The following is a 144,179-nucleotide window of genomic DNA, read 5'->3' on the forward strand; positions in this document are numbered from 1 at the left end:
TTACTTGCATGATATGTGTGTGTATTTATATTTCCATAGCCACACCTTAGTATATAAAAAAGTGTTGTTACAATTGTACTGTTCTTCCATGAAAACACTGTCCCTGAGTGCTCCATGATGACTGCTTTCTGTATGAAGTTTGAGCAACAACTAATAAGTCCTCCAAACCATACGACAACATATGATGTTTTTTCCTACCCTCTAATACCCAAATCCGGCCTCTCGCAAATTTTGATCTGGCCTGCATATCAATTTAAATGTTGGCCCGACTAGTTGTGCACCACACCAAAAAAGTCAGAAAAAAAGTGTTTTTCACAATGTAATTATGTGACACTCAAAGCAGTGTTGCTGACTTTAAAGCTACATTGTGTAAGAATTTCTCCCATCTAGCGGTGTAATTGTATATGACAACCAACTGAATATTACTTTCTAGCCCCTCCCATTCCAATCGCGTTTTAACTGCTACGGTGGCCAAACCTGAAATTAGCTCTTAGTATCTCCATCGTTTACAGGCAGCTGTTCTAGCCACTCCAATATTAACTTTGGTCTTGTTGCTTTGCCTGTCGCGTTGTCGTTTTAATTCTCTTTTTCGCTTCCCTGGCAAGTAATCTCCCCCTGGCATTCGTCACGGTGCCACTAAGTGTAAAAGCGTGAAAGGCGGAGGTATGTCCCTCTTTGGCTAAGGTATTTTAAAGATGGAGGCGCAACATGCCAGCCGTCATTCGAGCGACTCGCTCGTATGTATTCTGAATGATTCTAAATGGCAGATTCTACGCTTACAAGAATTTTGTAAAAACGCTTACTTTGATTAGTTGGAAGTAATTACACATAAATGAGCTCATATTTCTGAAAGAACAAAGGGGTTTTTGCTAAGAATCAACTCAAAAAATGACACAATGTAGGTTTAAGCCTTAGAAATGTGAATCAGCTGTGTGGCAGCCTGCTTTTAAAAATGTAATCTTTGTTTTTAATGATTTGCTAAATTCTATGATGGCTAAGAAACGTTTTTGCCGACGTTTTTTAGGGTTTTATGTTGACTAAACTGTACGGGATAAAGCTCTATGAGACATGCAATAATACAGCCAAAGATATTTGACTCTTGCGGTTAAATAAAAGCATTTCAATAAACTATACATGTCTGGACCTTATTGTGATTCTCATTTCCAGTGTGGCCCTTAGTCAAATTGAGTTTGACACCCCTGCTCCAATAAAGCACAGTGTTTCATAAATTAGCACCCTTAGTGGTGGCAAGAAAATACAAACTCATTCCTAAACCAGAGAACGTAGCGGTCGCAGTTTAAGCGCATCGTTAATGTTGTGAAACGGTCGTAGTTTGGTTAGGTTTAAGCAAAAAAAAGTACTTGGTTATGTTAAGGGATAGGGTTAAAATCAGACGTTACTTCCCTTCCAGTTACACACTTGACGCAGTACGCTTAAAGTTAAAGAAAAAGAAGTTTACTTTTATTTCCAAATGACACACAAACCCCGGTCTCCTATGTTTATTTGAGCCATCTACCACCTTACGTGGAAATTTGTCGCTCTTATACTTGGTCACCTTACTTTCTGCTTTGCTCCTCCTGTCATAACTACTACGGCCACTAGAGGGTGCTGCATTATTAACGTAAATATAAGTCGTAATTGCTGCTTGAACAAACGACTTATGTGGGCGTTTTTCAAGAGAGGACAGTCTTGCACATTCGTAGGCTACCCCAGAGGACTACTGGTACCTGCAAATGTGGATTGTGATATGGAGTCACTGTTCAATCATTTCTACAATTAGCTTTTTTTGTCACTATTGAACTTTACTACCATCTACTGGATTTTACGATGTATGGCATATATTCCGCCAAGGCCAAACGCCCTTTCTTGCTATGTTAAAGTAAGTGAAAAATGATTTGTGTTACCGCCCTGTGACTCGGATCCACTCCAAATTTGATTGAATTCTGGGTCATGCTACATCTAGTCTATATCCACGACCTTCCACTTCCGGGATTGCTCCGTTGCCACTGTGTTGTAATTTTAAACTCCGGTGGATTTGTGAGGACTATGGTCAACTGCTCCTCCAATCTGAGTTTTCTGTTGCACGACTAAAACAACTTTTGAACGTACACATGTTCCACCAAGGCTATTTTGCAGAGGCACTGTGGCTCCGTCTGGCGGTTAGCACCGCCCATGACAATTGTGATTGGTTTAAAAAAATGCCAATAAACCAGAGCACGTTTTTCTCCAATCCCGGAATGCTGCTAGCCAGACTTTCCTCAGCAGCGCTGTGGAGGAAGGTCTGGCAATGCCAGACCATGCTACACCCATCCACCAAGTTTCATGAAAATTGGGCCAGTAGTTTTTCCGTAATCCTGCTGACAAACAGACAAAACATGTCTTTGGCGGGGCTTCTAACGTTTGTTCGTAAACAGCAAGCCCAGGAACTGGGCCCCAGTTAGTTCTCATGTGCACATGTTTAATCACAATCTATGGACTGAAAAACACACTCATATCTGCACTATTGACTCCACTAAGTGTACACACTCATACATAATCACACACACACACACACACACACACACACTGTCGTCTATAACCAGAAGCATCACCCGCCACCGCAGACAAACTGACGGATCGATGGCTGGACGTTAGTCACCGTTTCACCAGGAAGAAGGCCCCACTTCTGCCTTGATAAGAATCGGTTACATCCTTCGAAAATAAATAAATAAACAAATAAATAACATCCAGTGTGCCTCTGATTGGATTAAAGGAAGAGGGGAAGGGCAAGACAAGCCACTATGAGGTATGGCCTAACAAATTGGAGCCAGCAGTCGGGCCAGAGAGTCCATTTTGGGGCATAATTTACACAGTGAGGAGCATGAGCTGAATCTAATGTCATTTCCATCAATTTTGCATTTTGGCCCTTTTTCTCCCCTTCCCCCGGGCTTTTAGCGGTCATTTGAATCGTCTGGCGAAGGACAGCCGGCGAGCATTACAATGTCAGAGACGTCATTTAGCACAGCAGCAGAGTGAGAGGTGGTTCTTTATGGCGTGGTGACTGGCTGCACAACGGCCCTGTGTATCCATTGCTGCACCATCTCGCAAATGGCTAACAATATGCTAATAGGGTAAGAGTACCGAATCGCCCCAGACAAGCCACTTAATGGATGTTTTATCTGCAGGTCAAGAGTCTCATCAGCCACAGTCTGTCCTGACAAGACGTGCCAAGTCGAATTTAGCGATAAAGCGCTTTTAACTAACAGGCCACAAAGTGCTTCAGGGAAGACAAAGGATGCAAACACACACAAGAGTTTGTGCTGAAATGTGAAACCTGCTGGCAAACAATGGAAAATCATTTACGAGGAAATACACCTTGAAAGCAAAGTTGCTTTGAGGACAAACAGATGACAGACTGTATGCTAAACTAAAGTAAATGTACTTCTTTGGATTACTGCTCAAGTACAAATGGTTTTACTAAAGCTTTCTAAGACCCAATGTAGTCTGACATGACGGCTGCTGTCAGATTATTGCTGACCCTAAATGGTTTTAGTAATGCCATTAAGAGATAACCCAATATCCTTGGTGAAAAGTAACTAAGTACTGAACTGTATTGTACAATTATGAGGTACTTTACTTGAGTATTCACATGTTATACTACTTGATAGGCTACCTACTTCTTTTTTTTTTTATTCTTTTTTTAATTTTTGGCCGTTTCTGCTTTTATTGGATAGGAAAGCAGAGATGTGAAAGGGCAGAGAGAGGGTGGAAGACATGCAGGAAAATCATCACAGGTCGGATTCAAACCCTGGACCCTCTGCATCAAGGAATAAACCCTTGCACATGTGCGCCCGCTCTGTAGCTATATATGTAGCTACTTTGCAGATTTTTTACATGAATATTTGTATTGTTTGTGTCTGCACATCCTTGTTTTGAGATAACTGGTGCACTGGTCTGTGCAATCAGCTCCAGGTGTTGCTGCTTTCAGTGTCTGAGAAGCAGACAGATTTTAACCTTTTTTTAGCCTTTTTCTATTGAGAATTTAGTTTTTGTTCTTAATGTGGAACATTTTTGGTTTATTTTACAAGAATAGGAACAATGGACAGTACTGGAATAGCAAGTGTTATAAATCCAGGTGTAGATTTTGGGTGTGTGGGGGGGGGGGGGTGCAGTGGATATGTCCCCCCACCCAACCACCCCCCAATATTTAAAAGATGTAGATTTGTCCACCTTAAAAAAATATAAGACAACCCACTCCCCAAAAAGAGGTCAAAATAACCGTTCAGGGGGCTCAAAACATGTATATATCTTTCTTAGGGTTGCGTTTCTCCAAAAGTTGAATATGTCTCAACTTTATTACAGTATTTCAGGAAAAACAAACCAAAAAACAAATATCCGAATTCCAAAATTGAATATCAAACACCTACCCAACAAATGAATATCCGTATAGTCGGATATTCTGATCCAGCCCTACTTCTTAACAGTAAATATATGTTTTCCAACAATTTCAGACACAGGAGATGAAGTGAGGACACCCAGACCCCCCCCCCCGGTTAGAATGTTGAAACAAAACCTACAATAAATCTGAACCTTTGGTCAAACTGGGCATTTATTGGAAGCACATGTCATTACTAGATCTCACAGCAGTGGATTTTTGCAAATCGCACTACAGGCTGCAGGTGGTGCCACAGGAGCCAGATTTTTTTTAATTACCTGTTTCCATTAGTTCTACTGGAACATAGGGTCAGTTTCAGCAAATATGACAGAAAGATAGTTTTAAAAGTCTTACCTACTGCACCTTTAAGAAAGAGGCCATTCTTCATAAAAAGTACATTTTCTGTTAATACTTTTTACCTATAAGTAAAAGAAAACATTTTCCACACTTTACCTAAATTGGGAACTTTGATTAAAGAATATAAAAATCATACTCAGTAGGGAACCCAAAGTCTACTGTATGCACTACAACTCTTAGGGAAATGTTTAAGCTATAATGTAAAAACACTGGGTTGTTTTGATGGAAATGCAGTTTACGTTTGGGGAATCAAATGAATCACAAGTTAATCACATTAATCCCAAGCATATCTAGTACGTGTTTTTGACAGTAGTGAGTCGGAGGATTAGGTCGGCCAAAAGATGAAAGTTTTCCTTTTAGTGTCAGACACTGCCGAGAAAATCCACTTTACAGTTTGTATATTATTACCTCTGATACACGAGCCTGTACTTGAGACATACAGTAGTCCTACTAGGTTTTTGAGGTTGAAACACATATTAAAGTGCTCATATTATGCTCATTTTCAGGTTCATAATTGTATTTAGAGGTTATATCAGAATAGGTTTACATGGTTTAATTTTCAATAAACACCATATTTTTGTCGTACTGCACATTCCTGCAGCTCCTCTTTTCACCCTGTGTGTTGAGCTCTCTGTTTTAGCTACAGAGTGAGACATCTCACTTCTGTTCCATCTTTGTTGGGAGTCGCACATGCACAGTAGCTAGGTAATGACAACTACCCAGTCAGAAGCAGCCAATCAGCAATCAGAATCCCGAAAATAGCAACAACAGCAACGAATCACTTCCTCTCTCTTCTCTTCCTCACTTCCTCGGCTGACTAAACCTCTGTTTGTCTCAGTTTACATGCAAACGTGCAAACGAAGTTTTCCAAATTCTCCACTCTGGCCGGAGGTTTTAGAAAGAATTGTTTTCAGAGGCGAATTCTCCGTTTGCGTGTAAACGAAAGGCACAAACGAAGGGAAATGTCTCAGTTTTTCAAAATAACTATGTACTTGTAAACAGGGCCTAAGCCAAAAAATTGTGAATCTGAACAGGGAGCGGTGGATTTTTGCAAATCGCACTACAGGCTGTAGGTGTTGCCAGAGGAGCCGGATTTCTTTTTTTAATGACCTGCTTCATGTAGTTCTACTGGAACATAGGGTCATTTTCAGCAAATATGACAGAAAGTTAGTTTTATAAGTCTTACCTACTGCACCTTTAAGTATCAAAAGTAATTTTCTGATATTAAATGTACTTAACTATTAGAAGTAAAAGTAAAGAAAAACGTAGATTATTAACTTTATTGTGGCTTCCTTATAGTAAAGCATAATATTCAGGGTTTCCACACCTTCTTAAACATCAAATTCAAAGTCTGACATCTACAAAGAGAAAAATAGAAAGAGAATTTAAAGTTTTTGTTCACTCCAACGTACGAAAACATTTCTTGTAAGTAACGAGTAGTAACGAATAACTAAGGTGCTTAGGGGAAATGTAGTGGAGTAAAAGTATACATTTTATTTAGGAAAAGTAGTGGCGTAAAAGTGAAAGTTTCCAGAAATATAAATAACGAAGTAAAGTACAGATACGTGAAAATTCTACTTAAGTACAGTAACGAAGTATTTGTACTTTGTTACATTACAACACTGTGTGAAGACTAGGACATGAAGGACATGTCCACTTTATTAAAGTCCTATTTTTCCCTCAAAGTGTCCTCTACTGTCTAATCCAGATCAGGAGTTAAAAAGAAAAGTCGATCTGATCTGATAGCGTTAAATTGTTAACATGCGTTCACAGCAATTAAGCTTTATGAGCAACAATGTATGGATTTCTTCCCCCTGGGCTTTGGGTAGAAGAACCTCTGACAGTTCAGTACACCTCCTTTTAAAACCAAACTTACGACAAACATGTTTGTCTCTTCAATTTTGCTATTTAAAAAAAATAAAATGCAATCAAAAGCGGCAAATACTACAGTTAAAAAATAAACTTGTCAAACACATAACGCTAACAGCTTACGCAGTTTAACAGTAGATAGGCCGGAAAGTAAATTTAACAAGAACACAAAAACAACAAAGTACAGTACATTTATCAAGGTGATTAGACAAATAAGAGTAAATTATATATAAAATTTTAAAAAAAATCAGCTCATAAAACTTTCAAAATATCACAGAAAAGTTGATGTATCGATAAAAACAAACGGAAACAGACCGAGTGAATGAATCATGATGTACATGAAGCATGTGACTTCCACGTGAGAGACAAAAAAAACAACAGATCTGCGTGAAGCGATGAGGAGACCCAACTCCTAATATTCACATAATAGTAGTCGCTAGAAACGTGCAACGTTGCATTTTCTTTTACTGATTTTCTGGAAATTCAATTGAAATTTGTGCGACATTTTTATGGAAAAGTAACGACTGTTTGTCAATTACCTCAATCGTGTCTTCAGCTACTCTGTTCTGCATTTTCTTGTTACTTATTGGTTGACACACAGTAAACACCAATGACAATATATCTGTGTTCAGCCAATAACATCGGCCCACTGATGTATCGGTCGGGTTCTCGTCTAAACATGAAGGTTTTACTGCACATGCTCAGTCAGGGTACTTTTACTGAAAGCAGGTGCTACAGTGCATCACCATGCTGTCCTTACAGGTGTCACACACTCTATCTCTCATCCCCAATCCTCTCTCGGTTTACTTAATAAAGTCGGTCTATCTCCGTGGCATGTGTCCAGCCCAACTGCTGCCTCTCCAAAGACAACGAGGCCTGATAGCAGGGAAACAGGAGCGAGCCGTCTGCATAACAAGGACTTATTATGATGATGAAATGTCCTACAAGGCCCCAAACACCCTCTTAAAGAAATCTCTCCCTCCGATAAGGGGAATCTAACCCCAGAGAGAGAGAGGGGGGAGGGGGTGGGGGGGTTGGAGTGAGGATCCTAACCTGATTGGATCGGCGGCCGAGGAGGGGGCGCGCCTAACGAAATCAAATGGCCGTCAAGCCGCTGTCATGCATAATTAATTGGGCCTTCTACGACCAACTACACAAAAATCCATGGTCATTTGATTAGGGGGTTTTGGAGGACTCTCTGAAGTGCATCGCTGTCTGAGCTGCTTCCCTGCTCACCTCTCTATCAGGGAGGAAAGTGTCAGAGCCTGCACATATGTTTAACTTTCACATCCAGCAGAGACAAAATTCAAACTCTCATTAAGGTTCCTTTAAAACTCAAGGACATAATATGACTACTTTGTAATGTGTTTGCAATAATGTGTAGCCTGTGTTTTACTGAAGATCACTATCTAGCCTATAGATACAGAGACACCTAACAGTTCTCAGCAGGTGAAGTCAATGAAACGCCCTTCCTCCCTCCCGATCTAACAAAGCACTTAAAGGGTAATTTTGTTTGTTTTTTTCAACCTGGACCCCATTTCCCCATGCATTTATGTCGAATAGACCAGTTTCGCATTGCCAGACCTTCCTTCACAGCGCTGCGGAGGAGGGTCTGACAAGTCCACACAGCATTCCAGGATGGGAGAAAAACGTGCTCTGGTTTATTGGCATTTCTTTAAACCAATCACAATCGTCATGGGTGGGCGGCAAGCGCTGTACAGAGCCACGGTGCCTCTGCATAATAGCCTCTGGAAGGAACTTGTTTTGGTGGAACGTGTAGGTTCAAAAGTTGTTTTAGTCGTGCGACAGAAAACTCAGATTGGACAGATAGTCTAGCTAGCTGTCTGGATTTACCCTGCAGAGATCTAAGAAAAGGTTAACCAGTCTCATAAATCGACCAGAGTTTAAAATGCCAACGCAAAGGAAGCCCAAGGCAAGGGATATCCGGCCTAAATGAGTGAAATCCGGCGGAATTTCCGTCGGCAACGGAGCAAACCCGGAAGTGGAATGTCGTGGATATACTACTACTCAGTGGTGTAGTCTAATGTATTGTAGTGGGTATACTGTACTGTATATATGGGCCAGAATCTACCTTTTGGGGAGTGGGGGGGGCATTTCATAGTGGGGGGGGTCTGGGTGTCCTCCCCCAGGGTTATTTTGAGCGTCAAAGACTTCATTTCCTGCATTCTGGATACACTTTTATGCACCAATTTACGGTGGAAATACCTTTATTTAGCCTATGTGTAGAAGAAAAACACAGATGACAATTCAAATTATATCAAAAATATAATGCAAAGTATGTTGTTACGTGTCATTGGGCATTTTTAATTGGGTATATGGAAATCCTGGAGCTTTCTTAGTGGGTATACTGCGTATACCTGCGTATCACGTAGACTACACCACTGCTACTACTAATAGACTGATGTGACCAGAAATCTTTGAAATTGGTCCAGTATTGAGCGAGATCGCAGTGACGCTCCGGCGCGGACCGAGCTGCAAGGTAACCTAACGGGGCAATTCTGCACCCTCGATTTTTGTCCGCTCAAAGTTTTTTTTGTGCCATTGACAGGCACATATTGTAATTGAAAGTGTCTGACAACAACTTCCATCTCACAAGTGACTGCTTGTCTGAAGACAGCGGTGTGAGAGTGGGACGCGAGTCGGGAAATTGAACTGTACACAGGCAATCATGAGGCCTTTTTTTTTTATTTCTAAGAAAACTAAGTCTGCAGCCACGCTATTAGTCACCGTGGCGCTTTGAGCTAAATGCTAACGTTGCATGCTAACATTCTGACAATGACAATGCTGACAATGCCTATGTTAAGCAATTTTGTTTATATAGCACCTTTTATTTGACGTAAATTCAAAGTGCGCTACATTAAAAATAAACAAGCTATAAAAATATAACCCTAAACATTAGGACAAAGCAGACGATTAACCTCTTAGTGTGTTAACATGCTAAGATCTGCTAATTAGCACTGAACATGGGGTACTGAATATGACATACTCAGCTCTGGCTGATGAGGGAATAGTTTGGCAGGTCAATAACAATTTGGTCATAAACCAAAGTGTTGAAAAAGTAAAACATTTTAAGCTGATGGGGGGGGGGGGGGGGGGGGTGCTTAAGGAAAAGTCAGGGGATCACCAAAGCCGGTAAGATTCATACTGAGTGGACCATGAATGTCTGCTCAAGATTTCAAGGCAATCCATCCAATGGTTGTTGAGATATTTCCATCTGGACCAAAGTGTTGGACCGACATCTATAGAGACATGCTGCTATAGGGGCTACAAATATGAAAGGAAGCCATGTTTTTTAGTTGTTCATATACTGTATTGTGCAGTTTTATTTCCCTGTAATTCCATAATGTTTGCTATCTCTGGAAGCTGGAAACAAGTGGAATGCATAATTATGCATAATGATAGAAGTTAAAGCAACAGTCATGTCTTCATTTATATCTCTTCTTAAAACATACTTTTATCAGCCAGTGTATCCCAGTTCATTTAATTAATTTATTTGATAATTTATTTGATTTTACTTGAGTTGTCTTTTTGCTTAATGTAGTTGAGAATTTGCTCTTACTTACCATTTGCATTTGTTTTACCATTTGCTCTTTTGTTGCCATATGCAAAGCCATCTGTGACTTGCTTTTTCTAAATGACTAAGAAAAAAGATTTTTTTTATTATTAAAATTTATAATTTTATGCCATGAAACATTTCAAGCAATCACAACGTTGCAACATCTTTGGCTGAGCAAAGTATGAAAACAATTGTTGCATGAAAACAATTTAGGAAAGTCCCATACAAGGAAGTCCAATCAGCAAACTACTTCTGAACTCTGAGCCACTTTAACATTTGTGTGTGAATACCGCCACCTGCCGGACATCAGAAGAACTACAGACTAAATTACAGGAAGTAAAACACAGCAGACGAATCGAACCGCAGCAAGATTTTTATTCAAAAAGCATATATTCAGAAATTAAAGATGCATATCCTTACATGAGTAAATAATGTTCAAATACACAAAGTGGGAAAACAATGTGCTTCAGTAGCTGCAATGTCTTTATGCACATCGCGTGCATACATGAAAATGTCTTTAGGGATGTGGTTCCCATGGTCTGTTAACGACACATCTCCCTCTCAATCTAGGGAGATTCCAGATTTTCTTTTTTTTTTTTTTTTTTTTTAAATGGGTCACATCCGTCATTTAAAAGTTTCAAAAGCATGAACTTATCACTGCTTAAAAATGGAAGACAGCTCCCTCCGGGGTCTCTCGCCACCGACACGTCTCAATGAATTCACAACTGATGAAAAAAAAATATATATATAACAAAAAAAAAAACTTTCACTGCTGAAGAAGCATTTACTCCATTAACACAACACGAGATTTATTTTCTACATGTTCGTTTATTCTCATACCCTCCTTCAGAACTCACAATGTATCTGCTCTTAAACTTCAGAGGAGCCTGGAGCCTGTTTTAAATATCGGTCGAGGATTGTGGCCGACTGGCAGGGGTTGTACTGGGATAAAGGGGTATCTGAACGGGGTCTGAAGAAGTTAAGACAGTATAGACGAAAGTGGGAATTGTGATACTTCTGTAGAGTGGTACCTGCTGGCAGAAGGAAGAGGGGTGTATGAGAGTAAGGGCAGATGGGGTAGTGTCTGCCTAGTTGGCCGGTTGGGGCCGTCCCTCTGGAATGAGCGAGGTAAAGAAGGTGCTGATGAAGGACCACGCGGTGGTGAGGAAGCTTGGTTCTGGGAGAGCAGCGGCGGCAGCAGCCTGGGCCGGGTCCTCAGGGCCTCCCCCTCCTTCCTCACCGCTGTCGTCCTCCTCCATCCCCTCATCCATCAGACGTTCCTGGGACGCAGACGGGAGGAGACAGTCGTGGTCAGAGAGACCGAAAATAGTGAAGATGTAATGCCATCGGCTTTCAGCGGTAAATCTTCCAAAATTTGATTTGAATCAAATTTGGTGGAAACCTAGGCCATGTGCTAAAGAACAAATAATTTGCTTTTTAAGCAGATCTGCATTAAATTATTTTTTTCAACAATTTGATGCAACGTACTGTCTCTATACAGACACATTCTGTCTGGTCATTTGTCAATCTTAGAAATCATACTTAGGTGATCAGAATCAGAATCAGCTTTATTTGCCAGGTATGAGGACACATACGAGGAATTTTGCTTTGGATTATACATTGCTCACAATGTGCTTACTCATACAAAACAAACAACAAAAACAAACAATATATACACACTATAAACAGAAACAATATAGACAGGTTGAGGCAGTAGTGCAATGAAGAGTGCGAAGTGTGCAGGAGTAAATTATTTTTGTGATAAATTATTATTTTAATTATGGAGCATAGTGCAAAGGATGCTGGAATAAATAAGTAATATGTTATTAGTGGTTGCATGATTCTTGCAGAATAGAGTGCGGATCGGGCCGCATTTTTCTGTCCGAGCCCGGCCCTCGTCCGACAGAGCAGTAACCGAACTCGACCCGAGGCCGACAGGCATTAAGATATTTATGTCCGAGCCCCACAGTTAAAATCTCACTTTTTTCTCATATTAATGACACATGTACGTTTGTTTGTGTAGAAAGCTTTTATTAAGCAACTATAGGAAGGCATACAGAAAGGTCAACAGATGAGCGCATCATCGCACACGGTGCAACAAGCGCACGTTAACACAGGCGCGCACCTACATAATAAGCTGTTTTAAATTTAAAATGTTCAATGCCTTATCGCGCTGATGTGACCGAGCCCGACCCGAACCCGAACATCATTTCTAAATATCTGTCCGAACCCGGCCCGGCCCGTCGGGCTCGGGTCGGGTATCCATCCTCTATTAAGACAAAATAGCAATAAAGTTGAGAGACACTCTCCAACTCACCATTTCCTGTATGTCTTGGTGTCTCTCTGCTTCCTCCTGAGGAGGCCTGGCCCTTTCTCCTCCTTGGAGGTTCTGCTGCTCCGGCCTGAAGGGAAACCAACCGGCCTGGTGCCTGGGGACAAAACACAAACCTATCTTTAAAATCCATACATGCATAGAAGAAAATCACATTGAAAGATTGGTGAAAACTGACTTTGGTCATCGACACACATTAAGAAAACTGAATGCAAATTCAAGCAAATGTGAGAAATGTAAACGTATGCATATGTAAAATAGAATTGACTCACAGGTAGACAAGCAGCATGGCGCCGACCACCATGACGAAGCGGCTAAAAGAGGAGTAGAAGTAAACGATGCTGAGCAGGACGCCGGCGCGAGACACCGTGTACAACCAGTCCAGCCAATCGCGGTTCAGCTCGTCGTCGTTCATCACTGCCCCGCCCTGCGCGTTCATCTGGATGTTGGGGTTGGCCGGCTGGTTCTCAGGTAAAGGGTTGGCAGCTGGGTTGGGCCCCAGCGGGGGCTGCACGGCTTCGTTGGGCTGGGCGGGTTGATGGGGCGAGGAGGAGGGAGAGGAGGGAGGGGGGGTGTTGGGAGGCTGCGAGGCAGCTACGGCTGCTTGACTGATGAGGTGGTGAAAAGATTCAGATATTTAGAAGAAAATGCAAAAACAGAAAATTCCCTCAGAGTAATTCCTCAAGTAAGGTAAGGTCCTGACTACTACTAATATTTGTGATACGGTAGAAAGTAGGGCTGCACGATATGAGGAAAATATGCGATATGCTATAATGTTGAATATTGCAATAACAATATTACGTGCGATTAATAAGCAGATATTAAGGTGTACTCAGTTCTGCCTTACTGTTGCTTTCAGTATTCTTTTAAAATACAACAAAATTGCAAATTTGAACAAATAAAAGTTAAACATTTCCAACATTCCTTTATTGAACATACTGAACATTGAATTGACTATAAAAGGCACTGCCGAAAAAAGAGTGGTTTTCTATTGACATTTTCTTTCAACTAACACAAAAAAATCTCAGCGTCGCAGCCTTTCGCGATGTGTTTATTACGCCAGTTGATATCGCGATGACGATAAAAAAAAAAAAAAAAAAAACGATATATTGTGCAGCCCTAGTATAAAGTAGAAAAAGATTTTTAAAAGATCTGTGTATAAACAGCCGTGTCCATTTACAGACACATTTCTTGAACTTACTATTGCATGTAGTAGTGGCGTGCATACATCTGCTGCCACCACAGCATCTGCATGGGCATGTACATGGGGTGGGGGGGCATGTTGGCAGGGAGGTCGCCTTGTAAAGGGACCTGGGCTCCATCTGGCCTGTGGAGGAATTCCATGATTGTCATTAAATGTGTCAACACTGCGCACAATAGTTTGCACTCTCGATTATCCACACTGGAAATATTCTGATGGTCCAAAATGACAATAGTGTTGAATCAGCAACTCCCCCACAGTCTGATTATAATAAGCTTCGATAAAAGGTTTGATTTAGGGCTGTTGTATTGGATCACATTCAGTTATACAGTCCCTTTAGTATTTAAAAGGTCCTATGACATGCTGCTTTTTGGATGCTTTTATATAGGCCTTAGTGGTCCCTAATACTGTATCTGAAGTCTCTTTTATATAGACCTTAGTGGTCCCCTAATACTGTATCTGAAGTCTCTTTTATATAGACCTTAGTGGTCCCCTAATACTGTATCTGAAGTCTCTTTTATATAGGCCTTAGTGGTCCCCTAATACTGTATCTGAAGTCTCTTTTATATAGGCCTTAGTGGTCCCCTAATACTGTATCTGAAGTCTCTTTTATATAGACCTTAGTGGTCCCCTAATACTGTATCTGAAGTCTCTTTTATATAGACCTTAGTGGTCCCCTAATACTGTATCTGAAGTCTCTTTTATATAGGCCTTAGTGGTCCCCTAATACTGTATCTGAAGTCTCTTTTATATAGGCCTTAGTGGTCCCCTAATACTGTATCTGAAGTCTCTTTTATATAGACCTTAGTGGTCCCCTAATACTGTATCTGAAGTCTCTTTTATATAGACCTTAGTGGTCCCCTAATACTGTATCTGAAGTCTCTTTTATATAGGCCTTAGTGGTCCCCTAATACTGTATCTGAAGTCTCTTTTATATAGGCCTTAGTGGTCCCCTAATACTGTATCTGAAGTCTCTTTTATATAGACCTTAGTGGTCCCCTAATACTGTATCTGAAGTCTCTTTTATATAGACCTTAGTGGTCCCCTAATACTGTATCTGAAGTCTCTTTTATATAGACCTTAGTGGTCCCCTAATACTGTATCTGAAGTCTCTTTTATATAGGCCTTAGTGGTCCCCTAATACTGTATCTGAAGTCTCTTTCCCGAAATTCAGCCTTGGTGCAGAATTACAGCCACTAGAGCCAGTCCCACAATGAGCTTTACTTAGGATGTGCCATTTCTGTGTCTGTAGCTTTAAATGCTATTGAGGAGGAGAGGGGGTGGGTGGGGGGGTGGGGGGCAAGGTGGAGGGTGGGGGTGTGGCCTTGACCAACTGCCATGCTTCGCTCGTTTGCAAGCCATGATGTCTCTCTCTTTCTCATGGGAGGGCCAAATTCTCTGGGCGGGCAAAGCAGAGAAAGGGGAGGTGACCTTTCCCCTTATGACCTCATAAGGAGAAGATTCCAGATCGGCCCATCTGAGCTTTCATTTTCTCAAAGGCAGAGCAGGATACCCAGGGCTCGGTTTACACCTATCACCATTTCTAGCCACTGGAGGACCATGGGGGAACTCATTAATGTTAAAAAACCTCATAAAGTGACATTTTCATGCCATGGGACCTTTAAGAACCATGCTGTAAAAAAAGATTTGCCTCAGGTGGCATACTGTATGTGGAACAAAGGAGATGTCTGTATAAACTATTATTTATGTGTTTCTACAAACAAAAGCCTAGGTTTAGTAGGTTACAGCTGACACACCAGCTTTGCCTTTATTTTGAGGAAAACACTGAAACGTCAGTGAAAAGGAGTTCTGTATCAGTTATATTGTGGCATCAGAAACTTGCTTACCACTGAGGGACACCAGCGGGGCCCTGGGGGTTGTACTGGGGGAAGCCGCCGCGATACCTCAGGCCATCATAACTTCCTGGGACAGAAGAAGAGGAAGAGGAAGAGGAGGCTGGCTGGCTGTCCTGATTTGGTGTGGTGGCCGGGGAGGCCGAGGCCGCGGCTTGTGAACTCTGGAGTGACGAGATGTGAACACCAATCAAAAGTTGAGCTGAGAACATTGTTGCATTTTTAATAATCAATGCAAGGAAAACAGAACGTTTTATGAAAGTTGTTCAAATTGAACACAGAGTCAGTTTTTAAAGGCAGTGTGACTGCATACACAGACAACAGTCGGACATAAGTGGAAGCAAACAAATGTGGATTTGCTCTAGACGGTGATATTTGAGGGGAAGACGTGTTTGCACTGGTTCACAGTTCACAGTTTACACAGTCACACACACACACACACACAGTCAGTGTTATGTTGCAACCAAGCTGTTACTTTTTATATAATTGTACATACTGTACTGTTACACTGTTACATACTGCTTTCACCTCTGAATATATGTATGTATAAATATATATTTTATATATTTATTACATCTCCTTAGGCATATACTGCACATATTCTACATTCATCTTTATAATTAGCTTATCCATTTGCTATTACTGTCTTCCACAAATGTATGACCTTACTTCACATTATGTTACCTTGCACTCATTTATGTTTTATGTCTTAAGTCTTAAGATTGTCATTTAGTTTTTTTACTTGTGATTTCCTTACTATACAAACATAAGTAGAAGGTTGGAGGGAGCCTGAGACTCAAGATTTTCATTAGCAACGACTGCCTCTTTAACGGTTGTACATTTGATAATGAATAACTTCTTACAGTTAACTAGGGATGAACCGATCCAACTTTGTCTCTCTCAAGTGAAAATTCCCTTTTAATTGTGCGTTTAATCTTAACGCATCTCTTCAACAGCATCCTGAGTCAACAGCATGTCATCTCACTCAGGAGTAAATCAAACAAGTGGAAGTCAACGTGGTTCACCAGCTCTCATAAATGTTTGACTAAGGATACATTTACCTGTAACAAGCCAAATAACAAAGCTGTCGCACACACATTGTTTGAGCCCTAAAGGAGGAAGTGAAGAGAGAGAGATAGTGTGTGTGTGTGTGTGTGTGTGTGTGTGTGTGTGTGTGTGTGTGTGTGTGTGTGTGTGTGTCTCTCTACTCACGCTGGGGTCAGAAGCAGAAGAGTTAGCCGTGGAAGGGCTCCGAGGCATGGGCGAGGCTGGGGGGCTGTGAGAGGTACACACTAAATGCATCATGTGGTATTCATCCTGCTGTGGGTCGCCAAGGTCAGGGCACGAGCCGAGGATGTGGGAGGCAGAGGGCACAGAAGAGGAGGAGGAGGAGGAGGTCAAGGCAGCAAAAGAACAGACAGAAGAAAAAAACAAGGAAGAGAGAGAAGAAGTATTATGTGTGGAAATGGCCCGGATACAGACACAATACTCCCTATTTGTTGGTAAAACACATTAGATCAGCTACTGTTTCCCAGGCAGCCCGTTTCAGTTCCCTCACAGCGCACACACACACACACACGCACGCACACATGCACAGGCACACGCACAACAGTAGCTCTTACCTTTCTAAGCACATCTCTGAGCTGTAGGTGGTCTTGAAGGAGCCTTCCTGAGTACACCAGCCGCTGGTCTTTGGACAGCTGCGACCAAAAAAAAACATTGTATGGTGAGACAGAGACAGTGTGAAGCAGTGTAAATGTGTTTTCTTTTATTTGCTGAAACAGCAACAGGCAACTGCATTTAGGTCACTGGCTGGCCCATCTATCTCAGCCACCTACCAATCTTTTCTTAACAGTGTAACCAGATAAGGGTGTCTTTGCCTCATACATAAACGGGCCCAAGAGCAAACCTGGGCCTCAGAGCTGAAACCTCAAATATCAACAAGTGTATCAAGTGGTTCCAAGGCCAAGAATAACCCTCGGCTTTTAGGCAAACCCGGATGACAAGTCCTTAAAAAGGGCTCTGGAAATGGAAATTTGGACAATTCCATTAAAAACTGGGACAAACCCCCACGCGCTGATGAAGATCATGTGATATGATCACAAGCATCCGAACAGCTACAAAATGGACCTTGTTGTGAGACTTTTCTCAACTGCTGTTTCGAAGGCCAAGAACGAACACTCTCGGTTACTTCTGTCATGACCAGCCCACTGGAATCTTGCACACTGATGCAGAGCGGAAACGTCAGCCTTTCATATAAACATTTTTTTTGTCCGCTCTGATTTAGTTTCGGTTCCAGCTGTCAGAGGGCAAAGACCTAGTTGTTGTGTGGAAATTTTTACATGAGATGTCAAATCCTTAATGTGTATAAAGTGGTTAGGCACATCTGGATTAGATTCGATTGCTGGGCTGGATTAGATTTCAAATCTTACTAAAAGCATACCCAGTGACTGTTCCCTGTGCTTCCTGGAGCTTTGTGCTGCATTTCATTTTATAAAAAGGACACTTGCCCATGACAGAAAACTGACAACTGAAGCATGAAAAAAAAGAACAGAAACTCAAAAAGGTCACCACCTCATTCTCACATATCCCACAAATCAACTGTTGCATTTATGTGTGCTGCGCTTTCTCTTTTATAATCGTGTCTTCTTTCTCCTTTTGCAGCGTGATCTGAGCATTTATACACAAACACAGACTTAAAAGCACAAACCTTCACTGATATTTTAACACATGTCGCTTGTTGCTATGGTTACACAGCTTTGCTTTGCTCTTAATGTCGCTGGTCTGCTTTTGAAAATTAAATGGAAAGACATGTTGCTGCAATGCTGAATTCTTTGTATATCTCCTCTTTTTTTTGCAGTGCAAAGCGGTCCTTCAGTTTGAAATTCGAGGTGTAGAAACTACAGTGTTCTCCCCACGTCACTGCTCAACTTCACTTTGTTAAATACTAACCCGAAAGAGAGATTATTTTCACCCCTTGTGTGAGCAGGAGGCGGGTGTTTTATTGTGCACCCAACGCACCTGTTACCAGACTCAACAAAGCCGTTACATGGGATAAAGACGGGAGCATTGTATTTCGGATGGGGGGGTTTGGAACATCCAGAGAAGTGGATTGTGCTGCAGGACTGGTTTGAAAAGGCTTTTTTTTCCTCTCTCCAATTATATAAAATCCCAAAACAGTTGGAATATTTTATAACTGACAGGAATTCAGACATCGGCTGAGTCTAGAGGTGAAACAATTAATTGATTTGTCGATCGGTGGAAAAGGAATCACCCACTTACATTTTCAAGGAAACAGGACAAATGTTTGTTTGTTTGTTTCGGCTTCTCAAATGTGAGAATCGGATGCTTCAATATCATGACATTCAAGGAATCCCTCCTGGCTCATGAGTCAGTTTAAACTCTTTCAAGTGTGTTTTTTTTTTTAATCCAGCCGGACACCAATTAGAGCCAGAACGAAGGCAACGAATAAAACCACGGAACATGAGAGCTACTCACCGGCTTGCTGGGGTACACATTGGAGATGTGACTCTTCAGCCTCTCTACAGTCCAGTTGAGGAAGCAGTTAATGGTCTGGTCTTCATACTTCTGGTTGGGGGCCTTAATGACCAGGGTTACAGGACTCTCAACTGCCCAGGAGTCCATGGCTCATATTACTAGCACGGTGGGCTCTGAAGAACCTGAGCTCAGGAGAGCTTAGCGTCACAACTCAGGAATGACCTGAGGAGAAAGTTCCCTCAAATCCTCTCCATTCTGGACTCAGTAAAAACACACCACAAACTCTCCCTGCTGTTCCCCTTCTACAACATCTGCCTCGCCTGTGGGGAAAGTTGGTGCTTTCCGACGATATTGATGGGAATTCTTCTGTGGTGATAGTTCTTGGATTTCTGGTGGGGAAAAAAAAAAAAAAAGATGAAGAGTCTGAGTCTCTTTGCTGTGAAGGAAGTTTTTCATACACTGTAGAGGCTGGCAGGTTTTTTTTTTTATAATTATAACAGCATAAAAACCTCATTAAATCATATTATATCTTGCTGTATAGCTTACTATTTCAGATACACCCATTCATGTAAAATGTTTTTTTTTTTGTTTTGTTTAATGTTCTGTCAGTTTTTATACCCTGGTCCTGATAGTAACTATATCTCATTTCAGCCGTATTATATGTTATAGTTATACTTCACTCAGCTGCCAGTCACTTTAGAGGCTATAGTTTGTGGTGCTGTTTAATTGTACTGCATTATATGGATATGTTTCTAATATTTTGTCCACATTTATATTAATAATACTAAATATTAGAGATTTTATTTTCAGTAAAACATATTACACTTCAACAGCACCACGAACCATAGCTTCCAAAATGACCACAGAGGTGAATCAATAAACTGATTCTAACTTTAATGTAGGTGGTTTTAGACTAGATTAGTTTTATCTACATGTAGCCTACCTAATACACTGGAAACTGAGTATTAACTTGTAAAAAGAAGATACTCCCTTTATTAGTCCCACAGTGGGGAAATTTGCAAACTAAAGTGAAACCATACTGCCAGTAAAACACCGTTCCAGTTATACAGGTTTTAGGATGACAATTTCTGCACAGACAATAACCTTACTTGTTAGTAGTAGTTAATGTGCCTATAATATTGTTGTATTGCATTTGGCAAATTAAAAGTGTCACCAGGAGTCTTGTGTTCTATTATACAAATCGTAGGATTTCCAAAGATTCACACCCTGGCAGATAATCTAAATAGTTTAGCTGACAAGCAGTACATTGAGGTTATGTAGCTAATGATGTACTTCTGTATTGTGTATACAAAAACACCCAAGCATGACAACAGAAACTATGCTGCTAAGGTGGGGGTCATGAGTTTCAGTTCAGACTTCCTGACACCTGCCATGTTGCGTCATCTTTACAGTAACGTTAAACTGTCAAAACAACTAACGTTAGCCTAACTAATTGTAAATCACCGAGTCAAGCTAAACCAGGACATGCATAGCTAAGTACGCCATTAACCAGTACAGCCCTCGTGTTCACAAACCAACAGTTACACTTGTGAAACCAGCTTTAGGTAATTTCGAGCGGCTCTGTTTATATTATTTTTTTTTTTTACCCTTCATGAAACCAGGGTAACAGGGTTTAGCTTGTTGGCTAACGTTAGCTTCGCTGTTGCTTGCTAGAAAACTCGGTTGGACTTGCGAACCGTTCACCGCGGTGACAACAAATTTAAGGGACGGTTAACGTAGCTAACGAATTGAAGCAAGCCGTCGCTATCAGAAGAGCTTTGTTCTCATACCTGTTTACTCTTGCGGTACCGTCGTCTACTCTCTCCTTCCCAGCTCGAGCTCGGCTCGCCTGCCTGCCTTGTTGTTGTAATCGGGTGTGTGTGTGAGACCGGAAGTCACGTCAGCATTCTCCTCACAACAGCTGATGAAAAGAACAAAAAAAAATGTATCAGCAGTATGCTCAGCAGCCAGAAAGATAATTCTAGTCTCAGTACGTTAGTCTTTATTTAAACGGCAAGCCTCGGAGACACAGTGCTATAATATGTAATCGATAATGTGCAGTTATTGTAGTAACACTAGTTACTACAATAACTATTACCCGAAGTTTAACGTCGCGAAATGGAACGAACACAGGTGTTGCACCAATTTCTGTGACCCATCAGATTCTGTGACCCGAGTAGGAGTTTAAGCTGTTGCCAGTTCAAGCCTTTTTGTCATACATTTTTCCACACATACTGTATTTTATTGACAAACTGTATTACTGTTAGTGTTAGCCAAAATGGTGCCTCCATAGTATTTAGATGGAGACACAAAAATCTCGGCTATAAAAAAAAGTGTGACCCTCTCTGTAGGCTATCCATAGATATGAGGCTATATTTACAACGACGCTGAAGTTGTCTTTTTTTCATATGTAGACCACAATAGACCAGGTGGTTTTGGATCTGGACCTGGTCCAATGTGGTCTACATATGAAAAAAATAGTAAAATCTCCCTTTATTGCATTTTCACAAATAGAATAAAGCTTTCACAAATCTGAAACTGGGTTTTTAAGAATCTTTAGCCTCTCTGGGTTAATCTAGTCCAGATTGACAAGTCTAGGTATACACATATCTTACGTGGTCTACATATAAAGAAAAAACCCAGTAAAATCTCCCTTTATTGCGTTCTCATAAAGACAATAAAGCTTTCACAAATCTAAAAGTGTGTTTTAGGCATAATTAATAATTTACCTTAATGACTAACACTCTTTCAATACAGTAAGAGGTTAAAAAAACGGAGGATCAGTCACTCAGCAATGTAAATTATGTTTCCCTGCTGAATCGGACAGTTTTAAGTTCCCCTTAAATTTCCCCTTAATTGCCGAAATGGAAGCTGCGAATCGGAAGCCAACTTCAGCGTTGTTGTTTTACATAGGCCTATGATGTTACATTTCTCTGTATACAGTTTTCAACATTCATTATCCATTATGTATCTGTAGGGTCATAGTTTTTTTCTTTACAGTTATCAAAATCTTTGACTATTTCTGTAAGGTCACACTTTGTATTACAGTTATCAAAATGTGTGATCCTGTCTCTATCTTAGGGTCACAAATGTTTGTAGGCTATACACTTTTGTCAGCCTTTTTGTATTTATAGCGTCACAAACTTTTCTTTAGTTATCAAAAACTCTATCGGGTCACAATGCTGTCTTATAGTTATCAAAATGTGTGACCCTTTTAGTATCTGTATAATCACGTTCTTGTTACAGTTATCAAAATTTGCTACACTTTCTAAATACTGTGGGAGCCACCTTTTTTGTAACAGCTATAAACATCCAGTATGTGACTGAGAATGATAGAAATGTATGCAGAAGCAAAGTAGCCGACAGTCAAATCATGGTGGGTGGGTCACAGAATTGCATGCAACACATGGACTCATTTCTGCTAAAGGGAAAGACGATAAGAAAAGGTATTTTACAGCAAAATAGGACTGCAATGAATCCTTGCCAAGCCATCTGTTGATTTCTTTTTTTATTATTATTAATGTTTAGTTTTTAAAATGTCAGGTATAATGTTTTCTCAGTCCAAAAAGCTGCAGTATAGGAAAGAAAAGCCTGAGCATTTTTCACAAACTTTTATTTATGTAGAATTGTTTCGATAAGCATGCTTCACTGTACAAAGATGTTTGTGAGTGATTCGTTTTTCCAGGTTGAAACCGGTCACCTTCCTGCCACATGTTCAGTTCTCTGGTTGTCTGAAGTTAAAAAGTTTTTGATCCGGATTACAGTTTCAGTTTGCGGAGAACCTCCTTGGTCAACTGTTTACTGTACCGGTTGATCTTCCAGTGCCCAGGCATCCATCCCAGCAGAAAGCGATGAAAATCTGTCCAGGCAAATGCAAACATCTCCCTCCACTCTTTCTCCAGGGCAGCAAAGTCCACATCTTTTTTCACAGATTGATTTAATTCTGTGAAATAGTAGTCCAGCAGGCCTGGTACCCTCTTTTCACACTCCCTCTCCTCCATGCAGCTTCCTAAAAAATACACAACATCTTTCATCCCACAGCCCCCTCCAACATACTGGAAGTCTACGGCTGCCACATCCCGTCCACTCTGGGAAAAACAGAAGTTGGCTAACTTGGCGTCTCCGTGAACGACGGTCTTAAAGCGACATTCGTTGAGTATCTTGTCAATGTCACCGGCCGCTGCTTTGAGCTCGGCGTGGTCCATGGCCTCCAGCTCGTCTGGCCGGGTCTCCAGGTGCCAGTAGGTGCCGACAGGCCACAGGCCCTCTGGTGCCACACCCAGGAAGAGAGCGTGGAAGTGGGCAAGCCAGCTGAGACAAGCCTTTATTTCTCGGTCCTTCACGCTGGCCCTACAAAGAAAAACAATCAACCTTATTCATCCAGCATGACATTTATTTATACTGTAATGTACGTCTCACTCTTCTCCATGCCTTGAAAGACCTGGAAAACGTGTCTTGAAATTGACAAATGTTTTCATTATGTAGGATTATGTTGAAAAGAAAAGGTCAGCAGAGTGCTAATGCAGAGCCCCACCTACACATGCAGTTTCCAACTGTTTTTATTTTGGTTCTGTACTCCAGCACATTGAATTTGAAATGTAAAAAATGCTATATGGTTGAACTGCTGATTTTCAGATCTTTTTTTTTTTTTTTTAGGGTACTTGCAACCACATTTAATGAGCCATGAAGAAATGTTTCCTCCTTTAAAACATGAGACCAAAACTTAAAACCACTTTGATTCCTACACAGGGCTGTAGCTACCCTCGAGGACACTGAGAACATGTCCCTTGGTCTTGTAGAAGAGATTACATTCAGTAATTAGCTATTTTACACAGTCTATGGAAATTATGCACACTGTTTTTCAGCAAAAATTTAAATATTTTAAATAATATAAAGAGATTTTATATTTCGCCACTAGAATTGTATCCTGGCAGTATGAAGAAACTTGAAATAGTTTTTAGAACATTATGTTAGAGAATGACATTTAGAGAAAATATAACTAAACACATAAGTACATGAATACAATTACAGTATGACAAGATGAAAATATTTATGAAAATATCTGAATATATGAAATTTCACAAGCTAAAATCAAAAAGGTGGGTGGGGATGAATTGGGAGAATCTGGACCCATGACCTTAGTATTTTTCAAATCTTGGCCTTCCTGTTCGCCCAATTTTCAGCACCTACAAAATGTTAAACTACATCAGTTTAATGGGCATTTTGAATTTGCCCATTCATTTGATGCGCTACTTGCATAACTACAGACTGTCCATTTCATACAACATTTTCTGTGGTCATACCTTCTCTGATCATAACCAGCCACATCCAGATCCTCCAGCACGATCAGCATCTCGTCTCCATAGGAACAGGCGGCCAGACAGGCGGGGGCCCGGCAGCTCTGATTGGTGGAATAGTTCTGGTACCAGTGTGTCTCCACCTGGTAGGATCTCACTTTACGTGTGTGGGAGCGATCTGTGTTCCAGCCTCCGGGATGCTCGGCCTCCTCTGGAAACTTGACATGTTTGACGACCACTGATGGCCGCTCGCAGCCCTCCAGGTGCAGCCTAACTATCTCCCCATAACCACTCCACAGTGTCTGGATCTTTGCACCAACGCGCAGGGACGAAGCACCGCACGCCTGAAGGATGAGATCCTGGTGCTCCTGTTTCATTTCCAGTCAGAGCTGAATAGTAAAGAGGGAACACGGTGTGTGTTGAGCATCTTTTTAGCATTGGAGCAGTCAGTGGTGGAATGCAACTAACTACATTTACTCAAGTACAAATTTAATGTACTTGCACTTCACTTGTGTTAGTTCCATTTCATGCAACTTTATACTTCTACTCCACTAAATCTCAGAGGTAAATATTGAACTTTTTTACTCCACTACATTTGTCTGTCAGCTTTAGATTCAAATTACAACTTTTCATCCCCTTCCTGTCCAGTGAAAACCATGTATCCCCAGAAAATTCTCCTACTTCTTAAGCTAAATAAAGTCTCTAATAATCTCGTGGATCAGCTGGAAAATGCATGGTCACAAAGCTGAAAACAGGGCTGTTTTTCTGACACCATGAAAAGTTGAGTTTTTAGAGTAATGTGGTTCTCACAGGTGTTTCGACGCTACAAACATATGATGATCTTATAGAATATGATGCATCGCTATAGATTAAACTACCCAACAGTAAAGGCAGCAGCAGTGGCAGCAAAAACTGTCCTGTCCTGTTAGTGTCCCGGGACAGTCAGACACTGTCCTGTACACTGTCCTGTGACTCCCATGACTGTCCCAGGACAGTCTTGGAGTCACAGGACAGTGTCTGGGTGTCACAGGACAGTGTCTGGGTGTCACAGGACAATGCACAGGACAGTATCTGACTGTCCCGGGACAGTCATGGAGTCACAGGACATTGTCTGGGTGTCACAGGACAGTGTCTGGGTGTCACAGGACAGTGTCTGACTGTCCCGGGACACTCCTCAGGACACTACTAACAGGACAGAACAGTTTTTGCGGCCACTGCTTCTCAGTAAAGGAGTTAGCACAACCTTAAACATCTACAGCAGTAAAATGCAACATACATATAAATCCAGAAACATCATCGTAAAACTCTTGACAGGGCACATTTTATTGCACAATCACTACTTTTAAAATGGATACTTAAAATACAATTTGCTTATACTCACACACTTTTACTTACATTTTTGAATGCAGGACTTTTACTAGTAGTTAAGTATTTTTTACAGTGTGGTATTGATACTTTTACTTAAGGATCTGAATACTTCTTCCACCACTGGGAGCATCAATATCAATTATGCTCTACACACATCATCTTGCTAGTGTTATTGTTGGCGTTGGTCAATATTTTATACAGTATAGTGTGTATCACTTACCTTACTCACAAATGATGAAGCTTGAGGATCCAGACAACAACAAAATAGGCTTTATTTCTGCTGTTTCCTTCTCACACATTCAGTGGATGCTACTTGACATGTAATTTAAGCCCAAATGATATAAATACAAATTGAAAGTATATAAGAATAACTGTCTTAAATATGCCAAAACACTGCAGAAACAGAAATATGCCCTAACCCTAACCCCAGAGTGATAGAGAGAGAGAGAAAGAAAGACAGCCTAACCCTAACCCAAACTATACCCATAGACAGTATATAAGAGACTATACCATAGATATATATATATCTATGGACTATACCCTCAGCTTCATACATACCAGGAAGTATTCTCCAGAGCCGTCTGTTTGGTGTAAAGCTACAGACATGAAACTAAGTAAGCCAAATGAACACCACTGCCACCTGCTGGACTGGAGTAAATCAACAGATAATTATTAAAAAACCTGCATCAATAGTTTCTTATTCAAGAGTGGATTAAGTTTACAACCAACCACAAAACAACAGCAGCCCGATCATTCTGAAGTGATGAGAATCAATCAAGTCTTTTACATTGTAATAGGCTAAATGGAGAACGTAAATCAGAGAAATGTAGGCTTTAAACAGGAGTGTGGTGACAGAGCGAAACAACAGCTAGGAAAGTGGACTATTTCATCTCTTTATTGTGGAAAAAAAGCAGATTATTAATCTGGATATAAATATGGATAAGGAGGATTACGATGACACTATCCACACCTGTCATCCGAGAGGAAACATTTCAATTCCGAATGAACTTTCTAGACTTCTGTGGAATTGATTATTTTAGTGAAAGAACAGGGGGTGATATCCGTTATGAATGTGCACATTTGACTGTGTCTTCGCTTGGAGTAACTATAATATATCCTACAAATATATCTCACTGTATTGTAGTTGAATTATTTTTAGAAATCTGTGCAAGCTATCAGACTAAAAATGTAAGTATTTTTGGTTGTAACCTACTACACCCCTGCTAACCTACACGCAGTGGTGTATTCCAAATGACAGCTCAACCTGGCTAGCCTCCATGCCCGAGCAGACTGCTACAACCACGGAAAGCAAGACTTTTAAACAAGAACTCTGCGCTTTATTTGTGCCGTTATAGTCTAATTTTAAACTATTAATCACCAACATGTCTGCTCCTAAGAAGGGAGACTTGTCTCCAAGCGAGAAGGAGTTGTTTGAGGTTATTACTGCAGGTAACGTTAAGCCTCTTCGGCTAACGCTAATCCGTCTAGAACTCACACAGGGGCTAGCTCTTGTTTGCTTGTATGATTAATTACGTTCCAAATATTACTAAATAATGTCAGCCTGACACTTTTGCTGCTCGGTGACTGTCTAGTTAAACCATAGTAATTAACTTAGTTGTGAGTTTGCTTGGTGAAAACGTCAGCTAATGTCAGATAACAGCTAGCTACTAATGTGTACATGTGATAGCTGTCTGTATTAACATGCCCACCTCAGTGAACTCAACTTCCAGGATGACATAACGTTGTGTTTGTGGAAGTTTTTGTTGTATGTTATGTAACAGTTACATGATAACAGACACATAACAGGAAAAAAAAAAAAAGGGGGGGGGTTACTGTCGAGATCTGCATAAACTGCTGGTAAAGCTTGGTGTTTGTATTTATACTGCAATAATACTGTTTTGTATGCACTTAGGAAATGTTCAAGAGGCCTCGAGGCTGCTGGGCTGTAAGGATGTTCGAGTCAACTGCTTGGATGAGGTAACACAGCATTTCTGACTCTTAAAGGATAAGCTGAATTTCTCCCAATTGACGTTGAAGTTACTTATTTGTCATACGCACAATAACGGAGAAGCAGTTGTTGGCAATGAAAATCTTAGATCTCAGCCCCCCCAACAATGCCCATTAAATATGTATAAAAAGAAAATCACACAAGTAAAAAAAAAAAAAAAAAAATAGGGATAAAATAAAAAAAAGTTTAATCTATTTGCACAAAACTACAATATAAAGGATAAGTATAAAAAAATGGTGCTGGTGATATAGAAAAACACTGTTGTCAAAATCGTATCTAATTACACTTTTGATAGTTGACACTAGTTGATTGATGATTCATTTTGAGGCACAAAAACCAAGCCTTAAATTTGACTTAACCTGCTGCGTTTTTTAAGACATTTAACAGTCCTCAAAGACTCCTCTCTACTGCCAGTATCAAACATATTTTGTCTGCTGCAAGGTAGATTTTAAAGATTGGATTGTACTACTTAAACCTAATCAAATGGCAGCCAGGAGTGACATATCTTCTGGTACGTCCTAAAGCAACGATGCATCACTAAAATTGAAAGTTTTACTATCATATTAATTTAGCTATAGTTGTAGCTTCAGTTGTGTTATTACAATATTATTATATTTCTGCTGCATCAAACGACCTGACAGGTTTCTATAAAGTTTGCCTTATATTAATCATTGTGACCAACTTTAAACGCCGCATATGTGCCGTATTCTTCAATATCATGGGAGCGCCGTAACTATTTATACTCGTGCGTGGTCGTGACACTAGTTCAATTTTATTTATAGTATCAAATCATAACAAGAGTTATCTCGAGACACTTTACAGATAGAGTAGGTCTAGACCACACTCTATAAAGCCCCAACAATTCCAATAGTTCCCCCAAGAGCAAGCATTAGCAGTGGCTATTGCGACAGTGGTGAGGAAAAACTCCCTTTTAGGAAGAAACCTCGGCAGACCCAGACTCTTGGTGGGCGGTGTCTGACGGTTGGGGTTATGACGGTACAGGATGTAGCGTGGCACAGAAGAGCATGGGTGGACGCGGTGGACGCAGCAGGACGTAGCCGGGCATTGCAGGGAATCGCAGAGCGTAGCAGGGTGTAGCAGGTCCATAGCCACAGCTGCACCCAAGACCCAGGTCTTGGTGTCACCCTAATCCGAGGCGATGTTCTGGGCGAAGAAGAAACATAAGGACTCCGGGGAGTAAACTCCCCAGAGCTAGGTGAGTAACAAGCACTTCTGAGACAGGATGTGCATAAAAGGAAACAAAAGAAAAGAGCGTGTCATAAGAAGGAACTTCCTCGGCAGTCTAGAATTATAACAGCATAACTAGGAGAGGCACTATATTATTGATTATACGATAGGTAAATCTGATGACTGTAAAGAGAAGCAGAGAGAAGCAGGGGTGCTGTGTCTGCAGCTATACACCCTGCCCCGCCGGTCTAGGCGTTCACTGCAACTCCTCACTCCCTAACTATAAGCTTTATCAAAGAGGAGAGTTTTCAGTTTAGTCTTAAATGTAGCGACGGTGTCTGCCCCCCGAACCCAGATTGGGAGCTGGTTCCACAGGAGAGGAGCCTGATAGCTGAAGGCTCTGCCTCCCATTCTACTTTTAGAGACTCTAGGAACCACAAGTAACTCTGCATTCTGGGAGCGTAGTGCTCTAGTGGGACAATAAGGTACTAAGAGGTCCTCAAGATATGAAGGAGCTTGACCATTTAGAGCTTTATAGGTCAGAAGAAGGATTTTAAATTCAATCCTGGATTTTACAGGAAGCCAATGGAGAGAAGCTAATACAGGAGAAATATGATCTCTTTTCTTAGTTCTTGTCAGAACACGCGCTGCAGCATTCTGGATCAGCTGGAGAGTCCTAAGGGACTTATTTGAGCATCCTGATAATAAGGAATTACAGTAGTCCAGCCTGGAAGTAACGAATGCATGGACTAGTTTTTCTGCATCGTTTTGAGACAGGATGTTCCTAATTTTAGCAATGTTACGAAGGTGAAAAAAGGCTGTTCTAGAGGTTTGTTTTAGATGGGCGTTAAAGGATAGATCCTGATCAAAAATAACTCCTAGATTTCTGACAGTAGTACTGGAGGCCAGGGCAATGCCATCCAGAGTAATTATATCTTCGGCTAATGAGGTTCGTAGGTGTTTCGGGCCCAGCACAATAACTTCGGTTTTGTTTGAGTTTAACATCAGGAAATTGTAGGCCATCCATGATTTTATATCTTTAATGCAAGCTTGAAGTTTAGCTAACTGGCTGGTTTCGTCTGGCTTAATTGACAGATATAATTGGGTGTCATCCGCATAACAGTGAAAGTTAATAGAGTGTTTCCTAATAATATTGCCTAGAGGAAGCATATATAAGGAGAATAGAATTGGTCCAAGCACTGAGCCTTGAGGAACGCCATGGTTAATTTTAGCGTAATTGGAGGGTTTATTGTTAACATTAACAAATTGCGATCGATCAGAGAAGTAGGACTTAAACCAGTTTAGTGCGATTCCTTTAATGCCAACTAAATGTTCCAGTCTCTGTAAGAGGATGGTATGGTCAATAGTATCGAATGCAGCACTAAGATCTAATAAGACAAGTACGGAGACAAGTCCTTTGTCTGATGCAGTTAGAAGATCGTTAGTGATTTTCACCAGTGCCGTCTCTGTGCTATGATGCTTTCTAAATCCTGACTGAAAGTCCTCAAATAAGCTATTGCTATGTAGAAAATCACATAACTGATTAGCGACTACTTTCTCAAGGATCTTGGAGAGAAAGGGAAGGTTAGATATAGGTCTATAGTTGGCTAAGACCTCAGGATCGAGGGTGGGTTTTTTCAGTAGAGGTTTTATCACAGCTACTTTAAATGACTGCGGTACATAACCTGTCAATAAAGACATATTGATCATATCTAGTAATGAAGTGTTAACCACGGGTAACGCTTCTTTAAGTAGCCTCGTTGGGATGGGGTCCAAGAGACAGGTAGATGGCTTTGCTGAAGAGACCTTTAACATTAATTGTTGAGGGTTTATAGGATAAAAGCAATCTAAGTATATGTCAGGTCTAGTCGTTCTTTCTAGCAGTCTGTCAGTTAAAGGTGACCCATTAGAGGTTGGGGGCAAGAGGTGATGAATAGTATCTCTAATTGTTATAATTTTATCGTTAAAGAGAGAGCTATAGGAATAGATGGCTCAATAGAGCTGTGGCTATCTGTCAGCCTGGCTACAGTGCTGAAAAGAAATCTTGGGTTGTTCTTATTTTCTTCTATTAGTGATGAATAGTAGTCTCATCTGGCCTTTCTTAGGGTCTTCCTATAGGTTTTCAGACTGTTTTGCCAGTCTAAACGAGATTCTTCCAGTTTGGTGGAACGCCATTTACTTTCAAGTTTGCGCGAGATTTGCTTTAATTTACGAGTTTGGGAGTTATACCAAGGTGCTAGTTTCCTTTGCTTCATCGTCTTCTTTTTAAGGGAAGCAACATAGTCTAAAGTAGTCCGTAGGCAGGCCGTAGCACCGTCTACGAAATTATCAATTTGAGAGGGACTAAAGTTTACATAAAGATCCTCTGTTATAATACGGCACGGTAATGAGTTTAGTGCTGTTGGAATATCTTCCTTGAATTTAGCTATAGCACTGTCAGATAGCGTAGAAGCTTTTATCTAATTTCGTATAATCGGGTAGTAAGAATTCGAAAGTTATTAAGAAGTGGTCTGATAATAAAGGATTTTGCGGGAATACTATTACATCTTCAATAGTTGCAGTCTTCTCCTGAGCAGAGGTGGTGCTAATGAGCAAAGGCTACCGACTTTGCTATTTCTACGGACTAGAAGAAGAATAAAAAGGTAAACAACGCAGAACTGGCAGCAGCATTGCCGTCAATGCTTCGATTTGAATCGATGACCTACTTCGTCGGATTAAGCCTTTCATTCACCATAAAAGAACTCATCTTAACCCAGTAAGTTTAAAAGAGAGACTTGCAGTCACTCTGAGAGTCCTGGCATCCGGTTGTCTGTGAACTCGTCCATGCTGCCGGTTTCTGCTTTGTCGCGCACCGCTGAAAAAAATAGAGTGGTGCGCGCCCTCTGCTCGCGCACTCAAAATCCTGGCGCGCCAGCGAGATCTACGTCATTTTGACGTAAAATTCACGTGCGCCAGCTTGGCTGCGGCGACTGTAAAACAGCCTTTAGCTTGCATCTCTGACCTGAATGTAACCATTCGTGCAAATGTGTCGAATGTAGAAGAGAAAACATAAGATCCTTAAGTAAAGCTCTTTCTTTGTCCAGTGACATATGTGTGGGACAAGAGGACGCGTGACTCACCACGCTGGAGGGCTTTGGAAGTGGCCCTTCATGTCCTTTCTTCTTTCTCTCTGTCACTTTTACGTGTCCGCCTGTCAACAGCAGGTGTTTGAAACGTTCTGTTAAGTAATGGAAGCTGTGAGGTTTTTGCTTTCTTTCAATTTTATATCATTTAGGCCTGTATTATATCATATGATCATGTAAAGTTGTAAACTGATTGTCTTTAGGTTTTGTTTGTCAGACAAAATGGGTAATTTAAAATGGGAAAGTTTCTCTATTAGCTCAAATTTGATTGACAAAGTGATTTAATTGAGAAAATTCAAAAAATTAGTTGCAGTCCTTAATGCATGTAAATCCAGTCGGCTTAATGGTCTTCATTAAGCCGACTGGATATTTCAACTTCACAGTACAAATAACATTACAACTGGTGACGGTGCCGTCATTAGGACAACACAGACAGAGATGAAAAATAAAAATGCTAAATATGAACTATATATAACTGTTTAAACTCTTTATTATTAATATTATTATTATTATTATTATTATTATAATAATTATTATTATTAGGACAGTATCCAAAATGCTTGGCATATTCACGATTAAACTCTATTTGTTTTTGTTTTGTAGCAACCATTTTTTTCATAGTTTTTGCTCATCTAAAAGTTAAATTGTTCCTGTACATTTCGCAGTAACTTTCAGCTTTTTTGTCTTGTCCACAGTATGGGATGACTCCTCTCATGCACGCTGCTTACAAAGGAAAAGCAGACATGTGCAAGTTGCTGCTGCAACACGGCGCGGACGTGAATTGCAATGAACATGAGCACGGATACACAGCGCTGATGTTTGCTGGCCTGTCAGGTATGCTATTAATGTAACAGATGAACTATTTTAAATGTTGGACTGGATCATTACAGAAATATGTTTTATATAGGCTGTTATTCTGGAAAGTCTCTCCCCGTATGTACTGTGACTCGTCTTCCTCTGGCCTGTAGGTAAGACTGATATCACGTGGATGATGTTGGACGCCGGAGCGGAAACCGACGTGGTTAACTCCGTTGGAAGGACCGCCTCACAGATGGCTGCCTTTGTCGGTACGTCTGTTGGTGACATTCACACAACGGTCCGTTGTTCTTAAGCCTTGTATCATCACACTCACAATGACCAGGGATCACGCAGCACTTCTTTGTCAGTCAGGAACATTTACCCAGTAACTTTGTTCCTTTTATAAAATTACCAAATGTTTGCTTGTCTTTGTTGTAATGGGAAAGGGTACAATTTACGCAGACAGCTTTTGGGCCGCTTGCACTACACTGCCTGAACATACAGACCAAATCAAACACATTTGGACAAAAAAAAAAGCCTCCAACTGGTCTGAAGTTGGTGAAAGAGGCAAGGTCTGTTTGCACTGATGCAAACTGTTATTCTAGTGTTGCACCTAAATAGCTTGTAACTTGCTCTGACTAAACATAAAACTGTGACCAACGCTACATTCATGTTGAAAAATGAACCGTCTCTTCGTTTCCCTCCTCAGGGCAGCACGACTGTGTCACCGTGATCAACAACTTCTTCTCCCGTGCCAGACTGGATTACTACACCAAGCCCCAGGGTTTGGAGAAGGAACCCAAGCTGCCGCCCAAACTGGCCGGACCCCTCCACAAGGTCATCATGAGCACCAACCTGAACCCCGTCAAGGTAGGGCGCCGCTGGACAGGGACTGGTAATACAGTCATTGTTTTGTAAATATGTGTTCAGGTGCAGACGAAATTAATCTCTCCATCCTGCAGCCCCGCAGCTTCCTCATCCAACCACCTGCGAATACCTCCTTGAACATTTCTGGGGAATATTAGCAGTAAAGCAGACACATTGTCTGCATGAGTGGTTCTTAATCAAAACACACCAGCAGCCAATTTAACTGATTATAGTCCTTCATATGGAGGGGACAAGTAATCAGAGAACTAATCAGCTGCTGCAGTGTTTAGTTGGATTGGAAAGCAGCATGCTCTTGTGCTTCTTGGGTCTTTGCACCATGCATGACGGCACAAAATGAGGTTAAATTTGTACCAAAATAAACACGACTTCAAACAGCTTGGTACAAATTTGCCTACTGTTAAGGCTACTACTGTATATATGTAAAGGGGTTGTATAAAGCCCTTTGTGGCTCCAGAGAGAGCGGCACAAAATCTTATAATTTGCCTCATGATGTCACTTGATTTAGCGTCGTTGGGTTTGAAGACTAAAAGTTTGAAAATGAGAAAAAATCAGGGGTTGTGAGGTTAGAAAGAAGTGATCTCACCAGACCTCTGTAGCCCGCTCCTCATCTCTGCTGCAGGCTGGAGGCTACGTTAACCCTTACTATGCATAACATAACACATCAGAATCGACGGTGGAACTGTCGGTGGGTGAGCATTGTGGGTAATGTAGGCGCTAGGTTTTGATAAGGAAGAAAAATGCATGGAACAAAAGATATCCTGGGTTCTTCTGCATTGATTTTAATCTTTTAACTGTCCATCGTGGTTCCGACAATGTTATAAAAGTGAAATGTTAAATTTGTGGAGGACTCTTTTTTTTAAATAACTGGAACTTGATAAGCATCTCTTGTGTTTTGCAGATGGTGATGCTGGTGAAGGAGAACCCGCTGTTGGCGGAGGTGGAGGCTCTTGAGAAATGCCGCCGGGTGATGGAGCTCATCTGTGAGAAGTGCATCAAGCAGCAGGACATGAACGAGGTGCTGGCCATGAAGATGCACTACATCAGCTGCGTGCTGGGAAAGTGTGCGTCCTTCCTCAAGGACCGCGAGGACAAGCTGGACGGCCTCATCAAGAGGTGAGGCCATGGGGGATATTTGCTGAGGATTTGTGACCTATTTTAGGCGCTAAATAGCCACATTGCGTTTTTCATTATTTACCAAAGGGCCACGCTGAGGTTTACCATTTTGAAATGGAAATGGGTGAAGCGATGAAGCAGTTTTAAAAGTTTAACCACTGTTTTGTCATAACTAGTCTTTGATCTTCTTCTTTTGTCATAACTCATTTAGTCTTTGATCTTCTTCTTTTTTGAGCTGACAACATCACTCTGTAATAACTAATATTTTCATCACATATTTTTCATCTTCCTCTTGTGGGATGAATACATGTTTGCAGTTCCAAAAATATCTTCTCTTTAACCAAATCCAATTAATTTTATTATAAGTTTTAGTAGATAGGGGCGGCCTCTAGCTCACCCAGTTAGAGCGCTCGCCCCATGTTGGCTGAGTCCTGCAGCGGCCTGGGTTCTAATCCGACCTGCGGCCCTTTGCTGCGTGTCATCCCCCATCTCTCTCCCTCTTTCATGTCTATCCACCGTCACTATAATAAAGGGAAAAGCCCCAAAAAATAATCTTAAAAAAAAAAAAAAAGTTTTAGTAGATAGTGATGCAGGTTTGGACATGATTGTATCTGCGCTTTACAGATCATGACTGGACCTCTGTCTAGACATGGCTTTTTTCAGCTTAACATTAAAGTGGCCATATTATGCTCATTTTCAGGTTCATAATTGTATTTTGAGGTTGTACCAGAATAGGTTTACATGGTTTAATTTTCAAAAAAACACCATATTCTTGTTGTACTGCACATTGCTGCAGCTCCTCTTTTCACCCTGTGTTCAGGTCTCTGTTTTAGCTACAGAGTGAGACCTCTCACTGCTGTAACATCTTTGTTGTCAGTCGTAGTGTTTTTTTCATAATATGGGCACTTTAACACAAATCTTTCAAAACCTATTAAGTCACTCTGAAATGTATTGTATCATTCTACCATTAGGACATTTTTCCTTAAGTTGTTTGAGCTCTTTGATCCCTGTCGTGCAGTTTGCTGAAGGGTCGGGACAGCGATGGCTTCCCCGTGTACCAGGAGAAGTTTCTCAGAGAGTGCATTCGCAAGTTCCCTTACTGTGATGCTACTCTGCTGCAGCAGCTGGTGCGGAGTATCGCCCCTGTGGAGATTGTGAGTCTGGATGAATGATGAAAACTGTTTAGAGATGATTATATCCAGCAAAGTGATTTTAGAGTAGTTTTCTGATCCTTTGTATTACATCACAGTACATCTGAAAAAAAGGCTCTCATGTTTTCGTTGCATCTGATTTGAATGAGTCTCATCTAATTGTAAACTATCTGTGTTAATGTTTTGTTGTGCCATGCCTAATCTGTTTTTTTTTTCTTTCCATCATCGCAGGGCAACGACCCCACAGCCCTGTCAGTGCTGACTCAGGCCATCACAGGTCAGGTCGGCTTCATGGACGCAGAGTTTTGTGCCTCCTGTGGAGAGAAGGGAGCCGAGAAGAGGTGCTCCGTCTGTAAAATGGTGAGTGTCAAAAACGGCAGCAATTGAACAATTTACATCTTTTCTACATGTGCAAAAAAGTTCAGTGTTGTTTCGATATCAACTTCCATTCTTTAAGAAGAATAAAGATAAAGGTATTATTATGTTTTGTTTGCCTTTATTAGATAGTGAGATTGAACAGATACAACAACAGGGACATTGTATTTCATGGCATGAAAATTTCATTTCATGAGGTTTTTTAACATTAATATGCGTTCCCCCAGCCTGCCTATGGTCCCCCAGTGGCTAGAAATGGTGATAGGTGTAAACCGAGCCCTGGGTATCCTGCTCTGCCTTTGAGAAAATGAAAGCTCAGATGGGCCGATCTGGAATCTCCTCCTTATGAGGTCATAAGGGGAAAGGTTACCTCCCCTTTCTCTGCTTTGCCCGCCCAGAGAATTTGGCCCACCCATGAGAAAGAGAGAGACATCATGGCTTGAAAACAAGGGAAGCATGGCAGTTGGTCAAGGCCACACCCCCACCCTCCACCTTGCCCCCCTCCCCCCCTCTCTCCTCCTCAATAACATTTAAAGCTACAGACACAGAAATGGCACATCCTAAGTAAAGCTCATTGTGGGATTGGCTCTAGTGGCTGTAATTCTGCACCAAGTCTGAATTTCGGGAAAGAGACTTCAGATACAGTATTAGGGGACCACTAAGGCCTATATAAAAGAGACTTCAGATACAGTATTAGGGGACCACTAAGGTCGATATAAAAGAGACTTCAGATACAGTATTAGGGGACCACTAAGGTCGATATAAAAGAGACTTCAGATACAGTATTAGGGGACCACTAAGGTCTATAGAAAAGAGACTTCAGATACAGTATTAGGGGACCACTAAGGTCTATATAAAAGAGACTTCAGATACAGTATTAGGGGACCACTAAGGTCGATATAAAAGAGACTTCAGATACAGTATTAGGGGACCACTAAGGCCTATTTAAAAGCATCCAAAAAGCAGCATGTCATAGGACCTTTAACAATTTTAAATTCATATATTCAGTAATGGCTTTCATGTGGAGAAAAACTTGTAAGACATGTGCTTTCCCTCAACAATATACCAAAAAAAAACTAACATAAATACACATACTGTCAATTAAAAGCTGTTTCAGTGCTTTTATTTCTTCTCTCATATTCCTCTCTCACATGTTCAAATAAAGTCACTTGGTTTTATTTTTTGGTACTAGGTGATCTACTGTGACCAGGCCTGCCAAAAGATGCAGTGGTTCACCCACAAGAGAGTTTGCAAGAAGCTCCAAGAGCAGAGAGAAAAGCAGGAGGCAGAATCAGCCAAACTGAGGATGCAGCAGAGCCAAGGTACCTCATCTATCAAAGAGACGAAACATGACGGCATGAAACTCTACCACAGGGTGAACGCTAATCCCACACACAGATTACATTCTACAGAGTGTCACATGATAAGAGGGGATCGCTTCATAATAATAAAATACACAGAAATACAAGCGTTGTCGTCAGGAAGGTCATTTTAACCAGCACATATCTGAAATGAACTTCAAAGGCCCAGCAAATTCACTTCTGTCAAAGCGATGAATGAAACATTCATTAAAGCATAAGCTTTTAATTGCATCTAATGAAAGTTTGGAACATTCTTTGGAAAACTTGCAAAACTCGGTGCATGCCTTTTTGTTTTGGATTGGAATTACAAAATGTAAATAAGTAATAAATAAATATATGGGACTCAGTATTTTAGTTTTATTTTCATTTTTCTAAGAAAGAAATCTGGAAATAATTTCTTTTTTATTAAGTGGGTAAATATAAAAGTTACATTTTATAAAATTCTTAAAAAAAAATAAAAAGTCTGATTGTAAAAATACCATCGCACCACCATTTTGGTTTCACCATTTATTGTTTTTGTGTACTTAAAGGAACTCTGGCACATAAGTATCAACTTATTTCTCAATGCACTGTGTATTACTGTAAGCATTTTCTGTTGGACTGCGTTTACTTTAAACTACAGTGATCGGTGTCATCGTGCGGCATGAAACATAACTTTGGGATGAATGGGGACATAAAATTCACGGGAAAGTGGTTTTAACCAAACTCCTTCTCTTTTCTTTTCATGTGTAAAAACTGAAAACGATGAGCCTCTTTTACAATCTATCGGAATGATGTTAAAGCTTCTTCACACAAATCAAATTCTTGTCCAGGTTGCACTCTGTCAGAAAGAAAGTAACGTTCATTAAACCAACCTGACAGAACATGAAACAGCATGTACACTGTCAATGGCTAACCTCAACCTCAGCTGGCTTGAGTCTGTACTAAAGCAAAGTGGGACCCAACTATATTGTCTCTGTGTTTCAGAGGAGAGTGAAGCCGTGCAGGAGGCCACAGACTCCATGCAGGAGCTCTCAGTGGAAACTGACAGTGAGGCCGCCCCCTCAGAAACCTCAAACCCCTCTTCCATCCTAGCTGCTGACAACTGAGGAACGTCTGACGGTCAGCGACCAGAATACATCCATAAACAGACATCCACAGACGGTGCAAACTGGCACTGAGACTGAAAGCCAGACAAGGACTGGTCCAGCAGGAGATAAGAACCCATATTTATTACCGACCTGAGACTGTCACAAAGGCAGGGAGACACTAACGCATACGAGGAAGGTTTGTGCCCCAGCGGTCGTCTTTTTTTTGTCATTTTTATATGTTAATTTTTCACATTATATTGTCATATGTAAATGTGAAAATTGCGTACGCTGATGTGGTAGAGGTCACTGGGAGGGGGTGGGGACATGTGAAGAGCTAATGGTTCACATCAATGGCCATGCTTCCATTCACATGTTTTTAATGCTCCTTTTGAAGCATCGCTTTAGAAAAAAATGTGTGGAAATTCAATTAAACTTCCCAATTAAGCAAAACAGTTTTTTATGTTCGCCTGAGGTGGTTTTGCCTTTGGCGCAAAAGAGTTGATGCACTAAATGGGATATGGAAACGCCTTTGCCGAAAAAGTTCTGCCGTAGCGAACATTTAACTAACATGACTGATCGGCTGCTTCTGCTGTCGGCGTCTTCACGGATATTCCCATAACGTGTCTTCTTCTCCAGACAACCTGAAACATGGTCGATACCAGCTGACATGAAAGAACAAATAAAATTTTCCCAATTAAACCAAATTCCTGAAGACCTCTCTGCATTTTTCTCTAGTAGATTGGTTAGATGGCCATGGAGACTTGTTTTGTTTACGGTTAGAAACCTGTACTTCTTCTACTCTGATTACATGTGTGGCCATGCGTAGCCTACAGTATATCGTCAACTTCTGTGGAAACTACCCTGTAGCCTAGTTTATTCGCTCTTGGTCTCGCATTGCTTTTCTTGACCTTCCTTCCACTGTGCTGTGGAGGAAGGTCTGGCTAGTCCACACAGCATTCTGGGATGGGAGAAAAACATGCTCTGGTTTATTGGCATTTCTTTAAACCAATCACAATTGTCTTGAGCGGCGCTAAGCGCCGGGACGGAGCCACGGTGTCGCTGCAAAAAAACCTCGGGAAGGAACTTGTTTTGGTGGAACATGTGTACGTTCAAAGGTTCGTGCAACAGAAAACTCAGATTGGACAGATAGTAGGGCTGCACGATTATGGCCAAAATGATAATCACGATTATTTTTATCAATATATTGATCACGATTAATTACGACGATTATTTGTTGATTTTAACCAAAACAAATTTTATTGTCACATAGGCTAATCATAACTGCTTTCACATCCATATTGTGCTACATTCCTCCTCTGTCGAAGGATACTATGAAGGAGTATGCCATTTCAGCTGTTGTGCGACCGCTTTCCAAACATGCGCGTTTGCCGTGAAAAGATACAGACAACGCAATTTTCTGTTCACGTTAACAGCGCATGTTAAAATCCGGTGCCAATAGGGCATCTACCGGACGAAATAGCAACGCGGATTACGGTGCCACTTAAATGTCTGCGTTGCGCTCTGATGTGCCAAAACAGACGTTGGAGGCAACAGAAACATTGCTGCATGTCACGCTAGTTAACACTAATAACACGTTACACAGCAGCTAACGTTAGCCTACCATTAGCTACAGTAGTAACTGGATTAAACACGGCTAAAATGCTGACAGTTAAACGGTGTAGTGTGACTGTATTTCACTGTAGAGGATTCCAACAGCGGGACGTTCAACAGTCTGCCGCTAAAGTATTGAGCTAAAAGACTCAAACTAGCACTGGTCACTGCTGCTGTCTGAAAAACAACACAGACGGGACAAAATGTTGCGTTTACTGGTAAACTGGTAAACCTCGTGACGACTTATGACCGACTGCTATCTGTTGTGGAATTTTCCTCACGTTACTCTGTCCTCTGTGACTGTCTACATCTAAACTAAGCTGCACGGTGCAGGGAACAACTCTGATTGGCTCATGGAGGCACGTGATCAGAGAGTGGTTTACGGAGCTTTGGAACAAAAAAAACTTTGATACAGAGCGTTCTATGCACGGAATGAAGCATTTTAAATATCGCTCGATTGCGTGAATTTGATCGTGGGAAGCCAAAATCGTGATTAAAATTCGATTAATTGTGCAGCCCTAACAGATAAGTCTAGCTAGCTGTCTGGATTTACCCTGCAGAGATCTGAGGAGCAGTTCACCATAGTCCTCATAAATCTGCCGGAGTTTCAACATGACATCATGACTTTGCGTAAACATACAGGCCCACTTTCTTAAGCCAAGTGGCGTGTTATCTGTACGCGTTTTGAGCTATCAGCATGTATGTCTACGCTGTATACAGCGGACATAAACCTACACGCCATTTGGCATGTTATCGTGAGAATGAAAGTCCTGTGTTTTACCCATCTACCACCCTGACCAACATTCCCTACGCGGATTTTCGCCCTTTCATACTACTCGCTACAGCGTAAATTCACACGCAATCGCAAGGTAATGTAAGTCAATGGAGGCCAAACGGCATTGATAAACGAGCGAGTATGCGTCTTGATAACACGCTAATAATGGCATACAAGTTGGCGTGTCATACATACGCCATTTCATGAGATCAGTCTGGGAGTTTAGAATGCCAACACAGAAAGGGTAAGGTGATGAATATCTGGCCTGCCAGCAGGATGCACCTGAACAATTTCAGAAATATAACGTCGTCGATATAGACTAATTCGCTCCAAACCAGTTAATTCACATTTCTTTTTTGCAACATTTCAAAACTTCGCTTAAAAGTCGCTTGACAATTGAATGAAACACGGCTAATGATGGAACATTATTCTGCCTTAAACTGTAGCAACGTGCGGGAAAGAAGTGACTTTAGCCAATCAGAGCTGTTTGTTTGCAATACTCTGTACTTGATTTATTATTGGGACCGTTTTTTTTTTTTTTTGTACTGATAATTTCATGGCAGATTGTGAGTGGATAGCATGGCTGCACAATATTGACCAAAAATGTATATTTTTTAAATATAAACAACATAAACATGAATTTATTTTTAGTGTATTGTGAAAAATGATGTTAATGCTCAGGATTTCCCAAACGGTAACAAAATGAAAGGGTTTTTTTTTTTCTTCCCAAAAATGCAGCATCATTTGTTGGATAAGAATTGTTGTACACAGCACAAGAACATCATGACCAGGATACTTTGTTTTGAAAAATTTCAGCAGTATGATTTTGATATCCTTTCATTAATTGTGTAGCCTCAATGGACAGACATCAAACTACAGGTCCAATGAGGCTTTCTTTGTCCTGAACACTGATACTATCCACTATGTCCAACAATTTAAGCTTAATCACATTAAATAAAGACCAACTTCATCAAAGTGCCCACTGATCATATTGATTTTTGGTATATTCGATTTCTACTCGACCGCAGACAGTTTGGGTGAGGATTCGGGTGCTTCATGCTCGAACCCTCCACACATTAGGGGTAGTGATGGCGCAGTGGATATGACCCATGCCTTTGGTGTGGGAGACCTGGGTTTGATTCCCACTGCGATACGTCAACCAATGTGTCCCTGCAAGACACCTAACCCCTAGTTTCTCCAGAGGCGTGCAACCTCTGACATATATAGCAATTGTCATTCGCTTTGGATAAAAGCGTCAGCTAAATGACATGTAATGTAACATTAAAGCTTAGATCGGCCCCAAAATATCAAGTCCGGCCCTACCTGAGCCTGGCCCGGCCCGACACATTAACTGTAATTATGAGCCCGAGCCCGATTTAAACCCGACAATTTTTTAATAGGTGGGCCGCCCTTTACAACTGACGTTCTCAACTACGATTCCTTTAACCTGTGGGTAACAGAACAAGGCAGCAACGTAATCAAAGTCCTGGAACCACTCATCACCTAATCAATACTGTCCTTCGGCACGGTCTGCATGCCGACACACTGGCTGACAACGCGCCGGATATACGAGAGACCACATCTGCTGCTAAAGGACTCCTGAGATATCTGAAATAATCTGGCCTGGTTGCGCAATTATCGAAGACAGTGCTATAGATGGGGAGACACGATTTAGCACAGTTTACCTCACACTCAAGTCAGTGCAGGACATATACCCAGAGCTATGTGAGAAGCTGGAGAGGCATAGCTTTCTTTCCATGGATAGTGGCGAGACGTATCGGCCGAGTTCGGGCTCGGGCAGAGAATCTGAACTCTACCACACATCTAAACAACAGTGATCCCTACCGGGCCATAGTAGGCCTATGTGACATACTGGTAGTCAGGTTTTTAGACATGCAATCATCACACACAGCCTCGTGATGCTGTTTTAAATGCTGAATTGTAGTATTTCCACTTACCTCGTGTCAGAGCTACAGTAGCAAGGCACATTCGGCACAATACCTGAAATTACCTTTTTAATACATTGTGATGTTGGTTTGAATTCAATTAATCATTCAGCCCTACTTCACGCAACTCTCTCTGGAGCCACAAAAGGCTTTATACATGCAGTACTACTCCCCAAGACCTGGAAACAGAACTGGATGTGTAAAATCGGTGGAGTTCCCCTTTAACCCTTGTGTTGTCCTTCTGGGTCAAAATTGAAATGAACACTTTTTTTGACATCTTTGACGTTTTTGTCACTTATTTTGCTTTTTTTTTTTTTTTTTTTTTTTTTTTTTTATATAAACGTTTTTGTCTCTTTTCAAAGTTTTTTTTCAACATTTTTGTAGCATTTTCGGCACTTTTTTACCCCCACTACCACCTGTGTACACTAAAAACAACTTATTACTACTTTCTGGTCACTAAACCTTATTTAGTCTATGAAATTATATCTAACTTTTGAGTTAAAAGAAAGCAGTAAGTATGACTAATATTTAAGATCACAGGATATTGATGGATAATCACAGACTGTCAAAGTTTAGTCAGAATAATGCTATAAAATTGAATAAAACACCCAAACCTCAATGATAGTAGTGAACTGATCCTTAATTTGACTAGTGAAGAGCGTTTCATGGAGCCATCTGTTTGGTTACTTGAGGACTATGTTGCCCGTCTGCAGAAAGCCACAGACTGGAGGACACGATGACGCTCCTGGCTGTACATCTGGAAGGATCTCTCCCTCTCCACTGACTTCACCTCTGATGACACAAGAGATAGAGACTTAACACATTTATACAGAATAATGTAACCAAATACAAGCCACGCACAAGTTATATTTAGTGACAGGCTGCAGTCTTTGCAGGTCAGATACGTATGTCCCCCGAGATCTTACCTTTTCTATCCAAAACCAGGACAGAAGGCAGGCAGTGGATCACATGGAGGCGATACTCAGGTTGATGGGAGATGGGATTGAGGAAGAAAGCTGCAAAGAAGCCCTCGATTAGAAAGAAAAGTATGCAGCCATTAACAGTCTACTGTGCAATATTGTGGATATCGGTGGACTTGTTGGCTGTTTAACCCTTGCGTTGTCTTCCCGTCGACCATGCAACTTTTAGCTTCTCTTTTTCCGACGTTTTTGAAGCTTTTTCTGACGTTTTTGTCATTTTTTTTTTTTTTTTTCCAAGTTTTTTGTCACTTTTTCCGATGTTTTTGTCGATTTTCCTGGCGCTTTTTTTGACGTTTATGTTGTTTTTTCTGACTTTTTTATGCTTCTTTTCAACTACTATAAAATTAAATAAAACACCCAAATGCAATGAAAGTAGTGAACTGATCATTTGCTCTACTTGTGAAGAGCGTTGCATGGAACCATCCACGTTATTTTTTTTTAGTATTTGTTTGAAAGAAACCCAAATTTCTGATATAATAACTTATTGAAAATGGGTCAAATTTGACCCAAGGACAACAGGAGGGTTAAAGCATAAACACAGACTGTCGGAGGCTCAAGATGGCGCTCTTCATGAGTTTCATCACTCACATGCAGTTTGGAGCTGCTGCATTTTCCTGAGCTCGTGCATCGTGTCCTCCAGCCCTCTGATCTGGTTGTTGTGGAGAAAAAGAAGTCGGAGGCAGGTCAGATGATTGAGGGCCCCTGTATGAGAGACCAGGGAGGATTTTATTTAGGCACTTGTTTCTTAAACGCTGTTTGTGGGTTAAAGTACTTTATGTCTTCGACTGAAATCTGTCAACAACGAGCAGGGACTGCAGCAACATCCATAAATGGTGTCTGTCCTCCTAAAAGTACATCAAAAACAGAGTGTGAAAAGTAAATTGTAAAAGCGAAAAATCAACCTCAAATTTTATATCACCTCTGACTGCAACAGGACAGTAAAAAAAAATCATTTTAAGCCTTTTCTATCTATATTATGATCAAGGTTAGAGTAGCATGACATTTATTTTCCCAAGCTAATGTTTTTCTGTCTGTCCAGGGATTCAAACCAGCAACCTCCCAGCCAGAGGCCCTTTTTTAATTTCAGAACATTTTCACATTATCTTCACAGATAATTCAAAGGAGTAAAAAGCTCACCAGATATAGACTTGATGTTGTTGTTGTGGAGGTAAAGTTCAGTCAAGCAGCAGTTGAGGGAACGACAGCTGAGCTCTCTGATCTAAAAGATTCAAAATAAAAAATATTTTTTTTTTTCACTCAGTTTAAACTTTGTTGCTGAAATACACACATCTTTACAGAAGCCTACCTTGTTGTTATTCAGCCACAGCTCCCTCAGAAAGTGAAATCTTGATAAGTCAGGGACGCTGGTGAGTTTTCTGTTCAGCAAAATTGCTTATTTGTTCCTGTTTCATTTTTCATTTTAAAATGATGTACCTGTGTGAATCTCAATCTTCCCAACCGCTGCAGTGAGAGCCACAGATACATTGGTTTTAAATGCCCCCCCACACACACACACACACACACACACACACACACACACACACACACACAAAATTAGTTTGTCTTACTTTGTGGCGAGGCTGAGTTGGCAAACATCAACATCTCTCTGTATTCCAGACTTCTGAAGAGACTCCTTTATGTCCTATTTTTAGGGTGAAAAAAGAAGAAACTACAGATAAAGAAGTGACAAAAGTTGCATTCATGTGCCTTTTTGTAATCAGGGGTTTAAAAGTATTTGCGATAATGCCGTCTACCTACATCAGCCACCTCCATTGTCTGCCACCTTTGGAGTCTCACAACTGTTGCCAGGAAACTCCTGTTGTGCTTGAAATCACAACAAACAAAAAACAATTGTTCTATTGTATTTCAAAAAAATATGTCAGCTTTATGTTGGTGTGTGCATTGATTATGTCAGGTCTGCGTATTGTTCCTGCTAAATTTGGATGTACAGTATTAATAATTGAACGTCTTCATCATTCATCTGCAGGGAGGTCTAATATCCAGCAGAGGGCAGTGTTTCACCACAATTAACAGGCAAACAAGGTACATTTAGTTTGCAGGTTTATGTGCAAAGGCCTCGATGGTGATTTAAGCCCCCAACGTCTCCTTCAAGGCAGCGCCGCGACCGTTGACTTCAAGCCACCTAACCTTAACCCTAACCATAACCATAACCATTGCCTAATCCTAGTGCCTTCCAGGCAGCGCTGCCTGGACGGAGACGTTGGGGGCTTAAAACACCAATAAACGTGCAAAGGAAGCCCAGAAGAATTTGTCTTTGCATTCAAGACAACCAGCTGATTTCACGGATTCAACCAGAGACATGACCAGTCGAAACCAGTTGGTGCAGTGATTCTTTAAACCCCTATTCTTTTGAAGCTTTTACTTGCATGACTCCTCAGTGCCATGCCCTCTTTCAACTAGTCTGGCTTTTTTGAAAGAATTTTAGTGAATAGTCTTCATCAGTGAAAGGAAAACATGAACGTGCCCCGTGAAAAAATAAGGGTTGTAACCTTGGTCACCTTATGTCTTGTTCACATGACACCTGAACCACTTCTATTTGCTAATGAAGACCATGCGATGAGGTTGAAAGCTCCTGAAAAAGCTTGTTAGTAGATTATTATATTTGTATGTAAAGCTGGGCGATATGGAGAAAAAACAAATCACGATATTTTTGTCCAAATACATCGATGTCGGTATTGTAGGGTTGAATATTGGTGCTTTCACAAAATATTTACACAATTAGATTTTTGATAAATAATCATCAGTACCATGGATATAATGACTAAGTGGATAAAGGCAAAAAAAAAAACTTTCACTTAACTGTAATAGGGGTCAGCCCAATGTTCCCACAATTCTAAGAATTTTTTTTTTCACTGAAGATTAGGCCCTATGTTTCTACAGCCCTATGTTCCCACAGCCCTATATTCCCACATTTCTAAGATTTTTCTTAAAATTAGGCCCTATGTTCCCACAGCCCTGTTAGGCTTAGGGTTAGTGTTAATGTGGGAACATAGGGCCTAATTTTCAGTGAAAAAAAAATTCTTAGAAATATGGTAACATGGGCACGCTCCCCTGTAATGCAACCTTAAAAACCAGTAAAAGACAACACTTCATATCACAATATTACGATATCCCAAATTTAAGACAATATCTAGTCTCACGTAGATAGATAAATTATATTGGACACCCCTATTTGTATGCATGCAACCCCCCTTAAATTAAAGAAAGCGCCTCAAAGTGTACCATGAGTAGTATATTGGTGTGTAACAATACTGATAGTAAAAGTACCATTGACTGTCATATAGGATCAATCCCAGGTAATAACAGAAGTGAAGTAGACACAGCCCTCCATCCGTTGTATGCCTTCTGTTGGGATCTTTTCCAAACTATGTAGCCACCATGACCTTTCTTGGCTTTGTTCCAGGTGTTGTGCATTCCTTTTGTTCCCCTCCGGTCGACCCTCGCCACACCTCCCATTACTGCATGTGGGCGCTTCCTGATCACGCACACACTCCCGCCATGCTGCTTGTCAATATGCTATTAACCCAACCACCTTTCATTTCCCATGAGGGTTAGGGGCTACCGAATTCCTGCTGCTGAGTTTCGCAGCCGCTGAAGGCACAAAAGGGAGAGCCTATCATATTCACTATTCTGTAGTCATTTAAGCCGGTCCCATAAGGAGCTCAGAGGGGCGTCGAAGTGTATCTAGTGTTCTGAGAGGAGCTGGCCGTGTTGTCCTTTATGTTCATTCGGAAGTGGAGTGAATGAGCCTCTGGTTCTCCTGTTTGAGGACAAACAAAAGAGAGAGGAAACAATAACAGAAACTGTGAAGTTTAATGACAGACTGGCTTCACCTGCGGAGAGGATTTACTCGAGTACTCATAAAATACTGAAACTACTTATTTGGAATACCTACAGTATTTGCCTAATCTATTTTCTATTTGTACCATCATTTATTCGGGTCTGAAAGGGTTTTATGTTAAAATGTTAACTTCACGTTTGAACCCTCCTTGTATTTATCTGCTTTTTGTGTTGATTTGTACATACAATTTGTACCCTTTATGCAGTGATGTAGTCTACATGATGCTCAATGGTGTTTTTTGCCTCCAACAACGCCTTCCAGGCAGTTAAACCTAACCTTAACCCTAAACATAACCATTGCCGCGCTGCCTGGGAGGAGACGTTGGGGGCAAAAAAACACCAAAGACCCTACGTAATACGCAGGTATACACAGTATACCCACTAAGAAAGCTCCAGAAATTCCATATACCCACTTAAAAATGCCCAATGACACACAACAACATACTTTCCATTATATGTTTGATATAATTTGAATTGTCATCTGTGTTTTTCTTCTTCACATAGGCTAAATAAAGGTATTTCCACCGTAAATTGGTGCATAAAAGTGTATACGAATACAGGAAATAAAGTCGTTGATGCTCAAACCTTCCCTGGGGGAGGACACCCTGACCCCCCCACTATGATATGCCAAAAAGGTAGATTCTGGCCAATATATACAGTACAGTATACCCACTACAATACATAGACTACACCACTGCCTTTATGCACTTATTTAGTTTTGTGTCAGCACTAGGAAAGTGTTCATTTAAAATGTGTCTGAATAATCCTATAATGTGCAAGCAACCAGACACGAAAATAAACAATTCATTCATTCATACACTGCATGGCCAAAAGTATGTGGACGCCTGAACTTTATGCTCATACAAGATTACAAAACTCGGAGCATGAATCTGCTGTTGTAAGAGCTCTCATTCAGTTTAGGAACCTGGCTGCAGGGATTTGCTGCCATTCAGCCACAAGAGCGAGTTAGTGAGGTCAACCACTGGTGTTGGATGATGAGTCCTGGAGGATCATAGTTGGCGTTCCAGTTCATCCCAAAGGTGGTGGATGGAGTTGAGGTCAGCGCTCTTTAAAGGTCTCCCACACCAAACTGGGCAAACCATTTCTTTATGGCGCTGGCTTTGTTTCATTGAAGCACAGTCACTTTAAAACAGGATGGAGACCAACCCAAACAACCAAAAATAACCTAAATAGACCAAAAGCGCACAAATGTAAGTTCACAGGTGTGTCAACTTAGTTTTGGCCATAGTGTTTCTGTCCTTGCCTTTTTCCTTCATTTAGCTTCTTTGTTTTTCCTTCATTTTACTCTTCACATTTTCCTTTTTTAGTTCCTTCTTTCTTTAGCCGGTCCCATAAGGATCTTTTCTTCCTACCTTTTTGTAATCCTTCCTTCCTTATACTCATCCAACCTTCATGCTTTTTTTTTTCTTTTTTTTTTTTTTTATATATATTTCTTTCTTTTCCAACTTCTTTCTTTCTTTTCTTCCTGAACGGAAACCCTGAAAATAGTCATATTTGGAGGTATGACATTGACTGCTGTCTTTACAATGACTTTACTTTAAAACACTTGAGTAAACGTTGCAAATATTGACGTCCATGTTTTTAACCGTTAAGAGGGGTATGGCTCATCGAGAGTATTTCCTTCACCGCTGATTAAAGATTAAAACGATAACCTTACACTCAGGGAAAGAAAGACTTGTCCTCGGGCCTACTCATCTCTCCATTCTGAAAGGGAATGCCACAGTCCTAAAAAAAAGAAATTGATGTTGTGATAATAAAAAAAACCTGAATGATCAGCGTATCAACTTTCATTCACATGAGCAGCAATTAGTGTCTCTGCACGATGCCTCTTTTCAAATCAGTAAGACAGGCATGGATTGAATGTTCCCCACAAAAGTAATTACAGGGATTGAGAGGCAGGCAGAAGAAGGATGGCATAGACACACAGCAAATCACACGCAGACAATATCAGCTTTCATTCTTTAATTAAGAGAGAGAGAGAGAGAGAGAGAGAGAGAGAGAGAGAGAGAGAGAGAGAGAGAGAGAGAGAGAGAGAGAGAGAGAGAGAGAGAGAGGAAAGTGGCAAGTCACGACGTGGAAAACATCCAATAGGAGAAACTAACCAGAAGATCTTAAATGATCAGTCATGTATACATGTGTGATTAATGCTCCGTCACCATTGATTAATGAGCAGCTGTGGGCTGGCCGGATCAGGGGCAAATAATGTTTGGCAATTATGTCTATGATTTGTCTTAACTCTGACAACACAGCAGATGTCAGAGAGCTCAAAACGTTTAACAAATGTCAGAGGAAATACAGCAACGTTGCTCAGTAGTTGATCATCTGAGTTGTAATGCATCTGGGCTGATTTGTTTTGGTTCATTGAAAGTAAGTAAAATAATATTAAAATGCAACATATCAGGCTTTGTGAGGGACACATGGAGCTATTTCTCTATCGTTGTCCCTGGTTGTTTCCACAGTCCAGCTACTTTTCTCAGTATGGAGACAGGCAGACTGATGACTAAAAACTTGAAAATTAAGTCTTAAAAGCAAACTAAAGTATCATAGGTATGATTATAGTTATTTTGCAATATTTTTAGAGCATGTTTGTTGAACATAGGAATGCCCTTGCATAATAATCGTAATAAACTATTTTCCACATGCACAAGAAAAGTTGTGTAACGCTGACAAGTCCAGCTTTCAATAGACAGACTTATTGCTTTCACAGCATGTGAATGGAGAAGTAATCATGTGCAAGCATCCACCAAATGTAAAGTTTTTTAAAGACTATTTTTTGGGGCTTTTCCACCTTTAATTTTGACAGGACAGCTAAGTGAGAAAGGGGATAGAGAGGGGGAAGACATCATGCAGGAAATCGTCACAGGTCGGATTGGAACCCTGGACCTCTGCGTCGAGGCATGAACCTCTCAGTAAATGTGCGCCTGCTCTACCCACTGAACCAACCCGGCCACAATCTAAAGTTTTTTTTTTTTATTTCTTTCCTTTCTTCTTTCCTACCTTTCCTTCTTCAGCTGATCTGAAAACACATCTGGAGGTGCAGGGGTTTCACCTGACAGAGAAATGCTACCCACAAGGTACTTTTATTTTGCATACAAGAGCAACTATAGCACATTTGGACCAACAATATTTGCTTTCTTCAGCATGTGATCAGAGAGGTGCCAAACTTTATCTGAATGTTTCCCAAATCGAAACGATATTGTACATCCAAAACTTAAATTTGTATCCAGCATCTAAAGACGCAAGTAGACAAGTTTGTCAGCCTTCTCACTGGTTTTCCAAAGTGCTGCAGGAGTGTTGAAGAAACACACACATATATACACACACACACACACACACACACACACACACACACACACACACACACACACACACACACACACACACACACACACACACACACACTCACACACCTTACATTCAGAGCAGCTGCAGCTTGGATTTGGAGTTTAGTGAGGGAGGGAACATTTCATTTCCCCTCACATGAAACTAATTCATGCAGAGATTCAAACAAGCAGGGACATTCTGGTCACAGCAACTCAGCTACTGGGACTCAGGACCACTTCAGATTTGATATGAAAGCTAGAAGGATGAGAAGCTACATTGGTATACATTTAAACAAACAAAACTCAGCTTTATAGTGTTAAGAAACATCCAGAAAACTACAAATGCAATCCAAGAACAGCAGTAGACACTAAAAGCAAAGTCTGTTTATCACATCATCACATCATCACAACACCAGCTGTAATTTGATCTTTTTTTGACTTGACTGCAAAACATGTCAGTTAAAATGTAGAAGCGTCTGCATTTAGATAAAGACCGGGTCTAATCTGTTTGTTTTATATATATATATAATATATTCAGTATTGTCTCTGTCATTCCTTCTCTGCAGTAGCTATTATGGATGAAGAGTCTAGGAATGGAATTCTCAAGTTACCTGATTATAGCTTTTTATTAAAGGCTTCTAAAATCCCATCTTAATAGGCAATCCTTTTAATAGATCCCCATCCCTGTCTTATGTTTTGGTTAATTTAGATTTTGTCTGTCTCTCATTATGCTGTGTTTTATATTGTAATTTATTTCAACTTTATTTAGTTAAATATATATATATATATATTTATAATTTTCTTTTTAGATATTTTATAAATAGGCTATATATGGAACCAAAAACCACGTGTTAATGTGCCAATTACTCAGGCACCTAATCCCATCATCATCATCATCATCATCATCATCATCATCATCATCATCCTCTGCAGCATTCAGGATCAAATGTTAAACCCTCCACAGTAAAAGCAGTGGGCGGGGTTATGTTACTAGTACATCTGTGGCGACCAATCACAGCCTCCCAACAGAGACGCACCTGAGTAGCTGCCAAAGCATGAGGCGGGCCGGCAGGATAAAACCACGGCTCTCCCATGTTTTTCATCCAGAATCAGTCTACATTTAGCCGGACCTACATCTCTCCCACCCCCCATACCCAGAGAGCAACCATGCACCTGAGCGCGTACGAGTCGTGCCATTCCTTGGTCATACTTTGCATCCTCCTGAGGAGTTGCCAAGCCTTCAAGAACGACGCCACGGAGCTCCTGTTCTCGCACGTGAGCGCGCCGGTGCCGGAGGTTCAGAGCAACGTGACCCTGAACCGCGCACGGACCGGCGGGAGAGGAGCGGCCAGCGCGGCGCACGACAGAGGCGGTAAGGACCGGAGGATGCTCCGCTTTATCATTTAGTGGGCTATTTGTATAGGGACTAACGTTGTGTGTGTGTGTGTGTGTGTGTGTGTGTGTGTGTGTGTGTGTGTGTGTGTGTGTGTGTGTGTGTGTGTTAAGATGCTTTTTAGAAAACTGTTCTCTCACTAGTGTAGAATTGTCTTTTATATTGTTTCCTTTTACTTTCTGGTGTCTCTTTGGTGAGGCTATTTGCAAGACATTAAACAGTCATGATATCTGAGTAGCCTACTGGCTTTCTAGCATTAGACAATGGATTACTGTGGTCCAATCTCTTACTTTTAGTAGCCTAAAATCCCAAGGAGCATGAATAAGGTGAGGAAACAGAACTAGCAGAAAATGCAAGCTGTTCCATTTCCAATTTCCACTTTTTACCCTTTACTTTATTCAATTTTCTTAATTCTTCTGGATGCATTCAGCCGAAAACTCTTGATAAAGTTCTGGTTTAAGAATCCAATTTCCTGTTTTTTTGTTTTTTTTTTGTCTGTAGCCTACATCAACATCTACATCTCAAAGAGCCAAATGAGGGACCTTTTAATCAGATCCCTAATCCCATCATCATTAGGGTTGGGCATCGTTTGGATTTTAACGATTCTGATTCCAATTCCGATTCTTCCTTTCGATTCCGGTTCTTATCGATTCTCGATTCCGATTCTTTGAGGGGTGGAGTTGAAACGGCTCACATGCTTATTTCACAAATAAGAGGAAAGTTTTATTTTGATTCAATGGTGGGTTGCAGTTTTACGGGGCTTTTTCAATGTAAAATAAAGCCACGCTAGAGCGCTGCTTACTATGCTCCAAGGCTGCAACACAACAAGCGCCTGGCCGCTACGGAAACCAGAACTTGCGCATGTTAAATTTGGAACCCATGATCAGATTTGAAACCAAATCCTCCAAACGATTCCAATAAAGAAACAATTCCACTGGAATCGTAATTTTTTAACCGATTCCAAGTAGGAATCGGTTCTCGATGCCCAACCCTAATCATCATGTAGGGCTGTGCAATATATCGATATTATATCGACATTGATATATGAGGCTAGATATCGTCTTACATTTTGGATATCGTAATATCGTGATATGACACACATGTTGTCTTTTCCTGGTTTTAAAGGCTGCATTACAGTGACGTGATGTCATTTTCTGGACTCACCGGACTTACTTACTGTTTTATAATTCGCCATGGTATCCACATTATTGGTGATTATTTATCAAAACTCTCAGAAAATATTTTGTGAAAGCACCAATAGTGAACCCTTCAGTATCGCCACAATATCGACATCGATGTATTTGGTCAAACATATTGTGATATTTGATTTTCTCCATATCGCCCAGCTCTATCATCATGCCATCATCATTTAGGCTACACATACTGAAACAGATTATAGACTTACATATATACGTAATCAAAACACTTTAAAATAGCACGCAGCTACTATAACATATCACAAGAATCCTGCAGTTGTAGAAAAGTAAATAAACATCACTACAAGGTCACTGTAAACTTACAACTAGAGATGGCCCGATACCATTTTTTGCTTCCCGATATTGATTCGGATACCTGAACTTGCATATCGGCCAATACCGAGTACCGATCTGATACCAGTGTGTCATATATTTTGTTGTGTTTTAACAACTGTATACTACTATCCCTGTATGGATGTGATATGATTTCTATATCTTTGTTGTCGGCCTGGCTCAGGTTAAACTCTTTGTGAAACATGAACAAACACAAATAATGAACGCCCCAGAACTTTCTTATATTATCCAGTTTGACAGTCCATTATAATGGAAAAAGAACATAAATAAACTACTTTAATGTAGATTTTCTTTAGGGCTTTCTTACGTGGTATCGGATCGGTGCATGAACTCCAGTACTTCCCGATACCGATACCAGTGTTTTAGGCAGTATCGGAGCTGATATCGGAACATCTCTACTTACAATAGTCTTGGACAGACTAAAAGTGGCTTACTGAATGTACCTGCACTGAAATCATACAGCGGCTCTGCTGCTGTAGTTGTGACTCTCTGCAGAGTTTCCCTGCCAATCACCACAGTGAGCTGAGGTAACACTCAGCAGCTGAATGGAGGTGTTCTCCCGTGAACAGGGAGCCTCCGATTGTGGCTCTGAGGGAGGGGAGGGGAGTGAGAGGGAGTTCATTCATCAAACACTCAGTCACAGAGAAGGGGGGGGGGGAGGCATTGTCACTGAGCTGTATGAATGGACCAGAGCTTGGGTTACAGTGGTGAAGGGGCGAGCAGGGGGACAGTGTTTGAAGCCTGCGGCAGAATAATACAGACAGTCGTAGCTGCTGCACAGAGCTAATCCTGATAAATAAGAAAGTGTTTTCCTTCTCACATGCCATAGTCCCTCAGCTTTTTGAAGTAGAAAGGTCAAAATGCTATTGTGCTCCTTCCCTGGGTTCCTGTGACTTACCAGAGGCTACGAAGGGGCTCATTATGGACATAATGTACAGGGTTAAAGGCTGGGCAGTAATCCTTCACTATTATCATGACTTACCTTTCAATATCATGACAGAGTCACTGTGATGAGTCATTTTCTTGTCTCAATTAGTGCTGAAAAGGACAGTCTGACTCAAATCTCTCAGAAAAGTAAATCTAACATTAGAGCTGCAACAATTAGTCGATTCATCGAAATTAATCAGCAACTATTTTAATAATAAAATAATGTTTTAGTCAACATTATCCAGGGAAGGGTTGAACTTAAAGGACAAATCCGGCGCAAAATGAACCTAGGGGTTAATAACACATGTGTACCGAGTCGACCGTTCTCTGGGATTTGTTTTCATGCTAATCGAATGTGACCAGTTTTAGCGCAAACAGCTAATTAGCTTATAACGCTAGTCGTTGGGGCACTGGTAAAGTAAAAAGAAATCGCTATTTCTACACCACTAACAAGGCTCAAATAGCACCACTGTCTTTATAAACTATCTTTTTAATAAACTGTCTGTACACTTACAAAGTTCTCAATGCTTTACCCCTGTGCCCCGACGACTAGCATTATAAGCTAATTAGCGATTTGCGCTAAAACTGGTCACATTCGATTAGCATGAAAACATATCCCAGAGAACGGTCGACTCGGTACAAATGTGTTATTAACCCCTAGGTCCATTTTGCGCCAGATTTGTCCTTTAAGGGCAACTAGACTTGGTTAAAGGTGCTCCAAAGACGTTTGAGCTCTCATCCGACTACCAGAGACTTCTTCAGTTCTTCGGAGCACCTTTAACCAAGTCTAGTTGCCCTTATGTTCAACCCTTCGCTGGATAAATATGACCTGGATGACTGAGAACCTTCACAGACAATTAGTCAACATTCGCTTGTTTCAGCTTCTCATATGTAAGGATTTGCTTCTTTTCTGTTTCATACATTTTATTTATTTATTGTTTATTCATCAGGGACATTACCTGTGACCAGTGGCGGAAGAAGTATTCAGATCCTTTACTTAAGTTAAAGTACTAATACCTCACTGTAAAAATACTCTGCTACAAGTAAAAGTCCTGCATTGGAAATGTTACTTAAGTAAAAGTATGTAAGTATCATCAGGAAAATGGGCTTAAAGTATTATAAAAGTAAAAGTACTCAAAGCAGAAAAATCCTCACATTTTACAAACTGTAAAGGATCCAAACAGTTGTGTGTTTAGTGGTCTAATCATTTCAGCTGGAACTACATGTGTTGTGTGTGCAAAAATCTTAATGTGTAAAGTAACTAGTAACTAAAGCTGTCAGATGAATGTAGTGGAGTAAAAAGTACAATATTTCTCTCTGACATGTAGTGGAGTAGAAGTAGAAAGTGGCATTAAAAGAAAAGACTCAAGTAAAGTACAAGTACCTCACATTTGTACTTAAGTACAGTACTTGAGTAAATGTACTTAGATACATTCCACCACTGCCTATGACATTATCACAACCAAATGTGAGAGATGCAAGGGTTTTTTTTTTCATGATGGCTTACTGAATGTGTTTGGATTTTGGACTGTTGGTCGAACAAAACAAGACATTTAAAGACATTACCTTGGGCTGTGTGAACATTTTAACAGGCTTTTTTTTTCCACTATTCCCTGACATTTTATAGACAGAAAATAGACCTTTTCTCCCATATCCATCCTTTTGCAGCTGCCAGATTCTTACAATTCTGATCTTGTGTCTTTCCACAGAACGGAGCCAAATCGGATGCAGAGAGCTGAGGTCCACTAAGTACATCTCTGATGGCCACTGCACCAGCATCAACCCCATCAAGGAGCTGGTGTGCGCTGGTGAGTGTCTCCCAGCTCACATGCTTCAGAACTGGATCGGCGGCGCCTACGGCAGGAAGCTGTGGGGTCGCAGGAGCAGCAACCAAGACTGGCGCTGTGTCAACGACAAGACCCGCACCCAGCGCATCCAACTGCAGTGTCAGGACGGCAGCACGAGAACGTACAAAATCACCGTGGTCACCTCCTGCAAGTGCAAGAGGTACTCAAGGCAGCACAACGAGTCGGGCAACAAGTTCGAGGAGCCGGCTCTGTCGCCGCCGCAGCTCCTGCACAAGCCCAAGCCCAAGTCCAAGAGCAAGAGGAGGCTGGGGAAGAACCGGCTGAGTGAGAACTGGCACGACACTGAACCCTGAGACTCACTCTGAATCCACGCAAACCTACAGGAGTTTTGTCTCTGCGACATCGAGGCACAAACGTCCAGAGCTTGTGGAATATCACTCAATGTGACTGGGACTTGATTTATGTGAAGCTGGTTCCTCACTATGTTTGCGAACTCCAAAGCGCACGCTAAGGACTTGTCTTGACATTTGAATCCATGAGGTTAAAAGATAATGTGAACAGAACTGGGATGTACAGTCTGCAGAGCCTTCTGGAGCCCCGAGGCCGACACACATTGTCCCAGATGTAGCCATGTGCATGCGTTTCCTATGTATTCATTTTATATGCAGATGGAGATCTGTAGTTTAGGCACCAACACCAGTAAACACCAAACACCTCCGCAATCCAGTGTAAATACTTGTACATATATCAAATTCTTACTTGCCTTTTTTGAAGTATGGCCATGTGTATAAAATTTTACTATGTAAGATGTATGATGTAATATATTTTCTGTGGCAACATATAATATGATAAGTTTTGCTTAAACGGTGTCATCAGGTGGGTGGAATCTGGAAACGATTTTTTTCATTAATCAGTCTTGTAATAGCTTTATATGAAAATAAATATCACTTTTTATCACGTGTTGTTGTCAATGGAGACTTTTGCATGTATGACCCATGCAGGGTGATATTTCATCTACAGGAAGGTGGGTTACTGATGGAAGAACAATTTTTACAATATGGCTATAATCTTCACAGTAAAAGTCTTGACATAAAAAACATTAGGTTCTTAATTTTAAAATAAATCATAAATATGTATGTGTAGAAAATTGCTTCTTAGTTTTTCTTACAGGCTGTAATATGAATTTCGCACAAAATAAAAACATAATTTTGGTAAGATTTCTTACTGCAGGAATAGTTTTCTCAAAGGCTGATGTAGTATTGAGTTCTCGTGAGACTTGCTATTACAATCTACTTTCTGCAGTGAGATAGAACCTGAAATCACGCGAGAACTTAGATCTGTGGCGACCTTGCAGCGGCAGCTGCCAAATCTTCTCAAAAGATACGTCAAGTCCAGAGACAGTTTATAATATTTGGTCAAGTATTCATCCATGGTATCCACAAAATTTTGACCGGAAATGAAAAAATGTCACCTTTTAAAATAAAATTAATTAAACTAAAACAAACTAAAACTTAAAATAGACTACATCTGAGTGTATATTCATGCTGAGTGCAAAATACTTGCTCCTGCAGTAATTGTAGGCTATTATCCAATCAACCAGTTACCAGTTAAAAATTGGTAATTACTGGTCATTTTTTAATTCAAGTATTTCAATGTGATTACAATAACATTGCTTCATAAAGAAATTTACACAGGGTGACTATTAGCTGTTATGGAGTATTTTAAAGGTGGCATTCATTTTAAACTTTGTTTTTCACCACTGAAGAACTAAGACATTTGAAAACAGTTTACTTGAGGTTACAGAACAAGTATCCCACTATACATTCGTTGCCAAGTTATGCCATTTAGGTGCTTTGTGGTCAAATAAATAAAAAGAACAACAATGGCGCATCTTTACCAGCAACCTTTTCTTTTATTTTGAAAGTATTCACCGGATGTACGCCGTTTAACGGTTCTAGCTTCACATCGCTGTTTTCCTAACTCTCCATCCACGTTGCCGCTATCTTGCCACCCCGCCCATTAGCTGGGAATGGACAGTTTTGGGAATGACCTGCCGTGACCCCTCACCCACCCAACTGATGGAGGATAACCACATCAACATGCAGAGCCATAGTTGCGACCCGGACAGGCCCGCTCATCCCGGGATTTTCCCAACCCGCGAGGCCGGGAAGAGCAATCACCAGCTGGCGGGATCCAGCGTGGACTTCCTGGTGTCTGTGGTTCTTCCTGCCGGCGGCACCGGAGAGAGAACCGGACTACAGACACCGAAACAGTTCTGCTCGTTTCTGGGTCGGCCGCTCATAAGCTACACTATCCAGGCTTTCGAGAGGTAGGATAATAATAAAATAAGATAGGACTAAAATGTCATAATCCCTATTTGTGAAGATATCCAGGTAACGTTTCAGGTGTAACGTTAACGTTAGTGACAGAGCAGGAGAGGGAAGCAGGACAGGACTTCACTTCCTCTGTCGGTCGGTGTGTGTCTGTGCAGTCTGAGTTCAGGCTGCTCAGTCTTACTATTACTACGCACATAAACATGAGACCAGTGGTGAAAGAAGAACTCAGATCTTTTACTTTAGTAAAAGTAGCAATACTACAGTGTAGAAATGCTCTGTTGCAAATAAAAGTCCTGCATTAAAAATCTTATACGTTCTCATGTAAGTACTTTATTTATCACATGTTGGTACTGAAAGCATTTCTTCCACTACTGGAAGACCGACAGTGATGTGTTCTGCGGATTTCAGGCTCCATGACAGTGAAGAGAGGTGGATGTTTACACTGTGTGGTGGTCATTGCATGGATTTCATTACAACAATCCAATAACAACCGGTGTTTATAATGAAATGTGTCTCCTCTTAGCTCGTGGTCAGTGTTTACATGTTGTCAGGAAATGAATGCGGCAACATCCTGGGACTAGAGAGCAGGATGGAGATGCTGCCTGTGTGGCCCCGGTGATTACAGAGAGGTCATAGGTCATCAGTGTTAGCGCTGTAAAGTAGTTGAGTGAGTCAGATCCACAGTCATTACACACTCGTAAGTAGGGATGCATGGTCTTGAAAGTTGTGCATTATCATACTGGTGGAACTTATTTTGGTTTACACATACACAAATACTATGGATTAATATACACATAATCAATACAAAATAATACAACTAGCACTGCAGTTACCAAATGTAAAGTTACTTGAGTACCTGAGTCGAAATAAGTGCATTAGTGTGGCGATCGACAGAAAGTGGTCGCTCCCAGGCTCACCCCCTCTCTGTCAAAGCCCAAAAAAACCCAGGTGAACAGGTGAAGCAAACAAATATGTTATTACTTCCGCTCAAACCGCGATGAAAACGCCCACCACCTACAATATAAGTGCACAATATAATAATCAATGAATAATATAAATGAGACCATAAACAATATACAATATGTGGCTCCTACAGATGTGATGGAGAGATGGAAAAAACTCAGAGGGGCTTAATCTGGGTACTCTCCAATGCATATGATTAAAATGGAAAGAAATTAAAATACTGAAAAAAAGAAAAGAAAGAACACACCAATCAAAACAACAGAATAATATCAAATAATATTAGGAGTTACATGGGTTGTTTACAAAAGCATTCCATAGGGATAACATTGCACAGACAAAAACAAACATTTAACAGCGTTCTTAAATTGTACAAGTGTTAGCTTTGAAAAATCTGATGGCAAAGCATTCTATATCACTGAACCTCTGTAATTTAAACCAAACTGAAGTTGAGATGTCCCACAGATAGAAGGCCTGAGTTTCAAGTGGCATGATTATGAAGTTGGTAACAGTAAATAAAAAAAATAAATAATTCAACAACAATTTTGATAATTTGTTGTCATTGTTGTCACAGGGATAATTCATGTTTTGGGAAATGCGCTCATTTGTTTTCTTGCTGAGAGTTAGATTAGAAGTTTGATACAACTATTATGTGTGCACCCTAACTATGACGCCAAAGCCCTCAACCACTTAGCTTAGCAGAAAGACACTTCGACAACTTTTTGTATTTTTTATTCTTTGTTGTACATTTGCTGGTTCCATTTTCCCAAATGTTAGGATTTTCTGCCTTTTTCTGTTTTATGTCTTTGTTAATTGAATGACTCTGGGTTTGGACTGTTGGTCGGCCCATACAAGAATTTTGAACACGTCATTTTAGGCTCTGGGAACTTTTAACAAGCATGTTTTTGACATTTTCCAGATTAAACAAGCAAAAACATCATCGATAGATTAGTTGCAGCCCTGATTCCTAAATGTAAGAAGCTCTGGGTGGATGTTATGTTCTGCCTATCTTCCCTGCTCTTTCTTGACTTCTCACCTGACAAAACAGACGGTGTGTTCTTGCAGGGTGTCATGGATCCAGAGCATTGTGGTCGTCGTTGCCAAAGAAAACATGGACCTGATGACGGACATCGTCCAGCGTTTCCAGCACAAGAAGGTTCGAGCGGTGCCAGGCGGCTCGACTCGTCACAGGTCGATATGTAACGGCGTGCGGGCTCTGGGCGACGGGGAGGAGGAGAGGCCGAAGGTGGTCATCATCCACGATGCCGTGCGGCCTTTTGTGGACGAGGACTTACTGTACAAGATAGCCATGGCTGCCGAGGAACAAGGGGTCAGTATGATAAAAGCGAATTGATCTGAAACACCCGAGTATTCAAAGGGAAAAGAACTGAAATCCCTCCAACATCAGAGTCAGAAAAGGTTTTATTGCCACAATAAGTACACATGTGGAATTTGCCTTGGAGAAAGGTGCATACATAAACAAACAAACAAACACACAAACATATTAAATATTAATATGAAATAAACAATAAATATAGAAAAACAAATATATACATACAAAGTAACAGTTGCATAAGAAAAAGAAAAAAGAGGCTGAATGGGTTGAGTGCAGAATTTGCAAAGGATATATAGTATGTGCAATGGGCAGGTGTATAGGCCAGGATGAAGGTTAGTGCAAGTGTAGTGACTAGGGATGGGGCGGTTTCAGTGTCAGTGGGGGTCCGGGGCCTTGTTGGTGAGGCTGACTGCAGAGGGGTGAGGTTTTGGTCCTGATTAGGGATGCGCCGAATCCAGATTTGTTTGGGATTCGGGGATAAAGAGGCATGGTTTACATTTTAATGATGTAAATTGAGGGAGCAAAAGCAGTATCGGCTCCAAATATCGGCTCAAGAAAATCGGCAGCCCGTATCGGTCATCGGCTAAGGCTGATGAAAAAAGGCTGAAAATGCCCCAAAAAATAATCTTTAAAAAGTAGCAGACAGAAATCAGTGGAAATGGGGCCTTTGATCACTGCAAACATTCAATTTCTGCCACGAGGAAGCATTCAAAGCTCAGTAAATGTCAAAGCTTGGAAAAAATTATCGTAATTAAAATGATCTCCCATTTGTAAATATGACTCGAAGATGGATTGTCAGTGTTTCCAGTAGCACATAAAGACAGGACTCGTCTATTTCCAAGAGAGCAGCAGTTCAGAAAGAGAGGAATAGAGGAAACTACCCCAAAATGCCAGTAGTTCTCCATGCTTGGAAAGCGTCGTACAGCTAATTAAAGCTCATACTTCATTTCTCAAGCCAGAGAAGGTCAATTACAGCGCAGAGTGTAAACAAATCCATCATGGCCAGCTGCAGTTACAGGAATCTAACCTTTGACCTGGTGGGATGACGGGTTACCCAAATAGCAACGTGTGACTTTTGTTTGTGCGTCCATGTGCCTCATTTTTCACCGTGCAGTGTGAACATCAACAAACCAAACACTACAATTACAACAAAGTCAAGTTTTCCAATCGGGGGTTCAGACCAAAGAAGACAAACACGTCTTGTGAACTCACCTCAGGGACTTTCCATCTTTTTTTTTAGAAAAGTGTTTATCCCATTGACAGATCCATCGCTCCCCCGGTGGGCGGCGTATATTCCGTCAGTGATAAATGAAAAACATTTGGGCCCAAGTCACGGAGCCCCGCTGTGACGAACACACTCGCAGATTACTCTCCTAATGATCCATGGCTGAGGCTCTGTTGAATGCAGGTCACACAGGTTGTGAAGAAAGCAAGACATGGGGCCAACATTTATGGTGTGTTTCTGAGTGTGCGTGCGCTCTGTGATGAACTTTCACTGCAGGCGGTCTGGTCCTCATTATCTTGCCAGTGTCCACGCTCACGGCAGAGAGCCCGTCTCCACCGAAAAACAGCAGATTAATTTTGATTTTAACAGCATGTGTAACACGCAGAACACATGTTTGCTTTCCTTTCCTTTCATTTCATTTCACATCAGCAAGCGTGTGGCTGACCGTCTACTCCTGGATGCCTTCTTTCATGCTATTAATTCAAATACTATCTCAGAAATGTTGATTATTACAAGCAGTAGGATTGGGCATCGAGAAGCGGTTCCAACTTGGAATCGTTTCGAAAATTCCAATTCCAATGGAACCATTTCTTTATTGGAATCGTTTAGAATCGTTTGGAAAATTTGGTTTCAAATCCGATCATCGGTTCCAAATTTAACATGCACAAGGTTTCCGTAGCGGCCACCATACTTCCAGACGCTTGTTGTGTTGCCATGGAGCACAGTAAGGGGCGTTCTAGTCTGGCTTTATCTTACGTTGAAAAAGCCCGGTAAAACTGTAAATCAACATTGAATCAAAATAAAATGTTCCTCTTATTTGTGAAATAAGCACGTGACCCGTTTCAACCCCACCCCAAAGAGTATAGAAGTACCAAGAGGTAACACTCAATAGAACGTTGTGTTGCGTTCAGTCCAAGATGGTGGAGCTGCACTCTTTAGAACTTAACGCACCCATGACCGAGCTGCAGCTTGCAATGGAATGTTCTAAAGAGTGCAGCTCGGCCATCATGGACTGAACGCAACACAACGTTCTATTGAGTTTCGCCTCTTGGTACTTCTATACTCTTTGCCTACCCCTCATTATCGGAATCGATAATAACCGCAATCGAAAGGAAGAATCGGAATTGGAATCAGAATCGTTGCCCAACCCTAACAAGCAGCGCATGCTCCAGCTGTACTGGTTAAAGGAACACGCCGACGTATTGGGACTTTAGCTTATTCACCGTATCCCCCAGAGTTAGATAAGTCCATACATACCCTTCTCATCTCTGTGTGCGTTGTAGCTCTTTCCGACGGCTCCACCGGTAGCTTAGCCTAGCACGGATACTGAAGGTAATTGGTTCCAACTAGCCTACTGCTCCGAATAAGTGACAAAATAACGCCTACATGTTCCTATTTACATGTTGTGATTTGTATCGTCACAGCGTGTACAAATAACAAGGTCACATGAGACACAGCCATCTTCTAAACGTATATAAACTGGGAACTATATTCTCAGAAAAGCAAAGCATTTCTACTCTCTGTCCGGTGCTTCTCAGGTGCAAGCATATCACTCCGCCCAAGTAGTAGAAGTAGCAGTGCTTCGCCTTTCTGAGAATATAGTTCCCAGTTTATATACGGTTAGAAGATGGCTGTGTCTCATGTGACCTTGTTATTTGTACACACTGTGACTATACAAATCACAACATGTAAATAGGAACACGTTGGCTTTATTTTGTCACTTATTCGGAGCAGTAGGCTAGATGGAAAGTCGTCGGAAAGAGCTACAACGCGCACGGAGATGAGAAGGGTATGTATGGACTTATCTAACTCTGGGGGATACGGTGAATAAGCTAAAGTACCAATAAGTCGGCGTGTTCCTTTTAAGATGGATTTATTGTTACTGTGTAATATGGCTACTGACTCAAAGTATGATTAGAGATATATTCAGCTATCAAGATTATTTGACTAAGAAATAGAATCCCACATATTAGCTTTTTTCAGCTTTTCACAGCATCCCTATTTGGGTTTTTATGATTATGTTTGTTTAGGATCTTCATTAGCTCCTGCACCTCTTCCTGAGGTCCTTACAACTCTCTTGAAAATGTGGCAATGCAATAATAAATACACATAACAACATCATAAACAATAAAAAAATAAAAGTTAAAAGACAAAAACTAAACATACACTATCATTTCATGACACAACTCACAAAATACACACATAAGACAAGGACAGACACATAGTCATCGGGCATTCCTTACATTTAGGTTGAACACATTTTTAAGACAGGCATATCCACATTTTATTTTTTATTTCACCTTTATTTATCCAGGTAAGTCGATTGAGAACAATTTCTCATTGGCAACGACGACCTGTCACATTCACACAATTACACATTCATACCTGGAAGCTGCCCAGTACAACCACAGTCTGATCTGCTGGCCACTGAGCAGCTCCACTGGAGCGGTTGGGGTTAAGGGCCTTGCTCAAGGGCACCTCAATGGTGGTAATGAGTGAGGGACACCCAGATTTTATGCTGCCGATCTGGGGATTGAACTGGGGATTGACCTCCCGGTCCCAAGCTCACTTCTTTAACCTTTAGGCCACCACTGCCCCATTAGACATGCAGCATAACTGTATGAAGTGGTATTGTTACAGATTAGGATATGTGACAACAAACAGCGACTCTCTGTGTGGCTGGTAAATTGCTGTTGATGCCGCTGTCGCTGCTACGTCACCCGGATCGTCGGTCTGATTGGTTGAAGGACTATCCAAATTGCGTACAGAGTCATTTGAACTACGCCCGTTGATCACGCCTCTTGTGCAGTAGAAAATACAGAGCAGACTCCCCAGACTAATGAGCTTGGCCTGGTGATAGCCAGACTATAAATCACGCTTAAGACAAAGGAAATGTAATCAAACTGTGAGCTGATTGTATCATTTCACCCCCAAGCGCCAAGATGCTTTCGGGAAATGCTAAAAATGATGTATGGTTTCAAGAGCAACTTTGAGAGAAGTTCACCCTTTACAGACCTTGTCTAGGGGTATAATATCTCTCTGTCGTTGTATTCAAAACAAATCCTAAAAACTCTTTTGGTTTTGCCCAGGCAGCAGGAGCTATCCGACCTCTGGTTTCCACGGTGATAGCCACCACATCAGAGGGCTACCTGGATCATTCTCTGGAGCGAGCCAAGTACCGAGCCAGCGAGATGCCTCAGGGATTCACATATGATGTCATCTGTCAAGCCTATCAGAAGGTACAGTCATTTGCTTCCTTTAGCTTTAACAGACAAGAAGGCGTTACTGCGTTGTGAGTGGGGCTACGAAGGTGATAATGACAAAAATAAGTGCATACATGATAAAAAAAGAAAAGAAACACAAGGAGGACATAATGCGCTTCGATGGCACAGGATATTTAATAGGGGTGGGGAAAAAAAATCGGAAATCGTATGTATGGTGTTTTGCAATTATTTTTAAAATCAGTTCTTTTCCCCAGAATCGTTTTTTGTTTGTTTTGTTTTTACCAATGATTCACCTAAATATTTTCTGTTTATAATAGAGCCCGACCGATAAAGGATTTTTAAGGCCGATATCGATACAAATATTTGCTGATTTAAAAAATCCGATATTCCGATATATCGGCCGATATATATTTAAAAAACAAATCCAGAAACGCGTAACAAAACATTAACAGATTTCCCTAACATTAGTTATTTGTAGTTATTTATGAGTCCTCACTAAAATAATATGATAATAATAACTTGTTTGTTTTATTGTCACAACAGAGCAGAGGAACATCAAAATATATTAAAGTTCTGATAAATCAAATGTATAAAAATACTATAATACTATAATATATAGTTATATATTATAATATATCGGTCGGGCTTTAGTTTATACGGTACCGCCGACGGCGACTACATCATATCCGTTTCCAGCAAAATAGAGCGAAAGCAGAAAATGCAGAAAACCCATGTTACGTACTTCTTTACAAATGAAATAAATGTCAGACTGACTGACTGCCACGTGATGTGCATTCTTCTTAGAAAACAATTCGTTTTTAGAAATGTCTCATGATATATTGTCTCTAGAAGTGTATTATTCAACTTTTGTTTTTGTTAAAGAAGGAAAAGAAAATGGCACTACTCAATACTATCGCTTCGCAATACTAGAATCGCAATAAATGCTACCTGGTTACAAAAAATGTTGACATAGCAACAAGTGATGTTGTGTGAGATGTGTTTATCAGTGAGCCAGGAAGCATAAATGTAGTCAGAAGTAAGGAGAGGGTAGAGGTCGGTGGCTGCAGAGAGCCTCTATAACAGTGTTATTGAAAAGTACTTACAATGTAAGTTTCAAGATGGCTTGTCACTCTTGTGGCAGTCAGCCCTTTTGTGATAACCTGTTAACTACAGCAGACCTGTCTTTGTCCTGTTTCCTTAAATGTTATTAATGTGGGTTTTAAAAAATCTTTTGATTTAGGCATCCTAGCAACTCAAATAAGCACTTTCCTCTTTGTTAGGTAGTTAACATGATTGCTGGAAAGGCAGAAGTGGCATAAACAACAAGCTACAGAGGGAGGGGGGACAAATAAGAAAGCGAAGGAAAAAAAGAAAATGTATTTGTCCTTATTTCGTAGCAGCAACTTGTTCAATAATGTGATAATATTGCCATCGGTTCCAGTGTTTTTAATGTCAAATCTACGCATCATAAAGGGGCCTTCACTGACTACCAGGGGAAAAGTACAGTGGTCGTATTTATGTATTCATCCTTATCATTTTTTTTTCTTTTTCTTTCTTATACATAATTTGGAACAGCGTAAGAGTGTACCATTCAATCTGTGCAACTGAAGAGGGCAAGCAGCATCCAGGATTAGTCAGTAATGACAAAGATGTGATTTTATATTCCAGGATGGACAAATCAAGTCCTGCAGGCATGTGCCGCTTACTCCTGGTGTCGAATAATTGCACAAAAGAAAGTCTTTTAAATCTCATATAATGACAGTCTGGTTGAGATTTATGCTCTAAAAATTACACCACTTAGATGACAAAGGACTTCATGCTTCTCATACATCATAACAGGCCTTCACAGTCCTTCATTGTTCAGCTGATGTGCAAGAACCTGCAGGGTTTCACTCTGAAGAGCTTCTGGCGTGGGTGCTATCACTTTCACTTGGCCTCTGCCGCGTCTGGTAAAGGAATGACACATTAATATATTCTGCAACAGTGCTGCAGTGCAGATTAGTCTGTGGAACAAACGTGAACAAAGGCTCAGTTGGAAAAATGGCGAGAGAGCACTGAAATTACATGGCACATTTAGGTGGAGTCACATTAATAGTCTCAGCAGTTGAGTGCATTTTAATATGTGTACCTGAAAAATGGAAAGAATTTATCCGCTGACGCACACCGTAAATGTGTTGATTCTTCCCTGAAAGCAGGGTGCTTATTGCAAAGACTTGGCCGGCTAACACAAGCCAACTTAATGGGAAACTTGACTTGCAGAAGTTGACCTTATTTATTTGAGTGTGCTATTTCAACCTTGACTCCATTAGATGGTTCTTCCGATAGCCACGTTTTTGAAGAACGCAGCAAACTGTGAGCTAAAGTATGCCTCCAATTAGAGTTTGTCCGCAGTTATTTTTACTCCTGACACATTTTGAGATTGCTTTGAGAGCCTTGTTGGCTTTGGCGTTGGCCTTTTCAAAAAAACGAACTCACATTTATGCTGCGGTGTCAAGGCCAGTCAAGTTGCAAAAATGAAGACAAACTGGGGAGGTTGGCGGAAAAAGAGAAGGTTGGGGGACGCTTGAGAGGGTCTCTCACTCCTCCTGTTGTTGTCCTCTCCTTCAACCTTTCAAAAGATAGAGACAGTGTCAGGTTAGGACTGTAGGACATGCTCATGAAAAATCTCAGAGAGCTGCACATTTGTAGCTTGACATCCATTGAGAGTAGAAGAACTTAGTGCTGAAAAGACAAAGGGGGAGACACTTTATCCAGTCCCCAGTGAAAGCTTTTGTACCGGGAGAAAATGCTAAAGGTTAAATTACCTCAAGACCGAGAGCGTGTTTTTTGCTGTAATTCTCTCTTCAGTTCCAGGGTCCATGGAATAGAAGACCCCTCTCTTTTATAGCTTGATAAAATATTACCCAGGTGTAATCTCAGGTAGCATGGATTTGTCTTTGTATTGCTGACTGTATTTAAAACCAGATGAGCTCATCGCCTTAATCCAAACTTCCACGTGGTCTGCACAAACTGAGCTTTTCCAGCTGTCAAAGCACAAATAAAATTTGTTTATAAAGTGTATGAACTAATCTTAGGCTATGTTTAGATGGAAATGATCTGAAGAGCAGTGTTGGGCAAGTTACTTTTAAAAAGTAATTAGTTACAGTTACTAGTTACTTCTTCCAAAAAGTAACTAAATTCGTTATTCAGTTACAAATTATGAAAGTAACTGGTTACTTCAGAAAGTAACTATTGCGTTACTTTCAAGTACATTTTTGAATGCTCAAATGTGACCCCACCTCCACCTACCCCTCTTTAATGGAACTTAAAATACATGTGCATGTTCAATTATTTATGATAAATATGAATATTATAATGAAATGGACACTTAATTAGGGCTGTGCTCGATTGAAAGAATTCGTAGTCGACTAACACTCATTCAATATCGACTAATCGATTAGTTGATTTAATCGACAGATCTGTAAATCTGAGTTTCTCCGCAAAGAGTCATGCAAAAGCACAACTTTAATTCTTGTGTTTACCAGAGATGTGCTCGTACGTTTCTTGGAGATAAGTCATTCAGCATGAAAAAAGCATCAAACATGACTAATCGACTAAAGAAATCTAAGTTGACTAAGACCAAAACGACCGATTAGTCGACTAATCGACTAAGAGGGGGCAGCCCTACACTTAATACAATACATTATTAACATAAACAATGTACACAAATCTAAACTATTTTAATGTTGCTGTGGGACAAAGTGAGACTAGCCTACAATCAAATGCCATGTATGTAGATATTATGTTTATATAGTGGATCGATACAAATAACACAACACAAAAAAGGTATTTGCCTCTCGGCTCAGACTCAGAGATCTAGTTGGTCTGATGAAAAAAACAGCTTCAAATATAGTAACGCGCCGCATTTTTTGACAGTAACGGTAACGGCGTTATTAAGATGGTAAGAGTAATCAATTAGATTACTCGTTACTGAAAAAAAGTAACGCTGTTAGTAGCGCCGTTATTTATAACGCTGTTATTTATAACGCCGTTATTCCCATCACTGCTGAAGAGACACACACACACACACACACACACACAGCACACACACGCGCGGCACACACACATGCGGTGCACACACACAGCACACACACACACACACACACACACACACACACACATGCAAAGGCACATCTGATAAAATATTTTGTTGTTTTCACCCGCGAGTGCATTCGTGTAAACAGGGCCTTAATGAAGCACAAAAAGAATCACACAAAGATCTTTCATACCTGTATTGTATTTATTTATTTTCTCTTGTGACATTCAGCTGATTCCTCCCTTCCTCCCTTTCGTAACATCTGCAGCCACAGTCACGCATGTTTTTGTGTAACAGGTAACACATTAATTTAAGCTGTTTTTCAAAGTCGATAAAAACATCAAATTTGCATGTGTAGCATTTCCTTCCAATGAAATATACTAGAACCACATGTTCTTACCAACTAATGAGCCTTGGAACTGTTACTTTAAAAACGAGGGAAAATAAAATACTGGAACAAACAATGTCACAGCACTGCTGTTGAAGAGGGTAAGACCCTTTTATTTAAAAAAAAAAAAAAAAAAAAAAAAAAAAAAAGAAAAATTGTTAAATTACTATACTGTATGTTTGGTCAGCCAACACAAATACATTCCTGTGGGTAACGCTGTTAAAGAGTTTAGTTTGAGGGTTGAACAATTTTCAAAAGAAGTAAAAAAAGAAGCCACCATCACCCCCCTATGATAAAGTTTTGCCATTTCTCACATATGCAGGAACAACCATTTGTGTAGCATCAACATGTTATACAAGAAAACACATTACATCTTGCCGAACAACGTGGAAACATGTCTTATGTCCTGATGAAACAAATTCAAAGAGATAAGAGTGTTACAGGGCCAACAGTCCATCAGCCAAAGAAAACAGCCTGCTAAAAAATGTGGTGACGGCAGCATCATGAGCCTGTTTTTCTTCTGTTCAAACACCAGCTCTGCTCTCAATACAGACGGTGTATGAAAGACTTCAGATATATTTGGTGAACTATGTGCAGAAAGTTCAAGTTCAAGAAGAATTTCATCTCTCAAGGCGACGACAATACGATGCACAGAACCAAATTATCTCAGAAACGTATAGTGGTACAAGAGAGTATACAGTTGGCCATATTGTTCAGAGTCTGAACTCTTCTGAAAATAACAATATGAGGCAATTCTTAAATGCAGATGTACTAAGTAGACTTAGATTTTTCCAAGCATGCTTCATGCTGATATTTAACCAAAGGTACGGTGTTCATTTTAGGACATCCTCAGATCTCAGACTCAGGTGTCAGACTCAAACGAAACGGCCTCAGCGTCACAAAAACCTCTCTCATCCTCAGACCAAACGGCATCAGCCTCAGACCAAACGGCATCAGCCTCAGACCAAACGGCATCAGCCTCAGACCAAACGGCATCAGCCTCAGACCAAACGGCATCAGCCTCAGACAAAACGGCATCAGCCTCAGACAAAACGGCGTCAGAAAAACCTCTGTCAGCCTCAGACCAAACGGCATCAGCCTCAGACCAAACGGCGTCAGCCTCAGACCAAACGGCATCAGCCTCAGACCAAACGGCATCAGCCTCAGACCAAACGGCATCAGCCTCAGACCAAACGGCATCAGCCTCAGACCAAACGGTGTCAGCCTCAGACCAAACGGCATCAGCCTCAGACCAAACGGCATCAGCCTCAGACAAAACGGCATCAGCCTCAGACCAAACGGCATCAGCCTCAGACCAAACGGCATCAGCCTCAGACAAAACGGCATCAGCCTCAGACCAAACGGCATCAGCCTCAGACCAAACGGCATCAGCCTCAGACCAAACGGCATCAGCCTCAGACCAAACGGCATCAGCCTCAGACAAAACGGCATCAGCCTCAGACCAAACGGCATCAGCCTCAGACCAAACGGCGTCAGCCTCAGACCAAACGGCATCAGCCTCAGACAAAACGGCATCAGAAAAACCTCTGTCAGCCTCAGACCAAACGGTGTCAGCCTCAGACCAAACGGCATCAGCCTCAGACCAAACGGCATCAGCCTCAGACAAAACGGCATCAGCCTCAGACCAAACGGCATCAGCCTCAGACAAAACGGCATCAGCCTCAGACCAAACGGCATCAGCCTCAGACCAAACGGCATCAGCCTCAGACCAAACGGCATCAGCCTCAGACAAAACGGCATCAGCCTCAGACAAAACGGCGTCAGAAAAACCTCTGTCAGCCTCAGACCAAACGGTGTCAGCCTCAGACCAAACGGCCTCATCCTCAGACCAAACGGCATCAGCCTCAGACCAAACGGCGTCAGCCTCAGACCAAACGGCGTCAGCCTCAGACCAAACGGCATCAGCCTCAGACCAAACGGCATCAGCCTCAGACCAAACGGCATCAGCCTCAGACCAAACGGCTGGGTTCTGGCTTACTCTGTGTGCTATGTATTAGTCATTAATGTTATGCACGAAACTTTACAGCCACAAATGAATGCAGAGCGAATTGCTAACTTAAAATTGTATTTAGGTGTTCGAAATCCAATCAAACACATATATAATGGGACAACAACATATGTAGATGCCATGTACCGTTTGGTCTGAGGCTGATGCCGTTTGGTCTGAGGCTGATGCCGTTTGGTCTGAGGCTGACGCCGTTTGGTCTGAGGCTGACACCGTTTTGGTCTGAGCCTGACATATGTAGAAATGTCAAAGTCTAAATTGCAGACTGGCGTGAAGTTTACCGAGCACATTCATGTTCTATTTTGGACTTTCTTTCTTTTTAACATAGTTTTTATTTTAGTTTTTTACATTATTTTTGGAGTCTCATGTGGTTTTCCCTTGCAGCACCCTTAGCACAAAATCTCAAATTTGCACGCAAGATATCTCATAATATAATTATATCATCAATCTAATCATCATAAAAAATCTGATTGCCTAGCAGCACGTCCCAAGTTCCCAAGGAAAGGACATGAACCTTGATACTTCATTACTGGAAAGAAATAGGAATTATTATATTATTATTAATGTCTGTTGGTCAGTCCAGGATTCCAAACTGTAGCAACTCAACAACTACTAGATGGATTGTTGCGACATTTTGTAGAAACATTTTGTTGTGTTTTGAGTGAAATATCTCGACAATATTTGGATGGATTGCCATTGAATTTAGTAAAGACATTCATGTTCTCCTCAGGATGAATTGTATTAATTTTTGTGATCCCCTAACTTTTTCTTCAGTGCCATTTCAGGTCAGAATTACTTACATTTCCATCAGTCTCAGCTGTACTTTGTGATAAGTTCGAATTAGCAAATGTTAGAATGGTAACACGCTAAACTAAAACTAAACATCAGCATGTTAGCATTGTCATCGTGAGCATGTTAGCATGCAGCCACACGGAGCCGCTAGCATGGCTGTAGACTACGGTCTTGTTTATATTTAGCATAATTTAGCTTTACACCATTTTTTAAATGACGTTTATGTGATGGACTGTCCGGTCTAATAACAGTCAAATCTAGAAAATGTCAAGTATGTGTACAATTTTGCAGTGGAACAACATAGTGCACCACAGTTCCACTGAGTGTGATGGAAATATATTGTTGTCAACAATCGTCCAGAGCCGCTCCTCTGTGTTGTGTCCCCTCTGCAGTGCAGTGAATCAGACTTTGAGTTTGGCACCGAGTGTCTCCATCTGGCTCTGCAGTACTGTGGCACCAATGCCAAGCTCATCCAGGGTCCGCCAACACTGTGGAAGGTGAGCTCGCCAGGGGCCTGGTTGGGGATTGTGGATTCAGTGACATTTTGGCTAGCACAGCTGTGTGCCCGCTGCTAATTTATCATATGGGCGCAAACAAAGCTCATGAATTGAAAGTGAGGGGTGCTGGCAGAAGAGGAAGCATTAATATATTGAATGTGACATCCAGGATTAGCATGTAGAAATTAGTTTAATTGCAAACGTTCTGTATTTAACCCTCTATCAGATCATGTAACTTTCTGCCTTAAATGGTTAGTTCACCCTATTTACAAAAAGACATCTTTTTATAGTTAGACGTAGTGTTATCTAGCCATGAAGATAGTTTTGGTTTTATGTGCTGAGGCTTTGAGATTTCTGTCTCCACCCCTGAGTTTTGTTTGTGGTGCTCGGAGCATTGAAGAAGGGCATTTAAATCTTTCCACAAAACAATTCCTCGGTTACTCTGGATAACAGAGTGGTGGTTCCCAACATTTAGCTTGTGATAAATACAAAGACACGACCGCACACCACAGATGTGGGTGTCTTTTTGTTGTGAGCAGCTCAATTGAAGAGAGAGAGAGATTGTTTTACCTTCTCATACGTGCGGTATACTAGCCGCCCCCGAGGTTGCGTGCACCAATGTGACGTAAAAATGATGTAGATCTCGCTGGCGCGCCCGGATTTAAAGTGGTGGATTATTTTCTTCAGCGGCGCACGACAAAGCGGAGACAGGAAGCCTGAACGAGCTCAAGGGTAACCGGATGCCAGGACTCTCAGAGTGACTGCAAGTCTCTCTTGTAAACTTACTGGGTTAAGATGAGTTCTTTTATGGTGAATGAAAGGCTTGATCCGACGAAGTAGGTCATCGAATCAAATCGAAGCATTGATGGCAATGCTGCTGCCAGTTCTGCCGTTGTTTACCTTTTTCTTCTTCTTCTAGTCCGTAGAAATAGCAAAGTCGGTAGCCTTTCCTCATTAGCACCACCTCTGTTTAGGAGAAGACTGCAACTAGTGTCGCGACCACCACGTGTGAGTATAAACAGTTACGGTGCTCTTATGACGTCACATTTGCGCGCGCCGGCTCAGCTGCGGCTACTGAAAAAAGGCCTTTAGAGCCCTTTTAACCAAATACTTCCAGGATCTATGGAGCCACAGGAACTGAGTCGGGAACTAAACTTCCCCTTTACGCACTCATGTGAGTTTGCTTCTTCGTAGGATCAGTGAAGATTAAAAATGACGAGCATGCAATGGGTTGTTCTTTCAGCATTGCAAACTTAGCTGAGATAGTTTCACTTTGTGGGACAGTGCTACCCCCAGAGCATGGACTTTTTCGGCACCAGTAACATTTGCAGAGGAACTCAATTTAGACCCTGTTACCTCCGGTCGAAACTCAGAGAAGGTTCCTGAGTTTCTGAAATGGTTTCTGTTCACCTAGAAAAGTTCTTGCAGTGGATTCATGTTAAGGCCCAGACACACAGAGCCGACGGCCAAACGTCGGCAGAAAAGCCAGTTGGACTGATCAGTCTCCCCAAATTGGTCAAAAAGTGCCTCGGAACACACCAAAGCGACAAGACGTAATACGTCTCCATAACAGCAGGCGGCGCTAATCGGTAGTGTTGCCCGAAAATGAAAACCGGCAGCTGATTGGACGAATGTGTCACGTGGGTCTGGTTTCTCCGGAAATTCAAAGACAGACTGTCATGGCGGCTCATTCAGAATACGATCTCATATTGTAATAAAATAGTTCACCGAAACGTGTTTCTGAAAACATTTTAAGCGAGAAATAGGCCGTGCAGTTGCTGAATCTGTCTTCATTTCAGATCGACAAAGGTCAGTTTAAAAGATTTTCGTCAGATTTTGAGAGACTCTAGTCACGCTCATTCCGCTCCCCGTTTCCGGGGTAGCACTCTACCAATCAGATGGGTCATTTGAGTCCGACTGCCGGCAGTGCCCGCCCCGTTGATTATACATGTCAAATCGGCCAAAATGAAGGATGACGGCCCCTCGGACGGACGACGGCACGGAACACACCGAACAGACTCGAGTCACTGACCTCGCCAGACTGTCCAACGGCCGACTATCGGCTCTGTGTGTCCGGGCCTTTAGACTTGAAGAGGAACAAATTCACAGTATTTCTCAAGAAAAAGCAAAGATTAGAGAAAAGCCCTATTTTCCCTTTTCCTATTAATCACCTCGTGACACCGTGGGAACCATTGATTGAGAGTAACTTTTTTCAATGCTTTGAGGAACCCAAGTGAAATTCCATTTACCTTCAGTCTATTGAGATAGTGAGTTCTTTTTCAGAGGCAGAAATCTCAAAATCGTGGCACAAAAAACAACACTATCTCCATTTCCAGACACCTCTATAAATACGTTTTTTTTTCCCCCAATTTGGGTGAACTGATCTGTTATTTTGTCCTGCAGGTAACCTACAAACGGGATTTGGCTGCTGCAGAGTCCATTATTAAAGGTGAGTTACCTTCTTTATACATTTGCCATTATTATCATTTTCTGTACTGTGTATTGTTCACTTTCTATATCCGCTTATATGATGTACACACAGGATGAATCCATGTAGACGTGTATCCATGAAAGGCTGAAGGCAGTAGGTCTTCTCAGATAGATCAAAAGGTCAGAAATGAGCAATGTAAGAGTTTTTGTCTCTTCTTCTTGAATATAATGAACCAAAATCGCCCCTCACTGTACTGAGAGGGAACATTCTTTGTAGCATTGTTCAGCTGGTTGGAACAGGACGGGTGTAAAGCTGCCTGTGAATACTACGGAGAGCAAGTCAGGACTAGGGCGACTGTCACAATCAGAGGCATGGAAATAATCACAAGCCCATATTTCACCCCGACAGCACCTGGACCAACAGTTACCTGTTAGATGAAGACATAAGGTGCACAGTGATTATTCCCAGAGCCTCTGATGTGAATGAGTTCATTGTGTGTGTTTTTTAGAGAGGACGTGGAAGAAAGTTCTCACATCTGTCAGTATGAGAAACTGTTGTGTGTTTCAGTTTGTGTGTGTTTGTGTTTCGGTGTGCTCACACATACTTTCATACACACGACTGTGCATGCACGCACGTATGTGTGTGTGTGTCTGTGTGTGTAGGCCCACACGTGGCTGTGTGTATCCTGGTTAGAAGTGCGTTTGTGTGGTTGATTTCTCAATAGATGGCTTTTTAAGTGAGGCAGCCATTCTGGAGGGCCTCCGTTTTTTGTAGCTGTGATAAGTTGATGTTGTTTTACGACGTACAAGTTGGCCATTATAACTTAACGTTCTAGAAATGGTTAACTTATGTTCTATTTTTGACCATGAACTTATCATTTTACCATAGATTGGCTTTTTCTGGCGCCCTTGGTTCTGGAAGTAAAAGTCCCATTCATTTTTCCCATAGGCAATGTTACGTGACAGTTGGACAGCTTGGTTCGGCTAGAAACTAGCCTGGTTAGATCGTCAGTGCGAAAAGATTAACAACTGTGTTAGAAAATATCTGGTTCATTGATAAAAAAAAAACAAATGGAGCCTGTGCACATAATAGCCTTGAGGAAGATGTTAACTACAACCCAATGTGCTGAAAATGTTGTTACGTGAGCCGCTAACGGCGAGTGGAAGTTAAAGATGAAGGTGTTGAGAAGAGCGATGATACAATCTGCAGCTTAAATGGATTAACTTTTAGATTCTGGGTCAATTTTTGGATGAATTCAGCCTCGTTTTGTTCCCAAATTCAACGACAAAGCGCTTTGAATCTGATTTGAGCCTCTGACTGACTTCATCGTCAGGGCACTAGCAGCTGAGGCGCATGGGTACTGCAGCATTTAGAGCCATGTAACAAGCCAAAATTACAGACAGTTTCTCTGAATCAACTCTTACAATAACTAAAACTGGTGGGCATAGCACAATAAACCTATAGGGTTGTTAACATTATGAAAACAATTCTGTGATTTCGACCACCACTGGCTCCTACTTTATTGTCCATTTATGTGAATAATTAACTTAAACTGGTGTAGGTGAAGTGACTCAAAGCAGGTTAATGTTGTGCACCATCCCTCTTTCATATGTTTTGATATTTATTATATATTTTAAATATGAGAAGCTTCCAGGAGACACCACCGGTGGTGTTTTAAATCGGTGCACGTACGATAGAACAGATGTACTTGTCACAGTCGCCTGCATTTGCAAACACTCTACAGCATCATACTATTCACCTTTTACTTATAAAGGAATTTACCTATACTCACCCTACAAACCTTTTTCAAGTGTCTGTTTTTCTAGCCTGGTTGGGATGTTTTTTCAATTAATAATCTGTGTATAGCTTCTCTAAAAAACCTCTATTAATGGAAAACAAACTAACTGCGAGAAGATTTGCCAATTTGTTTTCATGCGAATGCTCCCACTGCAATTAATTATTTCAGGAGTTTTCAACCAGTCCCGTGTCTCCCTCTTGCAGAGACTCTATCGCGGTCGGCCTGTGTTATCACAGGTGGATCTGAACAAGCTGTCACGCTGGCTGATGCTCTGCAGAAGGCTGTTGGAGCTCTCGACATGGTAAGAGTGTGTCACTCACAGCCGATTAAAATGCTGGTTATGTTGATGACAGCATTACAGAAGATCCCCGTGGGTTGGCTATTTTCATTTTCCTCTATCTCCTCGTCCCGGTACCTCCAATCCCCCGCACAAACTCAATGTGAGCTCCACTTGGGTGGCCCCGGTGGTGAGACTTGCCATCAGCGGTCAGACCTCTAATGGAGCCTGTCTGGGACATCCACTCTCTGCAACTTTCCCCCCCTCCTCATTTTCACTCTCCATCCCCGACCTCCACCTCTCACTCCCCTGCCTGCAGGAGAGCAGATGGCAGTCATATTTCCTGTACCGTGGGAGTTTGCTTGATTAAGTGAGTGTTTGGTGATGAGTTCTTACCTCCTCCGCCTCATCCTCGTCCTACCGCCTCTGCTCCGGCTTGACAAGCTCCCAGTTTCCACCACAGTTCTCATCCCTCCCTTTCACTCTTAATTTTTTTTCGGGCACATCAAATTCCCATGTTGCAAACATCCTCCATTTAATTTGTAAAATTGTTCCTAATAGATAATGGAAAACAGTATCCCTATGCAAAACAGCAAAGAGTGACAGTCTGAGATATTCAATCAGACGGCACAGACCACATAGAGGTTCCACATGTGAAATGTTCTCCTTTACCTCAACAACCCTTGAGCAAGCCACGTAACCACTAACTCAAGCAACCTTTTGTCTGTCTTTAAAAAGAAGAATGGATGAGCTTTGTTAGCCAGCTTGCTTATAGTTTGGCAAAGCCCATGGCCATGTGACTACATGTTTTGGGTCAAGTCACGTAAATTCTACAACTTTTACAACAGAACAAATTCTGCAACAGAGGAGGGATCCCTCTCCCAGGACGGGCAGACATGCAGTAGATGTTGTGTGTACAAAATGGATCTGTCAGAAAGAATAGCTTTTGTGCAAAGCTACTGGCAAGTTATGATGGTCAGTGGTCACAATGCAAAGTCTATTTATGAGTTGTACAATTTGTTTTGAGACTAACAATTGAATCCTACAGGAAAGGTGTATGACAGCAAGAGCCTGCCACCTGGTATGGAAGAGCTCATTCAGATCAGGGGGGTGGACATAATAATATGAATGTCTGTAAAGTCTTATTTCAATATAAAAGTTCTGGCTTTGTGTAGCTTATAATGTTTTTGTTTTTATTGAAGGAGTACTCTACAAAAATCTGTGTTATGAGAATCAAATACTTGTGGGCTTAAAGAGGCTCTGAAAGGTTTGTAGCCTGCTCCTTAGTGAAGGACAGCAGCTCCCTCCCCACTTTTACAGTTTGAGCTTGTTTCTATAAAATCTCTCTCAACAGTCTCCTTGTACTGTTTTACTGAAGAGAGGAGTTGGAAAAAAACATTGATAGGCTTATCTCAATAAATCACCTATAATTATATCGTGAGCGCACATAAATGTAGCCTTACAAGCAGCAGTACGTCATTTTCTGGACTTTTTTTGTTCTGGGTTTCGCCTATCAGGCAGTACTTTGTAGAGGTTACGGAGGAAGATGTGCAGGCTCTACTCATGGCTGAGAAAAGCACTTCCACCTCATGTATATGTTTTTCAGGCAAAATAAAAATCAGTTTCTATTCACAGTTAATATTTCATGCTAGAAGTGACCATCAGTAAAAGATAATGCAGTGCTCCTGCTGATAAATATGGAAATGCAAAGTAAACATTAAGTATCGGTTATTTTATGGTAACAATCTCTGACTTAATTCAAAAACCAAACCTACACACCTGACTGAAAGGGGTTCATGTATATGGGGGAACGAAATAACATATAAAAACAATTTAAAGCAATCCTGTAAAGTGACACCAAAGTTGGGCCTCAAAAGTGGGTAAAGAGTCAACACCTTCTAAAAACAGATTTAATAACATAAGCTTCATAAAACGTCACAGGGCATTGTATATGAGATTGTACAGGTGTTTATGATATTGTGTCCAGCCCTTGATGTGCTTATATTTCATGCCTATAACCTATTACTCTACTCCAGAACAGATACCTAGGCTGACAAATTGCCCACACATGTCTCCATGTATAGAAACGCGTGTCCTGGATAATCCTGATGAATATATATTTATTCCCCGGCTGTAGCTGCTGACAGTGGAAGGGGGGAGGCAGAGCACGCCGCATTACATGTTTCCATGTTCCAACGTGATCCAAACAGTCCATCCTCCTTTAAACTCGCTCCAAGTCCTTCATCAGCGGTGTCAAACGGGCGGATCTGGCTGTCCTGTGCTGGACCGGGGGCCCCAGAGACGGATTGGGGTCGGTGTCTGTCTCTTTGGATCGGTTTGTTGGAGCCATTCCCGTCGGCGCTCAGGTGGCCGGTGGGGATGTGTTTTTCCGGTGCGCGTGTTTGGAATCAGATACATCCTTTTCATGGAGTTTGGGAGGGAGGAAGAATGGAGGGGGAGATGAAAGGAGAATGGAAGAAGCGGAAGACGAAGAATTACCTTTGTCTCAGTGCCATTACGTGAATCTAATACAGGGATAAGCAAGGCTCAGCCGACGGTGTAGTGTAGTGTAGTGTGTGTGTGTGTGTGTGTGTGTGTGTGTGTGCGCGTGTGTGTTGTGTGCGTGTCTCTGTTTGTGTGCATGTATGTGTGTGTGTGTGTGTGTGTGTGCGTGTGCGTGTGTGCAGGTGGAGGATTTGGCACCATGTGTGAGTAAGAGGAAGACAGCAAGAATATTATTAAGGGATTCTCTCAACAGGATGTTATCTGAGAGATTTGACGCAGTTTAAATCCAGGCTTACAGAGAAAAAGGAAAAAATGTCAGTTGATGTCAAATTTATATAAAAATGAAGTTAACTCCTGAAAATACCACATTTCAGGAGAAAGTAGCTGATTTTTTTCTTGAAGAGCATTGTAGTTTTTTCTTCTTCTTTTTAACCTAACACACATTCACACCTGAAAGCTGCACAGAATAACCATTTCATCTTCTGACCATTGAGCCGCTTCACTGGTGCAGTTGGGGGTTAAGGGCGTTGCTCATGGGCACCTCAGTGGTAGTAATGTTTTAAGGTTTCTGTCTCTGAAACAGGCAATGTGCCAATACCGTATAAAAAAACATCTTGGCCAAAAATATCACAACGTAAGACATTTGCTTGATAAATATTTAATGTTTTGATGGAACTAAAAGTACAGTACTTCCACACTATAAAAATGAAAAGCACAGCTGATCTATTTTTTTACCCTTTTAAACTTATTTCATTGTAAAACATGACAGAAAAAAATTGTTTTGGCCTGTAGGATAATCATTTTTTTTTAACAAATGTAGTTCAGCAAAATGAAAGGTTTCTCCGTGATATATAATGTCATCTTGTCTTTTGCGATGATACAAAATAGTCAAATAGTTTTGTATCCGACATCTCAGTTCACAATCTCTTCATGTGTAACTGCTGCTAATCACTACAAATGGTTATTGTGATCCGGATAGTTTTTGTGAAAGTATCAATAACTCTCAATCACATCTCTACTCTGTTATATTGTCAGATCAATAAACTGCCTCTAGTTTCAGTTAAAATTAACAATGCCAAGAACTCCTGGGCCTACACATTTTCCATGTCAAATGTCTAATTTGTGACCAAATTCTGAGCATTACTGTGTTATTGTGTCTCTTAAATGTTTCATAAGCACAGAAAAAAAGGAGATGTAAAAAGGAGATATCACAAAACAGATACCATAACTTGTTTGGTTGTGCAAAATGCTAAATATAGAATGAAAAACCTCAGTTATGTAGGAGTTCCTCAATGTTGAACTAGTTTTTTCAGTCTGTCATTTTCCTACTTTCCCCTTTTAATGCATAATTATGAGCCATCTATTATTCAAACATTTGGCTTCAGTGAATTTGGATCATAGGCTAAACCCAGACGAGTAGATGTTTTATGGCCACCTACATAAACGAGGAAAGCAGTATTTCATTAAAAGCAAGACAAATCACCTCCCTTATCACTAACCCTTTTTATCTTGATAATATATAATTATAATATTCTCATATCCAGCCAAGATCAATGACAATCCTCAGCTCATGTATCAACCTAGTGAAGGTTTATAATGATTAACCTCAACCTATAAGAAGATCTGTCATTTTGACAGAGAGGAAGGAGTATTGCCTGTCAGGATAAACTGTTTTTGTTTGTCAGCCACTGATATTGATAAGTAGTGGGTTCAGCTTTTGTTAAAGGTCCCATGGCATGAAAATGTCACTTTATGAGGTTTTTTAACATTAATATGAGTTCCCCCAGCCTGCCTATGGTCCCCCAGTGGCTAGAAATGGCGATAGGTGTAAACCGAGCCCTGGGTATCCTGCTCTGCCTTTGATAAAATGAAAGCTCAGATGGGCCAATCTGGAATCTTGCTCCTTATGACATCATAAGGAGGAAGGTTACGTCCCCTTTCTCTGCTTTGCCCTCCCAGAGAATTTGCCCACCCTCCACCATGCCCCCCTCTCTCCTCCTCAATAGCATTTAAAGCTACAGACACAGAAATGGCACGTCCTAAGGAAAGCTCATTGTGGGACTGGCTCTAGTGGCTGTAATTCTGCACCAAGGCTGAATTTCGGGAAAGAGACTTCAGATACAGGATTAGGGGACCACTAAGGCCTATATAAAAGCATCCAAAAAGCAGCATGTCATAGGACCTTTAACAATTTACAAAAGTTTATTAAAGTATACTTGACATTTAAATGTGGTAAATACACGATGATTACATTTTCATCCATTTGATGCCACCACAGGCTCAAATATTAAACAAAGTAAGTATATCAGACATAATTTCCACATAAATTTGAGGATTAGAGCCATTCCCTTTCCTATTGTTTAAATCTGTCTCTGCTGTTTTTTTTCTACCAAGAAATATACCACCACAAACATACATTTTTAGCCTTGCAAGCAGCTTTAAGGATGGCAATGATGGTCTGTCTCCACCACTTTGGTTAAGACTGAAATATCTCAACAACTATTGGATGAAATGTTGTGCAGTGATTCATGGTCCCCAGAGGAAGAACCCTACTAACCTGGTTAACCTTATGGCATTCCCATCAGGCTCAAGTCAACTGTACTTTGTGTTTAATTTGGGTTTAGTGCTAATTATCAAATGTTTGCATGCTTTTCTGACGTTTGGCACAGTGATGCTTACAAGTACAGGCTCACAGAGCTGCCAGCATGGTTGTAGACTCTTGTTAAAAAATTTTTTTTTACCGGTGACAAAAAGGAATGATAAATGCTAGCTGTAGTGTAACAATAGCGAGTAGAGAAGAGTCATAAAGTCAGCCAACTGACTCCATAATGTCAGTCACACAGCAATATCTATCTCAAGCTAGGTAACATTAGCTTACATTTGTCACCAGCTGCTACTAGTCATACCAAACTCTTTATTTAAGCAGTTAATAAATGTGCCATATCTTTAAAGCTGCACTAATCTTTATTTTTCTTGGCCAGCACCAAGCGGCAGACAGACAGAGTTAGCGGCTAGCAAAACTAAAAATAGTTGAGGATTTAGAAGCTAAAGAGCTGGATATATATATAACTGCGGAGTTCATAGAGAGCAATCTAGAGCTAAAATAAAATCTATGAATGTTGGACTTTCATTTTCAGGTGGCCAGAAACACGACTCTAAATGAATGCTATTGTTGCACTGTTATTACTGGATGTGTAGATAAGAAACGGTTGGCTAACACACAACACAACTTTATAAGTGATAATATATAAGTATTTTGTTATAGCTTAATTTCAGAGCCCCTAAGTAGCCAAAATAACCACATATTACAACATTAAGACTAATATTTAATGGGATTTTTAAACATTACATTATACCCATGACTAAAATAACTATATTTTGGTCTACGTTAACACGTTTAAAAATCATATCCGTGGGTAGCTCACTGCTGTGCTGGGCTCTTTGTTTTTCTTGTGTCCTCAGAGTGGTTGGGTCGCCGAGCCTTCTTGGCTCTCCAGGCCATGCCTAAATTTAAATAAACATTCCTACTCTGGGATTTCATGCCCAACCTGGTTTAGATCACGTCACATTTTTTTGAAACCCTACGAATCTACATTTCGAACTGAAATGATTTTCCTCCTGAAGCCATGGGCAGTTATCTTTCAAGACAAATTAACCCTCCGACATATGTTTCCCATAACCATTTTACATTTCCAATGACTTTCTGTTATTTTAAAACAACTGTATCTTCATGCCAAACTCAGTCTGGATGTTTATTTCTGTGTTTATTTCCTGAGTGTGTGAAATTGAAGTACCAGGCTGTAATTAGAGGCATAACAACAAAGATGAATGTGAAACGGACATGGTGGATATGGCATGCTATCCGGTTGCCTCATGTTACTCGTATGCCAAGGCCGAAGCTGACTGGAAAGATCAGGACCTAAATGTCCTGGTTCTTTGTGCAAAAATGCTTTTACGATTCTTGGCCGTACATCGGCCGTTGACTCAATTTGCAGCGTAATGAAATTTAAGTTGGTTTTTGCCTGATCGCTGTCCCCGGCCTTTGCATATGACAGAATTTTCCTGCCAGTTCAGAAGTATAAAGGAGCCCAGAAACGGTTTCTTTTTTTTAATATCTACCATTTGTTCTAATAAGCTTCTGATTACCATTGATGGAAATGAGCCACTCAGTTGCATACTCCCTGAGTGTATTTAGATTTTTTTCATAATCATAAAATCAGTCATGGCAGGAAAACAGGTGGGTGTACTCACACTAAATGATTGAAGAAGTGGCTGAAACAAAAACCAGAAGCCTCTTGACCTTTTGAGCACTGAAGTCATCCGTCACTCAACATCAGATGCATGAGGACCCTGGTACTGCAGCTCTTGCTTTAATGTTATCACTCAGGATCCTGTAACAAGCAGAATGTCAACTGAATATTTTAAAGTCAGGGTATCTCCGTCTTATAGAAGCTGGATGTCATCCCAGATCTGATGGGAGAAAACGCCGGCTATCTGTTAAAAGAGTGGAACTTCATCCAGGTTTCTGTAAGTTTCCTATTTTAAGCTCAACTTTAATGAGAAATGAAAACATGTCAGTGTAAATATTTATGATATTTTCTGGCCAAAGCAGGGTTTGGACTTTCTAAAATCTTCTAGCGCACTTTTTTTTTATCTTGCTGGTCATCGTGGAGAGAAAATGTAATCTTTGCTTCAAAAGCTCTTATGTAGTTTTTTATGTCCTTGGTCTCCAGGTCAATCGTTCATGCCTGTCTGAAGTGGAGGCCGTACTGACGGATTTGCAGGCAGCGAATCGGGCTGTTCTCCACCCGCTGGTCGTCATTTGGGTGAGTTCATACACAGATACTGCAGCCACGGTTTTGCCAAAGACTTAAGAGTTTCACAACTTCGTTGGCTGCTCTGTGAGGCTGACACATGAATACTTGTACCAAGTTTCGCTGAAAACCACAAAAGTGAAACTCATAGTGGCTCTAGATGAAAGGTCAAGGCATCACCAAAGTCAGTAGAATGCATCATGAATTTCATGGCAATTTGTCCAATAGTTGTTTTAGTCTGGACCAAAGTGAGGGACTCACTGACAGACGGTCATTGCCATCATTAGAGCCAAGCCACCGAAGCCACTTTTCACATTTCTAAATTTATCCTACACTCCTTCAGACTCCTGACTTGTTTCCAGACCTTGTTGTTGTCTGAAGGACAGATTTGTAAACCAGTGAAGAAGAATGAATGCACAGATGCCGGGAGTCAACTGCACAAGATCTCTGGCATGCAAAGCACAGGGAGAAAACTTTGAATTTGTAAAAGCCAATCTTAGCTTTTTAACTTGGGCCATTGCCAAAATACAAATGCAAATGTCACACAGCATTACTTGATTAAACCACTGCCTTGATTTGTGTTTGGTACGCTGGCCTTTCAATAAAGCTGTAAGACGCCACACAGCAGGTTTCATTAGTACAGGATCGACTTGTCTCTGTCACGCCAGAAAAAAAAGCATTTTTTTGTAAGTCTTACTTATTACTTTTTGTTCTTCGCTTGAAAAGGAATATAGCTGAGCAATGTGCTCTCAGGTCAGTGTGTGTGTTCTTCTATTACTTTTTTATGGCTTTATTACTTCAGTATATCACCAATTTATACCACACAACACATTCAGCCTTTACAGTCATCCTGGATGTGGTTAGTGTGGTGGAACAGCCTGCATCAGGTCTTTATCAGAGCTTGTGTCTCCTTGAAAATCAACTCAAAAGTCAGTAAGTGTATACAGAGTTACTGTGGGTCTGTGTGTTTGGTAAGAGGCGGAGTTAAACATGTCTCAGTATCATTTCCCACACTTTGAATGAACTTTTCTTTGCATGTTTTTGAATACAGACCTCTGGCAGAAGGACAGATTCCGATTCTTCAAAGGTACATGTACTACACAGCGAGCCAAACCTTGTCTTTTTTTCCGCTTGTAAAAACGTCACCTGTAGTCCACCTCGGCTCCACTGATGAGTTCTGTAGCTGTTTGGAAACCGCACACCTCCCAGGAGAGCCCTGCGCTTGGCCTCGCTTACTGTTCACCCACAGAGCAACACTGACCAGAGAGATCACGGAGAGGAAAAACCTAAAACAAACTGATCAAATCAAGCATCCAAATATTTGTGAAAGATTCTGTTTACCCTCCTTTTTAATTCGGAAAATTGACCTCTTACTAACACACAGAGTAAGTGCCAAAACAATGGCAGGTAATAAGAAAAAAACAAACCTGCAGAGGGCCGATTTCTACCGCCAGATCACCCAAATCAGTCTCAATCACTGCAGATGTCACGGAGCATTACTTCACTGAAACCCCCGCTCTTATTTGTTGTACAAAGTTTTCAATAGAACACACACACACACACACACACACACACACACACACACACACACACATGGATTCACACGTGTAAACTGGTTTTAGTGGGATCCACTCCCTATAAAAGCATGTCAGAGTACCCAGAACTCCCAACTTGTTTCTTCTATTCTATTTTTGTTCTCTTTTATTATTCAATTCTTTATTATACTATATTTTACTCAACTATTAATTTTTTTGTTTTTGTTTATTTTCTTGTGCTCTACTCTTGTCTATTCAGTTCGGTGTTTGGTGTTTTAAGCCCCCAACGTCGTCTTCCAGGCAGCACTGCCTGGAAGGCACTGGGATTAGAATAGAACAGAATACACTTTATTGTCCCAGAGGGGAAATTTGTCTTGGACATAGTGCTACAATCTGTTGCTTCACAACATAAACAACATGTAACATAAAAACATTCTAAAATCAACATAAAATAAAATACAAGTACAACACAATAAAATAAAATCAACATGAAAAATGAGATCAGCAAAGCGGCTAAGACACAAAAGAAGGACACACATGACAGCACAGACAACACAACATCCCAAGAATGAACTGTAATTATTAAAGTGCTAAGTGCGAAATGTGCTGTTGTATTTATTGCATTTATTTTTATTTCATTTATTGCATTTATTGCACCCCTGCTCTGCTGGGCTTAGATTTACTATTTTTTACTATTGGAATTCAACAGCTTGACGGAAGTTGGAATAAATGATAACTTCAATCTGTTAGTTTTACATCTCGGCACACGGAATCTTCTCCCTGATGGCAGAAGTTCATATTCAGGAAAGAGAGGGTGTAGAGAGTCTGCAGTGATTCTTTCGGCTTGTTTAGGCAATGGTTAGGGTTAGGGCCCTTGAAGTCGACCGTCGCAACGCTGCCTTGAAGTCGACGTTGGGGGCTTAAAACACCATTGAGCATTCAGTTCACTTCAATTATATTCAATTCTGCTCCAAAACTATTCTATTTCATTCTATTCTACTGTCCTCCACTCCAGTCTGGTCCACTCTATTCTATTTAGTTTTGTTCTATTCTACTCTATTCTAGTGCACTCTATTTTATTTTTTCTGTTCTACTCTACTCAAATCCACTGTGCTCTGTTGTACTCTAATCTATTATATTCTACTCTATTAATTCCTGTAACACTCATTTAAGTTAAAACAAATCCCAACAGCTGAAAGAATAGTTGATTAGTTGATTAATCAATCAACAGAAAATGAATCAACAGTCGTTTTGATAGAAATGGAATTGTGACAATAAGTCATTTATCAAATAGATTCTCAAAGGTGAAGATTTGCTTGAATTCTATTGTGTTTTGGACTGTTGGTCGACCAACATTTTATGGACTAAAACTAATTGATTATAGAAAATTATTTCCTCCAGTTTCCTAGCCTAGAAATCTAGATGCACCAAATGTAATTTGCAGCTAGGGTCAGTCTAGCAACTATCTGTTGGCTTGCGAGCTGGAAAAACCAAACTCCACTTCCAATTCTCTTTTTAACCACAACCGTCCCGTTGTTGTCGGCATCTCCTGCGTGTCACGGTTCCTTTCCCCGTTCTCTTTTCCTAACCACAACCGTCCCATTGTTGTGGCCGGCAGTTCGTGAAATGGTCACGTTTGACAATTGTGACCTGTACACGAAATAAACGAGAAAATAGTGACCTGTACACAAATCAATAAATCAAAATAACGTGACCATTTCACGAACTGGCGTGAGACCGGGTTGAATATAAAACTCTACTTTAACAAAGAAACTTTCTTTGCCTCCACCTTGTTGATTGTTTTCCTTTATCGGGACACTGTGCCGTGCATTATTCGGTTAAATGAAGTGTATTTATTTTTGAAAGTACCCACTGTCCTGCCTGGCCTTCTTGTACTTAATTTAGTGTACGTTTTTAAGTTTGTGGACATCACCTGCTAGCGGCCTATAGCAGCAACCACTTAGTACAAATCAGGGTGTGCACGATTGCAGCCGCACCTCTAATAAAAAAAAAAAAAAAAAGAACAGACCATGTCTTGTGGATGTGTTTCATTCCAGTCATTTGAGACTACTGATGTTTTTCTTCTTCTATGGTGGATTTCTGATAAGGAACTGACAATAAAACCAGACACTGACTGCTGATGTTTTAGGCCACCATGCTGAAAACATTGTCTATTATTAAATATCACGACATGATGTCTTGTCGTAAATAGCCAAAAATGCACTCTGCATTGTACAAAGTACTGTACATTTCCAGTAGCTATTTTTCAATAGTTTTTCAAAGCATATCTCTCCTCCTAAACCTTCTAGTATACTGTCCAGGTGGCCAAAGGTCGACGTAAGTTTTTAAGTGGGCAGTTCCAAGTTGGTCTTGTCAGTTGCTGTTGTATATGCCTCAGTTATTCATATTTCCACACAAATATCACTGTCAGTGTTTCAGTAGAATAATGTGGCCTGGAGTTTGAACACCTGCTAATGTGCTGAATAATCACTCTTCAAATTGAATGTCACCCGATGACAGCAAACGTCTGATTGATATTCAAGTAGAAGTGTAATTGCACGTTTAGAGCTGACGCCTTGACACCGTGTCTCACTGCCGCAGTTTTTAAGGTTATATGACAAAATAATTGCGGGTAATAAATCTTGAGTTCAGTTTCTGTTAGTGGGCGGGTTACGGTAATCGGCTAAAGGTTGGATTTAGGTTGACACAGTAATGCGAACCAATGTGTCACAACTTGTGTCAATGTGTGATATTATGCTGCCCTCATTGGAGAAAATAAACCCCAGAGCCCCTTCAGATTTACAGCTAAATTAGAGAATCATTATATCCTCAGACAGGACTGTGCATCACCCAACCTGTTTACTCTCAGCACACTCTCTGAACACAACCCTAAATAAACAGGCCTATTGAGTTGCAACATGTTTAAATGGCTGCTTGAACAATGAGCTGTTATTGCTCCAAAAAAGGGGCATAATTGCTGTTCTGGTAAGAGATCCTCTCTATTGGCAAGCGTTTTCTGATTGGGCGCGGTGGCTTTTGTTTTGATAGGTGCATTTGAGTGGTTCAGATGAGCTGTCCGTCAGCGGGAGAGGGGTAGAGCCGGCAACTATCATGGACCTGGCCTCAGCAGCTAAGTTCCGAAATATTCTCCTCTATGGCATCCAGCTTCGTCAGACAAAGGTAAGCTTTTAGTCTTTCCCCATCTTTCTTTTATTTCTTCTTAAAGTGAGCTCAGAGTTCCTGTGCTGTGAATTCATATTTCAGAGACGCCAAACAAAACAGAATTGGAAATGTCTCTTGTGTCTTGTTCCAATGTCTTGTCATGCGTTTATGCTTCAGGCAAGGTTGCTGTCTTTATGTGTTATGTAGTGTGTGTGCACGCTTGGATGGTTGTGTCTTTTTTTAATGTGCTAGCAGAAATAAATGTGTGCCCACTAGTGTGATTAAGCGGGCAGGGTATCAAATTTTTACCTTCCACCGCACTCGTTATGAAGTATTGTTTTAACTGAACGCCAGAGGGATGATAAGGATGGAGAGGTGCTTAAGGTCTAAAGCAGCTCAACCACCACATGCGTAGGTCGAACCTCCACAATTTAGCTGTGTGTCATGGGAATCCGCTGCGAGGCCCGCCAAGTGTGCACTGGAGTCATACAGGATGGATGCGGTTGACCTGAAATCCATAACTGACTGCTCCGTAATTATAGGATTATATAAAGTGGAATTATTCATCCAGCACAGTGAGAAATGTCGGGATTCATGCTACCAAAGCCGTCACGTCAAATCACAACATTTGGGCCAGATGTGCAGGGTTAACCGAAGACAAATGCAAATGCAAACCCCCAGGCGTTCCCAGGCTAGACGAGATATAAAATGTGTCAAGCGTTTCTAGGTCTACCCCAAGGCCTCTTACAAGTTGGACATGCCCGGAAAACTTCTAATGGGAGGTGCCCAGGAGGCATCCTTATCAGATGCCCAAACCACCTCAACTAGCTTCTTTTAAACGCAAAGTAGCTGCAGCTCTACCCCAAGCTCCCTTCGATGTCTGAGCTCCTCGCCCTATAATGCTGAGCCTGCCACCCTACAGAGGAAAACTAATTTTGGCCACTTGTATCTGCAATCTCTTTCTTTCAGTCACTACTCAAAGCTCATGACCATAGGTGAGGGTCAAGACGTAGAGATTTGCCAGGTCTGGTACAACTCCCCGGATGTCTGAGCAGGTCGGCTTTATTCACTCCTGCAAAAGAGAACAATGAGCTGAAGGAGGAGGCCCGGTCTTCTGTGGTCAGTGATTCAGCATCATGCGTCGGGCCTTGACATTACAGTGTCGCCTAATTAAAACGAGATGCTTTGTATTCTTGATAGCGAGACATGAAATACGCTGCCGGCCCACATATGAGTTTGATTCTAACTATCGGATGTTGGACATCTTGGTCTTCCTCTGAATTATGGAACTAATGCTGTTAATTAGTCATCCTGCTTCGACCGAGAAATGGGGGAGGGAGTGGACAGAGATAATGCGTGTTTCACCATGATAAAATGCTTATCGTTATGAGATAGTGGAACAGCAGAATACAGCCTTGTATAAATCACTGTTAGCTTTTTTGTTATAATGAGGATAATTCTTCCCAGATGGCCTTATTCATACTTGTGGAGATGCCTGCCAACACTTCCTCTGTCAGCCGTACAGTATATATGAATAATGCTCACAAATTCTATGTTTGTTTTACTTCTTTGGCTTTAATTAAGAAAAAAAGATCTGACAGCAGGCAATAATGCACACATAGTGAACATTTTCAGGCAATCAGTTTGATTGTTGAAAGAGGGATTGAATCTGTGCAGATTGCTTAAAAATGCAGTTTTTCCTTCTATTTAGTTTTTGTCCTCAGTGTTTGTCGCTTTAATTAAAACATGAAAAACAGCCCTATGAAAACCATAAACATCTGAGATGGCACTGTGATTATATATGCGACAACATAAGTGAGTACCAGGCACAACTCTGGCATCTTTGCACTGAAATTCAACATTTCCAACATCCAGAGGGAAGATGTTGTTTTCAGATTGAGTCACATAAAGGCTGACATGTGGTGTTTTCTCCACAACAAAACAGCCTGGATTACATTTTCTGTTCCCTACAAGGAAAGGTCAAGGTGTTTGGAAGTCTGAAAATATCTTTGTAAAGGAATAACACTGAAAACATTTAGTTATGCTGCTGTTTTCAACATGTGTTCTTCCTGTGACTTTTGACAGTTCACTTTGTATCAATAAACATTTAATTCATATTATTAAGATGTTGGCTTCAATATACAGTTTAAAAGAAGTGTTTGTCCATCTAAATGCAAGTTTGTGAGTATGAATGTTTTTATTTATTCATTGATTTGTGTGTCGCTTTGTGCACTTATGCGTGTGCCAGCTTTAGCACCACTGAGAATGAAATGAAAAAAAAAAACTCAATCAAACTCAAACTGTGACTGCCTCCATTCAGTACAAAGCAGTTTGATGGTCCACATCAACACAATGTTCTGGTTTATCATGTTGCCAAACTAGGGCTGCCCCCCCAAGATGTTACCCCCGCATCGACTTGCAGATTGTCAGTTCAACCTTTTTGTTTAGCTGTGTCGTTGTACACAGAGCAACGCAGGAGCAACAGCAAGGCAAGCTGTGAACGTTTTAAACTGAGTCTCAAAATGACCTCACCACGAAACGGACTGAGGTGGGAGTTAGGCATGGGCCGGTTACCGGTTTCAAGGTATACTGCGGTTTGAAAAAGTCAAGGTTTCAAAACCACAAACAATTTTTTTACCTAAGGTATGAGCTGTTTTTCACGAGTGGTCAAGGAGAGAAGCTGCAGTTTAGTAATCCGTCTCCCTGCCAGTGTGCAGTGTGTTTAAAAATAAAATACATTGTGTTTAATTTTTTTTACCCAGACATTTAAAAAAAGAATACATTTTAAAGCTGTAATTGCAATACTGCAATACTGTGAAACCGTGATATTTTTGCTGAAGGTTATCATACTGTCAGAATCGTATACCGGCCCATGCCTAGTGGGAGTAGAGAAGGGTGATGGAAACGGGGAGCAGCGTGAGCCAGGGCAGCGCGACTGTCAGTGAAGTTGGCTCTGTGGTGCGCTAGGATTTTATAACTAAATTAATAGGGTTGGGTATCGTTGTTTTTTTTCCGATACCGGTGCTAAAACGATACTTTTAAAACGGTGCCAGTGCCTAAACGGTGCCTGAACCGATACTTAAAGCAGCCATATTATGCTCATTTTCAGGTTCATAATTGTATTTTAAGGTTGTACCAGAATAAGTTTACATGGTTTAATTTTCAAAAAACACCATATTTGTGTTGTACTGCAGTGCTCTCTCTCACTGCTGCAGATCCTCTTTTCAGCTGGTCTCTGTTTTAGCTACAGAGTGAGACCTCTTTTCTTCTTCTTCTTCTTCTGTACTATCTTTGATTGCACTGCACATGCCTAGTAGCTCAGATGTAGATCATGTCAGCTAGCTAGCTCCATAGACAGTAAAAGAAAGGCTGTTTCTACAACTTCGGTCAGTTACAAGGCAGGATTAGCTGGGAGACTTCTAAATGAGGGCGCACATGTAAGTAGTTCTTTTGTAGATTATGGTGAACTTGTGTGTGTTGTAGTAGTGCTTTGCTATTGAGAACGAGGTAGCATGCTAGCGTTAGCATGCTAGCGTTAGCCATAGCGTTAGCATGCTAACACTACGAGCTAATGGTTGCGGTTAGCCTGCTCGTTTCGGCTTGTGACGTCACAAGCCGTGCCGATTTTGAACAGCTCACCCAGAGACTGAAGGCAGGACACATTCAGAAACCGTATCTCACTTTAAACAGCATGGATGGATTTTTTTCAAAGTTTGTATGTGTGTGGAAGCACCAGAGACACAAAATAACACCCCAAATCCCAGAAAAAGTGATTTTTTCATAATATGGGCACTTTAAAAAAATAGGGGAATAGGGTATAACTTTGAATGCACCACGAGGCTTACTAGTTTCAAGTGAACGCACCGTCTGTGTTGTTTTTCCGACAAAGGCAGCTGCACACTGCTTAATGTCCCGCTGTTGGAATCCTCTACAGTGAAATACAGACAGACTTCACACCGTTTAGCTGTCAGCATTTTAACCGTGTTTAATCCAGCTGCTAGCTAACGGTAGGCTAACGTTACCTTCTGTCAAGTGAAGTGTTAACTAGCGTCACGTGCAGCGATGCTTCTGTTGCCTCTAACGTCTGTTTCGGAGCATCAGAGAGCAGCGCAAAAGGCATTTAATTGGCACCAAAATGAGGCACCGAAATCTGCGTTGCGATTCGGTCCGGTAGATAACGAATGTTTAGGCACAGGTGCCGTATTAGCACCGGTACCCAACCCTATAAATGAACTATGACACTTTTACTTTCTCTTGAAAATAAGAATATAGTGTCGCACACTCTGGCTTCATATGCATATCTGTATTTATTTATTTTTTTAAAGATAATTCTTTGGGGCTTTTTCCTCCTTTAATGGACAGGACAGCTAGGTGAGAAAGGGGAGAGAGAGGAGGAAGAGACGCAGGAAATCGTCACAGGTCGGATTCGAAACCCTGGACCTCTGCGTTGAGGCATAAACCCCTAAGTATGTGTGCGCCTGCTCTACCCGCTGAGCCAACCCAGCCACCTCAAATTTGTTTTTGATCAGATTTGATTTGAAGAAGGTCTGAGGGCCAAAACGTCGTCAGAATAAATAGAGATATGCATAAGAAGTGTGCAACACTTTTTTCTTATTTCCAAGTCTACCTCCAGTGATCGGCCCCTCACTTCAATCCTTGGTGTGCGTTACTTTTTCTACATGGACGTGGAAATCAGATGTTTTCACACCACAGATGATGAACAAAGGCATTTAAACGTGGGTCTCACAGGGAAAACATATTTGTGCAGGTGTGCAGAACTAACACTAACAGGGCAGAGAGGTGACATTATCTCTAGATATATAAAACCATGAACCACAACACGTTACAAATTCATAGGATCATGTTTCAATTAAATTACGTTTTGTGAATGCTGCACTTTCTGAGATTAGGTATAAACCGTGTCTGACGTAATATCATCACTACTTGCAAAACTAATACTTCAAATACTGATGCTGATAAAAAACATTGTATGAATAAAAATGTAATACATGTCTTAAAGCAATACTGTGGTTGTGTCTTTTTGTGCATTTTGTCAGGCAAGAGTCTAAATGATATATTTTTGATTGCAACTGCTGTAGACCAGGGATGTTTGCAGTTCTTATAAACTAAGTGAAAGTTTTAATTATAAAAGTTTCTATATTTTATGATTCCTTCAAGTTGCCAGTGGCAGTAAAACAAGGTATGACATCAATACTTTCCGTCTTCTCCAAATTTTTATACAAAATCTTGTTAAAGATAGTCCACCATAAACTCTGAGTCCCTTTTGTTCCTGCCTAAATGATTTAATTCTCTGCTCTGACATGACTGTTTGTTGTCAACTACACACCAGTGAGAAGAACAACCGTAGAGAACATTTAAGCGTCCTGTGTCTCTCATTATGTATCACTCTGAGGAATTACTTGACGCGCCCACCTCTTTGGAAAAGTACAGCCATTTGGCTAATTCAATTTTAACCTCTGACAGTTAAAATGCATGAGCACATGGAATGGTGTTCGTCCCAGAGAAGTTGGGAAAACGATCCACCTCGTTGACCTTTTAGTGATGTCTTTTTAGATAAAAGAAAAGTGGATTCTCACAAACGAGGCCTGACTGGTTTCACATTATTCAAAGTAACACTGAATCGCTGAGACACAACACAATGCATCCAGCAGTGTGTTGCCATGCGTGCCTCTTCGCTTCGTGGAGAGGAGAGAGTGAAATGGAGTCACGGACAATGAACAGCAGTCTCTCTGAAAGGACGTGATCAAAGCGCTTCTCTAGAGCCCTTTTTCCGTTTGTGTTGTTACCTCTGAAGATGCCCACAAGCCAAACATCAGGTGCGATAATGTGTGAAAACATCAAACCTAAAGATGTTGGCTGAGGATATGCAGACACCGGATCCTCATAAACTGACACGATGTTGTGAAAACGGTGACGGTATGCACTATCAGTGTCTGCAGTGGCGATAGGAAGTGTCATTGGATCCCTCCTCGCACAGGGTCCTGGCGACTTGTCATCCGCTGAAAAGGGAGTTGTCACGGTGATATATGGGTGTTGTAATCCCTGCAGTGAGAACCCTGATGTTTACCCAACCCCATATTTCCTCCTCCTCAAAGAGCCCCGGACCGGGAATCCTAAACCTGAGAACAGATTAGCCGGCCGGGAAGAAAAGAGAGGGAGAGAAAGGAGAGCAGGGAGGGGAGGGAGGAAGAAAAGGAGAGGACTCTATAGGTCTTTTCTCCTCTACCAGTTCAGATCTAGGTCTGAAAGGCAGACGGGTGAAACCGAACACGACCCAGCGAAGCTCTTGCTGTGACACTCGTGGAGTTATACCCTCGCCGGGGTCAAGGGAGATCAGGGAAGACTGTCGCCTCTGTGGTTTCAGCACACTCCCGACTTCTCAGGCTAATCCAACAGTTGTCCTCTGCTGAAAAAACGAGTGGTCTTAATGGGGAAGCACAGCATTGCAGGACATAAATCAGGGGCGGGAAGGTTGTGCAAAAAGTTTAAGTAAGATAGGTTTATCTCATTTATCTGACACTGAATTTTAAAGCATTGCAAGCCAAAAAGTCAGGGAACCTCTGATTAAAGAATGATCAGACCAAGAGTTGAAAGCTACACTAGCCTCTGAGGCTGTACTTAAAATAACACCAGGATGCTAACATGCTCACAGTGACGATATTGACAACATGCTGATGTAAAGCAGGTTGACAGTGGACAGTGTTCACCATCTTAGTTTAGTGTGCATGCTAATATTTGCTCTCAAAACTACTAAGTACTGGTGCGTTTAATGGAAATGTCAGTTCTGCAGATATCTGATCATAAACCAAAGTATTGAACACATTTAAATTTGGACCTGATGGTGCTAGAAGAAAAATTAAGGGATCATCAAAGTTATTACAACTAATCCTGATGGGGACATGAAATGTCATGCAAATCCATAGTTCCGTTTTCGAGACATTTTATTCAGAATCACAGATATCAAACTAATGGTGGCACTAAAGAAAAAGTCATCGTATCACCAAAGTCATGAACCACGAATGCCTGTACCACATTTTGTGCCAAACCTTGTTGTAGATGTTGAGCTATTTCACTGTTTAAGTGAAAACTTTGACTTGCTGGTGGAGCTCGATGAAGTCTGCGGATCACTGAAGTCAGTAGGATTCATCCTTTGGGGACCGTGAATGTATGTACAACATTTCATAGCAATCCATGGAATTACGTTTTGAAAAAACCTGGAAAAGTTATGGAATTTAAAAAATGCAACTTCCAGGCCTGGAAAGGTTTTGGAAACATTAAAAGACCCAGAAAGTTTTGGAAAAGTCATGGAATTGTTTTTTTAACACAGTATAATAATATGTGATTAATAAATGTATTTCGCGTCGTCCTGACCTCAACGTTCTATTCGGGGCGCGATATTACAAATCCCACTATGAACCACATAAATTGTCCTTCATTTTATTGTTAAACCTCTGAGGGTAAACTTTAACACAGATTGTTATTCTTATTGTATAATGTCGACTGACATTTTCAGGAATACATAGTCATGGAAATTTGCCAAAAAGTCATGGAAAAGTATTGGTTAAAATGCGTATGAACCCTGACTGTAGTTGTTGGGATGTTTCAGTTTTAACCAAAGTGTTGAACCAGACCTATAGCCCGAGCTAGCATGGCTAAAATAGTCTTAAAGTGATGCCAGAGTTTAAAAAGTCATAAACAATCAGGTTTCACTGCAAAGTTCCCTAACTGAAATCTGGTCCTTTAGTTAATTCCCTTAAAAGGAATTACACACTCCTGGAGAATTTTCTAAATGAAGTGCCAGGGGAAAATGATTTCTCCAGAGGTCTTTGTCCACAATTTCTCTCAAACTGTTAGGCGACATATGCAGCTTATTCGGTTCAGGTCCAACGTGGCAGACAGGTGAAACCCTACACAAGCTGAGGCTCTTGCTGTGACACCTTTGTGTTCGCACCCTGGCGGGGGTCAAGGGAGATCAGGGATGGCTGGCGTCTCTGCTGTCTAAGCACACTCCTGACCTCTCTCTCTCTCTCGTTGTCCTAAGATGAATAAGTGACTGGTGTTATATTTTCTGTGATAAAAGAGCATTGGGACCTTTAATGTGCTCTGAGAGAATATTGTCATTTCAGTGTCTAAAAATGAGGAGTTATTTCTATTACTAGACACGTGATTACTAAAATTGCATGCATTAGGCTCTTTGACTGGTTTAGGTCGATTGACAGCTGAGGAAAAACACTTAACAGGACGAATGTTTGATAAGTTAATCAAAACATTGCAGAAAGCAGCAGAGATACGAAATGACGTGGCTTTGGCTTGGTTTTTGGTTTCCCCAACAACATCGCTGGGCGGGCTGACAGATTTGGCGAGTCTTCCCGTTGATCCACAGCACTTAGTGTCCAACATCCACCCTGCCCCTTCACACGGTTTTTCCCTGCTGTTTGCCGAAGTACTTGTCTTTGTTCTGACAATTGTGTCTTTAAACATTATCTAAGATCCCCCTGGAAATGTGGACAAGAGCACTTGGCTCCCTTCTGTGGAATCCTGACATCTCCATAAAGACAGAAGCCCGGGGATTGCTCCCCTTCTTAGTGATGTATTTGTAGAGTGTTAGGGTCAAAGCCTTGGGAGAGACTCGCACTGCGGCAACATGTGCAGGATATCAAGCTTGATCTTCCATGCTGAGAGTACTCCAGATGTGTGTCGGTATGTGTGAAACTTGACCGCTTGAGTTTGGCTCAAGGAATTAGACATACCAAAGCAGTGTTTACTCAGCTTTGATTTCTTAGATTAAAAAGACCAGCGAGCACGCTGTTTGTCTGATATGACTTGACTCTGGCTCTTACAGAAAACTTGGAAGTGACATTCCAAGAGAGAATTAGTGTTCCAAACAGACGGTATGTTCTTATGGCGGATTAACGTAAAACAGCTCTTCACAATTAGTTTGTAAACATTCAATCACTCAGAGTAAGGGCAAAACATGCGTGTATGTTTGTTTTGCCACTTGGTTTTGAGCTGTTTCTGACCACCCACAGTAGTCCTGGTTTGAGTTTTCCTGCAGCTCTTCAGTTATGTCGTGGGTGAGCACAGCTCTGCAGGGATTATGCTTTCATTTAACAGGCCTCATCAAAGATTGTTTTTGCGGTGCTCACCTTTGTGCTCTGCTTGTGCTTTAATTTGCAGGGACTTCTTGGTACACATGCTTGTCTGGTTGGGTGTGGTGGAAAATAGCTGCGGAATAGCACACAGTGTATTTAGACCAAGGAAAACACCACCAGATTCCCCAAAATGCTGGTAAAACTTAAAGATCCAGTGTGTAACGTGTTTAGTTGTTCATTATCAAAATCTGTGTTGCCCGGTCACACACTTGTCCTTTTTCATGAATATTTACCACCACCATCAATTCTAAGTATTCCTATTGGCTTGAAATTTTACATTTGCATTTGCATGAACTGGGGTAGACGCTCCATATTCATGCTCCATCTTGAAATACGTTAGCCGGTAAGGGACATACAGGACATACTTCTCCACCTTTCGCGTTTTCGCTGTCACATGATAAACTCACAGGTGCTGCTAATGCTGCTAATGGGTATCGTAGCTTCCCGGCCCCGGCAAGTTTGAAGAAGGAAACATGGAGGACCACACGTATTCAAAATCCAAATTTCAGGAACAGGAGTCTTCTTCTTAGCCCAGAAAAAGAAAGAGGATATTGAAAAGAGCAAGAGACCGGCTTTTTGAAGCGTGAAGGCTACCGTAGCTGTAATACGTACTTTGAACTGCGTGGTGCAAGAGAGTTGATTGCGATATATGATCTCAACGCTAGATGGGAGAAATTCCTACACATTGGACCTTTAAGCCAAGGCTGGTCAATGTATCTGCTCCTCCAGTCACTTTGGCATTTAAAAAAAGAAATCTGTATTATCTACATACTGCTGCTTAGGACACTACCTAAATCCTTTACAGAAATATTAGGGCTTTGTATAATGTCACGGCATAACCAACCCTGGGAAAACTTGATTACTCTCGCTACGTCTAGGATTATGACAGAGCTAGGTTTTGCTTGAGCATTTGAAAGCTAGAACACTAACCGCTTAACTTCCCGACTGAAGGTAATGGTTTGCGGCCCACCTGGCGTCCTCCTGCTCGGCGTCCTCAGCATTGTTCAGTCGGTGCAGCGTCAGACGGCATTGCCACTCAGTTGACAGTTCATTTGTTGAAAACGCGGACAACACATTAACACAACCTCCGTGGGGTCACAACGAGTCAGAAAGCACAATCCTCTTCTCCACCCCAGCCTGGCATCCAGTAGAAACTAACATTTGGATTACGACCTGACAATAAGTATGACTTGTACAAGATTTCACATAATTTAAAGCCATGGCCAGAGTTATGGCTAACTAATTCTGTCATGTTTCTGTAGATCCACCTATAGGCCGTCAAGTGACATCAAATTTTGCAATATAGATTCAAGATTCAAAGTCCTTTATTAATTCCACAGCAAGGGATAGGTGGAAAAGTGCAAGACACTAAAGATAAACAAACAATAAATAAATATAAGTAAAGAGAATAAATAGTTTAATGTATTTGAGTATTGCAGTATTGCACAGTCTCATTATTATTGCACAGTTTATCAGTCACAGTCACACTTGATACGTGAATGTGCCATCAAACGGTAATTTAAATGTGCCAGACCAAAATTAATTGGAACTCTGCGGGGTCCAAAGGTTACAATCCAAAACATAAATTGGTAATGAAGAAGTACTCTCCAGTTCTGATATAACTGATGCTATTGCAGCAGTAGTTTTGAACTAACAGTTGCCTCTCCGTGTTATCACGCACACCTAAACCATGGCCGTAGCTGCCAGTAGCTCCTGACAGGATGCTGATTGGCCGGACACAAACACATTACTTGAAGCCTGACAAGATGGATTTTTGTGTAATGTTATCCCGCGATTCTCATATGATATCGCAAGCATCCAGTAGTTGTGCAAGGAAAAGGGGTTAGACCGCTGTAGATAACTTTGATTTATAGTTCAGCGCTGGATTTCAACCGTTGACACGACCCCCGCAACACTAGATGGATGTATTATACATGATGGGGCCATGTGTAACTGTAACTCTTTCGCATCTGCGATGTCTTTGTTAGATGTCCATCCATTCGTCTTCGTCCGCTTATCCGGTATCGGGTCGCGGGGGTAGCAGCTCCAGCAGGGGACCCCAAACTTCCCTTTCCCAAACCACATTTGTTAGATGTGTGCTACTCAAAAGGGAACGATAACTTACTTTTCTTCAACTTCCTTAATGTTATCTTCACTCTCAACAATCAACTCATGAGCAACAGAAACATAAAACATGAGCAGCTCTGCATGTGGTATCTCTGTAGCTCCTGTTGCCTTGACATGTAGTACAAAAATTAAGGAGGTTAACATCAGCTGCAGTGTAGGCCACAATGTAACCTCAGAGCCTGCGCATGTAGGCGCTGTAGCTATGCTGAAGGCCCTTAACACACAACCATAAATCCAGCTGTTGTTTGTTGGCTCATGGCCGAACCTTCCACAACATTTTGGAAATTTAAACAGGACTGAATCAGACTGACAACATAACTTTAGTGGAGTTAATGACCAACCAAGTTGTCTGGAGGTGAAACGGCTGGTGAGTTTTGGGATTTGGGCCCCAATGCCAAAATCTAATTTCCTGCTCTAATGGAAACCCCAACTGGAAGTTTATAAAGTTATAAATAACCAGATTTCAATGTAGGATTCAAGAAGTGCAAGAACTTAAATTTGGTTTTGTATTTAATGTCCTCAGATGAATCTCACAGCCATGAAGTGTCATGTGAAAATGATTATCCTTTACAGTTTCTCATAGCGGTCCCTTCTTGTTCCCACACTACATCTGTCAAGTCACACGGCCGGCTTTATCCCCCTGATGTTTAGTCTGTGGTACACCGATATTTTGACAGCAGTACAAAAACGCAATGTGGCACCTATGTTTGTATGTTTGGCTCACCGCCTACTGCGATTACAATCTTGTGCTTGTACTGTATTAAGGAGTGAAGTGAGGGCACTAAGCCTTGGCCAGGATGCGTGCTGCTGAAAACCCAGCTTGTAATAAATGTCTTGTTTTGTGAAATATTCCTGCACCTGCACCTGACCTCAGATGGCCTTGGATATAGACTGTGTTTGGCTTCCCTTGGTTTGGTGTAAATGATACAGTGTGATAAGTAAATGAGGCATCCGTGGAGGGTGTGTGTGTGTGTGCTTTTGGGCCTCTCTCTCACCGCATGTGGGATTTGGTATGTCCCAGTTCATAAATCCTACCCATGCCTTCATACCTCCTCAACTAAAGAGCCATTGTTCTGCTTACTGTTTTGAGGGATGTCTTTCGGTGAGTTGAATTCAAACAAAGTCGTCTCTCACCAGAGCTTGTTTGAAAAAGTTCTTAGTAAGGGGATTCAGTGGAAATACAGACCCCCTCAATGTCCCATTCTTAGCAGGGTTTGCCTTCTCTGAAGAGCAGAAAGAGAAGTCGTGCATTAGACGTGACTAACAAACTGCTATGTTTGCGCAATGGACGCCCCTAGACAGGATATTTTGGAAACCCGTGTTGAAAGAGCTTCACCAGTGTACCGTGAAAGAGTTGTGTGGCAGCAATTGTTCTCTCAATGGAGTCTGAAAAGCAGTTATCAATACAAAAGTTAGCTTTTTCTATGGCTGGAAAGTCTGAGGGGAACTCACAAAACTAGGGTGGGATACAGACGTATTCACTTTCCTATATTATGATCCCTTTCAGATGAAGTGAGGCAGAGTGAGAACGACACGGGTATCTAAAGTACAGACATTCAGGCAATGACACTAAATACCTCGCAGAAATTTAATAAAACACGTTCCCAGAAGTACGAAATAATGCTCATGTCTCTGTCAACTTCAGCTCAGTCTTTTAGCTGGGATCCAAGCTCATTTTTATATTAATGGCTGACATTTCAGGGTAAGCATGGTGTATACTCTGAAGGTTGTTTGGATCCAAAGCTCAGCAGTAAAAATAAAACTTGGAACTAAGTGTGTGGAGGTTTCCTCTCTTCGCTTTGGACTTTCAACTGATCTGAAAGCATGAACATTTCAAAGACTAGAAATAAAAGTTTCCACCGAGTAGCAAAAAAGCTACGCTTTAACACTGCTCTTCAAAATGTGTACTTTTACTTGTGATATCTGAGGATATATTTAGCTACATCTACTTTTTTAATCCGACTCATCGAACACCGGTGCCTCGGTCTTTACAAGGCTACCAAAAGGTGTCAGACGATACCAAATATGTCCTGCTGAACATTTTACCGATAGTATCTTGCCTTGTTGTATTCCTACTTTTACCAATTGATTGAAGTACTTTGACACCAGTCTTCATTGTATCAGATGAGTTAATGAGTCTCCAAACTAGAAATAAAGGTTTTCACTGAGCAACAAAATTAAACTTTAACACTTCTTTTCAATGAGTACTTGTAATACTTTAAAGAAACACTAAGTACATTTTAATTTTGTTCTTCCTTCTTTCTCTATGTTCTCACTATATTACTTCTTTTGTTGAATTGACCTGAACCCCCAAAAATCCCCCCCAACACTATAAATAAATAAATAGGAAAGCTGCAATACTCTTCTTCACAATTAGTACTTTTATGTGTGATATTTGAGGATATATGGCTGCTCATACTTGTTTACTTCTCCTCTTTCATCACGTTGACCTGCTGGTGGCTCAGTCATTACAAACTCATGCTGTGCAGCCAAATTTGATTCAAACCCACAGAGCGCTTTATTTTAAATTTTAGCGGAGAACGTTTCCAACGATACCAAACATGTCAGACTGAATTTGAGGGAAAATGTGTATAAAATGATGCACGAGACATCTCGAATATTTCCAGCCATAAAAACGTGGAGTCTTGGGTTTGAATATTTCCTTCGATGAAAAGCTGTAAAAAATCTATACGATACTGTCAGACAGAGTGGAATAACCAATCCTGAACCTTAGAGCTGCTTTAGGAGTTAAAGATTTAAATGCAATACACAGGACTCCTGTGGTGCTACATCTACTAAAGTAATTCTGTCACCATTCTTCATTGTATTAAATGAGTCTCTGAAGCACCTTAGTGGTGTAAAAATTGGGGATCTAATCAGACTTTTGGACTGGCCAGTAATTGGACCTGTTACCCTCTCCTCGCAGTTTAGCCCCAAGCTACTGCCTGTCTTCAAAGATACACGGAGCGGAGTGAGGGCAGCAGGACCATAATACCCACTCAGGGACAAGCTGTCAGAAGCCCTGAAACACTATCCTCTCTCAGACCAAAGCGCTGGGTGTTTTTAGCAGTATTGTATCACTGGGATTCTACACGCAGGTCATTTAGGGAGAGTTTTTCCGAGAAATCACTTCATCTATTAAAGGGCAGAAGTCAGATTAATGCTCAGTGAAGTTCATGTTAGGTGGGTTTAGCTTTTAAGACTCCCAGAGTGGAGAATGCTGTTTATTGCTAGTAATGATACTGCCCTCAAGTGGATGCTGCAACTCTTAGGATTGCAGCACCTTCATGTCACAGGCAAAAAAAAATACAGTGGCAGTAAAAGAGGCCATAACATATTTCTAAATGCTCTTGGCCACATTGGTTATGGTAGCTGGTGTGACTCTAACAACTCTGTCCAGGTCCCTTGGCTCGGGCTCTGCGCCAAGCTTTTCCATAAACTGTTTTTCAATTAGGACCCAGCGCTCTTGGCATTTTATGAAGGGAACAGAAGCGGAAGCCTTCAGTAGCAGCAGCAGCAGCAGCAGCAGTCCTCGGGGCTGGGGATCTCGGGAAAATGACAGAGGCATACAAATTGTCACCATTAAAGGTCCTAATTGCCTGAAACCTTTAAGCTTCAAAGCAGGCTCTTCTTGTGTGGCAGAAGTGCTGCTGCACGCTCCTCTCAGATGGAAAGGTTGATTGCATCTGTGGCATTTAAGAGTAGAGCGAGTTTGGGGATTGCATATTGTGTGGTCCGTTGATGCTTTCCTCCCCCGTTCTTCCCCGTTCTCCCTTTGCTCTGCGTTTCAAAGACCTGTCGCCTCACAGCTTGTCAAAATCCACCCTTTAAACAGTAAGCAAAAAAATAGAAGCTAATGATTGAAGTTCCATTCCAAAAAACGTGTGGTCGAAGTCTGGAATAACAAGGCTGATGCATGTGTTTGTGCATCCATACACATGGGAGTGATTGAGAGCATTTTGCTTTCAGTTACTGCCCAGTCAAATGATTATATATTGCATTGTTTATGTATTAAAACAATGCTGTCACTTCATTTCACAATGTGACTTGTCTCTTGGACTATAATCTAGGTTCTTGGTCCACAAAGTAAAAATAAAAAAAAATCTCCCGTAAAGAACCCTTAAAGTCCCCAGACATGTTTCCAACTATGACTCGTATCCAGTGGTATTTTCCCCTTGATACCAGTTCATAAATTGTTTGCTAACCGTCTCTATTTTTAAATGTAAAATCTGTCAAGAGAAACTATATAAATGTTTTCTAGGCCACTAGAGGGTTGGACGCGTCAGTAATCGATGTAGCAGAGTCTCTGCTGTCAGTGGGGAAAAAAAGTGCTGTGTCTCAGAATGTAAATGTGTCGCTTTCCCATTTAACATGGCATATGTTACCGGTGATACTCCTTCCACTAATGTGAATAAATGATGATACGTTTGGCTGGGAGATTCTTTAAGCGAGGATTTGTGATATTTAATCATTATGAAGTGGAAAGTGAGGTTCCCTTATGTCTAATAATCTCATAAAAACGAACACTTTTAGAATAGAATAAAATACCCTCCTGCGACTGCACTTAGACTTTGGCACATGAAGACATTTCTGTCTTTGGAAAGTATGAAGATTAATTCCACACTGTAAACAGGTGAGGAGCACCTATTAGCTCAAATAGCTCTGTCAATCAGACTAATCTGCTTGTGGTTTCCATCTTAAAGGCTCAGTTACACCTCTCCGTTTTTATCTCATGTCTGTCCAAACACCCAACTCCAGCGCTGTTTGTCTCAGCGCTGCCACAGCGAGAAATATTCAGTCTCGAGCGCTCGCTAACTGGTTTCTACATTTCCATATTCTGCTGGAAGAGACACTGGGACAGACACAGTGGAAAACGCTGGAGGACATAGACTGTGCTGCTTATAATGATGATCTGGAGACATGCAAATCCCTCCTGGATCACATTCCTGGGTGCACATGTACGAGTTTGAACACCCGATGAAGTGTCTACCCAGTCTGTCTTCCGTATGCGTGCATACTCTCTCATGTGTCCCAACACATGTATTCCCTCTCGTGGATGTTTGTGTGCCCATAACAATGAGCCAGCGAGCGGCTCATTAGAAAGCTGCTTTATTCCTCTGGGATGGTCCTCAGTGGAAAGAGGAGACCTGAGCTGAACGGAGCGCCGTGCCCGCAAACGGCAGCAAAGCCCGGGTCAGGAGAGGCACCAGCTCTTGTCTGTCAAGACTTACTGGAGTGAACTCTTTCCTGAGCGCCGATCAATCAGTTCACTTGCTTCCTCACACTGAAGTCATATAGATTTCAGCCTGAAAGCAGTTAGATATGCAAATATCTCCGAAGCCTCGGAGTTTGTTTGCTGTTCAGTAATTCTACCCCTTTGTCGTGCTTTTGTCTCGACCACATTTAAAGCCTGAGTGGCAGTTGTGACTACTTAAAGCTGTGCCACGAGTCAATGAAGAGCTCAAGTCGTATTTGTGTTCCACTGTGCAAGCAACTACTTGATTTAATAATGCCGTTTTATGAAGCACGATTCATATTTCAAAGGCCGCATATCTGGAGTGGAAATAATTCAGCGCTAGGGCTTAGACCGGCTTAAAACTTTGATCCTCCTTGGTGATCTCGACTTGGTTTTTGCTTTTTCTTATTTTTCTCTTGTGCAAACTTAAGTGTTTTTTTTTGTTTTGTTCTGCCTATAAGAAAACAGACCTCTATAATAGAGTCATTAGCTGTGGTCTGATGGCTGTAGCTGTCTTCAATATACCCGATGCACCCGGAGATCTCAGGACTTTCCCATCGTCCTCATCAATTGCACTTGGGTGGTAATCGACCGATGATCGTGCTCGTCACATTTATCATCCCCCGTGGCCTTTTAGCTCCTCCGAACGCATGTCACATCTCAAATACTTTCCGTGCGAAGATGTAATTGCTTTTAGATACCAATCGGAGCAATGCTTTGATCTGATTGCTCATGGTGTAAACAATGAAACGATGCAATTAGATTTCACTAGAACACTTTGATTTCTCACTCAGAGCTCCTGACTGATCTCATGAATGAACCCAAGGAAGTAACATTGATTATACATTTTATTTCAGTGGATGAACCTATGCATATTCCTGAGGCTATGTGGACAATGTTGGCTCATGCATGACTGCTTACAGATGTACTGGCCCATCCCCACATCGCCTCGTACCAGTGATTAAGCTACGGAACAATGACTTGGGTACATCGTAAAGAAAAACAGAAAAGCCATTTCCTTTGATTCTTCAAACATTTTGCCAATTTTAGATCTAAAAGCATGTTAAGAAATGATTGTAGAAGGGGACACAGAATGCCTCTGGAGCTCATTCAAAACTATCATATTTTGATTCCATCATTTTCTTTTTTCATTCCTCCGTGTTGCTTTAATCAATCAGGAGGCTGGAGTCGTTGATCTGTACTCCAGTTCCCCCTTCAGTCAGTTTGGTGTGGAAAATCCATGTCATCTGACTCCCCCTCCGCTGGTTCTGATTAGGGAGGAGTGCTTCGGGAGTTCTGGATCCCGGGTCTCTCGCTCCCATTAACCACGGTCAGGCCCGATTCCACGCTCATCGCTCTCACACCTCGTCACATTCCCGTCCAATTTCTGCACAAACTGTGCTGTTAGGAGCTGGCCGGTGAAGCCAGGCTATAAGATGGAGAAAGCACAGAGTCAGAGAAAGCTTATTTTTCTCCTGTTGATCTAACACTCAGCTCCAAATGTGTTAAACTGCTGTCACACAGTTGTAATGCAACATGCATTTGAAAGCCAGATCTGAAGATAAGTTAAATAGGATGTTCCAGATCACAAATCATCGCTGTTTTGTCATTTTAGCGTGATATATTTTTAATATATCTTTATGTTCCTCTCTGTGGATGTTAGGACATTAAAAGCTTTGTGAAAAGCCCTCTTAAATGTTTTTATTTCTCTCTAAGCAAACCTGCCCTTTGAGTGCTGGCTGATGAAATTGGTTCTAGACCCAGAAGAGAAAGTGTCAGATTGGTTGTTAAAATAATACAAGTCAGATCCAGGACTGTTAAAAGATAAGTTAAAGGATAATTACCATTTATTACAGCTTGGATCCAGTTTTCGGTGGCTTGGCCATCGTTTTTGTCTGTTTTGATAACATTGTACTCGCCAAAATAAAAGGCGTTTTTCACAGCAGACATTTTGACATCTCATTGCAGGAAAAGCCCAAGTGATAAAGGCTTCATTCCAGTTAGGTGGTGCTGTTCTATGCCCCTGGTGTTGTCCATCCTGGCTCACTGTCATGGCTTACTGAAACACCCAAATGGAACAGAGCCATCATTAATGTCATTAGTTACACCTGTGCTTTTCCTGCTATGACATGACCAAAGTGACGACTGAGAAAAGGGTATATTGCAGAGATCTGAGAGCACGGCGATCGCTAAAAAGACGTTTGACGGGGAAGGACATAAAATGATTCCCCAAACTGTCCATTGAAAACATCCATCAAAGTTCACAGTCTTCCTGCATCAAAATAGACTTGCCGTGTGGCCGGTTAGCTCAGTTGGTAGAGCAGGCACACATATAAAGATGTTTATTCCTTGACGCAGAAGGTCCAGGGTTCGAGTCTGACCTGTGACGGTTTCCTGCATGTCTTCCCCCTCTTTCTCCCCTATCATATCCGAGCTGTCCTATCCATTAAAGGCAGAAATGCCCAAAAAAAAAAAAATCTTAAAAAAATAAATAAAAATAGACTTGCCTTACTTAAATAATTGTATGTGCATTTTCAAAAATTACTATGAATTTCAATGATAAATCCGCCACCATTAACTGCATTATGTGCCGTGCAAGTACTAAAATCTTGTCAGGTGTAGCAATAGTAACTAAGGGGGGTGGGGCTTAGCAAACAATCAGTTCGGCTAAAACTGTGATAACAAGATCCGGGATGTAAAACAAAACTGACTTATTTTTTCCACCGAACCGAATCCTACACTTGCACTACGCGTGCTACACTGGTCGACGTAATGACGCCGCCGTTGATTACGGGAAAGTATTTACGTAGGTGGACCGTTCAATGCAGTAGGCTGTGAGAAAGTGAAAATGGAACTCGTGAGCAGATAAAGTGTTGTTTGGCAGTACTTTCAGTCAAAAGAAGGCAATTCAAATCGAGATACATGTTCAATTTACAATGCCGATTTGTCGCCTGGTCGCAAGGACCCTAAACAATACACAACATCGCCGTCGTTAAAACATTTGCGTATGAAACATCCGAAAGAATATGAGTTGTGCATGAAGGAATCTACAGACAGCAGCCAAAATGCAGCAACTTAAGGTACAAAGTAAGGACAGTCAGCTAAAAACTTGTGTTAACCAGACAGTGTCTCTCCCGGGCTGTCAGCCGTTCTCTCGGCAAATGAGTCTCTCTACAGTGAGAGTGGAGCGACCGAACGAACGGCCAGCTGCTGCTCGTTAGCTAACATTAGCTTTCTAATTTCACCCACCCAACATGCTTTCATCATACACTGGTTAGCAAAAATTTGCCAAACAAAATTGTCACTCATCTGGCGATAGCGATGTGCTTTCCTACGATGTGAAAAGAGCATGTGAATTCAACATTAAGTTGTTACATTTAACTATTTTAGAGGCCGTGGATGTTGTTTACTTCATTAATGTGTTTACTGTGTTAATGGACTGAGGATGGGAGTAGGATTCGGTATTCGGTTTCGGATTCTGCAGAATCTTAACCAGTGGATTCGGTGCATCCCTACCTTTAACTTTACATGAAATTGTGCTGTTTTAGATATTTGAATGCAGAACTAATGTATGTGAAACTCTTTGCTCGTTACAGAAACTAAAATCTATCCCAGGCCTTTCTTTTTTCTCTTCTCTGTGGTTATACATCCTGTTTTTGTGTTCTCTGTATGCTTAAATGTTTCAAGAAATGAAAACCTTTTATATTTTTTACCTCATGCATGCTGCTACATCAAAAGCTTTGTCAAAAGCCTTATTAAAGTCCACGATCCATTTATGAAAAGGTCCAGGTAGAGCATGAAGCATAAATCTATGTGAGGAACAAGTAAAATAAGTAAAGCTCCTTGAACTGCAGTGCCTTTGAAAGATGGAAAACGGGTCATTCTAAGGCCTCATCAAGAGACTAAATCAAAGTAGGGAGTCGCTGCAGCCTAAGGAATGGAGTCAGGGGAGTGAAAACCATTAAAAGTGCATTGTGCAGGCGGTCTGCAGAGAAAAAAAGAAGAAGAAAGAGATACAGAAGAGAGGAATCACGAAAGCAAAACAACCACAACAGAGTTTGCCCATAAAAGAAACAGACTGAGTGAATGAGAGAATGTATGGTCTTCTTTTGTTTTACGTGTGGTTGAGCGTAGTTCTGTCCAATATCATGCACCATAAATCTCAAAGTAAAGTTAATTCTGTGGCGTTTTTTCTTTCCCCTCCTTCTGAAAATTGCTCCCGTCTGTTGATTTGAACATAAAGAGACATGGGAGTCACGAAAAAAATCCACCACCAGATTTTGTGATTCTTACAATCAAATGACGTGTGGTGAATTCAGTGTTCAGCGTTTCTTTGACCTCACGGCAGAATGGCACAGGACTTTTCTCTCATCAGGAGCATCTTTGTGGCAACATCAGAATCCAGGATAATTTTATGAGTGTCGTCATTTGTAAAGAAAATGCAGCTGGTGCTAAATCTGGAACCTTGCCCACTCCCTTTTCCTGTCCTTTTCTTCCTTTCCTACTGTTTCTCAGAGCTGTCCATGTAGCTCAGAGTGAAGCCAAACCATCAGTGGTTGAAAGTAATTAAGGAAACTTAAAAAACTTAAGTACAATTTTCGAAGGTTCTTGGGTATTTCCATTTTCTGCTTCTTTATACTTATACACCACTACACTTCAGAGGCAAATACTGCACGTTTTACTCCACTACATTTTTTAAGGTGACATGAGTTACTTTGCAGAATTTAAATTATTAATACAAAATATGAATTAACTAATACATGATGGTACATTATTATAGGTAGTAGTTAAAATGTCTCTTTTCCAGCTGCAACATTAAAGTGATGAACACAATAATGCATCACAAATTATTATTCAGTATTATTATATGAATTATTCTGAAATGGTAGCCTGATCTCGTCATACTCAGATTCTGGTCAGATTATGAGTCTGATACTGCTCCATTGGGCTGTGATTATGGGGCGTGTTTCAACCGAACCAGGAAAGAAAAGGCCTCTTCACTCATTTGGATAGACCTACAACCAATCAGAGCAACGGAGTATGTGACGTATGTTGAGCGACGCATAGTTGTCAACAGAACTCAACTGCACGCACGCTGGAAGAAGTAGAAGAAGAAGATGAGTGTAAACTTTTGCCGTATCCCGTAGGAAGGACGGCAAAAACATCTTTGCGATCGACAAATGCCTTGATCGCGGTTCTCTGTTCCTCTTTTAAAATGAATGCGCTGTCGATATCTTCTATAACAGACGCGATGGCGGAATCTACACATCTCGATTCTCCAGCGGCAGCCACCTCTGTTGTAAACAAATTCAACCCAAGCGCTCTTTGGTGACGCGGTTGAGTACATTACTGTTGATCATCTGTCCATCATCGTATAAAGCCCGCCCTGACACTTTGATTGGTCCGAACAGCTCTGGTTCAAGCATAGTTGCACAACGGATCAAGTCCAGACCGAACTTCCCGACCTCAGATGTTGTGGGCGGGGCTAAGTTCGGCTGGCATCCAGGCTACTGAAATGGGCCATTCTGCGAGTAAATGTTACTTTTGGTACTCTAAGTATATTTGTGTGCTAAATGCATGATTTTTTTACCTGTAACAACACTGTGATAATGCCAAAGTAAAAGGTCTAAGTATTTCTTCCACCACTGTAAACCATCAGTGGTGTAACTCGTTCCTATCAGGCCTGTTCCTTACTTTTGCTACTACTACAAGTGGAACAACGTGGTTTAACTTTGTAGATGTGTAGCTGTAGATGTGGTTTGAACTGGCTGCTAACGCTAACTGGATGCTGCTGGCAGTCCCGCTGGCGCACAAACATTTGGATGACTCAGACGGAGTCGTGACTAGTGGGAGGAAAGATAAACGCGAACAAATGTGAATCTGCGTGGGGATGTCTTAGTTTGTTATTGCAGGCTCTTCTACTACTGAGCTCACGTGACGAGTGTCTGTAATTTCACGTTGTTTAACAAATGACCTCCCTGACTCTCCTCCCCCTCCTCCTCTTCCTCCTCCTCTCTCTCTCTCTCTCTTTCTCAGGACGCCGAGCGATGGGAGAGGTCAGTGTTGAGGCTCGCCGAGATCACGTCAGCCCTGATCCGGGAGAGGAGTCCCGCCCTGGTGGGACAGCTTCTGCAGGCATGAAGGGCAACAGAAACCAACAGAAAACCCCCGCAGCGTAACTCGTGAACTGATGAGACAGTACATCTCTTTATCAAGTAATGCAAAAAGGACTACTCCCAAGATTAAGTACTGCACTTCCAAAGGGTGGGGACTTTCAAGACCCCTAACTTAAAGCTAAGCTCCAGAAATCCAGAATCCTACACTTCCCATCATGCAACTCTATAGCATCTTTCATTGAATCCTCCCAGCCTAGGAAAAAAAAACAACAGCACGTTTCTTAAACTTAAAGGGTAACTACCGTTTTTTTCAACCTGGACCCTATTTTCCTATGTTTTTGTGTCTAAGTGACTGATGGGAACAGCAATCTTTGAAATTGGTCCAGTATTAAGCAAGATCGCTGCAGTCGGCAGCGGCGAAACAAGCTATAATGTAACTTAATAGGGCAATTGTCCAGCTTGTATGTACCTTCACAAAAGTGCTCGTTTTGCCACTGACAGGCTCAGATTAATATTCTAAGTGTCTGACAACATTATGGAAAGGATCCCTTTAGAGATAGACCTTTAAAACCTCTTTGAGACCTTTGTTTTTAACCAGAAACAGCTCTGAAGTCGCTAGCGCTAAACCCACCAGACTCCATTTAAAAAAGCAATACTTTTAGCGTGTACAGAGCCAACATATTTTCACATGTAAATCAGTAAACTGTGTTTATTTCAACCAAAACTAGAGTTGTGATGGTTAGAAAAGTGGAAAGACGATCCAAAACAGCTTTTCATAGTTTAATTTTTTTTCTGTCGACTTTGAATGAAGTGTATTTTACCATGCTAAAATTACTGTTTATTTACATGGAGTCTGGTGGGTTTAGCGAACGCAATTTTGCGGATGTTTTTAGGTTTTAAAAAAAGGATCTTACTCTTTAACAGAAAGGTCGACCTCCTTAGAAATCCTTTCCATAATGTTGTCAGACATTTTGGTTGTGGCAGTGAAAGATTAAGCCACTTTTTACTAGAATCAATCAATCTATTCTAAAAATGTGTTTTGATGGTAAATTGGCCAGTGTTTTTTTGCGGGGGTGCACAATTGAAAAATGAAAGGGAAAGTTACAACTTCAGTCCACATTATTTACAAAAACCTCCCCACATCTGCAATCATGTCACTGATGAAGAGTTGTATGAGGTATTAATATTTAAAATTGTTGACTGAACACATTTTCAAGCTGCTACATGTTTCTTTTGTTTTGATTTGTTTTGATTTGTTTGTATGTTTTTGTTATTCATCAAATTAGTGCGGTGGCATTTTTCAGAAATGAAAGCCCTCATGTATTGGATGTCAAACTTTCTTGCTTTGGAGACACATACAATCATGTAATAATGATAATAATAATATACACAGAGGGGTCAATTAGCAAAGGACAACTAACTTTGTGTAGGTCGCAGTAACAGGTACAGGTAATGCGACCTGTACAAAGCAAGTTAGGTGACTGATTGAGAAGCATTTGGAGTGCTGTTGATATCAGTTAAACTACTGTATTGTGTCATAACCACTGCTTTTATCACTGGATAAAGCTGCTCATGACTGAAACACTAATATGTAATAAGAGGGTGCTTATATTTTTGTACTCCATTGAAACTGCTCATTTAAAAACCAATATGGCATAATAAAGATGTTCTTTTCATACTCTGCTGTACAAGTGCTTATTTCAGAAAATAACATTAAAAAATATTCAGATCTTACCATCGGCTCTAAAGTCCCAGATTAGACCAGCATACACACCCACCGTACATTCACATCGTACATTCAGGTGGGTTGGAAGAAATTGATTCGTAATCAACGTTTTAGACCTCATGTTGTCGTTGGGTCAAATTTTACACGTTTTCCAGGTTTTTTTATATCAGAAAATATGGGACGTTGCACCGAAAATGTAAAAAAAAAAAAATAGAATAACAAAAAAATGGTCAAAACCACAAAAAAAAGCGTCAAAAATAAGCACCCAAAACATTGACAAAGTGACCAAAACAATGGAAAAAAACACTAAAATGTAAAATACAAAACTTAGAAAAAAGTGATTGAAACATTGAGATAGGGACAACAAAAGTTTTTTTTTCATGGTTGACAGGAAGAAAACACAAGGGTTAAGAAAGAAATGTGACTAAAGTTTATCTGCAGGTCTGGTTGTCTGTCTGCATCAGTGAAGCAGCTCTAATACCTCCAGACCCTGTGACGTATAATGCTGAGATGTTTTCAAAATCAAATTATTTTTGCTGTTTTCAGAAGCTTATCTAACATTTTTAAATGTTAATTCTTTTGATTAAGTTGAGTCCACAATAAAATGAGTCCATTGACAGACAATTCATTTCTAACATGTTTTAACTGCTTACCTTATTTAAGACATTTATCGAGTAAAACACGTATTCCCTCTTTACAGCGTCTGATATCTAAAATGTGATTGCTGTTTGAGTCTCTCATAAACATTTTGTCCAAAAAAATAAATAATTCACAGCCTTTTTTTCTTCAAATGTTTGCGCTCTGGGCTTGATTCTTAAGCTTAAGAAAGTTCGTAAAGTGGATTTTCAGATTATTTTTAACTTGAGATGCTTTTGGGAAGCGAGACTCTGGACTTTTTCCCAGTCATTCTCTCCTCAGGGCCCAGTTTTTCAAAAGTAATCCAGTGGGATTTCGGATCACGGATTGGATCAAATCTTGGAACTGCGTTTTTCAAAAACAAGAGTGATTCCAAACTAAGATCAGAGCATGTAATCCGATCTTACATTTGATCTGGATCAAACCTGCCCTTTGGGTTTCTTCAAAACTTTGAACTCGGTTTGGGATCTGTTTGATCCAAAAAAACAGGATTATCCTTTTTTTTTTTAAGTGAATGATCACAAAATCAGTGTTTACTGTTGATATATAGTTGTCTTCATATTTGAAGCATATTTGAAGCATGTCACATCTAATGATTTTTGACTATTGGATAGTATTGTTTTTGTTTTGTTATTTAACATAACAAAATAAGGAATGTAAAATGTTTCTGTTTCTTAAAGTTAAAACAAACAATGGCTATTTGTGGCCACCAGTATTTTGCCTATACCTGTTGTTCTTTGCTAAGCCAGTAGGCTACACTGCTGGTTCCATTTAAGGCTCTGGTAAACAGGATTTGGTAATCCTGAAATTTGGTATTTGGATCACAGTGATCCAATCCAATGTTCCTTTAAAAAACTGGCATAAAAGTAAGATGGATCAGGTGATCCTGGATAGCAAAACGTGGGATTTCCAAATCCGGATCAATTTGATGCAGCTGCCAGCCACTCTTGGCCAGATAGTTCATGCTGCCATCCTGTCAGAGTGCTCCAGCCATTCATTTTACCATATATATATATATATATATACTTAGAAACCTTCTTGGATTTGGCTCTTGCTTTCATTTTTTGGTTAAAATGTAATTTAGATCATGCCCAAAATGCACCAACAATAGCGACATTCATCTCATGTTGAAAGTCAAATCTTCATTTGCAGAATAGCTATTGATTGCAGCCATCAGAGAGATAACTGAGTAAAAGGTGCAATATATTTCCTCTGTAATGTAAAGGGGGGAGTTAAATTACAACAAAACTGCACTCTGTAATGATCTATCTCTGATGAAGCACAAGCAAATGACTGTGAGTATTATGAAACATTAAACTTTGTGTTGAGTGTGTTGGTACAGGTGACCGCAGACATCCTCGGGATCATGTATTTGTCACAGGAAAGGGGGGAAAGCAGTCGTGCACATCAAAGAGTCTTTAAAAGTGTTGATGCCGGAACATTCCTAAGATGGCCACAAAGGCCTCTTCGCTTTGTGTACACCTCTCACACTTCCAGGGCATCTCCAGTTTCCTGCATTTCTCCGTCCTCTGCAGCTCAGTGGAATTCCAACTGTTGATAGAGAGCTGCCTTGGGCATCTTCAGATTCCTGTAATGAACTCCTCACAGCATACGCTTATATTTCAGGGATTTCTCTAGAGATTGTAACCCACAGTGGCATATGATGTGTGCTACAACAAACTAATAGTGTAAAATGTATGCAAGCATTTACATTTGTTATGTTTTTATTCATTAATTCAGGATTTCCTTTTTAATTTGTTACCCAACTAAATGCTTCCTCCACTTCCTCTACCTTTTTAGTTTTTTCTCTTTACCTCCTGGCTATGCTTTTTTAAAGGATAAAGGTGCCCTTATTCTTATTTTTCTTAGTATTAACAAATCCCATGAAAACAACATGTCAGTCTGTCTTCAAATACCTTCTGACTCTCCTATCCTTTCTGTGCCCATTCACTTCTACACACTTAGCTCAGTAATTTCCTGTAACAGTTGGTCATTGTAGTTTTTTAGCAAAAATGAGGAAATAAAGGCATTTGTTTGGGACTATTTTAGATTGCGGATTAATCTATGTGTGGTGCTCTAGTGAGAATTTATGGCAGCAGGAAAAATGGATGATTCCTTTCTGTTTTCTAAAGACAGGAACATCTGAAAGCAAGAGGAAGAAACTGAGGGAGGCTCAGGTGATTCAGGTGTTTCGACCGGCACGTAAACTCCTGAAAAGACCGGTTTCAGGTTACCATGGAGACTGTAACTGTTGGAGAGTCGGCCAAATCACTGATAACCTAGAGGACAGAAAAGTCTGGATAGAAGAACTTGATCAATATACTAACATGTCTGGATTAATGATCACATGTGAGGCTGTGGGGAAGATAATGCATGGTGTTTTTCTTTGAGTACAGTGACACCTGGTGGACATCACGGCTAATACATCTGGTATGATGAGGTATACATTCTTTCTCCACTAGAGGGCCATATTGGATTTGTCTATACAAGGGCTTTACCTGCTAAGTGTACCTGCTACTTTGGCAGATTTTGGATAGTTTTGGTAAGATTGAAGCTTCTTATGATGCTGAAACAGCCATTTTCTTTTACTTTGTCTGGGTGAAATGTGGTGTAACTACACTGATTATTGTGTTAGTGAAAAGACTGGACTTTATGGGAGTCCACAGGTGGTCACTCTTGTAAAATACAAATCATTAACTGTCCTTTAAATACTTCTGTGGGGGAGTGGGGCTAGAAACAAATTTGGCTTTATTTTTTCTATTTTTCATGTATGTAAGTAAGTTTAGTTTGTTTCTCAATACACTTTAAAAGACAAGACAACCACAGAACGAGAAATATAATATATATATATATATATATACATATTATGGCATGCCGTTTAGGAAATTATATATATATATATATGTAAAATTTGAATATATTGAATGGAAGTCTGAATATATTGAATGAAAGTCTGAATATATTTAATAAAAGTCTGAATATATTGAATGAAAGTCTAAATATATTGAATGAACCTGGAATATATTGAATGAACATTGAATATATTGAATAAAAGTCTGAATATATTGAATGAACGTCAGAATACATTGAATGAACGTCAGAATATATTGAATGAAAGGCGTGTTGAGTGAGCCGGATGAAAAGAACCTGCCTGACCAAAGAGGTTCCTTTCATTCGGTCTTTCATTCAATATATTCAAACTTTACATATATATATATATATAAAATCATTTCCTAAACGGCATGCCATAATATATATATATAATTTCATATATACATACTGTACATATTTTTTTTTGCTTTTATGTATATATATAAGCTAAAATACATGTTCAAACTACAATTAAGTTTAGTTTTATTGCTTATTTAAGAGCTATTAATAAGGAACAAAAACTAGAACAAGATAGCAATTATAGTTTTCATTTGTATATATAGGCTATGCACTCACATACCAATGCATATTTATACTACTGCCCACACTGTACAGTATATAGCTGACCTATATACACTGTATTTATATCATACGTTATATATATATATATATTAGTTTATTCTGCATCTTACTCTGCAATTTCACTGCTTTTTGCACTTCTGGTTAGATGTTAAACTGCATTTCATTTTCTCTGTAATCTGTGCAATGACAATACCGTTGAATCTGATCTAAGAGAGGGAAAATAAAATAGGTTTTCCGTCTGGATTTATAAGTTTGAATTGGGTTTGGGGGTAATAGTTTTGTTCTTTTAAGATAAAGCTTATCCACATTAAGTCTTTTGAAGACATTCTCCCAAATGACAGGGAACACAGAGGTCTATATTAGTGGTTTAGGCCGGGGTTTAATGCATTGACCATGATCCTCAATGTCTGCATGTTTGAGTCTGGATGGAGACCTTTGTTGTACCCCCTCTCTCTCTCTCTCTCTCTCTCTCTCTCTCTCTCTCTCTCTTCCTGTCATCTCTCCACTGTCAAATCTCTAATAAATGCATACAAAACCCTCTGACCTATGACTGTCATCCTTCCAAGACAAAGCAACAATTTGAAATTCTCTTGGACGTACAAATGTATTATCTTTTTGATTTCCTAAACCTGTGATTAACCCTGAAATGCTGTGGTTGTAGGTGCTGCCAGATGGTTCAGTCCTGGTTGTTGTAGCTGCTGTAATGTCTTCTGTCTGAGAGCCAAGCTAGCTTAAAGCTAACCAGAGCCACGGGCCTTGGCTGATACCTCAGACCCAGGTCCTGTTTAGATAACGCCACAGCTGGTGCTGCAGGGAGGGAGACCAAAGCCAGATGCCACAGTTTGACTGTCTGTAGGTCTGCCAGGCTCAGACGGCACGTCGTCGCCCCGGCCAGCCTGCCACAGCTCTGATTACAGCCTGTGTGTGTGTGTGTGTGTGCCTTTCCATAGAAACACATTAAATGCACTTTTCCTGGGTTTTGAATGAATGTGACAACCCTGAATTTAGATTCCAGCATCCAAGTTCATCCTGGCCGAAGGATTTCCGAATCTGGATCACAATAAAAGCGGCACGTCCATGCCAGCAACGCCTAACACTGAGAGAAACCAAAAGAAAGCACTTCTTCCTGGAGACTACAAAACAAACACAGTCTGGAGGTTAAAAAGAGCAGACTAAGAATATGAAGACTTTGGATGGGTCAGGAAGCTCCGTGAGGTGGGATGCCAAGTACAATAAGGTAGCCATGAATACAGGAGGGAAGGTGTTCAGGAATTTGACCCTCATGAAGTCATTGTGAGCCCACATTGTCTGGTATCCTGCAGCATGAAGCTCACTCTGATTTTGTTGGACATCAATGGGATTGAGAGTCTGTTTGTGTTGCTGTAGCACAAATGATGTCAGAGTTGGATTTCCATGGATTCCCACCAATGCTAACAATGAAAACATAAATGTTTGCAGTACTGGAAGTCTCTTGGTATTAGAGTGTCCAACCAATGGCACCTGAATTCAGACAGGAACATGTGCGGACAATAGTGCCATCTGGTGGACATTGCTTTTGAATTTCATGCTGGATTTAAAACAAATGCTCAACAGTGACTCTAACCACTAAAATCTAAGCAATTGCATGCACATTTGCTGTCTCACATACAGCCACAATTGCTGCAATAAAGGGTGCTGTAAAATTCAGATTAAGCATCTACCCTAAAGCTTCATCAGACTACGACAACAGATGGATGTTGAAACAGTCACAGTGCAGAGAAGCTGCAGTGTAAACATGTTGGGAATGATGTCAGTTTGTGGAGAAATGAGTGTATACAGAAATACAGAATTGGGGGAGGGGGGGGGGGTTAAGCTGTGATTTTGGTGGTCTGGAGGAGGTTTAGAGACCAAGTCAGTGTGGGAAAATCCAAGACAGGTAATTTAATGACACATGCTCCTCTTGCTGAGCATCCAACACTATGAAGATGTTGAGAAAAACACCTCAATTGCTGGAAAAGTGAAGAACCTCAGCAGTCTGTGATAGATGGGTACATTTACTGACCAGATCAGGTTTTATACTGCCTTCATGTGCTCCCTAACATCCCAGTGTGAGTTTAGCTGGGAGTTATGTCTCAGCAGGATTTGGAAAAACTTGTCCATGCTTTTATCTTCAGTAGACTTGACTACTTTAATGGTATCTTTACAGGTCTCCCTAAAAAATCTATCAGACAGCTGCAGGTGATTCAGAATCCTGCTGCTCGAGTCCTCACTAGGACCGAGAAAGTGGATCACATCACTCACAGTTCTGAAGTCTTTACACTAGCTTCCTGTCCCTCAAAGAATTGATTTCAAAATACTTTTGCTGGTTTATAAATCACTAAACGGTTTAGGGACAAAATATATTTCTGATCTGCTGCTACATTATGAACCACCCAGACCTCTCAGATTGTCTGGGACAGGTCTGCTTTCTGTCCCCAGAGTCAGAACTAAACAGGGGGAGGCAGCGTTCAGTTTTTATGCTCCACATATCTGGAACAAACTCCCAGAAAACTGCAGGTCCGCCGCAACTCTCAGTTCAATCAAGGCTAAAGACCTTTCTTTTTTTTATGCTGCCTTTCTTTAAAGGTGCAGTAAGTAAGACTTATAAAACTAACTTTCTGTCATATTTGCTGAAACTGCCCCTATGTTTGAGTAGAACTACATGAAGCAGGTAATTAAAAAAAAAATCCAGCTCCTCTGGCACCACCTACAGCCTGTAGTGTGATTTTCAAAAATCCACAGCTCCCTGTTCAGATGCACCAATCAGGGCCAGGGGGGGTGTCTAACTGCGTGTCAATCACTTCTCATGCGCACGCAGTCATTCTCCCTTGTGGGGGGAGGGGCTTAAGAGACCATTTTGGGCTTTAGCAGAAAGGGGGGAGGAACTGAGAAGTTGTCGATGTTCAAATGTATCTTCACAATCCTACTTACAGCACCTTTAAATGATTGTTAATTTCTTATACTGCACTGTAAATTTTACTCTCGCATTTTATCTGTTTTTTAATTTTTTAATTGTTTTTAACTGCTCTTTAATGTTTTATCTAAAGCACTTTGAATTGCCCTGTTGCTGAAATGTACTATACAAACAAAGCTGCCTTGCCTTGCCTTGTCTTAGAAAAGTGTAAACAGTACATGCAAAATGACTTTTCAGAAGTACTTTTCAGGTCCTATAAATTGTGTGCAAATTAAAGCCTCTGAACACCCACACAGGTATTTTCAGTTATTGTGGCTGATTAGACTCTGCTCAGGTTGTAAGTGGGCCGGAGCTTGAATGGGATTTTATTAGATCACAAATATTTCCACAACAAAGGAACAACAAAGCTAACAGAGACTCAGGAAGATGTCAATCAATCAGTCTATACACACCGACACAGTCGAGGGAAGAGGGCTAATCAGCTAGATTAACTGGAAACACCTGTGTGGTTGTTCAGGGCCTTTAACAACATGTGTGCACCCACTAAGTAATGTTTATGTCTATCATATGAATTTTTTTTGTTAATGTCATCTTATAAAAAGCTGAGGGAACACACACTCCTGTTGCTGCAAGGTGCTGGATTGCAGACATGAAAAAAAATGAAAGAATGGGAAATTTCAACTAATTAAGATCAAGTTTCAGGACTCTGCCTTCTTTAGGATAAAATCCAGCAGTCACCTGAGTGGTATTGATACCAACTGGTGTTACAAATCAGAGGCCAATCTGAGACACCTGAGAACATCAAAAACCATTGAAACCAGAGAAATGGAAAACAACTGACATTCAAATAAGAACAATGTGTGTATTATTTGTAACACCTGTCATAAAGTTGATCTTTTCCCATTAATCATAGATCTTTTCTCTTAAGAAAAAAATCAGTTTAGGAATTTCTCGACTGCTGCTTCTTGACATATCATCTGATTTTATGAGTTTTCAGTATCAGGTGTGAGTCAATATCAAAGCAATCGATCCATCTCACGATGGGTCACATTCTGTACACATGAGCATGAGACTATTTGCTTCTCTGCTGCTGGTGTGTGTGTGTGTGTGTGTGTGTGTGCAGTAAAGGTCAAATAAATCAAACAATACACATTAAGTTATTAAAGTAAAGAGTTTAATGTTTGGTATACTGATATTGATCATTGTGGTCCTGTTACTACTTGGTATTAGATCAAGAACATTTTTTTTTTGTGGAATCTGCCCTCAATTGATTTAGCTTTTTTGTAGGCTGATCAAATATAATTTGATCTTTTTTGGAGCTTTGTGAGGACTCTTACATTGCAGTGGAAGTTACTTCACATTTAAATTTTTGTTTTCAATGTGCACATTGTTTTGTCTTGTTTTTTTGTAGGGGTTATGGAGATAAAACTGGTTGTGTGGTAAATAATTTGGAAATTTACTATAAAACAAAGTAAATAAAAAATGATCATGTCATGTTTCAAATGTATTTAATGAAACTAAACTGAAATGGTAACGGAAAATAGAAATGTAAACAAAATACAGATTCTTGACACAGAATGTCAGTATATACCTGTAATACTACTATAATTCTCATGTATTATTCATATAGTCTACATTTAATTGTTGGTTTCTTCAATGTTCTGTCCATGATTTTGTTAGTTAGCTGGTGTCCCAAAATCCAAAATTATCTCCACAGTTGTGTTCAAAAACACCAGTAGGTAAGCTGGAGGGAAATTTGGGGATTGCATGACACTATAACAAAATCCGAGTGTATTTTGAATGTGCTTTCATTGTATAATCATATATTTTCCCACAGCAACAGAAAAATACTGAGTGGAAAAGAGGCAGATGTTAGTAAAAGGTGCCAGGGATCAACACTGTTGGGGGGAAAACTTCCATTCAGTCTTGCATGGTTGTGTTCAAATACCAAACAACTGTAGAAATTATTTATTTCTCATTGTTCTGTCTTCTCCGGCCCCCGTACCCACTCCCACATATTTCCTCCGTCCCCCATGGGCCAAATGAATTCCACATTTCTCCCCTCCTGAGCTGTCACTGGACCACGCACAGCTGAGGCTCGCCTAATAAATGAGCCTCAGCAGGGCTCTCGCTGACAGCTACGTCAGAAACAACCTGCTGAAAATGGAGATCCAGGCGGTCGACTAGCCAGCCACTGTGAAGCCTCTTGTGCCCGCTGCAGCCTGGGAAGGGCCCCGGGGCCCACGGGGCGGGGCTGTGGTCGGCCTCAACTGTGTGGTGAGCAACCAGTGTTGAGTGGCAAAGTTGTGAAGATGTGCCGCCCACTGCTCGCTGCAGACGAAGATAGGGTTTTCATTCAGTAGTCTCAAATATAGGTTTGTCTGGCCTGTGAGCAGCAGCAACACTCAGATCCACTATAGTAAAGAAAAAGAGTGAGCATTGAGACTTGCATTTATGGTTTTACATATGTTAAAGTGAACAAATATTCACAGTAACATTCAATTCAATTCAATTCAATTTTATTTATAGTATCAAATCATAACAAGAGTTATCTCGAGACACTTTACAGATAGAGTAGGTCTAGACCAAACTCTGTACTTTACGAAGCCCCAACTATTACAGTGGTTGCCTCAAGAGCAAGCATTAGCAGTAGCTATTGCGACAGTGGCAAGGAAAAACCCTTTTTTGTTAGGAAGAAACCTCGGACAGACCCAGACTCTTGGTAGGCGGTGTCTGACGGCACCAGTTGGGGGAGTGGTGAATGGTGGCAATAATAGTCATAATAAAGATAGTGAAACAGTGATCACAATGGTAGTCGTAGTAGTTCATGTCATAGTAGGGTACAGCAGGGCGTTACGGGGTGTAGTGTGGCACAGCAGCCTGGGTGGACGCGGCAGGACGCAGTCGGACACTGCGGGGAATCGCAGAGCGTAGCAGGGTGTAGTAAGTCCATAGTGTCAGCTGCACCCAGGACCCCGGTGTAGGTGCCACCCAATTCCAAGGCGATGTTCTGGGTGAAGAAGAAGCAAAGGGACTCCGGGGAGAAAACTCCCCAGAGCTAGGTTAGTAACAGGCATTTCTGGGACTAAGATGCACACAAAAGGAGACAAGTGAAAAGAGAGAAGAGGGAGCAGCTCATTGTGTCCTTGGAAGGAGCTTCCCACAGCAGTCTAGAGTTATAATAGCATAACTAAGAGAGGCAGGCTAAAGAGAGGGGCCCTGGACCGGGCTCGTACTCTCCCCTGCCGGAACGGGCTTGTACTTCCTGCCTCCCTCTACTCTACTCTACTATGCTGCAACTCCTCACTCCCTAACTATAAGCTTCATCAAAGATGATGGTTTTCAGTTTATTCTTAAATGTGGCGACGGTGTCAGCCCCCCGAACCCAAGTTGGGAGCTGGTTCCACAGGAGAGGAGCCTGGTAGCTGAAGGCTCTGGCTCCCATTCTACTTTTAGAGACTCTAGGAACCACAAGTAGCTCTGAGTTCTGGGAGCGCAGTGCTCTAGTGGGACAATAAGGTACTAAGAGCTCTTCTATGTATGATGGTGCTTGACCATTTAGTGCTTTGTAGGTCAGGAGAAGGATTTTAAATTCAATCCTGGATTTTACAGGAAGCCAATGCAGAGAAGCTAATACAGGAGAAATGTGATCTCTTTTGTTAGTTCTTGTCAGAACACGTGCTGCAGCATTCTGGATCAGCTGGAGGGTCTTGAGGGACTTATTTGAGCAGCCTGATAGTAAAGAATTACAGTAGTCCAGCCGGGAAGTAACGAATGCATGGACTAGTTTTTCAGCATCGTTTTGCGAGAGGATGTTCCTGATTTTGGCAATGTTATGAAGATGGAAAAAGGCTGTTCTTGAGGTTTGTTTTAAGTGGGCGTTAAAGGATAGATCCTGGTCAAAAATGATTCCTAGATTTCTGACAGTAGTGCTGGAGGCCAGGGCAATACCATCTAGGGTAGCTATATATTTAGATAATGAAGTTCGGTGGTGCTTGGGTCCCAGCACAATAACTTCCGTTTTGTTTGAGTTTAACATCAGAAAATTGTGGGTCATCCAGGATTTTATATCTTTAATGCACGCTTGAAGTTTAGCTAACTGACCGCTTTCGTCTGGCTTAATTGACAGATATAATTGGGTGTCGTCTGCGTAACAGTGAAAGTTAATTGAGTGTTTCCTAATAATATTGCCTAGAGGAAGCATATATAAAGAGAATAGAATTGGTCCAAGCACTGAGCCTTGAGGAACGCCATGGCTAACTTTAGCGTATTTGGATGGTTTATCGTTAATATTAACAAATTGGGATCGCTCAGAAAAATAGGACTTAAACCAGCTTAGTGCGATTCCTTTAATGCCAACTAAATGTTCCAGTCTCTGTAAGAGGATGGTATGGTCAATAGTGTCGAATGCAGCACTAAGATCTAATAAGACAAGTATGGAAACAAGTCCTTTGTCAGCAGCAGTTAGAAGGTCGTTAGTGATTTTCACCAGTGCCGTCTCTGTGCTATGATGCATTCTAAATCCTGACTGAAAGTCTTCAAATAGACTATTTCTATGCAGAAAGTCACACAATTGATTAGCGACTACCTTCTCAAGGATTTTGGAGAGAAACGGGAGGTTAGATACAGGTCTATAGTTGGCTAAGACCTCAGGGTCGAGGGTGGGTTTTTTCAGAATAGGTTTTATCACAGCTACTTTAAAAGACTGCGGTACGTGACCCGTTAATAAGAACATATTGATCGTATCTAGTAATGTGGTATTGCTAGCTATAGCTATAGGAATAGATGGCTCAACAGAGCTATGACTCTTTGTCAGCCTGGCTACAGTGCTGAAAAGAAACCTTGGGTTGTTCTTATTTTCTTCTATTAGTATTGAGTAGTAGTCTGATCTGGCCTTTCTGAGGGCCCTCCTATAATTTTTTAGACTATCTTGCCAATCCACACGAGATTCTTCCAGTTTGGTGGAACGCCATTTACTTTCAAGTTTTTGTGAGATTTGTTTTAATTTGCGAGTTTGGGAATTATACCAAGGTGCTAGTTTCCTTTCCTTCATCATCTTCTTTTTGATAGGAGCAACCAAGTCTAAAGTAGTCCGTAGGCAGGCCGTAGCAGCGTCTACAAAGTTATCAAGTTGGGAGGGACTAAAGTTAACATAACGGTCCTCTGTTATATTAAGGCATGACATTGAGTTAAGTGCTGTTGGAATATCTTCCTTAAATTTAGCTATAGCACTGTCAGATAAGCATCTAGTGTAGAAACTTTTATTTAATTTCGTATAGTCTGGTAGTAAGAATTCGAAAGTTATTAAAAAATGGTCTGATAATAAAGGATTCTGCGGAAATACTATTAAATCTTCAATTTTGATGCCATATTCTAGCACAAGGTCGAGGGTGTGGTTAAAACTGTGCGTGGCCTTATGCACCCTCTGACTGAAACCAATAGAATCTAGCAGTGAATTGAAAGCAGTACTAAGGCTATTGCTGTCAACGTCCACATGGATATTAAAATCACCTACAATAAGTACTTTGTCTGATTGAAGGACTACGCATGATAAAAACTCTGAGAATTCAGATAAAAACTCAGAATATGGACCTGGTGCTCGGTAAACAACAACGAATATAATTGGCTGTACTGTTTTCCATGTTGGGTGTTGAAGATTAAGAACAAGGCTTTCAAACGAGTTATAATTTAGTTTAGGTTTAGGATTAATTAACAGGCTTGAGTCAAATATGGCTGCAACTCCCCCTCCTCGGCCTGAGCCTCGTGGAATTTGGATATTATTATGACTGGGAGGAGTGGCTTCGTTTAAACTAACATATTCGTCATGGCCCAGCCAGGTTTCGGTGAGGCAGAATAAATCAATGTGGTTATCTGATATCAATTCGTTTACCAATAATGCTTTCGATGACAGAGATCTAATATTTAATAATCCACATTTGATTTTCCTATTCTGTTCTATCGTTGCAGTGGTTGTTTTAATTCCAATTAGGTTGTTTAGTATAGCACCTCTTTTGTTAATGTTTTGTTTAAACGGTCTCAGTCGGGGGACAGACACGGTGGTTATGGGATTATGAATGGGTGATTGCTCTCAAGGGAGCACAGAGGGGCGTGTAGTGCTGTATCTCTGATTATTGACTTTGGGAGAGTGTGTCTGGTCAGTGTGCTTGTGGGAGTGTTTACGGGATGTAAACAGTCAATCAGAGGTCTGGGTATGCAGGGCGTGGTGCAAATTTCCACGTAGCATCTGGCTTCCGCGTGTATTGGGATGAATCCCATCCCTGCTGAACAGGGAGCCACGTTCCCAAAACAGATTGAAGTTGTCAATAAAACCTATCTTGTGAATGCTGCATGTGAGCTGGAGCCAGGTGTTAAGGGAGAGTAGTCTACTAAAGAGGCATGATCCGCGACCTAGAGATGGAAGTGGGCCCGAAATAAAAACCGACTTCCCAGTGCTTTTTAAAGCCTCAATGAGAGTGGTAAAATCTCGCCTTGTGCGCTCACACTCCTGAATCCGAGTGGACATGTCGTTATGTCCACAATGGACCACGATGCGTTTGATAGAGGTCGGAAATGAGGGTATCAGGTCCACAACTTTAGCCAGGATGTCTGCAACTTTGGCTCCGGGAAAACAGTGTGTGACAGCATTATGAAACCGTAGGTCTCTAGTGATGGAGTCCCCAATAATTACTGTGGTTAGGGGGAAGAGCGGACGAGGAGTGGGGGGGTGTGGATAGCCGGTGACGGGAGCAAAACAGTCAGTGTCGGTTTCAGATGGGCAGGGAAAAGAAGAGGAAGATTGCTTACCGTTCGGTTGTGGGGATTGTTTTTGAGGAACGTTGTTATTTGGCTGATACAGGCAGTGTAGGCCACCGGACCGTCTGACTACCGCATCCCTCAGAAGCTTTCGCCGCGCGGTAACAATCGTCTTCCGTGACGACGGCTGGTCAGTCTGCTTTGAAGCGGGGCGAGCCCGGTGAGCCGCATTGGCCGCCACCGGCTCCGACTCCGACAAGGCATTGAAGCGGTTGGAGAGGCTGAGGGCAGGAGGCGATGGAGCCCTACCCGAGGCTCTCTTTCGGCCGCAAACCACCTCAGTCCAGGGTGGCTTGATAACCGGTGTCGAGCAGGACGATGGGCGTGGGCAGGCAGCTGGGTCCCATGGCGCGGTATCCTGGAAGGCCGCCGAGAGAGATGAGATCCGTAGCGACTGATTATGAGCCACGTCCAAGCAGGCGGTTAACAAAGCATCTTTGGTTTTTAAGTCCTCGGAAAGCCGACGAACATCTTCCCTGAGGTCAGCAATTTCTTTGTTTGTATTATTAAACAACGAGGAAATCCTGAGGGGGAGTGGGGACTCGCCAACATGCACTTCCAAAATTTACAGTAAAAGTTTTCATTTTGAAGAGTAGTTTATTAGAGTTGAATCAATCCTTATGTCCACTTTGATTCTTCCAGAGCAGGTAAAGAATGAAAGAAGAAAGGTAGAAAGAAAACAAGAAAAGAAAGACATTGGAAATATTTTGTCTCACACTGTAACAACTACAGCGCCAGACTGAAAAGGATGCATAGTATGTCGAAAGTAAAAAGGATTTCCCTGTGACATATAATGGAGGAAGTAGGAAGCAGAAGTCTCTTAAAGTATAAATGCCAAAGTAAAATACCTCAATACTGCACTTAAACTTCACTTCATTGATTTTTGGCCACTAGAGGCTGCAATTACCTTCTAGTCTAATGTGTGAAATGTGAATGTTCGGATGGTGAATGAATGAATGAAACACACAGCACAACAACACGATCATCTCAGCGCCACCTTTCCCTTTTCTTTTTTGGCTTTCCATCATTAGACTCACACACTGTCTGTTAACGTTACCGATAGACTTCCAAACGTGACAAAGAAAAAAAGAGGTGTTCGATGGCTTTACATCATAGGCCGACCAGGGCTATGCCATTTGGGGAGGGGCCACTCACTGATCCCCCTATATTTCTGAAAATCCTCCATGCTCACCTGAACTCAGCTCTCCGCTGTGACTTTTTTAAGTGGAATTAGGGTACGTTCACTTTTGCGCCGTAGTTACAATGTAAGTCAACCCATACGGTAGTGCAGGTGCTTGTTTTCTTTCCTCTAAATTACTTTAATCCTTTCTTCCACCCCGACAGACTGCTTTATGACCAGTAATTAACCACAGACCGCTGTTTTGTTTGCGGCGGTAGCCGGTGTTTGTGTGACGCAGGCATGGGGTATGTAAGACCAGTTTATTTTTATTTATTTCTGTAATGCTCGAGGCAGTGACTCAATCTACTCGTGTACTTGAGACTAAATGCCTCTTCCCTTTTTTCTCAACTGTCCATGTGCCACTCCTCCCATAACTCAATTTAAAAGTAATTCATGTATGGCATTAATCTTGAGCCCTTGACCATTTGAGTTAAAAAGGATTTAAGCCGAGACTTTAAAGGTGGGTACAAATAATCTCTTTAACCTATTAGGTTATGCAGGGAAGGAGCATCTGGTCAAGTCTTGTGAATACTTGGCTAAAACACACTCAGATCATGCCCCCCTTCTACTCCACTTAGCCAAACAGGATCAAAACATAAAACCTGAACGCTGGAGATTTCCCGTCCACCTGGTTAATGATGAGGAATTTATCATAAAAAATGAACGAGCAAATTGAACTTTTTCTTACCACAAATGCAGGCTCTGCCTCCCCGTCCATAATCTGGGAATCCCTCAAAGCTTACATCAAGGGCTATGTAATTAGTTCCTCCTCTTGGTAGAAGAAACAATATCAAACCAAAACCGTGTCCCTAGAGGCTGATATTAAGGCCCTTGAAACCGAACACTCTTGCTCCCAATCACAGTGCATTATTGATCAGTTGATAGCTAAGAGGGCTGAATATGATGCTCTTATGACTCGAGAGGTAGATAAAGGCAATGGCCAGGTTGAGGCAGCGCTATTACGAACAGGGTGACAAATCAGGGAAACTATTGGCATGGCAGATTAGAAGAGAAGAGGCTGCTAGATGCATTCCTGCTACTGAGTCATTGGATGGTAGTGGTGTGGTCCGTGATCTTTAACTCATTAACCAGGCTTTCACCGACATTTACAAGAAGTTATACTTGTCTCAGGGTGGGGATAGCTATGATGGGGATGGTTTTCTGGACAACCTGGATATTCCAAGGTTACCAGAAGAGGTCCAGATTAGACATGAAGCTAAAATCTATAAACATGAGGTAATGGAGGCTCTGGCTAGGCTGCCAGGGGGTAAAGCCCCTGGACCCGATGGGTTCTCAATGGACTTTTAAAAAAAATCTGCTAATAAATTATTGGATCCTCTTATAGATATGTTCAATCATGCAATCAAGACCAACAGATTACCCCAAACTCTAGAGCAGGCTCTATTTATAATAGTTCTGTTAAAACCAGGGAAGGACCCCAATGTTTGTGGCTCATACAAAACCATCTCTCTTTTGTCAAGCGAATATAAGGTGCTCACTAAAATCATAGCTATCCGGCTCGGTAAAGTAGTCCCCATTCTGGTCCATCTGGACCAGACCGGATTTATTCAAAACCGTTCACTGATTGATAACATTAGGAGATTCCTCAACATAGCGCACTGCGCAAAATCCAACAATGATTCAGTATTGGCCATCTCACTGGACGCGGAGAAGGCTTTTGATCGCCTCGAGTGGCACTATCTCTTTGCAGTTCTGCGAAAAATGAATTTGGGCCCAAACCTGATACACATGATTAAACTATTGTACCTCCACCCCACAGCCATGGTCCAAACTAACTCGGACATCTCTCCCCCTTTCCCCCTCTCACGTGGCACCTGTCAGGGATGCCCGCTCTCACGATTGCTCTTTGCATTAGCAATTGAGCCCTTAGCTATTGCAAGATCCCACCCGTCCATCTCAGGGGTCAGAGTGGAGGATGTGGACCACACCATCTCGCTATATGCAGACGACATAATCCTGTTTTTAACACATTTTAACTCCTCCCTGCCAGCTCTTATTGAATTGCTCTCCACATACAGCAGTATAGCAGGATATAAAGTCAATCTGCAAAAAAGCGTGGCTTTGCCTCTTAATCCTCCAGCGGAGCAATTTCCACGAGTAAATTTTCCCTTCAAATGGGATGCCAAGTGTACAGTATAACATACTTAGGTCTGACGATCCCCACTTAACTAGATAGAACCTTCTCGCTTAATTACAACCCTCTACTTTTAAAGGCAAAGAGGGATCTGGACAGATGGAGGCATCTACCTATATCTTTGATAGGGCGTGTTAACTGCATAAACATGAATCTGCTACCTAGGTTCCTCTATCTGTTCTAAACTCTTCCCCTACCAATCCCTAGTAAGTTCTTTAAAAAATTAGAAAGCATGATATCAAATTTTTTATGGAGGGGAAAAGTGCCCAGAATTAAAATGAAAACTCTATAAACACTCCCCAGCACGGTGGTCTAAAGCTCCCGAACTTTGAACTATTCTACTGGGCGGCCCAGCTAAGAGCCATTTGGATTTGGCAGACGGAATTGGATAACCCCCCTGCTTGGAAGCAGATTGAGCAGTTCCATGCAGCTGAGGTACCGTTGGCTGGTATTCCCTTTATACGCTCATATTTTTATTCTATTCTATTATTTACTATATATTCTGTTAATACAATGCATATATCTATATCTATATTATTCTTACTACTATTATAATGTCACTGCTACTACATTGCACATATCTGTACATGTTGTTCATACATTGTTCATATTACATAGCCATATTTATTCTGCTCTTATAACACTGCAATATATTTATTGTCCTGCCTATGAACCACCTGTCTATACTTTGTATATTGCATTGCACTTTTTTGCTTTTTTTCACTTCTGGTTGGACGCAAACTGCATTTCGTTATCTTTGTACTTCTACACTGCACAATGACAATAAAGTTGAATCTAATCTAATCTAATATTACGCTCTGAAGACTAGCACAAGTAATCCTTTTATAAACCACACCTCCAAATTGTTTTCAATTATACAATCCTGCCACAAATGCTTAATAACCCTGCACAGGAACACTCCATTCCATAACAATCCTGCTCTTCCATCGGCCCTTAGAGACGGGCTTACAAGGATATGGCTTATGAATGGAGTCAAATCATTTGGGGACCTCTATGAAAATAACATAGTTAAATCTTTTGAACAGCTAAAAAGTGCCTTTAACCTCCCCGGAACACACTTTTTTAAATATCTACAGGTCAGAACTGGGAGGCAATACCGTATGTGCAGAAGCCCAAAACTTCTCCTACAACAGCCGCCACAAGCTCTTACAGCTTAATCTCATCCATCAAATTTATTACACACCGGAAAGACTTCATGGAATGAACAGTGCTATCTCAGAAAGACCCAGACCCAGGTAACCTGATGCATATGTTTTGGAGCTGTACAAAATTAAAATTATGTTTAGAATGACATGGTCTTTTGTTACACCCTTGTGTTATCACTTCTTTTATAAAAATGTCAATAAAGAAATTGCTCCAAAAAAAAGATTTAATCATGCAGCTCTTCTAGACTTTCCAAATGTTAACGAACCGAAAGGATCAAATTCTGAATCATTTCGCGGGAGTTGTGTGCTCCGAAAAAAATCCCTGATTTACAGACGTTTTTTTGGCTAAATAAGTCAATGGGGGAAAAAAGTATTTTTGGGCCTCATGGCATCAGGTGACGGACATGGAAGTCGCAATTCCACTGTTTTGCCACTATGTCAAATTGTCTTCAAAGCCCGGCGCACTTCCTGCGGGGGCCTGATCTTTCTAGGTTGATGACTGAGACTGAACAGTAAATGTACAATAAAACCAATATAATGAGCTAAAAGAGGCTAAAAAGCTAATTATTCAATACAGTAGGTTCATCTCCTTTAACATTACATGTCATACTGATATAACAATAGCCTCCTAAAAAATGGATTTTTTAAAAATACACCTGAATAATGTACCTGATTTCTGTACTTTTCGCCTCTACATAAAATAAAGTCTAACATCACAAGCTTTCTGGTGTTCTGGTGGTAATCTCTGCGGACTCCTTCACTCAGCAGCACTGAGATCCAAACCTTGTCTACATTACCGCTGCCAAAGAAGTGGATTAGATGTAATAGAGAGTTTAGTACAAGGGTGAGTTGGTCCAAATTAGGTCCAACAATTATCTACAATTATGGCGCGGGGAGGACACATCAGAGCTGATTATTTGTGTTTGGAGGCACCGGCTGCTGTGGGTTAATGGGTGCTCCATCATCGGTGGAAAACAGGAGGGAATGACTCATCTGAATTTGAATGTGTGTCTGTTTGAGTTTTCGACTTTGTGCTTTTTGCTGTAATAGTCTTTATAAATGCAGGATGTTCCAAAAGCACATAACACGAGACAGTTTGGAGCGTTAAGGTGAAGAAAAGACTGTGGAAAACATTTATTATGTATGAGGAAAGGAAGAAGGGATCAAAAAACAATGGAAGTGAGGGATGGAAAGAAGATAGGAAGGAAGGAAGGAATTAGATAAGAAAGGAAAGGGTTGAGGAAAGAGAAAAAAAGGAAACAAACAAGTGAGAAACGGGCTGAAAGAAAGAAGGAAATATAGAAATTAACAGAGCATAAAAATAAGAAAGAAGGAAACAAGCAATTTTGGAAAGAAAGAAGGGAATGAAAGGATCATACATACAGAAGAAAGGAAGCAGAAAATGGAAGGAAGGAGGAAAAAAGAAGGATGGAAGTGAGGGAGAAGCATAAAATGGAAAGAAAAAAGGAAAAGTTGGATAGAGAAAGAAAGAAAGAAAGAAAGAAAGAAAGAAGCACGGTTCAGCTACTGAACCCCTTGCTGATAGAAGCTGATAAAAAAAGGAAAATGAGATTTAGTACAAAAACACTGATGTCTTATCTTGAATTGTGAAATATTACTCTTTGTTGCCAATAAAGTTCATTGAATCGAGCTGAAACTGAGAAAGAGGAGTTAGTTGGAAGCAGCTGTGGAGTTGGCCGTCGGTGCAACATGTTGCAGCTCTGTTGGTGATTCAGATGCTGACATGTCAGCAAAGCTCAGCGTCTCCTCTCTGCATCCAGCCTGGCTGCTTTCCTCCGTTCCTCCACTCCTCCACTCCTCCACTCCTCTGGCGCCGATCAATCAAAGGCCAGCTCCAGCGGGCCAGACAGGATGTCCATCCATTACAGCTCACAGCCACACAAACAGTGAGGCACACACAAGTGAACACACACTTCTGTAAAGTAATGATCTACGACATTTCTTCATGAATAAATGTTTGATTAGCGATTTTCTGTCAGTGGTGGTCTGTCTAGTGTTTGCAGTTAAGCACAGACAGTAGGAGTAGCCTATTAGCATTTATAAATTCAGGTTTGAAGTTTTGGAGGTGTTTGCACTCGACAGTGCAAACACCTCACCTTCCTCTTTCATTCCTTCAACCACCTTCTAACAAGAGACTGTCCTTCCCCGAAAGATGACTTTTTAAGTTGTTTGTACAAGCAGCAAATACAACCCATTTTTACGTTGTATTGTTAGGTGGCAGCTCCCTCTTGTGGCCGTGGTAGTTTTGACGGGAGCAAAGCAGGAAGTATAAAAGCGCCAAACTTTCACCCAGGAGACTGGGGTTCGTGTCCCATTTGAAAATAAAAAAACTGAGTTTTTTTAACTTTACGGAACTACATTACATTCTGAGTCACGTGAGTAAGTGAAGTAGTGTAACAAATGTACTGATTTTAACCAGAACCACAATCTTTTTCCAAACTCAACTAGGCCTAAGTAGTTTTTGTGCTTAAACCTAATCAAAACTGTGATTGTTTCACAAAGTTAACGGTGTGTTTAAAACGGCAACTGTTACGTTTAGATATGAGGTGGGAAAATGCTCCTGTGGTCCGTATTTCGTGGCACCGCTAGGGGCGTTGTGAAAACTCCTTTGGGTCATATAAAATAAATAAAATTAAACAGCATTAGAGGGTAGGAATAAACAACTTATATCGTCATATGATTTGGAGGACTTGTTGTCTTGAAAAGGGCAACATTGCAATATTCGAAAACCTGTTGATATCCAAGTCTTTCATGATTTTTTAAAAGTAGGTGTGTTTAACGTCCCACCAGAAATGTGGGCTTTTCTTTTAGACATGCATCTCTACCTCAGCCTTGCAAACTGTTGGCTAGTTAATTTTTGTGCAACACAGAAAGCTGACCGTAAACAGGCAAGAGGCGGTGTGGCGTAAACTGCGGTAAAAACCCCAATGAGACACATATTCTGAATGCGCATGTTTGTACATGTCCAAAGATTTTTCCTAAAACACGTGTAATATCGGGCTAAATCAGAAAATGCTACATTCAGAATAAGGCCTAATTGGGAATGTCCAATCGAAATATGTATGCTGTTTACATTACCTGTATGAAATTCAGAATACTGTCAGAATATTAGTGTGCATGAACGTAATCACTGTCTGCCTCAGTTGCATTTATTCTTGCTCATTCTTCCCTTCAGCCACATTCCCACTTCCCCTTTATTGCCATTTCTCTACATTTCCCAATCACACCCAGCCACTCCTTCCGACCCTGCAGTACCTTCTTCCCTGCCCACCCACTCACCTGTTCTCCATTTCACTCATCAGTCTCACATTATTTATACCAGCCCATTTCCACCCACACCAGATTATCAATGTTGTTATGTTACTTGTAGCCTTTTTGCATCCAGCCACCTGTACCTTGTAATGTGTTGCTAATTTAGCCTGGCTGCGTAACGTAGCATTCATACATGCTGGATCAGCGGACATGAACAACAGATTTAAAAAAAATAGTAGACACAACACATGGGCCAGTGGATAACAGTGCTATATTCAGCTTTACTCAATATTCAGACCTGAATTTAACCACAGCAGGGCTACGGCTATGTACTGGCACTCCCTCTCACACAGTGGGATTATAGCAGAACTGGAGGGTCTTCTTACTCTTTACAAAGTCAAAAGTTCGAAAAACACATTTACCCAGCACCTCTAAATCACACGCCTGGTTTGTTTAATATGTTCACCAGAAATGTAAAGACAGGTTGAGGTTTTGCTTTCACAGATACAGAAATAATGCTGCTGCATTAAAGGTTATGAAGGGTCACAAGGATCACCTCCTGCTAGCATTTAATGTTTTGACAGTTTAGTAACAAATCAACCCCGGCACAGAGTTTAGTTACAAGTAGGACTGGGCATCGAGAACCGGTTCTAAATTGGAATTGTTTCAAAAAATTACGATTCCAATAAAATCGTTTGGAAAATTTGGTTTTGAATCCGATCATCGGTTCCAAATTTAACATGCGCAAGTTTTGGTTTCCGTAGCGGCCAGGCGCTTTTTGTGTTGCAGCCGGTGTTTGGTGTTTTAAGCCCCCGACATCGCCTTCCAGGCAGCGCGGCAATGGTTATGTTTAGGGTTATGGTTAGGGTTAGCTGCCAGGAAGGCGACGTTGGAGGCTTAAAACACCATTGAGCGTTGCAGCCATGGAGCACAGTAAGCAACTCTCTAAAGTGTGGCTGAAGAAGCCCGGTAAAACTCATTTGATCAAAAAAAATCAAAATAAAATGTTCCTCTTATCTGCGCATGTGACCCGTTTCAACTCCACCCCTCAATGAATGGGAAACGAGAATCGATAAGAAACAGAATCAAAAGGAAGAATGGGAATTGGAATCAGAATTGTTAAAATCAAAACGATGCCCAACCCTAGATACAAGTGTCTCTGTGTTTTCTTTGAATATTAGAGATCTGAGTGCTGTGTGCACAGGGAACAGAACAACCTCTGTAAGTTTGTGCAACTGCATGTAGTTTTCACTGTTGTTGGTTGAATGTGAGCCAGGCAGTGACGGACTGGCCATCTGGAATTTGGGCAAATGCCAAAAGGGCCGCCCCCCTATCTGGACCCCTATGGGCCACTACTGATAATTTGTATTTGGTTAATTTATTTTATGCTTAAGATTGTACTGCGACAAAGTGTGTGGAAAGATACACTCGGAAGGCAGAGTAACTAATTTCCAAGCTAGGTTATTGACAAAAATAGGGCTGGTATGTTGCAAATGCCAGGGCCGTTTTTTGATCCCAGTCTGTCACTGGAGCCAGGAAATGTAATACTTTCAGAATTAAAACATTGCAGGACTGCAATGGGGCAAATACAACCATACAAATTCAAATAATACAAATTCAAATGGAATAAATTACCCAGCAGTGATATAAGATAAAACAATAATAAAACAGATAAGACATGTTGGATGAATGTGTGCTAGAAGTGATTCAAAAAATGTCACTGATCCTGCACTGAATTAGCTTCTTCAGGGAATCCAATCACCCCCAGCCCCCATGAAAGTACTTGACTTTGAAGGTTGACAATTATATCAGTGTTTAAAAAAAAAAAAAAAAAAAAAAAAAACTGAACATGGCACCAACTTCTTCAATGAGATAATATTTCGAAAAGATCAGTTTATGGGAGCAGAAATGGAAGCTGAGTGTAAATGTGAATGCCAAAACAAATTATCTGAATTACTGTGAATACATGCTCAAACTCAGCTGCCTCTTTCTCTCTCTCTCACACACACACACACACACACACACACACGATAAGTACACCGTAGAGACAAATCCCCAGTTGATCTTTCCCATGAACATGTCTCCCTGACTCAGGACTCTCCCCCTTCAGCAGGCCCGAGCCTCAGCTCCCTCTGGGCCACGGTGAAGCATTGTAACTATTTTCTCCGCAACGAAAACCTCAAACACAACAACAGCAAGTTAGTCATCGCGACCTGCCATAACATCTTGATTTGTGTTATAGTGTGGGAGCTGCGATGCGCGCATGCGCGCACACACACACACACACACACACACACACACACACACACACACACACACACACACACTGCTCTCTTTGAGGGATCAACTCATCAGTGGTGCATGAAAAAGACTCCGGGTTCTGGAAGCTCCCTGCGTCTTTCCCCCAAAAATGATTTATGAGGCCGAATCATTCACAGTGCTCACTTCCTGTCAGTGAAATCTCCAGACGTCCTCCTCTGTTTTATACTGTCACGTCCCATCTAGATGGCTGGCTGTGGAATTTAGTGCACGGCTGGATTACTCTTGTCTGCACATGTGTTTCGCTGCGGGAAGCTCTGTACCGTTTGACTGTCCTCGTTCAGTTTTAACGCCTTTTTTTCCCCTTCTCTTTTTTACGCACAGACTCACTTTGTGTTTTCTTTATATTTCTTAATCATCTCTTTGGCAGTCAGTTTAGCATTCATACTGACAGAAATACAGTGTCCTGTAAGACTCTCAGGCTCCTAAACTGTTCAAAACTTTGGCTTTGAATTCATGGCTTCATGGGTTGGCTTGACGACTTCCTGTGATTTTTTTTACAGCCTTCTGCTGAGACACTTGAAGATGCTGAAACACTTGTACAGAAGTAGACAGAGGAGAGAGACAGAAAGTGGCCGGTCATATTTCAGTGACTTCAGCATTTATCCTGAATGAAAGATCCACTTTTGCTTTTTTTATTGCAAATTAAGCGTTGGCCTCTAAGTAGCGACATGCTCGGGTGATATTTATTGATATGCAACAGCCCCTGAGCGCCTAATTGGCTGTTTTGGAACTGACCCGACCTGCAATGGCTCCCTCAGCTGCCAGCTCTCCTCCCAAAATGGCTGCCCCCGACCACAAGCCTTCGGTCGGCCCGGCACTTTTCATAGAGCTCAGCTGTAAATTTTCTTTTCCCTTCTCTCTCCTCTTTCGCCTCGAACGTCTTCATTACCCAAGTCGTTTTGTCAGCACACCATTGAGCGTAACAGAATACCATACTGACCAACATTTAGGTCATTTCCTGCCCTTAAGAACAGATATTGCGCTGCCGCAAAGGTAGCCATGTTGCCAGATTGGAGGCCTGGGTTGCCAGATTGGGGACCCGGCTAATCTAATTAGAGAGTGAGGGAAAGAGGCCCGAGGGGCCCGCAGGAGTGGGACTGTGGTGGAGCCAGGACTGGTTCCCCCTTTTGAAAAACTAAGCACCGCAAAATACAATGTGGTAATGTCTGCGGGCCTAATTCTTCCGGAGGGGAGAGAGCCGGACTCTGTCCTGCAGACAGCCACATCCCTCGCTTCAGAGGGGGAGAAAAAGAGGAAGGAGGGGGGCAGAAAAAAAAAAGACAGAGCAGAAGAAAGCAAGTCCGAGGATGATTTATGTCCTGCTGTGCAGAGGCAGAAATAAATCCAGCGACCTAGCGCAGAAGGGGGAAACAGGCCATAAAGCACAGGATCAATTCAGAACTGGTTCTCTTTTTTTTTTTGAAAAACCCCAAATGAGCTAAAAATCTCCTCCCATGTCAAAGCCAATAGCTTTGTTTTATGTCATCAAGGCCTTTTATGATAGTGTTCCCATTCTTAAGAAGGAGGCGTGGCTGTCTGTCCTTGCATGACATACGAGGTTCAGTCTTTGGAGTGAACTCGTGGCTCTCGGAGCTGATAATTAGGGTCTTCGGTGGCAAACGTGGTGATAGCTGTGTGGGAGGCCTCTTTTTAAAAAGCACTGCTAATTTGAGCCGTAGGAGTTATTGGGGTTATTGCTCCTCCAGCTCTCAGTGGTGCGTGGGACTTGCACGGTGTCTGGGATGTCACAGTGCAACTCCAGGTGGCCCAGAGCCATGCGTATATTTCACACCCACTCTGCTACGATCCATTTCACCTCCTTGCATGCGTCCAGTTAAGTGTGCAACTTTTACAAGGGAGGGAGGGATCAGTTTCAAACTCCCACCGAATTCTCAGCTTCTCTATTAAATGGACCTGATGTTGACCAGTAAAATGATCACTATGCTGTCTGACCTCCTAAATGTGCTTGGAGGAACCTCAGGGGCAACATTTATTTGTTATACGTTGTCTGACCGAGGTAAAATTCAGTTATGTAGCACGTTTAAAACAATAGTTACAGAGTGCTGGACAAAAGGACGTAAAGAAAGAGAGAAAAACAGGGGAGTGACAATACATTTTATTATAAAATTATAAAACTACAAACTACAAAATATGAGTGGTAAAGTTATAAGATCTTTGAAAAACTGAAGAAAACAAGTGAATGTTAAGAGGCTTTTTAAAAATTGGAAGTTCTTTTGAAGTTCAGGAGCAATGAGAGCAATGAGAGCAATGAGAGCAAAAACACAAACACGATTACTGTATATCTGAAACCACACCATGAATACAGTCATCGTTCAAAGTCCCAAAAAAACATTGCTTATTTTGCCTACTATGTAGGGAGAAAATTCATTAATGAATAATAATTATTTTGTTATTTTCTAAAATGCACGATTCTGGAAATTCTAAAGCACATTTGAAATTTGAGCTTTCTTGGTATCATAGACATAGTGGAAGTAGCATCCGTAACGTCACCCAGTAGTTTGTAGACTGCCCTCGAGTTTAGCGATACGGGCGTGACGTCGCCATCTTGTTTTTTTGCAACCGGATGTGACGATTTTTGACGTGAGGTTGGAGCTGGGGAGGATGACGCGGCCAAGCCAGTATTGTTTATGGTTGCAATGGCACTGCTAAAGCTCTAAGTATCACTTGGAGAGCAAAAACAGAGCTAAAAGGAGCAGGCAAGGAGAGTAAATATTGGAGAAACGGTAGTCTCGCATTGCCAGACCTTCCTCGACAGCGCTGCGGAGGAGGGTCTGACTAGTCCACACAGCATTCCGGGATGGAAGAAAAACATGCTCTGGTTTATTGGCATTTCTTTAAACCAATCACAATCGTCTTGGGTTGGGCTAAGCCCCGGACACAATGACGGTGCCTCTGCATAATAGCCTCGGGAAGGAACTTGTTTTGGTGGAACGTGTGTACGTTGAAAAGTTGTTTTAGTCGTGCAACAGAAAACTCAGATTGGACAGATAGTCTAGCTAGCTGTCTGGATTTACCCTGCAGAGATCTGAGGAGCAGTTAACCATAGTCCTCAGAAATCCACCGGAGTTTAGAACGCCAATACAAAGAAAGCAGAAGGTAACGGACATCCATCCTAAAAAAGAGGGACATCCGGCGGAATTTCCAGCGGCACCTAACAGTCCCGGAAGTGGAACGTCGTCGATATAGACTAGAGAAATGGTAACAATAATGGTTTCATATTGTACATGGTTCCTTACAAAATAATAAAATTCAACTTTCTGCTAATACAACTTTATGAAGTGTCAGATTTGATCTTTTCCGCTTGTTTCTGCTGCCCCCTCGCTGACAAAATCAATGAATGCAGCTTTGATAGGAATTTTGTTGTTTGAAAAATAACAGTTTTTGGTTACATTCAACAACTGTATGCAGTTGTATTATCTTCAGGAAAAATCCCATAAAGAAATGAGAAAAGGGAAGATAAACCAGGGATGGTCCATTAGTTTGCCAAAAATGTAATTCCCCTTCAACACTAATTTCAACACCACAGGGGAAAACATTTCACAAACTTTGATTAAAGTGACTCCTGTAGATTCTACATTTTTTTAATTATAAACCACACACATCCGTTGATTCTGTCAGAAAATTGTCAGTTTTCAGTGTTGTGGATATTAATTTACTCATTATAATTTCATTAAACAGGGCCCAAAGGGAAACACATTTTCAGCAGGATACAAACACCCGCTCTTTCTCTCTCTGTCTTTCTCACACATTGTAAGTCCTGCACAAAACCCTCCATCTCCTCTGACGTTGACTAATTGTGCTTTGTTGTGATTAAAGCCACCAGATGCTCCGAAAGGCACCAGCCAAAAAAGACCGTAAACTTGCAGCATTTTTGCTATAGCCTGCTCTTTCTTGTGGAGAGCTGCAGGAATGTCGGCCATCTTCCCATCCTCACGGGACGCCACATCATGCTCGTTTTTAAAAGAGCATGTTTACAATGAAACGTTCCGCTGATGTGGGATAGATTTATTACTTATTTACTCTCTGGCTTGGCCCGGGCCTTTTGTTGGTCCGATTTCTGATCACTTTCGATGCCTCACGCCAGACCACGAAGTGATGGTGGCATGTAAACACACCCGACACGAGCTGGAATCCAGGAATGTGTGTGTGTTAGTGTTTGTGTGGGCGTGAGAACGAGGCAGGGAATCTGTGTATTTATACCCACCCTACAGTGTGTTTAGATACTGTGTGTGTATCTTTGCAAGGGTGTGTTTTGGTGTGTGTTCATGCATTTAGCAAGAATGTATGTGTGTGTGTTCATTTATATATTTATCTTTTTAGGCTATTATGTGAACACATGTGTGTGTGTTTGCGCATGCATGTGCCCAGTGGTGGGACGTAACTAAGTACATTTACTTAAGTATTTGAGTAACTTTAACTTTACTTGAGTATTTTAATTTCAAGCTACTTTATACTTTTTACTCCACTACATTTATTTGACAGCTAGAGTTATTGTACAGAAAAATAGGCCTATTTTACAAACAAAACATATGATCAATTTATAAAATAGGATACTTTGTTCAAAGAATAATCTAGCCAACATTATATAAAGTTGTTAAGATGTTTTCAATGTGATTTATCTAATAATATAACTCTCTGAAAAGGACCATTCTGCCCAACAAGTACTTTTACTTTAATACTTTAAGTACATTTAGCTGTTAATACTGTTGTACTTTTACTTATATGTCCACTTTTTTTAATGTAACTTAAGTAACTGAGTATTTGACGAAGTAGTATTGCTACTTTTACTTCAGTAAAAGTTCTGAGTACTGCTTCCACCACTGTCCTTGTGTGTCCTCTTGTTCCTCTTAGTTGTGTGTGTCTTTTAACTGTGTTCCTACAAGTTTGTGTGTGTGTGTGTGTGTGTGTGTGTGTGTGTGTGTGTGTGTGTGCGTGTATGTGTGTGCGTGTGTGTATGTGTGTGTGTGTAAGTGTGTGTGTGTGTGTGTGTAAGTGTGTGTGTGTGTGTGTGTGTGTGTTCTGCCTCCCACTCAGCATTGTGTAATTAGTTGGTTGTAATCAGCGCCTTATAAAGGCTCAATCAGGTGAAAGATAAACACGGCCCAGTTGTGTAACACACTCCATTAACAAGGAAAATGGAGCTCTGTGATCACAGAACATCGTTACAGTATTTACACTAACGTCTGCACTTTTTTTAACACTTCTAATGTTGGAATCAGAGATAATTCTCCTTTTACACTCTTTAGGAATGCAAATTTTAATCAATTTTCCAATTGGATTGTCTTAAAGTATAACTTTGTTTTTTTACAAATTCAAATTTGGCTCATATTTTCATAGTTTTGGCAACACAGTCTGGCAGGACAAGAAATTACTTCATTTATATTTTATTGGTATATATTTTAGCCCTATATCTTAGCTTGCACTATTTGTTTAG

At 41.1% G+C, this 144,179-nt stretch overlaps 6 protein-coding genes across 11 annotated transcripts; 3 read left to right on the forward strand and 3 right to left on the reverse strand.

Moving 5' to 3' along the window:
* Positions 1–10,576: 10,576 nt before the first annotated feature.
* On the reverse strand, positions 10,577–21,011 carry herpud2 (HERPUD family member 2). The gene is made up of 9 exons (XM_031279543.2): positions 20,892–21,011; positions 19,102–19,490; positions 17,226–17,303; positions 16,816–16,923; positions 15,598–15,767; positions 13,751–13,876; positions 12,822–13,157; positions 12,535–12,646; positions 10,577–11,497 (listed from the first exon to the last, which is right to left on the reverse strand). The coding sequence occupies exons 2-9, from the start codon at positions 19,246–19,248 to the stop codon at positions 11,306–11,308; spliced, it is 1,269 nt and encodes a 422-aa protein (XP_031135403.1). The 5' UTR covers positions 19,249–19,490; positions 20,892–21,011; the 3' UTR covers positions 10,577–11,305.
* Positions 21,012–22,697: 1,686 nt separating this feature from the next.
* On the reverse strand, positions 22,698–26,442 carry pkdc (protein kinase-like domain containing). Of its 4 annotated transcripts, XM_036006154.1 has the most exons (4): positions 26,229–26,263; positions 25,987–26,179; positions 24,405–24,787; positions 22,698–23,451 (listed from the first exon to the last, which is right to left on the reverse strand). In XM_036006154.1, the coding sequence occupies exons 3-4, from the start codon at positions 24,773–24,775 to the stop codon at positions 22,860–22,862; spliced, it is 963 nt and encodes a 320-aa protein (XP_035862047.1). In that variant the 5' UTR covers positions 24,776–24,787; positions 25,987–26,179; positions 26,229–26,263; the 3' UTR covers positions 22,698–22,859. The 4 variants fall into 4 exon arrangements, with proteins under 4 accessions (XP_035862047.1, XP_031135432.1, XP_031135435.1 ...); XM_031279572.2 differs by lacking the exons at positions 25,987–26,179; positions 26,229–26,263 and adding an exon at positions 26,325–26,442; XM_031279575.2 differs by lacking the exon at positions 26,229–26,263 and having other exon boundaries at positions 25,996–26,205.
* A 550-nt stretch (positions 26,443–26,992) lies between these two features.
* Positions 26,993–39,544, forward strand: ankmy2a (ankyrin repeat and MYND domain containing 2a). Of its 2 annotated transcripts, none has more exons than XM_031279570.2 (10): positions 26,993–27,215; positions 27,679–27,743; positions 32,780–32,918; positions 33,053–33,151; positions 33,592–33,752; positions 34,669–34,883; positions 35,902–36,037; positions 36,266–36,394; positions 37,602–37,731; positions 38,737–39,544. In XM_031279570.2, exons 1-10 carry the CDS (start codon positions 27,149–27,151, stop codon positions 38,856–38,858), a joined length of 1,263 nt encoding a protein of 420 aa, XP_031135430.1. In that variant the 5' UTR covers positions 26,993–27,148; the 3' UTR covers positions 38,859–39,544. The 2 variants fall into 2 exon arrangements, with proteins under 2 accessions (XP_031135430.1, XP_031135431.1); XM_031279571.2 differs by having other exon boundaries at positions 38,740–39,544.
* Positions 39,545–43,690: 4,146 nt separating this feature from the next.
* Positions 43,691–45,992, reverse strand: LOC116036101 (leucine-rich repeat-containing protein 72). The gene is made up of 7 exons (XM_031279556.2): positions 45,911–45,992; positions 45,721–45,794; positions 45,459–45,528; positions 45,290–45,371; positions 44,741–44,854; positions 44,099–44,188; positions 43,691–43,964 (listed from the first exon to the last, which is right to left on the reverse strand). The coding sequence occupies exons 1-7, from the start codon at positions 45,923–45,925 to the stop codon at positions 43,867–43,869; spliced, it is 543 nt and encodes a 180-aa protein (XP_031135416.1). The 5' UTR covers positions 45,926–45,992; the 3' UTR covers positions 43,691–43,866.
* A 6,300-nt stretch (positions 45,993–52,292) lies between these two features.
* Positions 52,293–57,994, forward strand: sostdc1a (sclerostin domain containing 1a). Its single transcript, XM_031279614.2, has 2 exons — positions 52,293–52,729; positions 56,937–57,994. The coding sequence occupies exons 1-2, from the start codon at positions 52,450–52,452 to the stop codon at positions 57,386–57,388; spliced, it is 732 nt and encodes a 243-aa protein (XP_031135474.1). The 5' UTR covers positions 52,293–52,449; the 3' UTR covers positions 57,389–57,994.
* Positions 57,995–58,966: 972 nt separating this feature from the next.
* Positions 58,967–113,326, forward strand: crppa (CDP-L-ribitol pyrophosphorylase A). Of its 2 annotated transcripts, XM_031279534.2 has the most exons (10): positions 58,968–59,364; positions 61,397–61,661; positions 65,982–66,131; positions 73,790–73,894; positions 76,298–76,343; positions 78,327–78,424; positions 85,355–85,432; positions 85,639–85,731; positions 90,303–90,434; positions 112,989–113,326. In XM_031279534.2, the coding sequence occupies exons 1-10, from the start codon at positions 59,081–59,083 to the stop codon at positions 113,091–113,093; spliced, it is 1,356 nt and encodes a 451-aa protein (XP_031135394.1). In that variant the 5' UTR covers positions 58,968–59,080; the 3' UTR covers positions 113,094–113,326. The 2 variants fall into 2 exon arrangements, with proteins under 2 accessions (XP_031135395.1, XP_031135394.1); XM_031279535.2 differs by lacking the exon at positions 73,790–73,894 and having other exon boundaries at positions 58,967–59,364.
* The last annotated feature ends 30,853 nt before the right edge of the window (positions 113,327–144,179 follow it).

Source organism: Sander lucioperca, chromosome 10 (assembly GCF_008315115.2).
Source record: "Sander lucioperca isolate FBNREF2018 chromosome 10, SLUC_FBN_1.2, whole genome shotgun sequence".
In the NCBI taxonomy this organism is placed as follows: domain Eukaryota; kingdom Metazoa; phylum Chordata; class Actinopteri; order Perciformes; family Percidae; genus Sander; species Sander lucioperca.

Bases quoted from the DNA above. Each gene is read 5' to 3' on its own strand.
- herpud2 (XM_031279543.2), bottom strand. From the start codon at position 19,248: ATGGACTCCTGGGCAGTTGAGAGTCCTGTAACCCTGGTCATTAAGGCC. The intron at 13,877-15,597 runs GTAAGCAAGTTT...ATTCCTCCACAG, and splicing joins CCCGCTGGTGTCCCTCAGTG to GCCAGATGGAGCCCAGGTCC. The intron at 13,158-13,750 runs GTAAGTTCAAGA...CCACCTCATCAG, and splicing joins CGCCACTACTACATGCAATA to TCAAGCAGCCGTAGCTGCCT.
- pkdc (XM_031279572.2), bottom strand. From the start codon at position 24,775: ATGAAACAGGAGCACCAGGATCTCATCCTTCAGGCGTGCGGTGCTTCG. The intron at 23,452-24,404 runs GTATGACCACAG...TTTTCTTTGTAG, and splicing joins GCTGGTTATGATCAGAGAAG to GGCCAGCGTGAAGGACCGAG.
- ankmy2a (XM_031279570.2), top strand. From the start codon at position 27,149: ATGTCTGCTCCTAAGAAGGGAGACTTGTCTCCAAGCGAGAAGGAGTTG. The intron at 27,744-32,779 runs GTAACACAGCAT...TCTTGTCCACAG, and splicing joins GAGTCAACTGCTTGGATGAG to TATGGGATGACTCCTCTCAT. The intron at 36,395-37,601 runs GTGAGTGTCAAA...TTTTGGTACTAG, and splicing joins GGTGCTCCGTCTGTAAAATG to GTGATCTACTGTGACCAGGC.
- LOC116036101 (XM_031279556.2), bottom strand. The intron at 44,189-44,740 runs GTGAGTGATGAA...GCTTCTTTGCAG, and splicing joins GCAGCAGCTCCAAACTGCAT to CTTTCTTCCTCAATCCCATC. The intron at 43,965-44,098 runs GTAAGATCTCGG...TTGTGTCATCAG, and splicing joins CCTGGTTTTGGATAGAAAAG to AGGTGAAGTCAGTGGAGAGG.
- sostdc1a (XM_031279614.2), top strand. From the start codon at position 52,450: ATGTTTTTCATCCAGAATCAGTCTACATTTAGCCGGACCTACATCTCT. The intron at 52,730-56,936 runs GTAAGGACCGGA...GTCTTTCCACAG, and splicing joins CGCGGCGCACGACAGAGGCG to AACGGAGCCAAATCGGATGC.
- crppa (XM_031279534.2), top strand. From the start codon at position 59,081: ATGACCTGCCGTGACCCCTCACCCACCCAACTGATGGAGGATAACCAC. The intron at 66,132-73,789 runs GTACAGTCATTT...TCCCCTCTGCAG, and splicing joins TCTGTCAAGCCTATCAGAAG to TGCAGTGAATCAGACTTTGA. The intron at 78,425-85,354 runs GTAAGAGTGTGT...TCCGTCTTATAG, and splicing joins CTGTTGGAGCTCTCGACATG to AAGCTGGATGTCATCCCAGA.